This window comes from Hypanus sabinus, chromosome 1 (genome assembly GCF_030144855.1).
Source record: "Hypanus sabinus isolate sHypSab1 chromosome 1, sHypSab1.hap1, whole genome shotgun sequence".
Taxonomy (NCBI): Eukaryota; Metazoa; Chordata; class Chondrichthyes; order Myliobatiformes; family Dasyatidae; genus Hypanus; species Hypanus sabinus.
The window spans coordinates 18,645,329-18,789,507 of NC_082706.1; the positions used below are offsets into that span (position 1 = coordinate 18,645,329).

General features: G+C 42.8%; 1 protein-coding gene across 2 annotated transcripts; it reads left to right on the forward strand.

Annotated features, from left to right (window-relative positions):
• Positions 1-52,098: 52,098 nt before the first annotated feature.
• On the forward strand, positions 52,099-111,907 carry LOC132391674 (receptor expression-enhancing protein 1-like). Of its 2 annotated transcripts, XM_059965168.1 has the most exons (8): positions 52,099-52,925; positions 80,461-80,533; positions 88,107-88,183; positions 89,158-89,278; positions 93,583-93,696; positions 94,645-94,798; positions 102,389-102,564; positions 109,814-111,907. In XM_059965168.1, exons 1-8 carry the CDS (start codon positions 52,894-52,896, stop codon positions 109,880-109,882), a joined length of 816 nt encoding a protein of 271 aa, XP_059821151.1. In that variant the 5' UTR covers positions 52,099-52,893; the 3' UTR covers positions 109,883-111,907. The 2 variants fall into 2 exon arrangements, with proteins under 2 accessions (XP_059821151.1, XP_059821160.1); XM_059965177.1 differs by lacking the exon at positions 80,461-80,533 and having other exon boundaries at positions 52,101-52,925.
• The last annotated feature ends 32,272 nt before the right edge of the window (positions 111,908-144,179 follow it).

Here is a 144,179-nt window from a genome sequence, read left to right on the forward strand (position 1 = left end):
TTAATTATCGCTCTCAACCCCATTCTCCTGCCTTCTTCCCATGACCTTTGATGTCCTTATTAATCAAGAACCCATCAACCTTCACTTTAAGAATACCCAATGACTGAGCTTCCACAGCCATCTGTGACAATGAGTTCCAACAATTCACCACCCTCCACCTAAAGAAATTCCTCCTCATCTCAGCTCTAAAGGGATGCTTTTGTACTCTGAGGTTAGGATGGTGGAAGCAGCGGCTTTGAAAAATTTTAAGGCAGGGACTTTCAGGTTCTTGATAGGACAGTGGGTAGATGTTTACCAAAGAGGATTGCAGAGTGGGGTTACAGTCAGCTGCTGCGGGATCTTCAAGGGCCAAGTGGCTTACACCATCTCTTTTTTTTCACCTCTGCCTTTCTGCTTTCTTTCTCATTTTCTGTTTTGGGGTGCAGGAGATTTCTCTTTTGCTTTTTTCCATTTGTCGCTTGAGTGAGCCAAAGCATGTGATGGAGGTAGAAACCGGGAGCCAGAAGAACAGATGTGCACTTTCATGCCCAATCCTGCATCTCCTCCATTTCTACCTGACATCAGAGGTGATATTTTTCTGCATGGTGGCGAGATGACAGGGTATACAGGGATGATGAATGAAAGGCACTACATGCACTTTAAGCTTGGCTTCGCGTGATGATAGCAACCATTGGAGATATAATTCACTGTTGGATACGCAGAGTGATGTTTCAAGCGTAGTTCAGTATCTTGCAGTATGAATTTTGTAATTGATTGAGACAGGGAATTTTCTAATGGTCAGAGAGACAGCTGGATTGCCTTTCCTCTGTGGCAAGTTACCAGAGAGGCCCAATACATCGCTCTCTTCATTGTGGGACTAATTTTCATAGTAATAGGAAAGCCACAGTAACCTTGAAGGTTTTAATAGACCCATACAATATTGCCCTGTTTCACAAGAATGTGATCCTTGGTCTCAATATGAAATGCTCCCATCTTAAATAACTCATTCTTTCATTCTGTCTGTATCAGAACTGGTCATTTCTGTAAGTCAGCCATCTGTGATTCTGACTCAGTTTCTCTTTCTGTACTAGACTGATATGCTGGACAAGTCCCTTAGCTCTACTATTAACAACATAAAGCACACTTAAAAAAAAACATAATCTGCCTCTACTACAGATTTAATTGTGTGGTCTTGCCCTATCAGAGATAATCCCTTTCTATGTTGCAATGGCCTTGTTCTATGGCCTTCTCTATAAGTGAATCTCTCTCTCTCTCATTTTGCAGGTTCCAGATCTATAAAGCTTAAACCCTGATTGTCTTTCCGCAAATGCTACCTAAACTGTTGAGTGTTTCCAGCATCTCCTTGTTTTAGAGAATTTTTTAACCTTTGATGCACCATCAATAACTCACTCTGAGACGTAAAGGCGAGATATTGGCTTTTATTGACTGGAAGAAGGAACCAGCAGTGAGTGACCACCATACTACATCCTGGAGACTGAGAGGCCGGGCTCAGGCCTCAATCACTTTTATACAGGGGTCTGTGGGAGGGGCCACAGGAGCAGTCAGCAGGGGGCGTGTCCAGACAGGCACATGTAGTTCACCACAACCTTCCTAGGAAAGTCGATTCCTTTTTTCCTCCCATCCGAAAGGATTAGCTTCTTGATCTGACTTTTGTCCGTTTGCCATCGGTTACGTTCACACAGATTTCCTCGTTAAATTGCAGAGGTAGATGTGGAAGATCAGTCTTGGCTAGAGAGTTTGAAGAGTTGAGTAGGAGGGGTGGCCGTCGCTATGTACAACAAGAATGGCCACTTGGGCAAGGTACATGTAAAATTAAATTGCGTCAGTGCTCCAGAGAGCATGGCAGCAGATTGAGGGAAGCTGATGGCTTCATTTATCAGTGGGATATGTGAATGATGCTTGGGCTTTGAGGCTACATGCATCATTACAGAACCAATTTTTGAACGTCCCCATTCAGAGCCAAAAATCTCAGCTCATCTATCCTCCTTGGACAATGTTCTTCTGATTGTCTTGTGTCCCATTGGAGCTGGCCCAGTTTCAGTTCTGTGCAATTCCAGACTTCTTTATAAATGATTTGCAGTCACCAGCGCTTTGTACCTCATCATGCAATCCAATATTGCCGCAGAGCAAACCGCGTAGAGGTCCCAATGGAAAAGAAGTGATCAGAGCTGGCGTAAGCACTATTGGCGCCTGTGCTTCTCACAGCCCTGTTGCAATATGGTGGCTCCGTGAGCTCCCCACAGCCTCCTGGGGACAATGTGTGAAGATACCACAGTTCGTAAACCTGGAATGTTTAAAGTCAGGGGAGTGACTTACTTAGGTGGCCATTTTGGTCAGCATGGATGAGCTGGCCTGAAGAGCCTGTTTCCATGCTGTGTGGCTCTTTGACTTTATAAATCAACATTCTGTGATATAGTCTGTGAAGCTGCTTCAGTAATAGGGCTGGCCATTTGTATAAACTGGGGGGATGTTCTAAACACTGCTTCCATATTGAAGCTTAGACCAGATCCCTCCACCAGCAACCCCACATCTCCCCCAAACCACCACCCAATACAGCTCTCTGGTCCCTGCTTTGGTAATGAACCAATTTTACAATTAATTCCAAGTTCCTGTGTGGCCTTGGTCCCTGTAACCTCACCTGGGCCCCACCAATTCTGGCCTATTATCCTTCCCTGATTTTAAGCACTCCATTACTTGCAACCATAGCTTGTGCTGCTGAGAATCTATGGGTCTAGAATTCCCTCCCTAAGCCTCTCCACCTACCTCTTCATTAGACTACCCCACAAAGGCCTTTCCAGCCTTTGTGCTGACCTGGAGCCAGGGCTGGTCTGATGGCAGAGCGGACAAAAGAGAGAGAAAAGATCTGGAACACAAAACCAAACACTGTACGTAATCAGTACTTGTGGAGGCAAAATGGTTGAGCCAAAATTTCAGGTCAAATCCTTGGATCAAGACTGAAGATCTCAACTGAAACCATTGACTTGTATCTTTTGCCTCCGCAGATACTGACTGACAACGGACTGTTTTTTGACTGTTGATTGTTCATGCAACGGACTGTTTTTGATCTAATAACAGTTCTGTCAGCTCCCTAAACATATTTCACCAAAGGCACTTTAGAAATGTAACTTGCAGTACATCAGTAGAGAGGAATAAAAATTGTTTGTTGTTGCAAATCAGAGTAGCCATCTCCCACCAAAGCTCTATAACTTGGGTCCCAACCTTACCCCCAATACCTGGAGCCCATGAGTCCAGCAGGAGGGAGAAAAGAATGGCAAAATGTGACCATGTCTGTCTCCAGAGGCTCAGATCAGGATAAATGTCCTTTGATACTTCCAACAATCCTAACAATGCTGGGAAATATCCATTGCAGACAAAAGACATGAGAGAACCCTGGGCATTCTTTTAACACTTGCTTTGATTTATTTTCTCAGAGGTGTGGGGTTTGCATCAAAGAGGTAAAGTTATGGTGGGGAACTTTGGGAGGAGCCTAAAATGGATGATCTATTCTGGAAACCTTGCATGCTGTAGCCTTGTCCTCTGAGCTAGGATTCTACCATCACGAGATTTGTCCTGGAAACCCCTTTTTTCACTGTAGCTGTTTAATTGCCCACTACTGATCAGGACAATAGAGCCTAATTCTCCATTGGGTGTGGGAATACGTGGTTCTGTCCATTCCATGGGGCTTTCTACTGTTCAGCATGTGCTGTGTTTTCTAATCCTGCTTGTATAAGTCAAGCCTCATTATCAGGCTTCACTAATTTATCATCAGAATTATAGAATAATGCATCATGGGAGCAGTCCCTGTAAACCTATCTTATTCATGTATCTGTTCAACTATGCTAGAAATTTGCAGGATTCTTTGGTGGCATGCCAAATCTCCTCAAACTCCTAATGGAGTATAGCCTCTGATGTAAACACAATAGATTCTGCAGATGCTGGAAATCCAGAGGCCAACAGGAGGACTACAGTCTGTCCCACAGATGAGGCAGAAAGTGACTAGCTTAGCTGGTAAGCTATCCCTGAGGCAGTTCAACCTTCCTCAGAATCAGAACCAGGTTTCATGAGTTGAGTTGAGTTGAGGGCCTCTGTCGGTCAGAGTTGACTATGGACGTTGTGTTCTAGCTGTCCAGGTACACAAGCCTGGGCAGTACGATACGGAGAGCAAGCTGTCGCCCATGTAGCAAGATCCCCCTCTCCATGCATCTGATGAACCCAATGGAACGGCAGAGACCGATACAGTTTGGTACCAGCAGCATCCTCAGGAGTTGCCAGTCAATATTGAACACAGTGTAGAGCTCTTAGGGAGTCCAGCTCCAGGTTTTTTCCTCAGGGTTCACTCCCAAAACTTTCCTTATGAGTGGGTATAGCCCCAAGGCAGCGGAAGTTAGAGATCAGAGGTTTCTTTTCTTAGGTGAGCTGCCAACCACAATTTAATATCACTGACGTATATCGTGATATTTGTTGTTTTGCAGCAACAGTACAGGGCAACACACTAAACATTAAAATTATAATAAATATATAAAAATATTAAATTTATTGGGTAGTGCAAAGAAAGCAAAAATAGTGAGATAGAGTAATGTTCATGGGTTGTTTGATAGTCCACTCAGAAATCTGATGGGGGAAGAAGGTGCCCTAAAACATTAAGCATGTGCCTTCAGACTTCTGTGCCTCCTCTTTTACATTAGAATTAAGAGCATGTCCTGGGTATCAGGAGTCCTTAATGATAGATGCTATGTTTTTGAGCCATTGCCTTTTGAAGAGGTCCTCAATGCTGTGGAAGCTGGTGCCCATCATGGAGCAGGCTCAGCTTTTCCAATCCAGTGCAATGGCCCCTCCATACCAGATAGTGATCCAACCAGTTAGACTGCTCGCCACAGTACATCTATGGAAATTTGTTGGCGTCTTTGGCGTCTCCTCAAACTCTGAATGAAATATAGCTGGTGCCATGCTTTCTTCATAATTGCATCAATATGTTGTGTCCAGCATGCATCTTCAGAGTTGTTGGTATCTTGGGACTTGAAGCTGCTCAACTTTTCTGCTGCTAGCCATTCATAAGGACTGGTGTCTTCCTGAAGTCCTTAATTAACTCCTTGGTCTTATTGATGTTGAGTGCAAGGTTGTTGTGTCAACACTCAACCAGTTAATCTCCCTCAATCATGAGGAAAGTTCCTGTGGGAATGTAGATTTGGTGTGTGGTTTACACTGAATCAAAGTCAGGTTTCATTGTCACTGACATACTGTATGTAATGAAATTTGTTGCTTTTTGACAGCAGTACTGTGTAGTATATTAAAAAATACCATAGTGACATAGCGTTCATGGACTCTTAAGAGGTCTGATGGCGAAGGGGAAGAAGCTGTCCCTAAAATGTTGAATGTGTTTCTTTGGGCTCATGTACCTCCTTTCTGATGGTAGTAATGAGAAGAGGGTATGACCTGAATTGTGAGTGTCCTTAATAATGGAGTTTCCTTCTTGGGGTATTGTTTGGATGGTGTCCTCCAATGGGAAGGCTAGTGCTCACGATGAAGTTGCCTGAGATTGCAACACTCTACAGCTTTTTCCAGTCCTGTGCTTTGGCATCTCCATACCAGTCAGTGATGGAGCCAGTCAGAATGCTCTACGCAGTAGGGTCTTTTGTGACATACCAAATCTCCTCAGACTCCTGATGAAAAATAGCTAATGGCATGCCTTCTTCGTAATCGCATCAGTAAGTTGTGCCCAGGATAGACCCTCAGAGATGGTGATATCCAGGAACTTGAAGCTGCTTTGACTTCCCGCTGCTGACTCCTCAATAAGGGCTGTCATGTGTTCTCCTGACTTACCCCTCCTGAAGGTAACAATCAATTCCTTGGTCTTACTGACAATGAATGCAAGGTGATGTACCAAATCTCCCTAAACACCTAATGAGGTATAGCCGCAGGCATGCCTTCTTCATGACTGTGTCAATAAGTTGGGCCCAGGATAGATCTGAGATGTTGATATCCAAACACTTGAAGTTACTCACTGCTGTCCCCTCAGTGAGGACTGCTGTGTGTTTTCCCCACTTCCCCTTCTTGAAGTCCACAATTAATTCTTTGGTCTTGCCAACAGTGGTCTTATCATAACCAAATCAACTATTTCCTCTGCCGCATATGCACCACCGTTTCATGAAAGAGTTATTCATCAGGTAACAACATATTACACTGATTCAGTTATAATAACATCACTGTTGTTGGCAGAATCTCAGCTGGTGACAAGGAGGCATAAAGAGGTGATATAGGTTGGCTGATTGAGTCATGTTGATACAACAATATTGCCCTCAACATCAGCAAGAATGTATTGGTAACTGCTACCACCGGGCCATTTCAACTCATCCTATCACAAACGTTCCCTTGGTTCTACACATTCCCTTCTTCCCAGCCCTGCACACAACTCTTATTGCTCATTCTGATGAAGGACTGTAGATTCAATATGATTTTTGTCACTATTTTCACTGACCTGCTGAGGTTTTTATCAGTTTTTATTTCAGGTTTCCAACATCTGCTGGTTTTTATTCATTTACTTTGCATGTAGCTTCACTAGGTCAGAACGTCATTTTGAATAATGCTTGGTGCTGCTCCTGACATATGAATTTCTGAGACTCCTCACCCTTTACCCAAATTCATGTGTCTTTCTCAATCACATACAACTGCTGACACACTATTTAGTGCCGACTTGAGCAAAAGGTAATAAAAGCCAGAAATTAATTTACAAAACTTTGAAAGAGTATTTAAATATTAAAATGACTCCAGTGTTTCAATGTATTACTTTGTGTAAATCATCGCTGAGCTATCAAATATTTAAAAGCAAAGCATAAAATATTCTGCTTGTTATTATACTTAAAGGCAAACCAATTTCATGGATGTTTGTCAAGTCCTTTTCAATTCTGTCCAATTTTTTGAAGATGACATTGCAAAGCGTATGCTATGTTGGAATGTATCACCATTTCAAGCTGTTACAGCAAGTTGAAAAAAGATTTCCTGATTCTACATCAGATGCAGCTATGGAGAAGCTGGTGTTAAAGAGGCTTTTAGGCAGGCACATGAACGGAAGGATATGGATCATGTGGATGATGAGGAGATTTTGCCACAGTGCGCACTGGTAAAGATGGAGAACATTTGATGGCTCTGGGCCTGCATTCACTGGAACTCAGAAGAATAAGGGGTGACCTAATTAAAACCTAACGAATGGTGAAAGGCCTTGATAGAGTGGATGTGGACAGGATCTTTCCTATGGTGGGAGAGTCTAGGAGCAGAGGATACAGCCTCAGAATAGAGGGGCATCCTTTTAGAACAGAGATGAGGAGGAATTTCTTTAGCCAGAGAGTGATGAGCCTGTGGAATTCGGTGCCAAACTTTACATATATATATTTAAGGCAGGGGCTCATAGAGTCTTAATTGGTCATCGCATGAAGGAATATGGGGTGAAGGCAGGAGATTGGGGCTGAGAGATAAAATGGATCAACCATGATGGAATGACAGAGCAGAGTCGATGGGCCAAGTGGCCTAATTCTGCTCTCCTATCTTATGGTCTTATGGAACCCAAGAGTGGAGGAAGGACAGATTCCCATGTAGGGATGACAAACAGAGTCCACACTTAGGAATTCCAACAGAACGTTGGCAGCATGACAAGCGACACTGCAGGGTGAAACATTCTCAAAACTAGGACACTAAAATAATGCAGGTAACATGGTAACTTGGAGCCTATCGAAATAAACTTAACGAGGAAATATAAAAAAATGATTGTATCTCATTATACAACGAACAACCAGTTCAGGTACAGTACTCTAAAAACCTTGGAGCACAGTGCTTTCAGGCTCCCTGCACAAGCCAGAAGAGCTCATTACAGATTTAGCATCGTGTTCAGCACAGACATGATGTGATGAAGGGCCTGTTCTTGTGCTGTACTGTTCTATGTTTTATTTTCTATATTTTATGTTCAATAACCCATATCCTAAGTTAGGTTGTACTTCAGCTTGCTAAAACACAATTGACTTTAGCTTATCAGCCGTTTGGGGACGTCCACAAGAACAACTGCAAATTTGGCCAATATCCAGTTTGAAATGGCATTTAGCTGGTTTACACAGAGGTAAGACCTGCAAGATTTCAGAGGGGACCTCAACCAACTTTGCAGGTTCCTCAACACTTTGCGGCTCAGCAAATAGCAAAAGATTTCTGCCCTTATTAGCATTAATTGCGTGCCAACTGGAGAGCAGTGAGGGGAATGTGGCTGCCACAGAGGGTGCAGAAGAGAGGGAACTCGCTTGAGAGGTGCTAATCCTGGTTAATTGAGATACATACCAGTAGGAAGCAGCAGGGCATCTATCTCAAGCACCATTTGAAGAGTCTGGCAGGAGACAACTGTTACCTCCAGGTTACAGGTAATCTCAGCAAATGGAGTAACGCTGGAAGAGGTTTCATGTCCGACTAGCATGAGTCATCATGATCTGAACACTACAGATTACAGTTGCTGTGGGGAAGTCGTCTGAGGAAGTCATTCATGAAGAATTATACAGATGGTGTAACTAAGCCATTAAAATAGTGGAACCAGAGGTCCATTCATTCATTCATATTACATCTGGTGCAGGTAGGTGTTCACGGCACGAATGTGAGAGCTTTTATGTCAACTAACCTCTCCCAGCTGATTATTGGTGCTAACAACTATCGTGTGGAGGTCAACATGGAGGAATGCTATCTTTTTAAATCTCATCATGTGCTGTGTTCACAATGCCTGCCTCCTCCACTGGAACATGAGACTTTGGCTACTGACCCCTTCATCGGCAGTCCACGAACCCATGAGATCTTCACTTGCCTGTTACTTCGCTGGCACTCAGGGCAGCAATGAAGGTCCTCCATGTCTGGCAGTGCTCACGGCTTTTGTCATCATGTTAGTCATGCAATTCCCGGGTGGAGACTCAGGAATACTGTCATACACAGATGTAGAAGGATTCTTCATTGCTGTTTCCATAGCAATTTTGTTTTACTAGTCAGGGCTGTTTGAGCTGAAACCCAAACCTGGAGGACTATGGACCATTCTTAGTCTGACCTTCACCCTTTGACCTGTTTGGCGTGGGTGACCCCACCAAGAGCCAAGCATGAAGCCCTGACTCTAGCCAGCTTAGCTCTTCAGTTACTGAGGCACACAAGCCTCCAAAACCTACAACAAGGTTGTGGTCCTCTTAAAGGGAACACATGAACACTTCCTTATTATTTGCCTTTTACACGATTTGTTTCTGTTTTGCAACTTACATTTTTTTTATGTCTTGCACTGTTCTGCTGCACAAAACAATAGATTTCACAACACATGTCAAAGTCAAATTTATTATCAAAGTACATTTATGTTATCATATACAGTACCACCTTGAGATTTATTTTCTTGCAGGCATTTACAGGAAAATCAAGAAACACAATAGAATTTACAAAAATAAACTATACATAAAGTCTGACAAATGATGATTGTGCAAAAGAAGACAATTTAAAAACGTACTGAGAACATGAATAGTAAGCAGTTCTCAAAGATGAGTCTGTATGTTCTAGAAATAGTTCAGAGTGAAGTTATCCTTGCCAGTTCAGGAGCTTGTTGTTTGTAGGATAATAACTGTTCCTGATCCTGGCAGTGTGGGAGCTGAGGCGTCTATTCCTCCTTCTCGATGGTGGTAACAGTGCTAATAAATCTGATTCTGATCTCTGCCCCTCTTCCCGCTGTCACTCTCCACCCTCTGTTCCATGGCCCTCAGGCACAGGGTCTTTGTTCCTTTTCCTCTGGTACTAGCTGCCATTTTCACTTTGCAGAGCTATGCAGGTGATGATAGTCTCCATTGAGTCATAGGGGAACGCAGCTCGGAAACAGGCCTTTTGGCCCAACTTGTCCGTGCCAACCATCTTCGTCCCCATTTCATCCAAAGGCGAGAATGCCTGCCGATGGTGGAAATCCAAGCAACATGTGCAAAATGCAGGAGGAGCTCAGCGTACCAGCAGTTGTTTAGGGCCAAGGCCCTTCATCAGGACGGTTAACTCTTTTCCATGGATGCTGTCTGGCCTGCTGAGTTCCTCCAGCATTCCGTGTGTGTTGCTGCATTTGGTCCCTATCCCTCTAAGCTTTTCCTATCGATGAACTGGTCCAAATGTGCTTTCAATGTTATTATTGCACCTGCTGCAGCCACTTCCTCTGGCAGCTCGTTCCATTCCTGGGTTTCGTCTGGGCGCTATGATTTCCTCCCCCATTCTGAAGGTGTACGGGTTAGGGTTAGTAAGTTGCGGGCTTGCAATGTTGGCACCAAAAGCATGGCGTCACTCGCACAACCCTTGCTGATTTGATCTAACCCCAGCCATGTATTTCTCTGAATATTTGATGTACATGACAAATAAAGCTAGTCTTTATCTTTATTATTTCCTTTACTCTCACCCCCCCCCCCTCTGTGTGTGGAAGCTACCTCTCAATATCTTTTAAATCTTTCCTCTCTCACCTTAAACCTAAACTCTCTAGTTTTTAATGCCCTAGGAAAAGGAGTGTGTGCATTCACCCCTTTGATATCATACACCTCTCCAATGCTCCAAGGAATAAAGACCTAGCCCGGCACTTCTCTATAATTCAGTCCAGGTTGATACTCATAAATCTTTTTTGCACTCCTTCCAGCCTAATGGTGGCTTTCCTACAGTAAGATGACCAAAACTGTGCACAATATTTAAGGTCTCACCAACATCTTGTAAAGCTGAAAGATAACATCCCAACTCCCATACTTAGTACCCTAGCTGATGAAGGCCAGTGAGCCAAATGCCTTCTTTTCTGCTCGTCTACTTGTGACGCCATTTTCCCAAAACTTGGTGCTTGGACACCCAGGTCCCCAGGGAGTTTGAATTTCCTACCTTGCTTTGACTTCCAATCTCTGTCGTGTCTTTGATGTGTACAGCAGGTTAGACAAACAAATAAAAGCAATGAAGACAAAGACAAAATTCAAAGTTCAAAGTAAATTTATCATCAAAGTACATATGTGTCACCATATACAACTCTGAGATTAATTCTCTTGCAGGCATACTCAATAAATCCATAACAGAATTATAACCATAATGGAATCAATGAACTACCGCACCAACTTGCACATTCGACTAGTGAACAAATACAAAAAGAAAGAAATAATAATGGTAAATGAACAAGCAATAAATATCGAGAACATGAGATGAAGAGTCCTTGAAAGTGACTGCGTGGAGTGTGGAAATATTTCAGTGATGGGGCAAGTGAAGTTGAGTGAAGATACCTGCTTCGATTCAAGGGCCTGATGGCTGAGGAGTAATAACTGTTCCTGAACCTGGTGCTGGAGTCCTGAGGCTCCTGTACCTTCTTCCTGATGGCAGCTGCAAGAAGAGGGCATGGTTGGTGGTAGGTGTCCCTAATGATGATGAAGGCAATTACCACTGCAATTCTGATACTCAGCTGGATCTCCTGCAAATCCACTCAGCTGCTGTGGTTGGAGGATGAACAGATGAGAGCAGCCACACATCTTGAAGGTAAACCTCATATCCCATGATGCATCTTTCTGAGCAACAAGTGTCCAGCAGCATAAACTGAGCTCATCCAAATTATGAAATCAAGGAGTGAATTTCAGAGAACTGATTTACAGAATTAACATAGAAACATAGAAAATCTACAGCACAATACAAGCCCTTCAGTCCACAAAGTTGTGCTAAACACATCCTTACCTTAGAAATTACTAGGTTTACCTATAGCCCTCTATTTTACTAAGCTCCATTTACCTATCCAAAAGCCTCTTAAAAGACCCTATCGTATCTGCCTCCACCACCATTGCTGGCGCCCATTCCACACACACACACACCACTCTCTGAGTAAAAAACTTACCCCTGACATTTCCTCTGTACCTACTCCCCAGCACCTTAAACCTGTGTCCTCTTTTGGCAACCATTTCAGCCCTGGGAAAAAGCCTCTGACTATCCACATGATCAATGCCTCTCATCACCTTGTACACCTCTGTCAGGTCACCTCTCATCCTCTTTGGCTCCAAGGAGAAAAGGCTGAGTTCACTCAACCTATTCTCATAAGGCATGCTCCCCAATTCAGGCAACATAATTGTAAATCTCCTCTGCACCCTTTCTATGGCTTCCACATCCTTCCTGTAGTGAGGCAACCAGAACTGAGTGCAGTACTCCAAGTAGGGCCTGACCAGGGTCTTATATAGCTGCAACATTACCTCTTGGCTCCTAAATTCAATTCCACGGCTGATGAAGGCCAATACACCATACGCCTTCTTAACCACAGAGTCAGCCTGCGCAGCTGCTTTGAGCATCCTATGGACTCGGACCCCAAGATCCCTCTGATCTTCCACACTGCCAAGAGTCTTACCATTAATACTATACTCTGCCATCATATTTGACCTACCAAAATGAACCACTTCACACTTATTTCGGTTGAACTCCATCTTCCACTTCTCAACCCAGTTTTGCAACCCAGCTGTAACATCTGACAGCTCTCCGCACTATCCACAACACCCCCAACCTTTGTGTCATCAGCAAACTTACTAAACCATCCCTCCACTTCCTCATCCAGGTCATTTATAAAAATCACGAAGAGTAAGGGTCTTTTTTGAGTCATAGAAGAGCACTGCACAGAAACAGGCCTTTTGGCCCATCTAGTCCATACCAAACTGTTACTCTGACTAGACCCATCAACCGGCACCTGAATTATAGCCCTCCATACCCCTCCCATTCTTGTACCTATCCAAACCTGCACTTATGCTAGCAGCTCATTCCACTCTTGCTCCATCCTCCGAGTGAAGATGTTTCCCCTCGGGTTTCCCTTAAATATTTCACTTTTCACCCTTAATCTATGACCTCCAGTTCTAGTCTCAAATGGACCTCAATGGAAAAAAAAACATCCTGCTTGCATTTTACCTTATCTATGCCTCTCTAATTTTGTATTCTTCTATCAATCTGCCTTCATTGTCCTGCGCTCTGGGGAATAAAATCCTAGCCTAGGCAACCTTTCCCTGTTACTCAGGTCCTTGAGTCCCAGCAACACCTTGATAAATTTTCACTGTATTTTTTTTTCAATTTCTTGGTTTTAGAATGTAAAGAGCCACTACAACCCTTTTCTTCTCCACACTGTTACTGTAGCATCCTCAATCATCCCTGAGATGCTGGGAAAGAGAGATCAGAGTGTGACTATAAGCCACGGAGCTGAAAGCACACCCTCTCCCTGCTATATTTATATTTGCAGCCAGTTTGCCTCATTATGGGTGATCCATTAACCAACAGAGGCACTGGGAATGCCCTTCCGAGTGCTTTACAGAGAATTATGAAGATTTATTGCACTGCATTTGAAAGGCTATTAAGCTGAAACACATCTCATTGTGCTTCTCAGTGGAGTATTCATTTCAAGCAAATACTTATTGGATAGCATTGTGTTTAATATTTCAGTAATATTTGAGTAATATTGTAAATATATTGTTTAATTAAGCACTCTTTGTTTGTTTAAATTATTTATTACAGGTTATATGTCAAAGTACATGAATGGCATATTTCATTACACCACAACAACAAAAGGGTACACCTCGCTACAGTAAAAATGAAACTAAACATACACAAGTTATCTCACGGCTCCATGTTTTTCTTTCAATTAGTTTTATGTTTTGAAGTTATAAAACACACAGAGGTGATGAGGATGTTTTAAATGAACCCAAGACAATTACCTACTATACCTGTTGAACTGCAGTGAGAAATGGTTGAGTTAAAAAAACTCAGCGGGTGCTTCTTCAGGAAGGGAGAGAGAGAGCCAGTCAGCTTTAAAAAAAAAGGGCAAAAAATGAATGAACTTATAGGTTTATAAACAGTGAGTATCAGATGATAATAATTACATTTTTTTAAAGCAGAATTGGCTGGCTACATCAGAAAGATAGACATGTTCAATTTCACAAGAGATAACTGGATATTGTACATTGAGTGAATTGAATAGCATTTTGAAGCAAATGAAATAGCTAATGCAAAACAAGTGCTAGTGTTACTGAGTATAATAGGTGGGAAAGCATACAATTTCCTTAGAGGTTTGACTGTTGCAAGCAAAGCAGCCAAAATGAGCTTTGTTGATATTGTGAAACAAATGCAGGAACATTTACAACCAAAACCATTGTTGATTGCAGAATGCTTTAGGATTCACAAGCGGAAACAAAATGAAGGTGGGTCCATTTCAGCATATGTGGCTGAATAGAAGAGATTGTCTGAGCATTGGCAATTCACTGATAGGCTTAATGATGCAGAGAGATTGTTTAGTTTGTGGAATTTCACAAGGAAGTATTCAAAAATGGCTTCTAACTGAAGCATGTACACATTTAAAAGAACAGTTGAAATTGCTGTATCAATGGAAAGAGCAAGATTGTGGTAAGGACAATACAGATATAAAGGTGAAATTTGCAGAAAAAGCCACAAAGTAGGATGCATATGAAGAGCTTGCAAGGCCGACAAAAATAACTGGACTCACAGGGAAAAGTAGGAGATAAGAAGTCAAGCTGCAGTCTCAAAAACAGCACTAATTTACATGCTGTTGATGAAAAATATGATAATGTTGAGAATGAGACAGAACTGAGTAGCCTTGAGATTTAAAATGTGAACACTAATAATAGACGAGCAACATGGCTAACATTCAAAGTAAACAACAAATTAATTAAAATGGAATTGGACACTGGCTCAGCTGTTTCAGTCAACCCACAAAATGAGTTTGAATGGCATTTCAAAGATACTGAACTAAAACCTACAGATATGCAACTAAGAACTAATACTGGAGAAATATAACTCCTGTGGGAATAATATTTGTAACACAGAAATACAACACCAACAAGCCACATTGAGCTTATATGTGGTGAAAACAGGAGATCCAGCATTGTGGGGGTCATGATTGACTGAAACGACTACAACCTGACTGGAGGTCCATCTACCATCTGCATGCAACATCCCATGCAAAAGAGTCAACTGAAAGCAAATTAAGAAAGGTTCTGGATGATGCCCTAGCAGTGTTTAGGGATGGTTTTGGAAAACTCAAATATATCAGGAGTAAAGTAGTGTTAAATTAAAATGCCGCACCAAAGTTTTACAAAAGCAAACACAAGGAAACCTGCAGATGCTGGAAATTCAAGCAACACACACACAAAATGCTGGCCTGCTGTGTTCCACCAACATTTTGTGTAAGTTTTACAAAGCCCATTTGATTCCTTATACCATCCTTGATAAAGTAGCCACAGAACTAGATTGCATGGAGGCTGAAGGAATTATTTACAAGGTTTAATGGAGCGCATGGGCAATGTCACTGGTCCCAGTAGCCATGAAGAATGGGTCTGTCAGGATCGGTGGTGATTTTAAGGTCACCATTAACCCAGTACTGGAAGAAGATCAACGCTCTCTGCTGCCACCTTATGCATGCTGGGAGTGAACACCTTGCGGATTTTGCATCACCTTTCTTTAACGCTGCAAAGAAGAATTATGCACAGATTGACAAAGAGGCCTTGAGTCTAGTTTAGGGCATAAAATGGTTTACCCTGAACTTGTCTGGGAGAGAGTTGACCTTCATTACTGATCATCAATCGCTGGTGTCCATTTTCAATCCACAGAAAGGTGTTCCACTAACACCAACAGCACGAAGGAGAGAGGGGCTCTGTTTCTTGGAGGACTCAATTACAAGATTGAATTCAAGAGGACAATAATTATGGAAATACTGATGGATTGTCCTGTTTACCCTTGGAAAAGGAAATACCTGAAAAATTTACAAAAGAGGGCACTGTCTCAAGTTTACATGGGCACCCAAAATGGCTGGAAGGTACATCAGGAACTTTAGTTCCCCATTCTTACCAGCACCAGGATGAACTTGCCTTGATAGGGGTTGCCTTATGTGGGTATTGAGAGTTGTTGTACCATCCAAGCTGAGAGCTGAGCTTTTGGAGGAGGTATATGCTGGTTATCTGGACACGGTCAAAATTAAATTCTTGGCTCAAAGCTTTGTCTGGTGGCCTGGCATAGATCAGCAGATCAAACAGATTGCTGTGCACTGTTCCGGCTGCCAAGGTGTCCAGAAGAAAGGTATCCAGAGATGTCAGAACCACATCCTGCTAACCCACAGTCAACTCCTAGATCCACCATGGAGAAGGCCCCGAACCTGAGATTGTTTCACAACCACAATTTTCACCTGCCAGGCAGAGCGACTTCCCTTGTCAGAAGAGGCATTATCCCACATGAGTAAGAAACCCACCATAGTAATTAAAGCTTTAGGCCTGATTGGGACAATCAAAAGTTTAGTATGCTGTGGATGCCTGTAAGGTAGTTGTATTACATCGATATTTTATACGTTGTGTTGGAGTCTATAACTATTATTAACTATAACTAAATGTTATATATTTAACATTTTAGTAGTACTTGAGTTATAAATATATTGCATGATTAAGTATTTTGTTTGTTTAAATAATTCATTTCAGGTAATATGTAAAAGTGAATAGCATACGTCGTTAAGCCACCACATCATACTAAAATGTCTCACTAAAGCAAAAACCAAAAGTAAATGTTCACGAATTATCTCCTGGCTACATGTCTTTCTTTCAGTAAGTTTCATGTTTTGGAGTTTCAAAACATAACAGGTAGAAAAGAAATATAAATACTATGGTCGACTTGAGGTTCAGTGCTTAATGCGCCCACCCCTCCTGGCCTATTTATAAGTTGCTCTGGAGACTCTCCAGTTTGCAAAGATTATTATTACAGCACTCTACAGATCAGATACACTCCCTTTGAGAGTCAATGTTTGCCAAAAGCTAGCATCCAATTTCATCTGCAAATCTGCTGACTGTATTCTTGGTTGCACAGGGTCTTAATCACCTGTTACCTCGGTGCTAGCTGACCCACCCCGGCCCTTGGATAACTAACAAGACAATCTTAAAATAGGCTTCAAAGATACAATTTAATGTCAGAGAAATGTATACAATATACATCCTGAAACACTCACGTTTTTTAAAAAAAACCTCCAAACTCATTTCTAGTCACTACTGACCCTATAACCAGAGTCATCAGCACACTTCTTTACCATCTCTGAACGTAACTAACTGGCAGCTGCTACTTCGAAGCCTTCATTTCTGGAATTCCTTCCACAGCTTTCATGACTTTGCTCTGCTCCTTCAAGACACTCATAAGTTAAGATTAGCTTTATTTGTCCAATATACATCAAAAGATACAGTGAAATGTGTCGTTTGAGGATTGTGTTGGGTGGTCTGCAAGTGATGCCATGCCACTGGCACCAACGCAGCATGCCCACAACTCACTAACCCTGACCCTAATCATACATCTTTGGAATGTGGGAGGAAACTAGAGCACCCGGAGGAAAGCCACATAGACACAGGAAAAACATATAAATTCCTTAAAGGCAGTGATGGGACTTGAGTGAACCTCCTCTCCTATCGGATTCCTTCTTCTTCGGCCTTTTACACTTTCCACCTAGCATCTCCCAACTTCTCACTTTATCCCTGCCTTCCAGCTTGCACTCTTTCCCCTCCCTGACCGCCTTTATTTTAGCTTTTTCCAACTTCCTTTCCAGTCCTGATAAAGGGTCTCAGACTGAAACGTTAATTCTTTATTCCTTTCCGCAGATGCTTCCTGACCTGCCGAGTTCCTTCAGCATTTTGCATGTGTTACACTGCAATTTGCCCATAGGTGGAGTTCAATCTGTAGGGATGGGGAGGTTGGGTATTTGTAAGAGATGGAGTTGATGAGAACATTATTGGTGTGACTAGAAGCTTGAAGACTGAGAGATCACTGGACTGAAGGGCTTATTGTCATGCTCTAGGACAGCATAGTTGTATATTAGCTGCTATTTAATTACCGTTTACTGAGTGATAGAGTGTGGAAGAGGCCCTTCCGGCCCAGTGAGCTGCACCACCTAGTAAATCCATCAATTTAACCCTAGCCTATACACAGGATGATTTACAATGACCAATTAACGTACTAAATGGTAAGTTTCGCGATGTAAGAGGAACCTGGAGCAAGTGGAGGAAACCCGCATACTCACAGGAAAAATCTGCAAACTTTCTTATAGGGGATGCTGGAATTGAACCCCAAACTCCAACGCTCAGAAGGCAAGCACACAAAATGCCGGAGTAACTCAGCAGAACAGACTGCATCTATGGAAGTGAATATATAGTGAATAAACGTTTCAGGCGGAGACCCTTCTTCAGAACTGAAAAGGAAGGGGGGTAGATGTTCTGAGCTGTAACAGCATCGTGCTAACTGCTACACTTCCATGGCATCTACTGTTGCTGCCTGACAGCTCCAGTGACCTGGGTTCAGTCCTGATCCTTCGCACTCTCTTTGTGGAGTTTGCAAGTTCTCCCTATGGTTTGTCAAGTCCTCTAAGAATTATATACTTTAAAGAGGTTACCTTTTATTCTTCAGAATTTTAGAAAATACAGGCTTCAGTCTCCTTTTCTGCAATCCCAGAAATCAGTCTGTTGAATCTACACCGCACTCCCTCCCTGGATAAATATTCTTTTATAGGTAAAGAGAACAAAATTATGGCTAGTATTCCAGGAGCACTCTCATGGAGAACTTATATAATTGCCATCATTATAAAGTCTTTTTATGTTGATATACTGTATAATGAGTTCAGGCGTTCCAAACACACTACTGGAGCTAAAATATATATTGTGAAGTAATAAGAAAAAAGTACCTCTCCTTTTAATAATTCACTTGAACTACTTGCTCACTTTGTGTGCCTGTAAAATAATTTAATGCGGCTCGAGAAATTCTTATAGCTGGTGATAAGTAGAGAGGGGATGATGGTGTTGAATGCTCAGCTGTAATTAATAAACAGCGGCATGGTGTATGTATGGCTGTCATCTAGATGCTCCAAATCCAAGTGGAGAGCCAGTAAGATTGCAACCACTGTAGGTCTGCTGTGATGGTAGGCAAATTGCTATGGACCCAGGTACAGCAGGCGGAAAAAGGCAAATGGTATGTTGGCATTCATAGCAAGAGGATTCAAGTACAGGAGCAGGGAGGTTCTACTGTAGTTGTACAAGGCCTTGGTGAGACCTGGAGTATTGTGTGCAGTTTTGGTCCCCTAATCTGAGGAAAGACATAGAGGGAGTACAAAGAAGGTTCACCAGATTGATTCCTGGGATGGCAGGACTTTCATATGAAGAAAGACTGGATCGACTAGGCTTATACTCGCCGGAATTCAGAAGATTGAGGGGGGATCTTATTGAAATGTATAAAATTCTAAAGGGATTGGACAGGCTAGATGCAGGAAGGTTGTTTCCGATGTTGGGGAAGTCCAGAATGAGGGGGTCACATTTTAAGGATAAAGGGGAAGCCTTTTAGGACCGAGATGAGGTAAAACTTCTTCACACAGAGAGTGGTGAGTCTGTGGAATTCTCTGCCACAGGAAACAGTTGAGGCCAGTTCATTGGCTATATTTAAGAGGAAGTTAGATATGGCCCTTGTGGCTAAAGTGATCAGGGGGTATGGAGAGAAAGCAGGTACAGGGTTCTGAGTTGGACAATCAGCCATGACCATACTGAATGGCGGTGCAGGCTCGAAGGGACAAATGACCTACTCCTGCACCTATTTTCTATGCTTCTATGGTCCTTTCTCAGGCAGAAGTTAGTCCTAGCCGTGACCAATCTCTCGAAGCATTTCACCACGGTAGACGCGAGTGCTACCAGCTGATAGTAATTGAGACGGGCTCCCCCTGCTCTTCCTGAGCACTTGTACGATTGATGTCTACTTCAGGCAGATGGGGACCTAAGACAACAGCAGTGCAAGGTTGAAGATGTCCCTTGACAGTCCAGCTAGTTGGTCAGCAGAGGTTTTCAGCATCCTGCTGGGTCCTCCATTGGCTCCTGACGTCTTGCAAGGGTTCACCCTGTTGAAGGATGTTCTGATGTCAGCATCTGAGGCAGGATCACAGGATATATCAACATAGAGCAGTCATGAAAAAAAACTATAAGGAATCAGAGTGAAACTGCTTCATCGAGAGAGTGAGTAAAATTTAGAATTTACTATCTTTCGGACCAAGCAAGCCAACTTACATACACTTATTTGAGAGCAGTAGGGGAAGTACATCAGGGGGAAAAGATGAGGAGGATGTTCTGGTTCGGTTAGATGAGAAAGGGTGGAAGTTTCTGTCGAGCTTAAATCTCACCATGCCTCCATCAAGCCTAATGGCCATTTTCCATCATTATAAATCCGTAATGGTTTTCAAATTATAATACATCTCCACAGTACAATCCCCAGTCCTGACACTGGCCCCATATCATGTTGAGAAAATGAATCTACTTATCAAACCTGCCTTTGGGCCTCATTACAGGAGGTCCATGGGTCTTATTTCCAATAATGTGAGAGCTCCACAAGATGCTTTAAGCTCTTAAATGCCTTTAGATACTCCATGGCAGTGTTGTGGTTAGCGCGACACTATCACAGCTTGGGGTGTCGGAGTTTGGAGTTCAATCCTGGCATCCTCTGTAAGAAGTCTCTGTACTCTGTGTGTCCTCCCCGTGGAATGCATGGCCTTTCCACCAGTGCTCCGGTTTCCTCCCATGGTGCAAAGGCGTAGTGGGCATGTTCACTGGTCATTGTAAATTGTCCCGTGATTAGGTTAGGGTTAAATCGGAGTTGTCGGGGGTGGCTGAAGTGGCTTAGCTCGAAGGGCCAGAAGGGCCTATTCCACTTTGCATCTCTAAATAAAACTCGGTGGCAGCGAAAGAGACTCCAGGATGGCATGTTGCTCCCCGGTGCTAGGGTCCATGAGGTGTCGGAGTGGCTACTTTCAAAGGGGAGGGGTAGCAGCCAGAGGTCATGGTGCACATTGGCACCAATGACATGGGCAGAAAAGGGGAAGAGACCCTACGCAGTGTGTATATGGAGTTAGGGAAGAGGCTGAAGAGAAGGACCTCCAAGGTTGCAATCTCCTGATTACTCCCTGTGCCACAGGCTAGTTCCGAATGGGGTGATAGCACAGATGAACGACTCAGAGAGCCAATGGATGCCTGAGATGCACTGCCTGGTATGGTGCTGGAGGCAAATACATTGGAAGCTTTGAAGAAAAGTTTGGATAGGCACATGGACATAAGGAAGATGGAGGGATATGGACGTTGTTTAGGTAGCAGGGATTAGTGTTTGGGTGTTTTGGATTTGCTTTTTAGCTGGCTCAGCACAACATTGTGGGCTGAATGGCCTGTTCCTGTGCTGCACTGTTCTATGTTCTGAATAAATGTTCAGAGTGAGAGAAGTACTCAGTGAAGATGGATAGGTTTAAGCTCAGGCTTATCCCTAGCTTTAATTCTCTGCTGTCAACAAGCAACCTGCTGGAAGAACTCAGCGGGACAAGCAGCATCTGTGGAAGGGAAAGATGGATCAATGTTTCGGATTGAAATCCTGCATCAGGACATTGTGGCTTCCTTATAGCCGTGGTTGGTGGAGCCAACCTCACATCTCCTCTGTTTCCCATCCCTTCTCATTCCATAAAAAACAGGGTTTCAACCTGAAATGTCAGCAATGCCTACCCTCCCACAGGTACTGGACAACACACAGTCCCTCCAAGCAGATTGGTTGTTGCTCCAGATTCCAGTCTCTTAAGTCTCCTCTATTCTTGCCAGCCCTGTGCTTCAATTAAAGTGGAACCCAAACAGATTCAGATCTTCTGTGCTAACCAAATGGTTGGAGTGTTCAAGGACACCTTTGGCCTCTCATTGCTATGGTCTGAGATTCCCATCTGCTTCAAAGGGGCAGCGATCGTACTGGTGCCCAATAAGAGCAGTTGAACAAGGACAGCAGAACAGGCTTGAAGGGCCAAATGTCCTTTTCTACTTTTCTCTCTCCTATTTCCTCATCCCCTTATAACCAGTTTATAAGCTTCTGTTGAATCTTCCTGATGCTCTTTCTAGCTGGCCCACTTTTGTGCAAGTCCTTAACGTCCTTTTGAACAACTGGGCAAACACTGCTCTCTGTCATATTTGAAGTCAGGAAAATATGGAGAGAGGCAGAGAGAGAGAGAGAGTAAGAAAGAAATAAAGGATAGAGGACAGGGATGGGGCAAGAGAGAGAGGGGGGCAAGGGATAGAGACGGGGAGAGAGAAAGGGGCGAGAGAGAGAGGGAGGGGAGAGGGAGAGAGAGGAAGGTGAGAGAGGGATAGAAAGGGGGGCAAGAAAGGGGGTGAGAAAGGGGGGGCATGTGAGAGAGAGAGAGGGGCAAGAGAGGGGGCGAGAGAGAGGGGACAAGGGGGGAACGACAGATAGAGGGGGCGATAGGGAGGGGGCAGTGATAGAGAGAGAGGGAGAGAGAGATAGGGGAGGGAGAGAGAGAGGGGAGAAAGAGAGACAGAGGGAGAGCGAGAGAGAGAGAGAGGGGTGAGAGAAAGGAGAGAGAGAAAGAGAGGGGGTGTGAGAGAGAGGAGGGAGAGGGAGGGAGAGAAAGAGATAGAGAGAGAGAAAGAGAGAGAGAGGTGGGCAAGGGCAGGAGAGAGAGTGAGAGAAGATATGGAGCAAGGAAAGAGGGGGAGGGGGAAAGAGAGGGAAGGGGCGAGAGAGGGAGAGAGCAAGAGGGGGAGGGGGGAAGGGGAGGGGGAATCACATCTACTGAAAAATTATCAATCAGAGTTATCAGTTCTATTTCCCTGAGCAACCACAAACCTGCCTAGTGCTTCCAACATTTTCTGATTCCCAGTAGAACTAGAAGATTTGGAGAACAGATCTGCAGATGCCAAATCCCTAAACTTAGACACAGAATGCTAGGAAAAGAAAAACTGCAGCTCAGGAAGCATCTACGGAGAGAAAAACAGAATTAACAGCCTTTTGTCAGAACTGTTTTGATGAGCACAGTTGGTGCCTTCTCTCTGAGCTCTGATGGCGATTTTCTCCTGAGTTAGTGAAACATCTATCTGTGACCCACTGAAGAACTGTCTCCATTGCAGTGGCATAGCTTCAAGGCAGCCTCTGCTTCTTTCTTTGTCATTTGGTACAGAAAGAGTGAAGTCTATGCTGGAAGGAGTAACTAACACCCCATCTACGTTCTGTGGTTTCATCCCATACAATTACAAATTCCATGTGGATATCTGGTGGGCAAAACTGTTTGATAATGGGAGCATGTCAAATGTATTGCTTGCCCAGAACCTCATATTTAAAGTGTCAACATAACATCTATAAACGCATGTCTGCAATAAAGCATCTGGACTGTAACAATTAGAACGTACTATTTATTTATTTAATATATTTAATGATACTGTGTGGATTAGGCCCTTCCAGCCCTTCAAGGCATGCCTCCCCTGCCCAGCAAATCCTGATAACTCTGACTAACCCTAACCTAATCACAGGACAATTTACAATCACCAATTGACCCACCTGGTATGTCTTTGGACTGTGGGAGGAAATTGGAATACCCGGGTAAAATTCACGCATTCCACGGAGACTCCCTACAGAGGACGCCGGACCTGAACTCTGAACTCCAACGCCCCGAGATATAATAGCGCTGTGCTAACCACTACGTTACCCTGGTGCCCGACACTGGATCTTCATCAACTGGAATCCCGGTCTAGCTGGTGAGGCCAGCATCAGTGGCTTCTCATATCATTTCAAAAAGGGTTATGTGCCATCCACATCGATGAGTCTGGACTCTCATATAGGACCTGGTGGGTGAAGCACCTTCTTGAATCACATCAATGAAGCTCATGGGTTTTATAACAATTCCAATAGTCTATTGCAAATAACATACACTCAGTGGTCACTTTATTAGGTACCTCTCCTAAGAAAGTGCCCACTGACTGTATGATCATGGTCTTCTGCTGCTGTACCCCATCCCATTCAAGGTTCGATGTGCCGTGCATTCAGAGATCCTCTTCTGCACACTACTGTTGTAACGTGTGGTTGTTTGAGTTACTGTTGCCTTCTTGTCAGCTTGAACCAGTCTGGCCGTTCTCCTCCGAGATCTTTCATTAAACAAGAGGCCTTCGTCCACAGAACTGCCACTCACTGGAATGCTTTCAGCACCATTCTGTGTAATCTCTAGAGAATGCTGTGCATGAAAATCCCAGGCGATCAGCAGTTTCTGAGATACTCAAACCACCCTGTCTGGCACTGACAATCATTCCACAGTCAACGTCACTTAGATCACATTGGTTCCCCATTCTGATGTTTGGGCTGAACAACAACTGAACTTCTTGACAACGCCTGAATGCTTTTATGCTTTGAGTTACTGCCACATGATTGGCTGATTAGGTATTTCATTACTTCACCAGAATTGAGTCCTTCAGCCCACCATGTCTGTACCAAGCGTTATGTTAAATTAAACTAAATCCCTTCCGCTTGTACTTGTGTCTCTGGTTAATCCAATAATTTCACTTCTGTATATTTACTGCAACCAGTGGTACATACAGGTTGACCCTTGGAGTATAGGGCCTGGAGAAAGATGTCTGCACTGCCATCTTTCTGGAAATTAACATGAAATGTGATGGTTAGAGAGATACGTCTGGAGATTGTCTGGTGCTTGATGTTTGGAGAGTGGTGTCTGGAGATGTACATCTAGGAGGCTGACTTCTAGAGAGTAGACTGGAGACTGGACAGTATGTCTGGAGATTGACATTTGGAGATAGAAATCAGCAGAACAGAGATAGAGAATGACTTCTGGAGAGTGGATCTGGAGATGGACATCTGGAGATGGATGTCTGGAGATTGAAGTCTGGAGATGGATATCTGGAGATTGAAGTCTGGAGATGGACGTCTGGAGATTGAAGTCTGGAGATGGACGTCTGGAGATTGAAGTCTGGAGATGGACGTCTGGAGATTGAAGTCTGGAGATGGACATCTGGAGATTGAAGTCTGGAGGTGGACGTCTGGAGATTGAAGTCTGGAGATGGATGTCTGGAGATTGAAGTCTGGAGATTGAAGTCTGGAGATTGAAGTCTGGAGATGGACGTCTGGAGATTGAAGTCTGGAGATGGACATCTGGACAGTGGAGCCTGGAGAGTGATGTATGGACAACAGTGTCTGGATAATGGAATGGGAGAGTGGTTTCAGGAGACTGGTGTCTGGAAGTAATGTCTGGAGATGAACATCTGTCATTTGACCTCTGAGACATAAGGCCTGGACCTAGCAACTGGAGAATGGCAGGTGGAAGATGACGTCTGAAACTGATGCCGGCAACATAGATCTGGATCGTGAGATCTGGAGTGCATTGCCTAAAGTGTGACATTAAGTGTGATGGAAACATTAGCTGTAAGACATTTAAACAGATGGATGGATATATACTGTGCTGTCAATAGCTAAATAATGTGTGTCTCACAGAAGTGGTTCTGAAGCGACGAGTGTAATACTTAAAGAGCGACTATCTGAGTGTGAGGTAAACCAACCAAAACAACTTCCTTGTGATTTCCAGGCCAATTAAAAAAAATCATTCACAGTCTTTCTTGTTCTCTTTCAGCCAACAGTGAGGCGTCTCTACACTCCTTGTGTCCCTATCACTGACTCTTGGTAAAATTTCCTTACCCTGTTAAGTCAGAGACCACTCCTTTTAAGATATAAAAGTATGAATTATAAGATTATAAAAAGGGTAGATGGAAAATACCTCCCCCCCCCCCCCCACAGTGGAAACATCACATTTTAGAAGGCATAGCTTTGAGGTGAAAGGGGAAAGTTTAAAAGAGAAATGCGGGGCAATCTTTTTTTTTTTACGGAGAATGGTAGGCAACTGGGATAGGCCACCACAGTCAGAATCAGAATAAGGTTTAATATCACCAGAATATATTGTGAAACATGTTGATATGTGGCAGCAGTACAATGCAATACAAAATACTGTAATAAAAAAAGAATTACAATAAGTATATTATATATACATAAAAGTTAAATTAACTAAATAGTGCAAAAAGAGGGGGAAAGAAGCAGTGGGATACTGTTTATGAGTTCAATGTCCATTCAGAAATCTGAATGTGTGGAATGCAAACACTACAGCAAAGTTTAACAATTATTTAGACTGCCACATGAACAGATATAGACCAAATGAAGTCAGCAGAGAAGTTTAAATTGGTGTCATGGTCAGCACAGAGATGATGGGCTGAAGGGCCTGTTCCTATGCTGCATTATTTCATTTTATTTAGAGATACAGAACGGTTACAGGCCCTTCCAGCCCAAAGAGCCTACACAGTCCATTTACCCCATGAGACAAATTAACCTACTAATCTGTACATCTTTAAGCTGTGGGAGGAAACCGGAGTGCTCCGAGGAGTCCCATAGGGAGAGCATACGCACTCCTTACAGTCAAGACAGGAATTGAAGCCAGGTCGCTAGTAATGGACAGCATTAAGCAAACACTATGCTCATATTCTATGTAAGTGCTGAGGCTATCTGATGATTCTGGCTAGCAGCCTTTCCAAGGAGACAACTGAGTATTTTTGTTTATTTTTAACTTGCATTTTTAACTTTCTACCTAAATTACCTCAGTATTAAGAAAACCATTCAGAGTCCCCTATAGTTCGCAGTGCCCTTTCCTCAGATTCATGCACCCTGGACCGGACCGGCAAACACTGGTGCAGAGCAGAAGCACCTGCTTGGCAACGTCACTTGGTTCAGGGCTGTTGTCTGCAGTCAGGCCAGTGGAACATTCCTCGTGCTACCAGCAGGTGGGACTCGGAAAACACTGCAATATTCAATGAAACCTGTGTTTGGCTGCGAAACTGCAGCCGGGCGGATGCTTTGCACTGCAGCGCCATCTGCCGCTCGTGCACTGTGCTGCAGGTTTGGATGAGGAGTGAAGAAGGTATGCTTGAAACCAGGGGGCCCTGTGCGCTCACAGACTCAAAACTCCCACTGCAGTTCATTGTCCGGTTTACTGGACTGGATGACACACCAGCATGAATGCAGGCCAGTGGTTCTACTTCATTAGGAATCTGAGAAAAGTTGGAATATCTCCAAAGACTCTTGCAAACTTCTATAGATGTACAGTGTTTGTACATCTATTATACATTTGTACATCATACATTTTATTTGTATCACAGCCTAGTATGGAGTGCATAGGGTCACAAGAGGCTGTGGAGGGATGTAAAATCAGCCAGGAACAACCTTCTTCATCATCAAGAACATCTTCAAAAAGCAGTGTTCTCAAGAACATCCATTGTTAAAGACCTTCGCCATCCAGGAAATGCTCTTTTCTCATTATTTCTATCAGGGAGAAGGTAAAGGAGTTTGAAGACCCACACTTACCAAGAGAAGAAGGGCTTCTTCCCCTCTGTCATCGGATTTCTCAATTGTTCATGCACCAGTGAACACTACTTTGTAATTGTTTTCTGTTTTGCATTGTTTATTTTGTCATTTATAGTGCAGTTATTTATGCTTTTGCTCTGTCCTTTTGCTGAAGATTTGCACTTGTGCAAGAAATAAAATTACTATGTTGCAAAATTTAAATATATAGTGAAAGAGAGGAGGACTGGTGAATTCATGGGTTCACAGATCATTAAGGGATCTGCTGGTGGAGAGGAAGAAGCTGATTCGAAAACATTGAGCCATCTCTGCTCTTCAAGTCTGCTTTGAGCACACTGACTGGCACATGTTCAGGGAGGCTACAACCGATGGCGACTCTACCATATAACCATATAACAATTACAGCACGGAAACAGGCCATCTTGGCCCTTCTAGTCCATGCTGAACGCTTACTCTCACTTAGTCCCACTGGCCCGCACTCAGCCCATAACACTCCATTCCTTTCCTGTCCATATACCTATCCAATTTTACTTTAAATGACAATACCGAACCTGCCTCTACCACTTCTACTGGAAGCTCGTTCCACACAGCTAGCACTCTCTGAGGAAAGAAATTCCCCCTCGTGTTACCCTTAAACTTTTGCCCCCTAAGTTTCAAATCATGTCCTCTTGTTTGAATCTCCCCTACTCTCAATGGAAAAAGCCTATCCACATCAACTCTATCTATCCCCCTCATAATTTTAAATAACTCTATCAATTCCCCCCTCAACCTTCTATGCTCCAAGAATAAAGACCTAACTTGTTCAACCTTTCCTTGTAACTTAGGTGCTGAAACCCAGGTAACATTCTAGTAAATCTTCTCTGTACTCTCTCTAATTTGTTGATATCTTTCCTATAATTCAGTGACCAGAACTGTACACAATACTCCAAATACGACCTTACCAATGCTTTGTACAATTTTAACATTACATCCCAACTCCTATACTCAATGCTCTGATTTATAAAGGCCAGCATGCCAAAAGCTTTCTTCACCACCCTATCCACATGAGATTCCACCTTCAGGGAACTATGTACCATTATTATTACCAACTCAGAGGAGAGGAGTACACAGCATCAGTGACAAGCTACATCAGCAAGTGCATTGATGATGTTACTCTGTCCAAGACCATCACTATACGCGCTACCCAGAAGCCATGGATGATGGCGGAGGTGCGTGCGTTGCTGAGGTCCCATGACTCCACCTTCAGAGCAGGCGACAAGGCAGCCCTAACAACAGCGAGGGTCAAACTGTCCCGGGCCACCAGAAAGGCAAAGCGTGCACACGCCCAGCGAATCCACAGCCACTTCCAGGACAGCGGCGACACGCGACGCATGTGGAAGGGCATCCAGGACATCACCGATTACAGGACAACATCATCTGACTGTGCGGGTGATGCCTTCCTCCCAAATGCACTGAATAACTTCTACGCCCATTTTGAGGCAGAAAATGACGTGGCAGTGAGGAAGTCCACCCCTCCTACAAATGACCAGGTGCTGTGTCTCTCCATGGCCGAGGTGAGAAGAACCCTGTGCAGGGTCATCCAACTGAAGGCTGCTGGACCAGATAATATTCCTGGTAGAGTGCTCAGAGGATGTACAGACCAGCTAGCAGATGTTCTCACATCTTCAACATCCCCCTGAGCAGCGCCACCGTTCCAATGTGCTTCGAAGCCGCCACCATTGTCCCCGTGCTGAAGCAGTCTTCAGTGTCCTGCCTCAATGACTACCGTCTCGTTGCACTCACATCCATCATCATGAAGTGTTTCGAGATGCTCGTCATGAGGCATATCAAGACCCTGCTGCCCCCTCACTGAACCCCCTGTAGTTTACGTACTGTCCCAACCACTCAACAGATGACGCCATTGCCATCACCCTCCACCTGGCCCTAACTCACCTGGACAAAAAAGACTCGTATATTCGAATGCTGTTCATAGACTTCAGTTCAGCATTCAACACAATCATCCTTCAGAAACTGATTGGAAAGCTGAGCCTACTGGACCTGAACATCTCCCTCTGCAACTGAATCCTAGACTTCCTGACTGGGAGATCTCAGTCAGTCTGGGTCAGGAGCAGCATCTCCAACACCATCACACTGAGCACGGGGGCCCCCCCAGGGCTGTGTGCTCAGTCCACTGCTGTTCACTCTGCTGACACACGACTGTGCTGCAACACACAGCTCGAACCATATCATCAAGTTTGCCGATGACACAACCGTGGTGGGCCTCATCAGCAAGAACAACGAATCAGCTTACAGAGAGGAGATGCAGCGGCTAACGGACTGGTGAAGAGCCAACAACCTGTCTCTTAATGTGAACAAAATAAACGAGATGGTTGTTGACTTCAGGAGGGCACAGAGTGACCACTCTCTGCCGAACATCAACGGCTCCTCGGTAGAGATCGTAAACAGCACCAAATTTCTTGGTGTTCACCTGGCGGAGAATCTCACCTGGTCCCTCAACACCAGCTCCATAGCAAAGAAAGCCCAGCAGCGTCTCTACTTTCTGCGAAGGCTGAGGAAAGTCCATCTCCACCCCCCCCCCCCCCCCCCAATCCTCATCACATTCTACAGGGGTTGTATTGAGGGCATCCTGAGCAGCTGCATCACTGCCTGGTTCGGAAATTGTACCATCTCGGATCGCAAGACCCTGCGGCGGATAGTGAGGTCATCTTGGAAGATCATCGGGGTCTCTCTTCCCACCATTACAGACATTTACACTGCACGCTGCATCTGCAAAGAAAACAGCATTATGAAGGACCCCACACACCTCTCATACAATCTCTTCTCCCTTCTGCCATCTGGGAAAAGGCACTGAAGCACTCGGGCTCTCACAAACAGACTATGTAACAGTTTCTTCCCCCAAGCCATCAGACTCCTCAATCATGAGAAAATCTACAGATGCTGGAAATTCAAACAACACACACAAAATGCTGGTGGAACACAGCAGGCCAGGCAGCATCTATAGGGAGAAGCGCTATCGACGTTTCAGGCCGAGACCCTTTGTCAGGACTAACTGAAAGGAAAGATAGTAAAGAAAGGAAAGAAAGACTCCTCAATACCCAGAGCCTGGACTGACACCAACTTACTGCCCTCTACTGTGTTTATTTTCTTATTTATTATTTATTATAATGCCTGCACTGTTTTGTGCACTTTATGCAGTCCTGGTTAGGTCTGTAGTCTAGTGTAGATTTTTTTTTTCTGTGTTGGTTTTACATAGTTCAGTGTAGTTTTTGTATTTTTTCATGTAGCATCATGGTCCTGAAAAACGTTGTCTCGTTTTTACTGTGTACTGTACCAGCACCTATGGTCGAAATGACAATGAAAAGTGACTTGTCTTGACTTAAATAAGGAAACCAATACTGAATACAATATTCTGGATATGATCTCATCAATACCCTATATGAACTGAGGTGCTGGCGAACTTTCTTGGCTGTGAGATCAACATGATTGTTCATCTAGGAATGTGATGCTCTCAGCCCTCTCAAACTCAACACTGTTGATGTAAACAGGGTGATGTGTACTCTGCCCCCACCCTTCTGGCATCAAAGACCAGCTCCTTTGCCTTGTTGACATTTACAGAAGGGTGTTACCATGACACCATGTCACTAAACACCCTCTCTCCTTCCTGGACACCACCTCATGGTTGTATGAGATGCAGCCCACGATGGTGGTATCATCTGCAAATCTGTAGATGGATTAGATAGTATTTATAATATATAATTATTGTTACATATTAAGAAAGATGGAGACAGATCATTAAGCCTAACTAATTGACTGTGACATTTAAACTCCCCACAATTTCCTGCCTTTCACATCTAACCCACATCTTTCTTTCTCGCTGATGTACTTACATAGCCGCCCTGAAACAAATAGAGCATCACAGCACTTCCTTGTCACAAGTCCTAGTTATGTGACCACTGACGCCAGGCAAACAAACTCTGAAGAGATTTGACAATGGCTCAGGTCACCCATCTTGTAAAGACACTGCCCAGTAAAAGGCAACAGAAAACCACTTCTGCAGAAATATCTGCTAAGAACAATCACGGTCATGGAAAGATAAAGATCACCCTCGTCATACAACACAGCACGTAACGATCAAATGAACGCCACAGAAACAGGCCCATCTGCCCATCTAGTAATGTATGCACATTGGCTCATCTACAGCACTAGGTAATAAATTCCAAATTTTAATCCGTCTCTGAATGAAGTAGCATCACTCTAATTCAGTAATAGATTTTAGTGACGACTCTACATAGATTTCATATCTCATATGAATGGAGACACTGAAGACTCGGCACATGTGAAATCTGAAGCAACAAGCTATCTGAGGAGCCCCTCCCGATGCAGAGTTTCGATCTGAAGTGGTAACAGTTCCTTCCCCCGCCCACACAGATGCTGAGTACCTCCCACAAATTCTCTGTTGTCTCACTCGATTGGAAACGACTGCAATGAGACATCTTCTCATCTGCCCTGTCAAGTACTTCATAATACGATAGGCCTCTGCCTACCCGATCTTCCCTTTATTTTGCAAAATACTTTCCCACCCTTGTAACTACAACCTGCCACTCCAAGTATAAGCAATTCTTGAGTGGCATTGAATTATTTTACAGGCACACAGAGCCAGCAAAAGGCTCAAGGAAATTATTATAAGGAAAAACAATCTGGACAAAAATAAAAACCTTGAACATTCCTGGGCACTCTTCCAAGACAACAATCCACCCCAATCATGTGCAGACTCAATACCTCCCAAGAACATTCCTGATTCCTTTCCCAACATTGCAAAGCAGTCTCTTGACCACAGTACCACCCAGACACAAAAATATGATCCTTTCTCTGGTGGGTTGGAGAGCTCAGCAGCTGTAAAGGGAAAGACGTCAAGATGATCTGTGGAAAAATAAATTCTTGACGCATTTTTGATGTCGCACCCAGCCATCTGGAAGCTGACGGTGATCTCATCCGTTGGTGTGTAAATACCAGGTGGTGTAGAGGGAGTGTTACAGATGATATGCATTTACAACCTCTACATAAATCTCACAATTAACTTTATCTGCAATGGAGGCAGATACGATAGGGTCTTTTAAGAGGCTTTTGGATAGGTACATGGAGCTTAGTAAAATACAGGGCTATAGGTAAGCCTAGTAATTTCTGAGTTAGGGACATGTTCAGCCCAACTATGTGGGCCAAAGGGCCTGTATTGTGCTGTAGGTTTTCTATGTTTCTAATTTATTGGAAATAGAGGCAGGGGATCCTGGACTCCAATTTATATCCCTATAGTAATGATATTACACTAGCCAGCTGTTCTTTATTTTTTAATTATTTGTCCTTGGGAACCAAATGTTATTGGTGAAGCAATCCAAACCTAGTTGACCTGAGAGCAAACAGAATTAAAGCAATCATGTGGTGTTGGCAGATTCTCTAAGGTCTTTCAAAGAACCTTGGGATGTTTCCAAAGCTACACAAATGCAGGTTGTTGCCGTTAGCAAGTTGGCTGGGTCTTCATGCCATGTAGCAACACGCAAAGCTTAGTGGATCAGGAGGCACTTATGGAGTGATGTAGACAGTCAACGTTTTTGACCAAGACCTTTCATCTGGACTGACAGAAGGGAGATGGACAATACAAAGATGAGAGAAGGGTTGGAGCAAGATTCGGCAGGTGATAGATGGATCCAAGCAGGAAGGTGGTAGGCAGATGAGGGGCGGGTAGAGCTGGTATGGTATCAGAAGCCGGGAGGTGATAGGCAGAAGTAACAAAAGGCTGAAGATTATAGAATCTGACAGGAAAGAAAGGTGGAGAGATGTAGGTGGGGAGTGCAAAGGGGAGTAGCGGGCACTTGCATTTGGGAATCGGAGAGCAAGGGCAGACATCCAGTTGTCCATCTGCAACTGAAAGCCTCATTTTAAAGTTGCAGTGGGAGAATTAACAAGGTGACGAAAGAAAGATTACTTGTTCTGTGGGTGGCAGATTTGTGAAACTATATTCTGATAAGGTAGAAAGGACAGATTGAGACCAAGCAAAGTAGAGATTAAATGTGGAGTTCACATTTGGAGTTCACATATGGAGGGGCTTCACAGAGTAAAAACAAACATGGAGTAATTTGCCTTTGGTCATAAGCCCTGATACTGAAGTCAATAAAGCTGATTGTGCAAATATAGTGAGAGTTGGCAGCCAATACTTATGGATCTATTTAATACTAGAAGCAAGAGCTGAATTTTTTCCCCAATGGATGAAAAGCTAAAATTCTTCCCAAAGGATGAAAATAAATGGAAACCATCAATATAAAAATGTGAATGGAAATAAAACAGCTTCCAAAAAAAGAGGCACAGATACTGTTTCAGATTGATGACCGTGCCCCAAACTCAGAGTCTGTTTACTACACAGGAGGAGGTCTGGAGAGAGAACAGAAGACAGCTATTCAACCTCTGCCACTCATTAAGATCATGACCAATACAATTTTGGCCTCAGTGACACTTTCTTGCTCATTCCCTGCAATATTTTGGCTTAGTCCTGATACAAGGTTTTCATCCAAAACATCGACAATTCCTTTATCCCCTACAGATACTGCTCAACCCATTGACTTACTCCAGTAGATTGCTTGCTAATTCAGATTCCAGACCCTTGTGTCTGCATTTCTTAACTCTTGTAGCTTATATGTCTGTCAGTCTCAACCTTGAAGTTCATAATTTAAAGTAAATTTATTATCAAAGTACATATATGTCACCATATACATACAAGATCTGCTTTCTTGTGGGCATACTCAATAAATCCAATAACCATAACTACTGATGGCAGTAGTGAAACGAGAGCATGACCTGGGTGGTGGGGACCCTGAAGATGGATGCTGCTTTCCTGCAACAACGCTCTGTGTAGATGTGTTCAGTGGTGGAGAGGACTTTACCTGTGATGGACTGCACCATATATGCTACTTTTTGTAGGATTTTCCATTCAAAGGCATTGGTGTTTCCAAATCAGGCTGTGATGCAGCCGGTCAAAATACTCTCCACACACATCTATAGAAATTTGTCGATATTTTAGATGACATGCCAAGTCTTTGCAAACTTCTAAGAAAGCAGAGGCAGTACCGTGCTTTCTTCGTAATTGCACTTACGTATTGGGCTTAGGACAGGTCCTCTGAAATGATAACACTGAGGTATTTAGAGTTCCTGATCCTCTCTGCTTCTGACCTCTTAATGAGGGTTGACCTTTTTCATGGATTGTCACCTTGTCATGGTGGAGAAGCTTGTGTGGTCCTGAGATCCTGAGAGCGATGCCGTCTGGAGCTATGCTCCTGGTAGGGTCACCCATGGCGGTGAGGTCGAGGGTGAGGTCCCTGACAAAGAACAATCCAATCAAGACCTCAATGGTGGAACAGGCAGATGAAGTTACTTTGAACTCAATGGCTGTGAAGGCGGATGAAGGCTGCAACAAATTCATCAGCTCCCATCGTCATGGTTTCCATGCCATTGGAATCAGTTGGTTGATTTTTTGAAGTATCATGTGCTTCTTGGAGTGCAACATCAAGTACACGTTAAACAAATACATGCACGGGCATCTTCGCTCTGTGGGCCTTAAAATTGGACTCATAAGCCACTTGAGAACCCATAAGTAGATCAACGGAATGAAGACCATCAACCCGACCTCGAGGGATAGCCACGACGATAAGGATTGACTCATGGAACTCCGATGTCCTCCTCCTTAAGTCAATAATCAGCTCCATGGTCTTGCTGACATTGAGTGAGAGATTGTTGTGGCACCACTCAGCCAGATTTCCAATTTCCTTCCTATATACTGATTCATCACCACAATTGATTCAGCCTACGACAAAGGCGTTGTCAGGAAACTTACAGTAAGTATGGCATTAGAGTTATGCATAGCCACACAGTCATAAGTGTAAAGCAAGTAGAGCAGGGGACCAAGCGCACAGTCTTATAGTGCACCTCTGCTGATGGAGATTGTGGCGGAGATATTGCTGCCAGTCCAAACTGAGAGGAAGTGAGGATATTGAGGAACCAATTGCTCAAGGAGGTATTGAGGCCAAGGACTTGAAGTTTATTGGTTAGCTTTGAGGGGATTATATTTTTAAATGCCAAGCTGCCGTCAACAAAGAGCATCCTGACGCATGCACCTTTGCTGACCAGATGTTCCAGGGTTGAGTGAAAACCTAATGAAGACCTGTTGTGGATCAGGCAAACTGGAGTGGATCCAAGTTGCTTCCCAGGCAAGAGATGATATGTTTAATCACCAACCTCTCAGAATGGGTCATCACTGTGGATGTAAGTGCTACTGGACAACAGGCATTGAGGTTGGTTATGCATTCTTCTTGGACACCAGTATAGTTGAACCCTGCTTGAAGCAGGTGGTTACCTCAGACTGCCTAAACAAGAGGTTAAATATCTCAGTGAACACTCCAGCCAGTAGATCAGGTCTTTAATGCTCAGCTGGGTACACCATCTGGGCAGATGCTTTTTGTGGTTCACCTTCCTGAATGATGATCTGACGTCAGCCTCAGAAACTGAACTCACTGGATCATCGAGAACTGCAGGAGTTCCTCTATGGTTTCACGGTCAAATTGAGCATAGTAGGCATTGAGATTATCTGGAAGTGAAGCCCTGTTGTCACCCATGTCACTTGATTTCATTCTGTAAGAGGTGATAACATTCAAGCCCTGCCACAGCTATCAAGCACCCTCCATTGATTTAAGCTTAGTCCGGAACTGCCACTTTGCCCATGAGAATGCCTTCTAAAGATTGTATCTAGATTTCTTGAACTTTCTTGGTCACCAGACTTAAATGCTCTTTTTCTAACCCTCAACAGATTGCTAATGGTTCATCCAAAGCTTCTGGTTGGGGAAGATTGAATGATCTTCTGGGAACACACTTGACTATGGCACTTTTCATAAAGTCTGTGACAACTGTGATGTATTATTTGAAATCCACAGATGAATCCCTGAACATGGTCCAGTCCACCGACTCGAAGCAATCCTCTGCCTCCCATGTCCACTCTTCGTTGTCTTAATCTTTGGAGCCCTTCTCTTCAGCCTCTGCCTGTATGCAGTAGGAGAAGGACAGCCAAGTGATTAGATTTCCCAAATGCGTTCTAGGCATGGAACGGAAGGCATTCCTTAATTTACTATAACGGAGGTCTACTGTGTTGCAACTTCCAGTGTTACAGGTTTTATGCAATTGAGCAGGGATTTCTTCAAACAAGTCTGATGAGGTCCCTGACTATGATTTGAAATGAGTAAATTTGAAGAAATTTAATGACCACAGTGCTCTATGGTAGAGAATTCAAAAGAGTCATAGCCCTCTCAGAGAAGAAATTCCTCCTCATCCCCACCTGAATTGGCAGCCCTTATTTAAAAACTATGTACAATGTCCTGTGTATGTTACTCAAAATGGGTTTTTTGGTTTGTTAAGAGTAGGAATGCTTCTTTGATAAGTGTTTCTCTCGCAGTTGTTTTGCTTTATACTTGTTGATATGGTAATTGCATTCATTTGTTAACCAATGGGGAATGTTATTTTGTCTTGTGAGGCTGGGAACTTGGGAGAGCGGTTTTTCGTGGGCTTTTGTTAGAGAGAGCGGAAGGAAGACGTTGAGGAAGGTGGACGTGCGCTGGACCGCTTGGAAGACCCCCCGGGCGTGGTCCTAGGTGCGAAGACATGGAGGTCAGAGGCAAGCGACGAGGGGTCGAATGGTTCGATGTTTGAGCTCCAACGATGTGCACGAAACTGACTGAACTTTGATAAGTTGGCGCCTTTTTGTTTTTTTTCCCTTGTATATATATTGTATTGCCTAATACTCTTTTAATTTTAGTAAATACTTTAAAGTGTATTTCATAACGGTATTTGTTGTGGGGTTGATGCTGTGGGCGGGCGCGAGGCATAAACTCGATTCTCACAGCACCTGCGTGTATGGGAGGTGGGATTGGTGTGTGGCTGGATCTCCTTTCCCCCTAGACATATACCAGCCTGTTGGGTAAGTGTTACAACTAGGTACCCTAATTCTAGATATCCCTTACTGCTGGACATCTCCTTTCGGTATTAACCACATCATGTATCTTCAGAATCATATACTTTATGTTACAGTAAAGTCGCTCCATTCTTTGTAGTCCAGAGTACAGATACAGGGGGTGGCATGGTAGTGTAATACTATTACAGCGCCAGCTCTGAGATCATGGTTCAATTCCCACCGCTGTTTGTATGTTCACCCCATGATCTCCCGGTGCTCTGGTTTCCTCCCACATTCCAAAGATGTACGGGTAGGGCTAGTGAGTTGTTGGCTCGCTGTGTTAGCGTTGGAAACGTGGCAACACTTGCAGGTTTCCCAGCACATTCCTCGCTGTGTTTCAAAAGAGCTCATCTTTAAATCTTTATCTTCTTTCATCATCCTCTCTTCATGCATTAACCCTCCATCCCAGGAATCACTTTAGCGAACATGTTGTACACTACCTCCATGGCAAACACATCCTTCCTTAAACATAGAGGCCACCTGCAGCTATGTGTAAAGTTGCATAAAGATTTCCTCACTTACCTATTCTACACCTAATGTAATAAAGGCCAGCATTCCATTAACCAGTCCTGATGAAGGGTCTCAGCCCAAAACATCAACTGCCTGTTTTTCTTTAGAGATCAACACACACGAAGTGCTGGAGGAACTCAGTAGGTCATGCAGTCTCTATGGGGAGGAATAAACAGTTGACTTTTGAGCTGAAGCCCTTTGCAGGATTGGAAAGAAAGGCGGAAGAAGCCTGTATAATAAAGTTGAGGGAGAGGAAGGTGTACAAGCTGGCAGGTGATAGGTGAACAGAGTACAAGCTGGCTGCTGATAGGTGAAAGGAGTACAAACTGGCTGCTGATAGGTGAACAGAGTACAAGCTGGCTGCTGATAGGTGAAAGGAGTACAAGCTGGCTGCTGATAGGTGAAAGGAGTACAAGCTGGCTGCTGATAGGTGAAAGGAGTACAAGCTGGCTGCTGATAGGTGAAAGGAGTACAAGCTGGCTGGCAATAGGTGAAGGGTGTACAAGCTGGCAGGTGATGGGTGAAGGGTGTACAAGCTGGCAGGTGATGGGTGAAGGGTGTACAAGCTGGCAGGTAATGGGTGAATGGAGTGCAAAGTGCAGGTGATTGGTGAAGGGAGGACAAGCTGGCTGGTGATTATGCTTCTGAGTTCCTCCAGCATTTTGTGTGTGCTGCTCTGGATTTTCAGCATCTGCAGGATCTCTTGGCTTTACTCCATTAACCTCCACTTGATGTAATGGGGAGCTAACCTTTTGTGTTCCACACAGCAGGAGCCTGAGATCCCTTTGTGCTGCAACATTTTCCTGTCTATATTTAATTACTGAATTGCTTTTTCATTCTTCTTTCCTCAATAGGTAGCTTCCCACGTTATGAACCATCTGCTAATACCCTGCCCACTCACTTAGCTGTGTCCCTGGTGATTTGGATCCACGCTAACTCCTCGTGAAGCAACCCACTTTTCTTCTCCCACTCTTTTCCAAGAGCCCAGCAGGTTATTCCCCTCTGAAAGTTCTGGTTGACTACATTTCACCTCACACGTCGGCAGTGAATTACAGGTCATGATCACTTTCGACACGTACAAAGGTTTCTCCCACATATCGCCACTATGTCACCTCCCCATTACACAGAGCAGTACAGCAGGATAGGGCACTTTGGCCCACGATGATGTGCCAACGCTTTAACCTACATCAAGATCAATCTAACTCTTCCTCCCCACATAACCCTCCATGTACCTACCTAAGAGTCTCCTAAATGTTCCTAATGTACCTGCCTCTACCATTAACCCTGGCAGCACGCTCCATGTATGCACCACCTTCTGTGTTAAATAAAAACTCCTTCTGGATATCCCCCCTATACTTTCTTTCCAAAATCTTTATGGACATTTCCACTCTGGGAAAACGTCTTTGGCTGTCCTCTTATCATATTGTACACTTCTATCAAGTCATCTCTTATCCACCTTTATTCCAAAGAGAAAAGCCCTAGCTCTGTCAACCCTTCCCAATAAAACATGCTTTCTAATCCAGGCAACATCCTGGCAAATAACCTCTGCATGCGGTAAAGCTTCCACATCCTTCCTCTAATCAGGCGACCACAACTGAACACAATATTCCAAGAGTGGTCTAATCAGAGTTTTATAGAGTTGCAACATTATCTTAATGTTCTTGAACTCAATCCCCTAACAAATGAAGGCCAACATACCACACACCCTCTCAACGTGCGTTGCAACTTTGATCGATCTATGGACATGAACCTCAAGATTCCTTGGTTTTTCCATGCTGTTAAGAATCCTGCCATTAACTGAGTGTTCTGCCTTGCATTGAATCTTTTTATACTGCAAGTGTTCAGGAACTGGCGGTAGGGAGATTATGGGGCTAATGGTTGGAAATACAGCTGTTTTGATCTAAAGGTAAGTGTACAAGACCCTGAAAGAATTCTTTTTAAGTGCAGGACAATGAAGGGGCAATAAAACAGGACTTGCTATTTTTCTAAGAAAAAAGGAAACTTCTGTGGTAGGGTGAGACCAGATCAAATGGGTGAGGAGGTCGTTTTCTCATTTGAACAGGTATTATCCTATCATAGATAATCCCTTTGTTTTATCAATCCCTCCTGCCACCTTCTCTAACAATTTAAAATTACAATTTTTCATTCTCACTGCCTAAGCAAAGCAGCCAGCCACCCTGGACATTCACTCTTCTTCAATCAAGCAGAAGTTGCAAGAGCCTGCTAAAACCCATCACCCCAGGCTCAAGGACAGCTTCCATCCCACTACTATCGGACTCTTGATCAGACCTCTTGTACAATAAATTGGACTCTTGTCCTCACAATTTTCCTCGTTACGATCTTGCACCCTAATTGTTCACCTGCACTGCACTTTCTCTGTAGCTGCTTGAACATGAGATGCTGGAAATCCAAGGCAACACACACATAATACTGGAGGATCTCAGCAAGCCAAGCAGCATCTATGGAAATGAATAAACTGACGATGATTTGGGCTGAGACCTTTCATCAGAACCGGAAAAAAAGATGAGGGCAGCAGAGATCACAGAGGGGGAGCAGTGAGAGAGAGTTTCACTGAACCACTGCCAAAGAAAAGATTTAAACTTTTTCGGGTAGGCATCCCTTGAAGTGACTTTGCTGTGTAGTGCTAGAATCACAAACATGAGAAAATTTCTAGATGCTGAAAATCCAGACAACACACACAGAAACTGAAGGAACTCTACAGGTCAGGCAGCATCAATGGAAAGGTATAAACAGTTGATATTTTGGGCCAAGACCCTTCAGCAGGACTGGAAAAAAAGATGAGACATCATCTCTTTTTTTCCAGCCCTGATGAAGGGTCTCGGCCCGAGATATTGACTGTTTACTCTCTTCTATAGATGCTGCCTGACCTGCTGAGTATTTCCAACATTTTATTTTTATTTCACATTACCAGCAAACTTAAGCATTTTTAATATATAATCATTAGTTAGTATCTATAAAAAGTATTCACCTCCCCCGCCCCGGAAGTTTTCATGCTTTATTGTTTACAACATTGAATCATAATGGACTTAATTTGGCTTTTTTTTGACACTGATCAACAGAAAAACACTCCTTTCATGTCAAAGTAAAAACAAATTTCTGTGAATTGCTCTAAATTAATTACAATTATTAAACACAAAATAATAGATTGCATAATTACTCACCCTCCTTCAAGTCAGTATTTAGAGGATGCACCTCTTGCAGCAATTGCAGCCTTGAGTCTGTATGGAAAGATTTCTACCAGCTTACCACATCTGGACACTGCAATTTTTCCCCTTTCTTCTTTACAAAACTGCCAAGGTCTGTCAGATTGCATGAGTAAACAGCCCTCTTCAAGTCCAGGCACAAATTCTCAATTAGTCTGAGGTCTAGACTCTTAACATTAACTTTGTTGTTTTTAAACCATTCAAGTGTAGCTTTGGACTTATGCTTGGGGTCATTGTCTTGCTGGAAAACAAATCTTCTCCCAAGTCACAGTTTCTTGCAGACTGCATCAGGTTTTCTTCCAGGATTTCCCAGTATTTTCCTGCAATCATTTTACCCTCTACCTTCACAAGCCTAACAGGGCCTGCTGCAGTGAAGCATCCCCACAGCGTGATACAGTCACCACTATGCTTCACAGTAGGAATGGTGTGTTTTTGATAATGTGCAGTGTTTGGCTTATGCCAAACATAGCGTTTAGTCTGATGCCCAAAAAGCTCGATTTTGGTTTCATCAGACCATAGAACCTTCTTCCAACTGACTTCAGAGTCTCCCACATGCCTGTGGAATACGCTGAGATTTCATGTGAATTTTTTTTCAACAGTGGCTTTCTCTTTGCCACTCTCCCATAAAGCTGTGACTAGTGAAGCACCTGGTCAACAGTTGTTGCATGCACAGTCTCTCCCATCTCAGCCACTGAAGCTTGTAACACCTTCAGAGTTGTCATAGGTCTCTTGGTGGCCTCCCACCCTTCTCGGACGGTCAATCATTATTTGAGGACAGCCTGCTCTAGGCAGATTTACAGCTGTGCCATATTCTTTCCATTTCATGATGATTGGCTTAACTGTACTCCAAGGGATATTCAGTGTCTTAGAAATGTTCTTAGATCCATCTTCTGACTTGTGCTTTTCAAGAACCTTTTTGCAGAGTTGCTTGGAGCGTTCTTTTGTCTTTGTGGTATAGTTCTTGCCAGGATACTGACTCACCAGCAGCTGGGCCTTCCAGATACAGGTGTATTTTTACTACAAACAATTGAAACACCTTGACTGCCCAAGGTGATCGCTATTTACCTCATTATGTGACTTCAAAAACCAGCTGGCTACACCAGTGATTATTTGGTGTGTCGTATTAAAGGGGGCGATTACTTACAATCAATTATTTTGTGTTTTACATTTCAAATAATTTAGATAACTTCATAGAGATGTTTTCAGTTTGACATGAAAGAGCCTTTTTCTGTTGTTCAGTGTCAAAAAAGCCAAATTAAATCCAATGAAATTCAATGTTGTAAAAAAAACATGAAAACTTGAAACAAAACAATAAAACATGAATACTTTTTATAGACCACTGTATATTTTTCATGCAAAGGCACAGCATGGACAAAAGGCTTATTGGCCCACTTCCAAGCTGTACTTTTTCTGTGAGTTATGACTGTTGGCCTTGAACCACAAACTGATGGGGGGGACGTCGCTATTTATTCCAGCTAAAGCTGTATGATAACATACACTTCTATCTAATTTTCATGGGAGAAAGAAAGAGAAAAACAGGAATAAAAACAAAACGTTGGAAACATTCTCACAGGTGAGCCAGCACCTGTGGAAAAAGAAAGTTAGTATTTCAGGTTGACAAGCTATAAAATAGAGAGATTAAAAAAAAACAAGTTGCAAGGAATGTTGGGGAGAGGTGGATAGAACAAAGGGAATGCCTTTGCTAGGACGAGGTCAGGGTTGTTAGCTTTACAGAACCATCTGGTTAATACATTAACAAGAGCAGTTATGAAGAGAGAAAAACAGCTTGAAGGACAACTAAAGCTGCGATAGTCTGGCCCAACCAGTTGCTGAAACCAAAGCCAAAAAGAGACTGTTGTAAATATCTAACAATCAATTTCTTTGATATGAGGCAAACTCAGGTTTTTCTTTAACTAATAAATATTTTGCAGCCACAACTGGCTAGTTTCAGTACAAACAAGAAAACCCATTAAACTGAAGTGATTGAATCCTGTATGGAGTCCAGAAGGTTACCATATACTGAGTGACACGCACAAAATAAAACGGAGGAACTCAGCAGGTCAGGCAGCATTTTTGGAGAGGAATAGACTGTTGACATCAGGGTCTTGGCCTGAAATATCGGCTGTTTATTCCTCTCCATTGATACTGTCTGACCAGCTGAGCTCCTCCAGCATTTTCGTGTGCATTACTCTGGATTTCCAGCATCTCCTGAATCTCCTGTGGTTGCAATATGCTGAGACAGAGATTGAATGCTGTTCCTCAAATTTACATTGAACTTTGTTGGAACAGTGCAGAAGGCAACAGGTAGATAGGTCAGCATGAGTGTTAAGACAGAGAATTAAAGTGATGGCCGCTGGTATCTCATGGTCACCCTGAAGACTGAATAGAGTATAAGGACACATGAGACTCTGAAAATGCTGGAAATCTTGAGCAAAACACACAATATTGGAGAAGCGCAGCAGATCAGGAGGCAGCATCGACGGAAAGGAATAACCAGTCAGTGTTTTGTGCTAAGACCCTTCATCGGGACTGGAAAGGGAAGAGACAGAAGCCAGAGTAAGAAGGTGAAGTGACGGGTGGAGTACAAAATGACAGGTGATAGGTGAGACCAGCTGAGGTGGAAGATGGGTGGGTAGGGGAGAGGGTTAATCCTGTCTTTTAAAAAATTGAATTATTATAGATTTGTAGTGTCAGACAGCACAGAAGTAGGCACCTCAACCCAGCATGCCAATGCAGGCCCTCAAGACCTACTAACAGTGAACAAAGTGGGAGAGAAACTCAGCACATCAGGCAACATCTATGGAGGGCAATAGACCTCCATCTTTTCATCATAGCTCTCTTCCCTCTAACTTCCTGTCCAGTTGAAGGGCCTGTACCGTAAACATCGATAGAGGGAAATGGACCATTGACGTTTCATGCCAAAACCCTGCATCTGGGCAGAAAGCTAAAGGGAAGATAGCAGGCATAGGACAATGAAGGTCCACTTGCCTCCATAGATGCTGCCTGACCCACTGAGTTCCTCAAGCCATCTGGGCTTTGCTCCGCATTCCAACACCTGCAGTTTCTGCTAAGACCCATTCACATTGATTGACTCCAGTCCCACTTCCCTGGAATCAGCCTGTAGCCTTGCCGATTCAAGTGCTCATGCGGCTACTTAAGTACACTGTGCATCTCTGCGGGCAGTGCATTTTAGATTCCAACCATCCCCTGGGTGAAAACATTCTTCCTCAGAACCTCACGGAATCTTTGTTCTGGCTCTAGAGGCGTTGTTCATTTTGTACAAACACTACTTCCTGTATGTATGCTGTTTTTTTTTAAACCTCATTTCCTGCACGGATTAACTTGGATTTCAACTTGGAGCAAACATGGTAGAAAGACATCCATCTCTATCCACACTTGCATTAGCAATATCTTTGAGTCTTAAGTTTTCTTAAAATTGATAAACGTTTAGTATTTGTACTTTGAAGAAAGTATTATATTTATTATTTATCACTATTAAGCTATCGTCATGCCACAAGTTCACTCCTGTCCACATCAAAGCTATAGAATGTTGCATGGGTGGATTAATTTGTTTAACACTGATCGTGTTTAATTGTCATTCAACCAAGCATGAATACCCATGAATACAGACAAAAGAAACAGTGTTACTTCCAAATTCCTGCCCCTCATAATATTCAGGCATGTGACAATTCTGTATTGAATCTAATACATGTTTTATTTAACTTTCTGCAGTTTCACTAAGTTTTCTCATTAAACATCCTGAAGAAAGCTTCCGGGTCAGGTGATTTTTTTGAGAAAGTGTTTAACTCTCGGCCTAGCTTTGTACACAACACACTGTGAGGGCAGGAGAAATTCCTATTCCCTTCACTAAGCTTTTGCCCTTTTATTTTATTCTCATCTGCTACAGGGAAAAGTAGCTTACATTTCATGCCCTTTATAATTTCGAACACCTCAATCAGTCCCTTCTCAACCTCCTTCATTCCATGGAAAATAAACCTATCCTATGGAGTCTCTCCTCATAGCTAAACTGATTCCTGGCAGACAACGTCTTGGTAAACCTCCACCACATTCTCTCCAGTGCAAACATTGCCTTCCTATGGTGTGGCTGCCAGAACTTGTATACATTATCCCACTATGGCCCAGCCAATGTTTTACAACATCCTTGCTCTATGGCTCCAGCAAATGAAGACAAATATAATTCACTTACCAGTCCAAAAACTGCTCCTGCCACCTTCAAGATCCTTGGATCCAGGGGTGTTAGGGTAGTGGTTAACACAATTGCTTTACAGTGCCAGCAATCACCAATTGGGGTTCAATTCCCACCGCTGTCTGTAAGGAGTTTGTACATTCTCCCTGTGACCATGTGGGCTTCCTCTCACATTCCAAAATTGTACGGGTTAGATGTGGGCATGAAACATTGGCACAGAAGGGTGGCAACACTTGTGGACAGCCCCTGGCACAATCCTCGCTGCGTTGATTTGATGCAAGTGATGCATTTCACTGTATGTTTCGATGTACTTGTGACAAATAAAGCTGATCTTTACGTTGTACACCACGGTCTCCTGTTCCTTGATAATTTTTGGGTTCAACCATTCAAGGTGTATGTTTTAACATTACTAACCCTTCCAAAGTGCTTCCTCACAGTTTTCAGGATTATTTTCAATCTGCAATCACTCGATCATCGATGTCATCCTTTAGCCCAGGGGTTCCTAACCTATACGGGCGGCATGGTAGAGTAGTGGTTAGCTCAATGCTTTACAGTACCAGTGACCCAGGTTCAATTCCTGCCATTGACTGTAAAGATGTACATTCTCCACGAGACCGCCGGGTGCTCTGGTTTCCTCCCACAGTCCAAAGATGTATTGGTCAGGAGGTTAATTGGTCATCGTAAACTGACCTGTGATGAGGCTAGGATTAAATCAAGGAATTGCTGGCCAGCACTCCTCGAAGGGCCAGAAGAGCCTATTCCATGCCATATCCCAATAAATAAATAATACAGATTTACCAATCATACCCACTTTATTGAAAGTTTAAGGAGATACGGGCCAAACACAGGCAAATGGAACTAGCTTAAGCGGACTATTTGGTCGGCATGTTTGAGTCAGACTGAAGGGCCAGTTACTAGACTATATAACTCTATGACTGACTCTATTTAATCATAAGATCACGAGATATAGGAGCAGAATTAGGCCATTTGGCCCATTGAGTCTGCTCTACCATTTCATCATTGCTGATCCATTTTACCTCTCAGCCCCAATCTGCTGCCTTCTCCCCATATCCCTTCATGTCCTGACCAATCAAGAATCTATCAACCTCTATCTTAAATATATATAAAGACTTGGCCTCTACGGCTGCCTCTGGAGATTCACCACTCTCTGGCTAAAGAAATTCCTCCTCATCTCCATTCTAAATGGACACACCTCTATTCTGAGGCTGTGTCCTCTGATCTTAGACTCTCCCACCATAGGAAACGCCCTCTCCACATCCATTCTATCAAGGCCTTTCAATTTTCGATAGGTTTCAATCAGGCCATGCCTCATTCTTCTGAATTCCAGTGAATACAGGCCCAGAGCAATCAAGCACTCTTCATATGACAATCCTGGTATCATTTTCATGAACCTCCTTTGAACCTCTCCAGTGTCAGCACATCCTTTCGAAGATAAGGGACCAAAATTGCTAACAATACTCCAAGAGAGGTCTCATCCGTGATTTATAAAGCCTCAGTATTACGTCCTTCCTTTTATATTCTAGCCCTCTTGAAATGAAAGTTAACATCACATTTGCCTTCCTCACCACTGACTCAACCTGCAAATTAACTTTTAGGGAATCTTATAAGGGGTCCCAAGTCCCTTTTCACCTAATTTTTTTATTTTTTTCTCCATTTAGAAAATAGTCTACCCTTTTATTTCTTCTGCAAAAGTACCTGACCATACACTTCTTGACACTGTATTCCATCTGCCTCTTCTTTGCCCATTCACTTAATCTGTCTAAATTCTTATGTAGCCTCTCTACTTCCTTAAAATTACCCGCTCCTCAAAAAGCTACTAATTCTCTCAATGTGTTTAACAAAGAGCAGGAATGCGCCAATCCCAATTTGCCCTGAATACTATTTCCATAACGACCTTTAAAACGACAGTCAGAGTTACTGTCTCCAAGATGCCTACCTGCTGTACTCAGCTACTTGACCAGCCACATTCTATGTGTCCGCTTTCCCTACTACTACAAAGTGCTCACATTTGCTTTCTTTGGCGTAGCAGAGACCACATTGTGAGCACCAAATGATTTTTTTCTTCTTGAGATAGCAGTAAGAGATGAAAAGTTTTTTTTAAGAGATTGTGGAGGCATTAGTAATGATCTTTCAAGAATTGCTAGATTCTGGAATGTTTCCAGAAGACCGGAAACTTGCAAATGTCATTCCACTCTTCAAGAAGGGAGAGAGGCAGAAGAAAGGAAATTATAGACCAGTTAGTCTGCTCAGTGGCTGGGAAGATGTTGGAGTCAATTATTAAGGATGTGGTTTCGGGGTACTTGGAGGCACGTGATAAAATCAGCCGCAGTCAGCATGGTTTCCTCGAGGGAAAATCTTGCATGACAAATCTCTTGGAGTTCTTTGAAGAAATAACAAACAGGATAGACAAAGGAGAATCAGTGGGTATTGTGTACTTGGATTTTTAGAAGGCCTTTGACAAGGTGCCATACAGGAAGCTGCTTAACAAGGTAAGAGTCCATGGTATTATAAGAAAGATACATGGGTAAAACAGTGGCTGATGGGCAGGAGGTAAAGTGTGGGAATAAAGGGAGCCTCTTCTGGTTAGCTGTGGTGTTCCACAGGCGTCTGTGTTGGGAACCCTTCTTTTTACATTATGTGACAATGACTTGGGATGATGGAATTAATGGCTTTGTGACCAAGTTTGTGAATGATACAAAGATAGGTGGAGGAGCAGGTAGTTTCAAGGAAGTAGAGAGGTTATAGAAGGACTTAGACTAATTAGGAGAATGGGCAAAGAAGTGGCAGGTGAAACACAGTGTTTGGAAGTGTATGGTCATACACTTTGGTAGAAGAAATAAAAGGGTAGACTGTTTTCTAAATGGGGAGAAAATTCAAAAATCTGATGTACAAAGGGACTTGGGAGTCCTTGTGTAGGATTCCCTAAAGGTTAATTTGCAGGATGAGTCTGTGGAAATGCAATGTTATCATTCACTTCAAGAGGACTAGAATATAAAAGCAAGGGCATGATGTGAGGCTTTATAAAGCATTGGTGAGGCCTCACTTGGAGTATTATGTACAGTTCTGGACCCCTTATCTTCGAAAGGATGTGCTGCAATTGGAGAGGGGTCAAAGTAGGTTCACAAAAATGATTCTGGGATTGAAAGGCTTGTCATATGCAGAGTATTTGATGGCTCTGGGCCTGTACTCACCAGAATTCAGAAGAATGAGGGGTGACCTGATTGAAACCTATCCCCTGCTGTAAGACCTCGATACAATAATGATACAGTTGTCATGGGGGATTTCAACATGCAGGTAGACTGGGAGAATCAGAATGGTACTGGACCCCAAGAAAGGGAGTTTGTGGAGTGCTCCGAAATGGATTCTTAGAACAGCTTGTACTGGAGCCTACCTGGGAGAAGGCAATTCTAGATTTAGTGTTGTGCAATGAACTGGATTTGGTCAGGGACCTTGAGGTAAAGGAACCATTAGGAGGTAGTGACCATAATATGATATGTTTTAACCTACAATTTGAGAAGGAGAAGGGAAAACCGGATGTGTCAGTATTACAGTTGAACAAAGGGAACTATGAGGGAGGAGCTGACCAAAGTTCAATGGAACAATACCCTAGCTGGGAAGACAGTGGAACAAAAATGGCAGGTATTTCTGGGAATAATGCAGAAGGTGCAGGATCAGTTCGTTCCAAAGAGGAAGAAAGATCCTAAAGGGAGTAAATGGTGGCCGTGGCTGACGAGGGAAGTAAAGGGCAGTATAAAAATAAAAGAGAAGAAGTATAACATAGCAAAGATGAGCAGGAGACCGGAGAACTGGGAAGCTTTTAAAGAGCAACAGAAGATAACAAAAAAGGCAATACACCAAGAAAAAATGAGGTACGAAGGTAAACTAGCCAAGAATATAAAGGAGGATAGTAAAAGCTTCTTTAGGTATGTGAATAGCAAAAAAATAGTTAAGACCAAAATTGGGCCATTGAAGACAGAAACGGGTGAATTTATTATGGGGAACAAGGAAATTGCAGATGAGTTGAACAGGTACTTTGGATCTGTCTTCACTAGGGAAGACACAAACAATCTCCCAGATGTAATAGTGGCCAAAGGAACTAGGGTAAAGGATGAACTGAAGGAAATTTATATTAGGCAAGAAACGGTGTTGGATAGCCTGTTGAGTCTGAAGGCTTATAAGTCCCCTGGACCTGATGGTCTGCATCCCAGGGTACTTAAAGAGGTGGCTCTAGAAATCGTGCATGCATTGGTAATCATTTTCCAATGTCTATAGATTCAGGAACAGTTCCCGCTGATTGGAGGGTGTCTAATGTTGTCCCACTTTTCAAGAAAGGAGGGAGAGAGAAAACAGGGAACTATAGACCGGATAGCCTGACGTCAGTGGTGGGAAAGATGCTGGAGTCAATTATAAAAGAGGAAATTATGACACATTTGGATAGCAGTAGAAGGATCAGTCCAAGTCAGCATGGATTTATGAAGGGAAAATCATGCTTGACTAATCTTCTGGAGCTTTTTAAGGATCTAACTATGAAAATGGACAAGGGAGAGCCAGTAGATGTAGTGTACCTGGACTTCCAGAAAGCTTTTGATAAAGTCCCACATAGGAGATTAGTGGGCAAAATCAGGGCACATGGTATTGGGGGCAGAGTACTGACATGGATTGAAAATTAACTGGCTGACAGGAAACAAAGAGTAGTGATTAACAGGTCCCTTTTGGAATGGCAGGCTGTGACCAGTGGGGTACCACAAGGTTCAGTGCTGGGATCGCAGCTGTTTACATTAATGATTTAGATGAAGGGATTAAAAGTAGCACTAACAAATTTGCTGATGACACAAAGCTGGGTGGCAAGAGGATGTTATGAGAATGCAGGGTGACTTGGACAGGTTGGGCAGATGCAGTTTAATGTGGATAAATGTGAGGTTATCCACTTTGGTGGCAAGAACAGGAAGGCAGATTACTATCTAAATGGAGCCAAGTTAGGAAAAGGGGAAGTACAATGAGATCTAGGTGTTCTTGTACGTCAGTCAATGAAAGCAAGCATGCAGGTACAGCAGGCAGTGAAGAAAGCTAATGGCATGCTGGCTTTTATTACAAGAGAAATTGAGTATAGGAGTAAAGAGGTCCTTCTGCAGCTGTACAGGGCCCTGGTGAGACCCCACCTGGAGTATTGTGTGCAGTTTTGGTCTCCAAATTTGAGGAAAGACATTCTTGCTATTGAGGGAATGTAGCGTAGGTTCACAAGGTTAATTCCCGGAATGGCGGGACTGTCATATGTTGAAAGATTGGAGCGACTAGGCTTGTATACAATGGAATTTAGAAGGATGAGAGGGGATCTGATTGAAACATATAAGATTATTAAGGGATTGTACATGCTGGAGGCAGGAAGCATGTTCCCGCTGATGGCTGAGTCCAGAACTAGAGTTTAAGAATAAGGGGTAGGCCATTTAGAACAGAGATGCAGAAAAACTTTTTCACCCAGAGAGTGGTGGATATGTGGAATGCTCTGCCCCAGAAGGCAGTGGAGGCCAATTCTCTGGATGCATTCAAGAGAGAGTTAGATAGAGCTCTTATAGATAGCGGGGTCAAGGGATATGGGGAGAGGGCAGGAACAGGGTACTGATTGTGTATGATCAGCCATGATCACAGTGAATGGTGGTGCTGGCTAGAAGGGCCGAATGGCCTACTCCTGCACCTACTGTCTATTGTCTGTAACACAGCCTCAGAATAGAAAGGTGTCAATTTAGAAAGGAGATGAGAAGTAGTGAATCTGAGGAATTCGTTGCCACAGGTGGCTAGCCTCCAACCTGATCACATGAATATTGATTTCTCTTTCTGGTAACATATCCCGCCTCCCCCTCCCCCCTTTTCTATACCCCACTCTTGCCTATTACCTCTTCTTACTTTCCTCTCACCTCCCCCGGCGCCCTTCTCTTTCCCTTTCTCCTGTGGTCCACTCTTCTCTCCCATCAGATTCCTTCTTCTCCACCTTTCCCACCCACCTGGCTTCACCTATCTCCTTCCCCCCTCCCACCACCTTTTTTATTCTAGCATTTTCCCTCCTTCCTTCTCAGTCCTGAAGGAAAATCTCAGGCAGAAACCTTGACTATTTACTTTCATAGATGCTGCCTGACTTGCTGAGTTCCTCCAGTATTTTGTCCATGATTCTTAGGGAAAACACACCTCATCAGCAGAATTAACATAACATTGATGGAGGAACTGGGAGAAAAATGCAAATACAGAAAGCAGAGAGCAATGCCCTGCGGAGGACAATGGGCTTGTCATTAATATTAATTACTGGTATCCCCAGGGACGGGGACACAAAAGCCAGTAGAAGCTGGGATCTAGAACAACAATTTGCTGGAGGTCGAGGAGTATCTGCGGGAGGAAAAAGAATTATCAATGTTTCAGGTCGGAACTCTGCAGCAGGATTGGTGCAAAACCGGAACACCAGGAGTTCTTTACCCCTGCAGATGCTGATCGACTTGCTTAATTTCTCCAGCGGACTGTTTTTTTCTTGGGACTGAGAATAAAAAAAAAGCACAGAATCAAAAATGGAACTTGAGAGATTGACAGCAAAAGTTGCGTGAGCGTGCGTGCGCAAAATGCAGCACCCCAGTGAATCAGAAAAAAGTTTGAGGGCTGGAGTAATCAGAAAGTGTGACAGATAGGAGAAACAATCTAAAGATCCAAACCGAATATAAATCGGAACCAATAAGAGGTAACTTAAGAGACACCTCCAAGCTCCAATCATTTGGTCGTTGAAGATATTTTCCACTGGGGAAAAAACATACAAAAGTAAACTTTAACAACACGTCATCTTCACATGTCAGACTGAACAAACAAAGGCTCGGACTACGCATGCGCAAGCGGACCTGGGTGAAGCAGGTGCGGAGAAACAGAGGGCGTATTCCTTGAGCTCCACCCGGAGCGGACCGGCAGGAACGACTGGGAGGACTGCCGGTCCTCCAAGCTGATAGAGCGGTGCAAGTGAAATCCATTAAAGAGGGAAAGCAGGTGTTTTTAAACTGGTGGCTGATCGCCATACAACAAACAAGCGGAGGTAGAAGATTGTGTCTCTCTTCTTTTAAAAGAAAGAGAGCAACTAACGTGTGGAGGAGGCTCTTCTCAATTCGGACTGGGTAGAATCACCGGTGTAACCCGCAGAGAGCAAGAATCAGAAGCGGACCGGGTTGGAAAGCTGCTCCCGAGCCGGCAAGGCGGACCAAGTTAAGAGTTAAGCTTGTGGGGAGAAGGCGGGCCAGTTCGAGGCGGCAGTTCATTTCCCGAAACTGACTCCGAAGGGGAAACCAGTACCTCCTCCACACAAGACACACACTCCACGTGGTTCCTCAAGGGGCACAGTCGCCCCACGGATCCAGAAGTCGTCGTCCCTTCCTCCCTCACCGGGGGGGTTGGGGGGGAATCTTCCCGAGTCTTGGTGAAGGGAGTCGTTCTAGCACCAACTTGACTGACATCCGGCAAGCACTGTCAACGGAGTGAGATCGCCGAGTGTGGGAGGGGGAGAGCGAAAGCGGACCCAATAGAGGCGGCTCCCTCGGCCCCGCCCCGCCCCGCCCCTCCCACGACAAAAGCGGAGCGGACTGGAGTAACGAGGTTCCGCGCGCCGCCGGTTTGAATCCCAACGGTCGCCCGCAGCGATGGTGTCCTGGCTCCTCTCCAGGCTGGTGGTGTGAGTATGCAAGTCCTCCTCGCACAACCTTCCCTCGGTGCGAACTCTTCTCGCTCGATTCGCGGAGTTGGTTGTCCGGGTCGCCGACCTTCTTTAGGAAATGTTAAACCCGTGCGGAAAATTTGCCCTTGTGCGGTGTAAGCAGTTTGCAGCAGTCATCGGTGGTATAACAACGGAGGAGTGTACTCCGTTGGGTCAGAACAGTGTGGATGGGCTGAATGGCCGTTCGCGCTCTTTGAAAATGTGGGTACGAGCTTTGAAGTCATTAAGAACAATGGTGTGGATCGTGAAAGGGAAGAAACGTTTGAACAATCTGCTAAAAGTTATTATTCAGTGGGTTATTAACAAACTGGCTTAAGGGGAGCAAGTGAATATTGCTTATTTTGATTTTTAGTTGTATTGATAAGATCCCAGAGACTGTTGGTTAATGAGATTGGGGTACAGGAAACTGGAGTGATACACTGGCACTGGAGTTAGACACGAGAACTTAGAGCATCAAAATAGAAGAAATAAAAATCTGAACAAAATTATTTTTTAAATAAATCTCTATCTGTAGTGGGGAAGGAATTGATGTTTTGTACTGAGCCCTGCATCTGGGCTCAAATGGGTTGAGAGCTGTCTCACTGACAGCTTGAAGTCAGACTAGAAACAACTGCTGGAATAGCTCTGCAAGTCGGGCAGCATCCCTGGCGAAGGAAACTCTTTCCTGTTAATAATTAGAGTTCGAAAAGTGAGGAAGCAAGCACATTAAATGTTTCAGGGGTGGTAAGGATGCAAACATAGACTGAAACTGGCTCTTAATCATTTAGATTCTATTAGAGGCTAGCAAGAAAGAAAGTATAATTTGAAACTGAAAAATCCAGCAATATCTTTGGGGGTTGGTGTGGGAGTATTACTTGATGCTATAACTCCTTTAGATGCCATAATAAATCCTAACAGTCCTAATGTGTTCTGATCAAAGGCAAGTTGCTGTTTGTTTTGCTTGTGTAGGGCGGTTCAGAGCAAATGATGGAAATGAGAGTGGGGGTCAGATCAGTGAAGGGAGAACTACTGGAAGCTCTGGGTCATTCCTGGCAGACTGAACAGTGTACAGCAAAGCTGTCAGCATGTCTGGGTGGATAAAGCTTTGGAATTGTACCAGAGGCCTGTGAAGACTTGGTCCCAGTTTTCAGCAAACTAAATGGCTTAACAAGTTTTGAGGTACTAGCAGTACCGCAAAGTATGAAAATGGGAAATCAACCAGATCTTGTTGGAAGGTGGAGCTGGGGTAAGGGGCCCAATTTCTCATATTAATTTTGTTTGTTATTCACCCAGATGAATGCAAAAAGTTGAACCAAATTTGAACACTTTAAGCAAACACACTCAAAATGCTGGTGGAACACAGCAGGTCAGGCAGCATCTATAGGAAGAAGTACAGTCGACGTTTCGGGTCGAGACCCTTCGTCAAGACTGACGGAAAAAAGAGATAGTACAAGCGGGAGGGGGAGACCCAAAATGATGGTCGAAGACAGGAGGGGGAGGGATGAAGCTAAGAGCTGGGAAGTTGATTGGCAAAAGGGATGCAAGGCTGGAGAAGGCGGAGTATTGTAGGATGGAAAGCCTTGGAAGAAAGAAAGGGGGAGGGGAGAACAGGAAGACGGAGAACAAGCAAGAAGTTACTGTGAAAGGGAAAGAGAGGAAAAAATTAAAAATTAGGGATGGGTTAAGAAGAGGAGGAGAGGCATTAACGGAAGTTAGAGAAATCAATGTTCATGCCATCAGGTTGAAAATTTTATGAAGCTTCTGTTAACTCTGCATTTATGGGTTTCGTACCAGTTTGGTAACCAGTTGCAGAAGTTGCAGTGCTTCAGGAAAGTATTGCCTTAATGGCAATTGTGGATAGACAATTAACTGCTCGATCAGCCACATCACATGAACAAGTAATTAGAAGAGGGCATTAAAGAGCAACACGAGCCACAGAAAATAATTTTTAGTTTAGAGATCAAAGTTGCAGATGCTAACAGTCTGAAATAAAAACACTGCTGGGAACACTTCTGTGGGGAAAAGAAACAGGTGAAGATTCTTGGACCAGAGTTGTCAACAATTCTGTTTCTACATTTGCTGTCTGACCTGCCAAGTGTTTCCAGCAACTTCTGTTTTTAAAAACTTAAAGTTGGATTGTCACTGCAAAGGAATTCTGTTCAGGTTTAATTATTGTGTAATTGTCCTTTTTTTGCGTTCAGTATTCAGGATTTTCATCCACGTTATTTTGTCCTATAAATATATATGACATTTGTAAGCAGATTTTATTTTGTAATGGTGATCAACTTATTTTGCAGTCATTTTTTTGGTAGCATCAGAATTAAGCACTGGCAGTCAACCAGAGCTTAGTCATCTGCTGTATGAAGACAGGTAATTAAGGATGAGTTTGAAGAAGATGATTAGCCTTATTTAACACATGTACATCAGAACATCATAACTTAGTTTATGTCAAATCAAATTCTGAGGATTGTTCTGGACAGCCTATGAGTGTCCCACCCTTCTTGCGCCAACATAGCATGGCCACAACTTACCAACCACGACTGTACCTTCTTAGAATCTGGGAGGCACCTGCCGCAAACCTATGCAATCAGGGGAGATGTACAAACTTCTTATAGGCAACGGCAGGAGCTGAACCCTGATTAGTGATCCCTGGTGCTATAATGGCGTTATGCTAAGTTCATGGGTAATAGACTCCATTTGCCTTGATGTGCATCATTTAAAATGTTCTAAAAATGACTGCGCCAATACCAAATGATACATAGCTACAGTACATGACTTAAGTACTTTTAATAAAGTAAAAATTACAGAATGTGGATCTGAAAGCAAAGTGCTAGAAGATGAAAGCTGCAAAGGCTATCAATCTTAAATACCATTCTGCAGAGTACCAAAGTCATGCATGAGTGTATGTAAGGTTAATCCAGTAGAGTTTTGGACACTTAGAGAATCAAGGAGTGTATCAGTGTATAGAGAATCAAGAAGGTAGACGTGAGATTGATAATTGCCTGTACAAAAAGTGTGATGCAAGATCTGCCTGATCCACTGAGAAATTCTAGCAATTTGCTTTTATTCTACTTTTGACCTGCAAAAAAAAACCTGATTAACATTGCTTATCTTATATTTGGTACTTTTTTTAATAAAAAATATTTGACCGAGTACTTCCTTTGCAACAGATGGTAAGAAGCAAAACATTTAGTCCCTTGAATCAGTCAATGCTGGTCTGTGCCTCCACTTTTTCCTTCCTCTTCTGAACGTCTAGCCATGATCTACATGATCTGTCTGCTTTTTCTTAAATTAAATGCAACTTTTTTTCTCTGCAAACCTAATATCAGATCAACTTTGCTGCTGTTATTTGTGTTACGAAATGGGCCAGTTGATCTAGACAGCCAGCCAGACCTCTATTTAAAATAAGGGCAGTTAATCAGCTTCAAAGCTTTGTTTTTGTCCTGTTTGCATTTTCTTTGATTTTCTATACATTCAAAAATTTAGTGACCTACTCATGTATAAACTTCGTTGTGTCTGGCTCTGCAGAAGAAAAAGATTCAGTTCTAACCACAGGCAATGTCTTAGAGGACTGGCAAGTAGCTAATATTGCTTCATTATTGAAGAAGGGAAATAATCTTGTAAACAATAAACTGGTGGTTTTGTGCCAGTGGTAGATAAATTACTGGAGAGGATTCTTCAGGATAGGATTTATGAACAGTTGAAGCCTTGGCTTAATTAGAAAGAGTCAACATGGTTTTAATGGGGCAAATCATGACTTACTTGACTGACTTTATCAAGAAGGTGATGAAGGTGTTTGGAGGTGGAGCTGCGGATCTTCGTACGTTTGACAAGATTCTCATGAGACATGAACCAGGAATTAAGATTATGGGATCCATAATGAATTGACTGTCTTCAGAATGAAGACCATAAGACATGGGAGCAGAATTGGGCCATTCATAATGAGTCTGCTTCGCCATTCTATCATGGTTGGTTTATAATCCCTCTCAATCCCATTCTCCTGCCTTCTCCCAGAACCTTTGGTGCCCTGATTAATCAAGAAACTATCAACCTCCACCTTAAAGGCCTGTAGAGGCCATGAGCCATGCAGAGCCAACTGTGGCATTGAATTCCACAGATTCACCACCCTCTGTCTAAAGAAATGGATGTCTCCATTCTGGGGCTGTGCCCTCTTGTCATAGACACACCCATAATAGGAAACATCCTCTCCATATCCACTCTATCGAGACATTTCAGTACCTGATAGTTTTCAACGAGATGCCCCCACATTCTTCTAAACTCCAGCAAATACAGGACCACAGCCATCAAATGTTTCTTATGTTAAGCTTTTCATTCTTGGGATCATTCTCATGAACCTCCTCTTGAACCTCTGTAATGCCAGCACATTTTTTCTTAGATAAGGGGCCCCAAACATCACAATACTTCATGTTTGATCTGATCAAAGCCTCAGCATTACCTCCTTGCTTTGTTTTGTAGTCCTCTTGAAATTAATGCCAAAATTGCATTTGCCTTCCTTAATACTAACTCAGCCTACAAGTTAACCTTTAGAAAATTTTGCATGAGGATTCCCAAGTCCATTTGTGCCTCTGAATTTTTTGAATTTTCTTCTCATTTAGAAAATAGTCCATACCTTTATTCCGTCTATCAAAGTGCACGCCTACTCTATTTTCCATCTGTCACTTTTCAGTTCATTCTGCTAACCTAAGTCATTCTGTAGACAGCCATCAATTCCTTCATCCTGATAACTGGCATATGATGTGAAAAGAAGCAGTCCGAACACTGATCCCTGCAAAATAATTCTAGTCACTGGCAGCTAACCAGAAAAGGTCCCCTTTATTACGACTGTTTGCCTCTTGCCAGTCAGCCAGTGCTCTGTCCATGCTAGTGTATTTACTTTAATGCCAAGGGCTCTTGTCTTGCTTAGCAGCCTCATGTGTGGTACCTTATCAAAGGTCTTCTGAAAATCCAAGTAAACAACATCCACTGACTCCTTTGTCTATCTTGCCTGTTATTTCCTCAAAGAATTCCAACAGATTATTCGGACAAGATTCTGACAGTCTGAAGCCTCCATTGGTCAGAGTTGACCACGGATATTGCATCCTATCTGTCTAGATGTGCAAGCCTTGGCTGTACAATATGGAGAGCAAGCTGTTGCTCATGTAGCAAGCTCCCCCTCTCCACACATCTGATGACCCCAATGGCATGGCAGAGACCGATACAGTTTGGTACCAGCAGTATCGCAGGGGTTGCCAGTCAGTATTGAACTCGATGTAGAACTGCCTTAAGGATTCCAGCTCTGGGTTTACTCCCAATACCTTCCTCATGAGTGGATATAGCTGGAAGGCAACAGAAGCTTGAGATCAGAGTTTTCCTTCTCCTAGGTGAGCTGATAACGTTGGCTGATGAGCCCATCTGCCCAAATTGACTAGTTCATTACTAATGCATCCACAATTTCTTCAGGTATCTCTTAGAACTCTGGGGGTGTAGTCCATCTGGTCCAGGTGACTTATCTTCTTTCAGACTTTCCAGCTTCCCGATAGATATGGACAGTGAGGGGGCAAATGGAGTATAACCTGGCCAAATGTGAAGTGTTAACACATTGGGAGATCTAATGTAAACAGACAGTGCACAGTTAATGGCAGGACTGTCTTGAGGTACAAATTCATAATTGCCTGGAAGTAGCTAAATAAGTTGATAGGGTGGTAAAGAAAGTATTTGGCATGCTTGTTAATTGAGCAGCTGAGTTCAAGAGTCGGTAGATTATGTTGCATTTTTAAAACTGGTTGGTCTGTATTTGGAGTATTGCATTCAGATCTGGTTACACCAGGGTGTTGTCTTAGAACAGAGGTCGGCAACCTGCGGCTCCGGAGCCACATGCGGCTCTTTGATCTCTGTGATGCGGCTCCCCGTGGTTGGTTAGCTTTTGAAATGTAATTCGAAATTTGAAGATTATGGTGATCTTGTACAATCTGAAAACTTTGTGGAGACACCGTTTCCTGGCACATCCGAACCGGCTCACAATTAGCCACCGTTCCGGCTAAGGGAGATAGCCTACGGGGGTTTGTGAGTATGTGTCTTTTGGAGCATCCGCGCCCACGGGGACGGGTTGAGGGAGGCTTTAAAGCAAGGCTGTTTAGTTCGAATAAAGTTACCTTTGACTGCAGTCTTTATTTTAGCGCTGCGTGTAGCGCTACACCGCTACAACGTGTTTTTTTATCGCTATTAATATGCATCACAACTGCCAATGCCTGACACCCGCCAGTGCGCACATTCTTTTAATTCTTCGATCCAAGGTAGGCTAACTATGGAGTAACCTTCAACCCAATGTCTTTTTTTCGGAGTTCAAAATGTTTTTGTTGCATGCAGAAATGTAATTTCGTTTTCTCTGCAGGAGTTCATCAATTTCATAAATGCAACACATTATAGTTTGTTTATACATAGCATAAAGGCAAAAAAAACCCGTTGTATGCAGTGTTATTTCATTTTGTGGCTCCCAGTGTTTTCTTTTCTGTGGGAAATGGGTCCATATTGGCTCTTTCAGTGGTAAACGTTGCCGACCCCTGTCTTAGAAGAAGGTGCTGAAGAGGTTTACCAGGACATTGGCTGGATGAGAGAGCATGTGCTATAAGAAGAGATTAAACAAACTTGTCGTTGTTTTCTCTGGAGCAGTGCAGTCTGAGGAAATATCTGATAGAAGACTGAGAGGCATAGTTAGACAGCCAGTATCTTTTATTCCCAACGGTTGAAATGTCCAATACCAGAGAACATGCATTTGAGATCAGAGGGGAGAAGTTGGATTCATGGGAGATATCAGGGCAAGTCATTTTTTACAGTGGTAGGTGGCTGGAGTACACTGCCTGAGGTAAATACAAATGGGTTATTTAAGGGGCTCTTGGACAGATGAATGTACCTGGAATGGAAGGATATGGACATTGTGTTGGCAGAAGAGATTAGTTTATTTGACATTTGATATTTAGTTAGTTTGGCACAACACTGAGGGCTGAACGGCCTAGTCCAGGACTGTACTCTTCTATAGTCTTGCAGTGAAGAAATTTCTTTTCATTCTGAAATTGAGTGGCTGTCCTGTTCTAGACTGCAGTCAAGGGAACCAGTCTTTGGCCATTTTCAATATACTTTATACAATGCTGATCAAGCCTGGAGTTAGCAAGGCCTGACTTTTAAATCTTTGCACTAGAATTGATTTTAATTATTAACTTTTCCAATCTTTTATCAGCCAGTGTGAAATTTGAATAAATTAATTTAAAAACTAAAGTTTGTTAACAACAGTATATGCTGTTAGCCAACTAGATTTTGTCTCCAATTTGATTGTTAATTGTTCACAACTGACCTACTAATGCCTGACACGTCACTGTTGATTGGATTAAAATAAAGAGTTTACACTGCGTTCTGGGCCACTGCATTGTTTGGCCCTTTATTCACGATGACTGGTGACTTTTTTGTGTGTATTCTGATGTGTCTAGCACCAGGTGATCTCTAGCATTGTTGTACAATGCTTTGGTTTCTGTGACATCCTCTCATGTGTAAATGAATACTTACTCTTCTCCATAGCAAGCTGTGTATCCACAACCTTGATTCTGAACTATCCCACAGCAACACTTCTGGTGTTTGCACCTCCTTTTCAATGCTTGTTCATTTTGTGCCATGTCAGATGACGTAGGCAATCGTGCTCTTTCCATGACCGTGATTGTTGTTAAATTTTTCTACAGAAGTGGTTTGCCATTTGTTGCCTTCTGGGCAGTTGTTTTACAAGACAGATGAGCCAAGCCATTATCAGTACTGCTCAGAGATTGCCTGGCGTCAGTGGTCATATAACCAGGACTTGTGATATGCACCAGCTCACCAGTTGTTGGTATGACCATCCACCACCTGATTTGACCCTGATCGGGCGGGTTGGTGGGGGGGGGGGTGGTTTGTGGCTGTGCGGGTACTACATCTTGCCCAAAGGTTTGTGGAGAAGTGGAGAGAAGGAGTGCCTTACACCTCTTTTGGTAGAGACATATCTTCACCCCACTGCCCAACTATATCAATGACATGCCTTTAAAACCCTCACTGGGATATCTGGACTCTATTCTTTTATTATGTTTTTGCTGCTTCCCACTTTAAAAGTGTGAGCTTGTTCAAGAGTGTTTATGTACTGACTAGAACTAAATTGTGTCTTGCTGCTTGTGTTGATTGACCAAGTTTGCTCCTGGTCAAGCAAAGCTTTTAAAGATGATAACACAAAATGCTGGAGGTACTCAGCAGACCAGGCAGCATCTATGGAAAAGAGTAAAATTTTTAAATATACTTGGTTTTTAGTCTTCAAAAGTTATTTATCTCTCTGCCTTGTACAGTCCTCGGCAATCTTTGAATTTTTAAACTGCATGGTTGTTTATTTCTGTTTTCATCCTCACTAGTGGTTGTTTCACTTTCAGCTGACTAGTTAGTTCTCTAAGTTATGCAATTCCCTTTGACCTCTTCCCACTTCAACAACAAAATAAACTTATCTTCATTGTGAAGTTTTGTCAAGTTTTGATAACTCTACAAACTCCATAAATAGGTTGCACGTTTCTTTTCCCCTTCTTCTGATTTTGCATTATCCCAAAGCACTTGACAAATGACAAGCTTTGGAGATGTAGTCACTATTATAGGGAAATCCTTCCATTATACACTGGTGTATGTACTGGAAGAATAAAACTATTGTTTCAATATTGTTTTTTTTGAGGGCCAGTTATTGGCCAGGACTCCATTAGATCTGACGATAGTATTGTCCAGAAATTTTTCGAATGTCAGGAATGAGGCAAAAACCTTTTTGCTGCAGCCATTGCAGGATACTGATCAAATCAGACAGGGTGAGCCTGCATCAATGAGCAAGGAGGCAAAGATTAACAGTAGCAGAAGGAACCTGAGCACGCACTTTCCTTCCATACCACAAACTGGTCTGGGCTGTTTTAGGTAAGAAACCTGTTTCGCAGGTACTAACATAGAACACATAGAAACATAGAAAATAGGTGCAGGAGTAGGCCATTTGGCCCCTCGAGCCTGCACTGCCATTCAGTATGATCATGGCTGATCATCCTATTCAGAACCCTGTACCTGCTTTCTCTCCATACCCCCTGATCCCTTTAGCCACAAGGGCCATATCTAACTTCCTCTTAAATATAGCCAATGAACTGGCCTCAACCGTTTCCTGTGGCAGAGAATTCCACAGATTCAGTACTCTGTGTGAAGAAGTTTTTCCTCATCTCGGTCCTAAAAGGCATCCCCTTTATCCTTAAACTGTGACCCTTCGTTCTGTACTTTCCCAACATCAGAAACAATCTTCCTGCGTCTAGCCTGTCCAATCCCTTTAGAATTTTATAGGTTTCAGTAAGATCCCCCCTCAATCTTCTAAATTCCAGTGAGTATAAGCCTAGTCGATCCAGTCTTTCTTCATAAGAAAGTCCTGCCATCCCAGGAATCAATCTGGTGAACCTTCTCTGTACTCTCTCTATGGCAAGAATGTCTTTCCTCAGATTAGGAGAGCAAAACTGCACACAATATTCTGGGTGCGGTCTCACCAAGGCCTTGTACAACTGCAGTAGAACCTCCCTGCTCCTGTACTCAAATCCTTTTGCTATGAATGCCAACATATCATTTGCTTTTATCACCGCTTGCTGTACCTGCATGCCCACCTTCAATGACTGGTGTACAATGACACCCAGTTCTCATTGCATCTCCCCTTTTCCTAATCAGCCACCGTTCAGAAAATAATCTGCCATGAATTTGCCCACTCACCTAACCTATCCAAGTCACCCTGCATCCTCTTAGCATCCTCCTCACAGCTAACACCGCCGCCCAGCTTCATGTCATCCGCAAACTTGGCGATGCTGCATTTAATTCCCTCGTCTAAATTATTAATATATATTGTAAACAACTGGGGTCCCAGCACTGAGCCTTGTGGTACCCCCCGAGTCACTGCCTGCCATTCTGAAAAGGTCCTGTTTACTCCCACTCTTTGCTTCCTGTCTGCCAACCAATTCTCTATCCACAACAATACCATACCCCCAATACCGTGCGCTTTAAGTTTGCACACTAATCTCCTGTGTGGGATCTTGTCAAAAGCCTTTTGAAAATCTAAATATATCTCCTCCACTGGCACTCCCCTATCCACTCTACTAGTTACATCTTCAAAAAATTCTATAAGATTCGTCAGAAATGATTTTCCTTTCACAAGTCCATGCTGACTTTGTCTGATGATTTCATCTCTTTCCAAATGTGCTGTTATCACATCTTTGATAACCAACTCTAGCATTTTCCCCACCACCGATGTCAGACTAACCAGTCTATAATTCCCTGGTTTCTCTCACCCTCCTTTTTTAAAAAGTGGGGTTACACTAGCCACCCTCCATTCCTCAGGAACTAATCCAGAATCTAAGGAGTTTTGAAAAATTATCACTAATGCATCCACTATTTCTTGGGCTACTACCTTAAGCACTCTGGGATGCAGACCATCTGGCCCTGGGGATCTATCTGCCTTTAATCCCTTCAATTTACCTAACACCACTTCCCTACTAACATGTATTTCCCTCAGTTCCTCCATCTCACTAGACCCTCGGTCCCTTACTATTTCTGGAAGATTATTTATGTCCTCCTTGGTGAAGACAGAACCAAAGTAGCTATTCAATTGGTCTGCCATGTCTTTGTTCCCTTTGATCAATTCACCTGTTTCTGACTGTAAAGGACCGATATTTGTCTTGACCAATCTTTTTCTTTTCATGTATCTATAAAAGCTTTTACAGTCAGTTTTTATGTTCCCTGCCAGCTTTCTCTCATAATCTTTTTTCCCTTTCCTAATTAAGCCCTTTGTCCTCCTCTGCTGGTCTCTGAATTTCTCCCAGTCCTCGGGTGTGCCACTTTTTTTTGCTAATTTGTATGTTTCTTCTTTGGACTTGATACTATCCCTAATTTCCCTTGTCAGCCACGGGTGCACTACCTTCCCTGGTTTATTCTTTTGCCAAACTGGGATGCACAATTGTTGTAGTTCATCCATGCGATCTTTAAATGCTTGCCATTGTATATCCACCGTCAACCCTTTAAGTATCATTTGCCAGTCTATCTTAGCTAATTCGCGTCTCATACCTTCAAAGTTACCCTTCTTTAAGTCAGAACCTTTGTTTCTGAATTAACTATGTCACTCTCCATCTTAATGAAGAATTCCACCATATTATGGTCACTCTTACCCAAGGGGCTTCGCACGACAAGATTGCTAACTAACCCTTCCTCATTGCTCAATACCCAATCTAGAATGGCCTGCTCTCTGGTTGGTTCCTCGACATGTTGGTTCAGAAAACCATCCCGCATACATTCTAAGAAATCCTCTTCCTCAGCATCCTTACCAATTTGGTTCACCCAATCTATATGTAGATTGAAGTCACCCATTATAAGTACTGTTCCTTTATTGTACACATTTCTAATTTCCTGTTTAATGCCATCCCCAACCTCACTACTACTGTTAGGTGGCCTGTACACAACTGCCACCAGTGTTTTCTGCCCCTTAGTGTTATGCAGCTCTGCCCATATTGATTCCACATCCTCCAAGCTAATGTCCTTCCTTTCTATTGCATTAATCTCCTCTCTAACCAGCAATGCTACCCCACCAACTTTTCTTTCCTGTCTATCCCTCCTGAATATTGAATATCCCTGGATGTTGAGTTCCCATCCTTGGTCACCCTGGAGCCATGTCTCTGTGATCCCAACTATATCATATTCATTAATAACTATCTGCACATTCAATTCATCCACCTTGTTACGAATGCTCCTCGCATTGACACAAAGCCTTCAGACTTGTTTTTACAACACTCTTAGCCCTTATAAAAGTGGCTCTTTTTGCTTTTTGCCCTGGATTTGGCTGCCTGCCACTTTTACTTTTCACCTTACTACTTTTTGCTTCTACCCTCATTTTACACCTCTCTGTCTCTCTGCACTTGTTCCCGTCCCCCTGCCACATTAGTTTAAAGCCTCCTGAACAGCAGTAGCAAACGCTCCCCCTAGGACATTGGTTCCAGTCCAGCCCAGGTGCAGACCATCCTGTTTATACCAGTCCCACCTCCCCCAGAACTGGTTCCAATGCCCCAGAAATTTGAATCCCTCCCCCTTACACCATTTTTCAAGCCACGTATTCATCTGAAATATCCTCCTATTTCTACTCTGACTAGCACGTGGTACTGGTAGTAATCGAGAGATTATTACCTTTGTGGTCCTACTTTTTAGTTTATCTCCTAATTCCCTAAATTCACCTTGTATGACCTCATCCCGTTTTTTACCTATATCGTTGGTACCTATGTGCACCACGACCATTGGCTGTTCACCCTCCCATTCCAGAATGTCCTGCAGCTGCTCAGAGACATCCTTGACCCTTGCACCAGGGAGGAAACATAGAATCCTGGAGTCTCATTTGCGGCCGCAGAAACACCTATCTATTCCCCTTACAATCGAATCCTCTATCACTATAGCTCTCCCACTCCTTTTCCTTCCCTCCTTGTGATCCTAACAGAATCACAAGCTGACAAATAATCTAGAAGGATATAGCACCAAATGCACAGCAGGTTACTAGAAGATTGCAAGCAGGTAAGCAAATGTAAAGAAAGTCCAAGTTACAAACAAAATCAATGAAAACAATCTGGATTCTAATCCAACAACAACAAGGATAAACTCAAGTGTTTCTGCAGGTATTGGAAATTGAAATTAGCAAATACAAATGTTGAAGAAACTGAGCAAGTCGGGCATCATCTATGGAAAGGAATAAAGTGTCAACCTTCTGCACCCAGACCCTTCATTGGGATTGGAAAGGACAATAAAAGAAGCCAGAATAACAAAGTATGGGGCGGGGGGGGGGGGGGAGTACAAGCTATAAGGTGATGTATGAAGATTAATAGAATGGGGAATGAAAGAAGAGAGAATGGGAGGGGGAAATATTTTTGGAAGTTTGTTGTTCATGCCATCAGGTTGGAGACTGCGTATATGGAATATGAGGTCTTGTTCCTCCAACCCAAGAGTGGCCTCATCGTGGGAGTAAAGGAAGCCATGGACTAACTTGTCAGAATGGGAACTGGAATTAAAATGGATGGCCACTGGAAAATCCTGCCTGTTGGGGGCAGAGAATTTATTGAATGAGATACAGAGTACAATAGGCCCATCTTGCCGTTCGAGCTATGCTGTGCAGCAACCTCCAAATCAACCATAGCCTAACCATGGGACAATTTACAATGGCCAATAAACCTACTAATTGGTTTTTCTTTGGACTGTTGAGGTAAACCAGAACACCTGGAGAAAACATAGGGAAGATGTACAACCACTGACGTATAGATCACTTAAGAATTGAACTAACTCCGACAACTCTAGCTGTAATAGCATCGTGCTAACTGCTATGGTACCATGGCGTTCAAGATGGTGCTGGCATGAATATTGATTTCTTTCATTTCTGGTAATTTTCCCCTCCCCCTTCCCTCTTCTTCCATGCCCTACTCTGGCTCCTCTGCCTCTGTCTTCATCTGCCTATTGCCTCTGCCTGGTGCCCCTCTTCCTTCCTTTTCTCTCATGGTCCACTGCCCTCTCCTAGCAGATTCCTTCTCCTTCAACCCTTTACCTTTTCCACCTACCACCACCCAGCTTCTCGCTGCCTGACCTACTGAGTTCCTCCAGCATTTTGTATGTGTTAGTCTGTATTTCCAGCATATGCATTATCTCTTGTGTTTATAATGCAGCTGAATTTCTGATGTGGGAAATTAGAAATTTAAATGCTGGACCTTTACCAGAAGAGCTGCCTTTATCTGTGTAGCATTCTAGTTACTAGAACTGAGTCAGTGGGATATTGAGGACACCTCATTGAGGATGTGATGGGCATATTAAACTCATTCTGGTAATCCATTTCTTTAATTGGCCTCATTCTGAGCAAATCTTTGGTATTTCTCCATTTTAATTAAAGCCTCTAATTCTCACATTAGGTGGTAGCAATCAGCTCTGAAGTCCTGGATTGAAAATGTCTAGAATAACCCATAATTTCTTGTCTTACTGCAACCAACTAACTACAGACCTGTAACTTGCAGTTTATTAGGCCTTGATGAGACTTTGCTAGTAAAGCAAGCTAACTTCCCAATATATTGATTCGTTATGTACCACGTTGTATGATGTGGTGATCATGCTCTTTCTGTGAACTTGATTGTGTTTTGCATCCCAATATATTACTAATGTTAAATAAAGCTGGGTGAATGTTACTTCGAGGTGTTGTCACTTGAAGGACTGGTTCTGTCTTATAAATGTAATTATTTATTTATGACCAATGGCTTTTCAAAAAAATATCTGATTTGTAATCCTATGACAAATCACTTCTGGCAATTCACTGCTTTGATTAGTTGTTATTGATCTTTTTATTTTCTAAACATTCTTGAAGATCTTAACTCAGTGATTGGCACAGTAGAATTAAAAGCAAGGTATTAAAGTTTGTTATTATTGTTTGTATTTGAGTGGATGTAGGTGTTCATATACAGAAAACAAATTTGTCATATAACTAATGACTGCGTTCAGTCTTGGTGATTTTATGTAACAAAAATACACTTGAAGGCAGTGCAGTGCATTACTACATTCCTTCTACAGATGAACGGGCTGCCTTTTGAGGAAAAAATTGAGTTTGGAAGAAAAGGGGTGATATCATTGAAGCACTGTACTGAGGGAGGTTTGACAGGGTAGATGGGAGGCTGTTTCTCCTAATTGGGGAGCAGCTTAGAGCTAGGAAGAACACTTTAGAGTAAGATATTAACTTTAAGACTGAGGTAAAGTTATATTGTTTTATTTGCATAATGAAAATTAATTAAATTTGCATCTTGCATCATTATAAGTAACTGAAAATCTCTTTACGGTATTCAGTAAGGAAGCAAAGACCATGTGCCACGCTAAAATGTCTTAAACCCCTGCATAGACACAAGACTTCCTTGATCTTGTTCATTTCTCTTGCACTAAAGGCCCAAGTTTTGCACTGAACTCCAGTAGCTTGTTTCAGGGCTCTGTGTGTGTGTGCTGTGATTCTGCTGTTGGAGTTATTATTCCAGTTGTTTGTATGCAGATGGATTAAAAAGTGCAGCAGCTGCAAGTTAGCATTAATTTGCTATCTGGACAGTCTTTTTCCTTGAAGGGTAAGATAGGCACATTAAACTCATTCTGGTAGTCTTTAATTGGCCTCACCATTTTTATTAAGTTCAGTTTGTTGAAGGTTTTATTGGGGATGGGAATCAAAGTCTGTGTTGTCAACAATTAAGTCCTCTCAATAGTTGAAACTTGTGTGATTAAAGTTCTAGCTTCTACTTAATTCAGCATTCAGAACTCTGTATGATACTGGATAACAATCAACTCACTGTGGCTTTACGTAAATTAATTTAAAAACCAAGATCCAGAGTGACAAATGGTTTTGGATCTCAACCATTAACTCTGGGTCTCTTTCCACAAGTGCTTCCTGGCTTACTCAGTATCTCCAGCATTTTATGCATAGGAGCTGGAATAAGGATCTCAAATAATATTGTTTCAACACAATAAAATCTCACTCAATTTCTAGAAAACATCTTTTGAGCTGTGCCTGAGGTGTTGTAGCGGTGTGCTACACACAGCGCTAAAATTACGACACGGAGTCGGTAACTGCAGTCGAAGGAAAAAAACTTTATTCGAAATCTTCAGCCTCACTTTTAAGCCTCTGTCAACCTGCCCCCCATGGCGCAAAGGCTCCAAAGCTCTGTGCTCGCAAACCCCCGTAGGCTATCTAATTGTGAGTCGGTTCGGATGTGCCAGGAAAAGGGTCGCCACATAACCCCCCCCCAGAACCGGCGATACACCCCCCAATGTCCGCAGTCTGGGCCAGAACCTGCTTGGGAGGTCGGCCTCTCCGCCGAGGTGCCAGAAACTCGGCCGGTTGCGCCAGGTTCCACATGGGCCGGTTTGAGGCGGTCCACCGTGAAAACCTCCTCTTTCCCCCCAATGTCCAGCACGAACGTGGACCCATTGTTCCGGAGCACCATAAACGGCCCCTCGTATGGCCGCTGCAGCGGTGGCCGATGCCCGCCCCTTCGTACAAACACAAACTTACAGTTCTGTAGGTCTTTGGGTACGCAGGTCGGGTGCCACCCATGCTGTGAAGTGGGTATGGGGGCCAGGTTACCGAGCTTCTCGCGTAGTCTGCCCAGGACTGCTGCGGGTTCTTCCTCTTGCCCCCTTGGGGCTGGTAGGAACTCCCCGGGGACGACCAGGGGCGCGCCGTATACCAACTCGGCCGACGAGATGTGCAGGTCGTCCTTGGGCGCTGTGCGGATGCCGAGTAGGACCCAGGGAAGCTCGTCCACCCAGTTGGCTCCTCACAGGCGGGCCATGAGGGCCGACTTCAGGTGACGGTGGAAACGCTCCACTAGCCCGTTTGACTGTGGGTGGTAGGCAGTTGTGTGGTGCAGCTGAGTCCCCAAAAGGCTGGCCATAGCTGACCACAGGCTGGAGGTGAACTGGGCGCCTCTGTCGGAGGTAATGTGGGCTGGTACACCAAAGCGAGATATCCAGGTGGCGATCAGGGCTCGGGCGCAAGATTCGGAGGTGGTGTCGGTGAGCGGGACCGCCTCTGGCCATCTTGTGAACCGGTCCACGATAGTCAGGAGGTGCCGCGCTCTGCGCGACACTGGCAGGGGGCCCACGATATCCACATGAATGTGGTCGAAACGCCGGTGGGCGGGATGGAACTGCTGCGGTGGGGCTTTGGTGTGCCGCTGCACCTTGGCTGTCTGTTAGTGCATGCACGTTTTGGCCCATTCACTGACCTGTTTGCAGAGTCCGTGCCAAACGAACCTGCTGGAAACCATCTGGACAGTTGTCCGGATGGAGGGATGCGCCAAGTTATGAATGGAGTCGAAAATGCGTCGCCGCCAGGCTGTCGGGACGACTGGACGGGGCTGGCCGGTGGCGACGTCACAGAGTAGGGTCCTCTCACCCGGGCCCACGGGGAGGTCCTGGAGCTGCAAACCGGAGACTGCGGTTCTGTAACTCGGAATCTCCTCATCCGCCTGCTGCGCCTCTGCCAGTGCCTCAAAGTCTATCCCTTGGGAAAGGGCATGAACGGTAGGGCGAGAGAGCGCATCCCCCGCCATGACATTGTCCTTACCCGAGACGTGCCGGACATCTGTCGTGTATTCAGAGATGTAGGACAGGTGGCGTTGCTGGCGGGACGACCAGGGGTCGGATGCTTTCGTAAACGCAAAGGTAAGCGGTTTGTGGTCCGTGAACGCAGTGAAGGGCCGACCTTCTAGGAAGTACCTGAAATGCCGGGTTGCCAGGTAGAGCGCCAACAGTTCCCGGTCGAAAGCACTGTATTTGAGCTCGGGTGGTCGCAGGTGTTTGCTGAAAAACGCCAGGGGTTGCCAGCGACCTGCGATGAGTTGCTCCAGCACCCCACTGACTGCCGTGTTTGATGCGTCCACTGTGAGGGCAGTAGGGGCGTCCATTCTGGGATGTACTAGCATTGCGGCATCCGCCAAAGCTTCCTTCGTTTGAACGAAAGCGGCAGCGGACTCCTCGTCCCAGGTAATGTCCTTGCTCGGACCCGACATCAGGGCGAACAGGGGGCGCATGATCCGGGCAGCTGAAGGGAGGAAGCGGCGGTAGAAATTGACCATACCTACGAATTCCTGAAGGCCTTTGATCGTGGTGGGTCGGGGAAAGAGGCGGACCGCATCTACCTTAGCGGGCAGAGGGGTTGCCCCGTCTTTAGTAATCCTGTGGCCCAGGAAGTCAATGGTATCGAGTCCGAACTGGCATTTGGCGGGGTTGATTGTAAGACCGTACTCACTCAGTCGGGCGCAGAGTTGACGGAGGTGGGACAGATGCTCCTGACGTCTGCTGCTGGCTATGAGGATGTCATCCAAATAGATGAACGCGAAGTCCGGGTCCCGTCCCACCGCGTCCATTAACCGCTGGAACGTCTGTGCGGCATTCTTCAGGCCGAACGGCATGCGGAGGAACTCGAAAAGGCCAAACGAGGTGATGAGAACCGTTTTGGGGACGTCGTCAGGATGCATCGGGATTTGATGGTACCCTCGGACGAGGTCTACCTTGGAGAAGATCCGTGCGCCGTGCAGGTTTGCTGCAAAGTCCTGAATGTGCGGCACAGGGTAGCGGTCCGGTGTGGTAGCCTCGTTCAGCCTGCGGTAGTCACCGCACGGTCTCCAGCCCCCCGTCGCTTTGGGCACCATGTGCAGGGGGGAGGCCCATGGGCTGTCGGACCGCCGGATGATCCCCAATTCCTCCATCCTCTGGAACTCCTCCTTCGCCAGTGGGAGCTTGTCCGGGGGAAGCTGCCGAGCGCGGGCATGGAGGGGTGGTCCCTGGGTCAGGATGTGGTGCTGTACGCCGTGCCTGGGCATGGCCGCTGTGAACTGCGGTGCCAGAACCGATGGGAAATCCGCCAGGACCCTGGTGAAGTCGTTGCCGGACAGCGTGATGGAGCCGAGGTGAGGGGCTGGCAACTGGGCTGCACCCAGGGAGAACTTCTGAAAGGTCTCGGCGTGTACCAGTCTCTTCCTGGGCAGGTTGACCAGTAGGCTGTGAGCCCGCAAAAAATCCGCACCCAGAAGCGGTTGGGCTACGGCGGCCAGTGTGAAGTCCCACGTGAACTGGCTGGAGCCAAACTGTAGCTGCACCTGACGGGTGCCATAGGTCCTTACTGTGCTGCCATTCACGGCCCTCGGGGGGGACCCGGTGCCCTGCTGCGGGTGTCGTAACTCGTCGGAGGTAAAACGCTGATCTCAGCCCCAGTATCGACCAAAAACCGGCGTCCCGACCTTCTATCCCACACATACAGGAGGCTATCCCGATGGCCAGCCGCCGTAGCCATCAGCGGCGGCTGGCCCTGGCGTTTCCCAGGAACTGGCAGGGCGGGCGACAACAGCGGGCTTCTGTGCCCCACCGCTGGTGGTAGAAGCACCAGTGTTCATTGGGCCGGGGGTTGGCGGGCTCTGCGGCCGGGCCTGGACTGGTTTGCTGCCGGGAGCGTGGCTGGGAGATCTGTGCGATGGACGCCCCGCTCACCTTTTTGGCGTTCCACAGCAAGTCCGCCCGGGCTGCCACCTTCCGGGGGTCGCTGAAATCCGCGTCGGACAGCAGCAGTCGTATGTCCTCGGGCAGCTGCTCCAGGAATGCCTGCTCAAACATGAAGCAGGGTGTGTGTTCGTCGGCGAGAGACAACATCTCATTCATTAAAGCCGAAGGAGGTCTGTCGCCCAAGCCATCCAGGTGCAGTAAACGGGCAGCCCGCTCGCGCCGTGGGAGTCCGAAAGTCCTGAGGAGCAGGGCTTTGAATTCCGTGTACTTGCCGTCTGCCGGGGGCGACTGTATGAACTCCGCGACCTGGGCCGCTGTGTCCTGGTCGAGGGAGCTCACCACGTAGTAGTAGCGGGTGTCTTCTGAGGTGATCTGGCGAATGTGGAATTGGGCTTCGGCTTGCTGGAACCATAGGTCCGGGCGCTGTGTCCAGAAACCCGGCAGTTTCAACGAAACCGCATGAACAGAGGCGGCGTCGGTCATTTCTGGTCCAAAAATCGTTTGGACCGTCGGGGTCACCAATTGTAGCGGTGTGCTACACGCAGCGCTAAAATTATGACACGGAGTCGGTAACTGCAGTCGAAGGAAAAAACTTTATTCGAAATCTTCAGCCTCATTTTTAAGCCTCCCTCAACCTGCCCCCCATGGCGCAGAGGCTCCAAAGCTCTGTGCTCGCAAACCCCCGTAGGCTATCTAATTGTGAGTCGGTTCGGATGTGCCAGGAAAAGGGTCGCCACAATGTAGTAATTGCCTGTGCTGACTGAAACAGAGTGTTAGCACGCTGCAATAATTTGGTTTCTAATTTGAATATCCATTGAGAATGAAACCAAATTTGGCAGTGATGGCTTGTATGGTCAGGCATGCTGTACATGTTTCACTTGATTGAGATATTGGTGAACAGTTATAGTTCAATAGTTCAGTTTAATATAAGAATGTATACATGTGTTCAATCTGAAATTTTCACTCTTCGCAGATCACCACAAAGATGAGAAACCCAAAAAATGAATGACAGAGAAATGTTAGAACCCCCAAAGCACTCCTCCCCTTCCCACAAGCAAGCAGCAGCAGCAAAACATCAACGCTCTGCTCACCTCACTTATTTCAACAGCAAGTGTCAGCGCCCACCACCCACCCATGATTTGACGTCCAACAAAAGCTATTGTTCACCTAGCAAATTCGACAGGCCACTGACAAGGGTCAGAAAGGTGCCCCCTTTCATAGCAAGAGTGGAGACCAATAAAACAAACCAGTTCACTGATTACAAAGTTACAGTCTGCAGCATCGCTTTCATTCCCAGTTTCTCCATAGAAAGGGTGCAGAGGAGATCTACAAGGATGTTGCCTGGATTGGAAAGCATGCCTTATGAAAACAGGTTGAGTGAACTTGGCCTTTTCTCCTTGGAGCGACGGAGGATGAGAGATGACCTGATAGAAGTATACAAGATGATGAGAGGCATTGATTGTGTGGATAGTGTGTTGTGTGGAAAGGCTTTTTCCCAGGGCTGAAATGGTTGCCAAAAGAGGACACAGGGTTAAGGTGCTGGGAAGTAGGTGCAGAGGAGATGTCAGGGGTAAGTTTTTTACTCAGAGTGGTGAGCGCGTGGAATAGGCTGCTGGTAACGGCAGTGGATGCGGGTACGATAGGGTCTTTTAAGAGACTTTTGGATAGGTACTTGGAGCTTAGAAAAATAGGGGCCTATGGGTAATCTTAGTAATTTCTACGGTAGGGACATGTTCGACACATCATTGTGGGCCGAAGGGCCTGTATTGTGCTGTAGGTTTTCTGTTTCTATGTTTCTCCAACTCGAAAATCGGCAGCAAACTCATCCTCACCATTGAGAGTGAGAGAGTGATTACCTGAGTACAGAGGTCTCCAACAGCCTCATCCACTGTCGCAATGATGTTCCATTCTCCCACAAAGCTGCAGTTGGCAACAGCGGTATGGAATTGATGTGGTCACAGGGCCTCAGTCTGAAATATCGCGTCTTCCAGACCACATCCTAGAGATATCGAAAGCAGCTGGTTAACAAGCTCTGGAGCGGGAGCCATTGGTGTAAAGAACCACAGTTTGAGTGCAGCTGTAGGTCACAGACTCCAACAGAACCCCATCCAGCCAGAAAAGGAAGAAAAAGACATTAAAGAGGAGAAATTAAGCCGTTTCACTGATGAGCTCGAAGAAGCCGGTCTCTAACGACTTAACTCTGCTGTACCATAACTGAATTAGTTATGCAGCTATTTCTTAATTCTGAGCTCTTTCAGAAGAGAGAAATTGGATTACATCACACATTTTGTGATATTAGAGTGGGGAGAAATAATTGATACAATGTTATTTTCTCTTGTGCATTACTGCTGTGGTGTTCTTAAACATTTTCCTAGTTTATGCTAAGCTTATCGTACATTAAGTGTATCATAATCACTTACTGTTATATTGCTTAACAGACTAACTCAAGGCAGTTCCCTCTATATCAAAGTTGGTTTTTTTTGCTTCAAGCAAAAACTAAATGCATGACATAAGAATCCACTTCCAATATTCCATTACCAATTACAGTGATGGCTTTGATTATGTTGGCAAACAATATTCAAGTTATTTGTATGTTAAACAATTACCTGTTGTATATCTGCACAATCCCATTTCTGTGCCCACAGATAGCAATTTAAAAATCTTACTGCATGCAGAAAACCTTAATCTGTGGATAGCATTCAGTCTGTACCCTGATGTTTGTAGGCTGTGAGCTGTTTTGTGAGCAGGTCAGGTAGCATCCTGATTTTTTTTTTAATGGGTTTGCAATACTTTTGCAAATTACTACAAGCTTGAGTTTGATTGTTGAAGGAATAGTTTGTTAAGCTGCAATCTGTAATGCAATGATTAAAATTTGAGTGATATTTATCCTTTTACTGGGAAAAAGTATTGATGGTTATCTAGTCAACAAAAGTCATCCACATTTGCAGTAATCTTGGGCCTGAATACCGTAGATGTGTTCTTAAGTAAAAATCGAAAATGCTGGAACCGTCTCATGAAGGGTCATTGACATGTGACATTAACTCTTTCTCCTTTCACATATGGTGCTTGACCTGTTGAGTGTTTCAGCACTTTCTACTTTTTTTTCAGATTTGTAGTTTACACAGCTTTCTTGATTTTCATTGATCCTTGCAAATCCTCAGCATGAACAATGTACTAATTAGTCTACCTTGATGTAGAATTTCTTTGTGGAATTCATTCTTCTGAGAAAAGGGGTTTGAGGCCAAAGGGAGAGGAGACTAATTAAGGGATATTTTGGAACAGTGAGCTGATGAAAGTGGGTGTGTAGGCAAGTTATGTACTTATGTGGTTAATATGACAGAATCCAATGTGTGTATGGATCTGCGTGTGAATTTTTCTTTGGAGGCAGATTCACTTGTTTTGTGCATAGTTCCACTGGGTCAAGGCTGTACCCTATCAAAATGTATGGTAATTCATATGCAAAAGTACCCATTTTATTGGATATTTTTAATTGGAATAAGACCATAAAGACACAGGAACAGAATTAGTCCATTCAGCCATTTAGTCTGCTTCATCATGGCTGACCCATTTTTCATTCAACCCCCTTCTTGTCTTCTCCCCATAACCTTTCATGCCCTGACTAATCAAGAACCTATCAAACTTCCACCTTAAATGCACCCAGTGACCTGGCATCCACAGCCACCTGTGGCAACGAATTCCACAGGTTTGCCACCTTCTGGCTAAAGAAATTCCTCCAATCTCTTTTCTAAATGGATATCCCTCTGTTTGAGGTTGTGCACTCTGGTCCTAGACTCCCCTACTAAAGAGTGGATGTAGAGAGGATGTTTCTTATCTGTGCCTTTCAACATTCAATAGATTTCAATGAGATTTCCCCTCTCCACCACCATTCTTCTAAATTCCAGTGAGTACAGGCTTAAAACCTTTACTCACTGCTCATATGATAAGCTTTTCCTCCCAGAATCATTCTCATGAGCTTCCTCTGAACCCTCTCCAGTGTCAGCACATCTTTTCTTGAATAAGGGGCCCAAAACTTTTCACAATCCTCCAAGGTAGGCCTCAGCATTACATCCTTGCTTTTATCTTCTAATCCTCTTGAAATGAACGCTAGCATTGCATTTGTCTTTTTCATCACCAATTCCACCTGCAATTTGACCTTTAGGGGATCTTGCATGAGGACACCCAAATCTCTTTGCACCTCAGATTTTTGAATGAAGGGATGGTATTTTCTGTCATTGCCATTTTGGGCTGCCTCATTGTGTGCTATGGAAGCTGCAAGGCATCAGACCACAAGATCTTATACAAACCTGCCAAGAGGGTCACCAGGGTGTCCATCTGTTCTGTCACCTTCCCCACCCTCTGTAAGAGTTGTATGTGAAGGGTCCAAAGTATTGTTCAGGATGCCTATCACCTATCCCATGTTCTCTTTGACCACTTACCATCAAGAAGGGAGTAGAAAAGCTTCAGGTTCAGGACACCCAGACCATGTAACAACTTCTTCACTCAGCCTGTGAGTCCAATAAATACCCTGCCACCACTAAGGTCTTGTCATTAGGACGCCAGCTGTTTACACACTACATGCACTTTGCATTATATTTTAATTATTTACTCGTGGCAATATTTTTAATGTGCTGTGTGTAATGTATGTTTTGTGGGTGCATCATGTATGTTTTATTTGATTTGTATATATGTACAGTCAGATGACAATAAATTTGAGCATTAACTAGTCTTCACATTGTTGAAGTAAGCTGCTCTCAATTCTGAGTGATTAACCAGTGGCTGAGTATATCATTCCCATCCAATGTGGATAGCCTACCAAAGTGCAAATTAAAATACAAACAAAACTGAACTTTTATTCTATCACGATGGATAGCTTAAACTGAAGCAATCCTAACTGAAGTGTTCCAAACATGGAATTATGACAAAGCTAGGGTGCAACTATTCATTCATGAATTTGGAAAGAAGGAATGGGAGTGGGTCCCTGCAAAGCTGCAGGAATCGAGGGATTTTTATCTTGATTGGAAGAGTGGAGTGATAACTGATTGAAGAGGAAGGAACAACATCAGAAGACTAGATAACTTGCTAATAGTGCAAACAATTTGGTTTATATGGGATCAGGTTGAAGTCTAGGAAAGAGATCAACTGGACAAGCTAAATTACTAGAGCCTGTGGTGGTGGAGTTGTGTGGTATGGAGAAACCAGAGAAACAGACAGACATACTTTATAGATCCTGAGGGAAATTGGGTTTCATTACAGTCGCACCAACCAAGAATAGTGTAGAAATATAGTAATATAAAACCATATGCACATTTGAGTGTGAGGGAGATTTGTGAGCTAGTGGGCAGCACAGAAGTGACGGGGCTCTTGAATTTGTCATTGCATTCTACAAAGCAGATTGCTTTAAAATGATTTGTAATGTAAAACATATTTATCAGTTTATGGTTGTCTGCTTGTAGGCAGGTATCTGGGGTTGCTCATCATGGTGAGATTGAAACAGGGGCCCACAGAGACGGTGAGAGATCCACTTTTGCTCTCTTGTTGCCACATTCCTAGATTGGTTTTGATGGAAATAGTAAACAAAACCAAAAAAAAGTATAAACTGAATCTTGAGCTCTCCTATCAGTAGTTTAGTTGATCCGCAGTTAATTTTCCTGGTTTCCTTCAGGCGGCTGTCAAAGTGAAGTGGGCATGCCTATTTCAAGGCTTTGGCATATTTTGTTGGCTGTCCCATGCTTGTGGGTTTTACTACTTAAAGAAACCCAAAAGCTTCTGAGCATGAGGAATTGCAACTGTTGTTATTTTTAACAGTTGGAATTGAGCTGCGTAATGTTTGAGTTGGTATGAAGTGTTTTTTTTAAGGGGCAAGTTGGATCTAACAGGATTTTCCAGGCCTTAAAGTTTCTTGCACCGAGTTTTACGGGGGCGGGTGATATATAGCTGAGTGAAGAAATTATCGTCCCAAAATAGGGAACAGGAACTCTGACAGCAAACCACAAGAAAGCAAACTGGTTTACATAAGCCAAGCTAAGCAGTTGTTTGACTGAGTTTGTTTTCTTAATGCTGTCAGTTTTTGCATCCATGCAGCGCAGTGATGAACTACTTGTCACTGTGTTTGACATTTTGTTAGGAGTGCAGAATTCTGAGACTACAAATGTGCCCTTTAAATAAACATTTACTCAAACCTGTTTAATACCAGAAACTTTAAAGTACCTTACACCAGACTTGTTCTTCTACAACCACTTGTTGACAAAGAGCCTTTTGAGGAGTTGATTTTCCAATATAAAAAGTTGGTTAAGGGTTAATCTGATGATATACTTTAAAATGACAAGATTCAGGTGATCTTATTTTTTTTAAGTCCAGATTTACAATTGTATCTAATTACACATCTACCCCTTTTCTGTGGCAGAGCTCAATTTGTTTATATTTACTATATTCAAATAAGGGTGATGTGTTTCCATCTGATAATAGACGAGCAGTGTTTTAAGCATCTGGTAGGGACTATTCATTATGATGCTGTGTTCTTAATTTGAGGATCGGTGACTGTTTTGCTATTCATCAAAACCATGACTTTTTTTTTACTTCAGTGCCATTTCCAGTACTGTCACCATATTCATTGATTACCATTATTGCACAAAAATCTATTAACCTGTTTCAAATGAATACACACTTTTTTCACTGCAGTCTTGGATGGAAAAAAGTCCCAAAGATTCCTCTGTCTCTCTACATTAAATTCTCAAATTGTGCCCCATCTTGGAAAAATCCTGTCTGTCAACCCCCTGGGAATTTCAATATTGAAGACATCCCTTGACTCTTAAGAATGCAGGCCCCGTGTACTCTGCTTCTCATTTGGCAAACCTGCCATCTCTGAAATCAGCTTAGTGAATCTTCACAGCACTTGTATGGCAACTGAGTTTCTTTTATAAGCTAACTGAAATTCTGCTTTGAGTGATTTCACCAAGACCCCTGTAAATATAATGTTTCCTTCTGTAATCAGGTATGCTCCTAATAAACAATTCTCTATTATTTGCCCTACTAATCACTAGCTGTATCTGCAGGTTGACTTCCAGTGACTTATGTGTGAGTACATTTGTCTCTTGGAACTTATCCAATCTCTCACCATTTAACAAAAAATCTGCTTTCCTGTCATGTGAGGTCATTAATGCACATTTTTCCCTATTATTTTCCATTTATTATGTACTCGCCTTCTCAATCAACATGTCCATATTGAAGCCCACTTGTATCCGCAGGTGCCACGTGCGCCGATTCAACCAATCACAGATCAGAAAACCCGGAAATTCTCTCTCCAGCACTTATTTTTTGAGCATTGTTCGCCTCGCATCTTGTTTGGTTGCTACTTTGTTTCTGTGAAAAAATGGCTCCTAAAAAGCAATTAAGTGCTCAAAGCAATTCCTCAAAGGCTAAGAGCGAGTGTAAAGTGCTCTCTCTCGCCAAGGAAGTAGAAATCTTAGATCTTTTGAAAAGTGGCATGTCGCTGGCCTTCACAGATCCTGACTTTCGTATTATTGAGCCTCCTCCAAAGCATCCTTATTCCCTAACAACTATTTACATAGCATTTCCATTGTATTGGGTATTATAAGTACTGTAAACTAGAGATGATTAAAAGTATTACTCGTTGTTTGAGCATTGTTCACCTCGCATCTTGTTCGTTCGCTACTTGTGTTGTGAGCGAGAGGAAGGAATTTAAAGCTAGTAAGGGATGGCTGGCTAGCTATATAAAATGCTACAGCCTCAGAACTTAAAGATCACGGGAGAATCGGGATCGCAGCAGCGTCCCCAGAAGAGCTACAATGGTTGCGTTTGTGCTGAACATGTACAGACTTTTTTCTTGTCATTATTCCCTAAACAGTAGAGTATAACAACTATTTACATAGTATTTGCATTGTACTAGGTATTATAAGTAATCTAGAGATGGCTTAAAGTATACGGGAGGATGTGCATAGGTCATATGCAAATAAGGGTCTTGAGCATCTGCGTTTTTTGGTATCCGCGGGATTCCCAGAACCAATACCCTGCGGATAAGGAGGGCCGACTGTACTCATCTAATTTAATTTAGTTACCAAAGATCATGAATGACTGGTCACTGTGTGACCCACAAATCCATACCACCAAATTGAGTAGAGTCCATTCATTCCTCTTTTTGCAATACATGTGTCAATACATTCCCCCACTCCATGAGATCGCATTTACATTCACCAGTTCCACTTATCTACTAAACATGTTATATTCCTAGAGAACCCCAATTGGACATTAATTTCCCTTTGTAAATTCATATTGCTGTTTTAACATTAGATTCCAACCATTTAGTGTAAGAGGTTGATAATTTCCTACTTTGTTATATTGTTCCTTACTTCTCAAGTAGCACTACTTAAGTTTTACTTTTTTATATTGGAAGCAGGCTTGCGTTTGGTACTTTGTATCCTGCATACTCATCTTATAAAGCCGTCAAGACCAAAAATGTGAAGGAATATGTAAGTAAGCTCTACTTGTCATTGTTCTCTAACCTTGCTGCTTAAACCCCTTGTGGTTACAGATGGCCAGAAGTCAACCATAGAGACTTTGGTCCAGTCTGTCCTTCCCCAGTGAGCTAGTCCCATCTGCCAGCATTTGGCCCATTGCCCTCCAAACCTTTCCTATCATGTGCTTATTTAGACGGTAACATTGCAGATGTACACCAACTTTTATGTGAAGAAGCTGTCCCTGATGTTCCTTTTAAATCTCTCGCCCCTGGTCTTAAACCTATGCCATCTTGTTTTTAGCACCTCTTCCCTGGGAAGAAGACTGTACTCCAACCTATGATCCTTAAGATCGTGTATGCTTCTAACAGGTCAACCGTCAATCTTTTAAGTTCAGACAACAGCTTGGTAAATAGTTCAATAGTGTCACCTATGAAAAGTCACCTGACCATTTAAACTCCTGCTCAATGTTCCATAGTAAAATTCTGCAACACTCCTAGCTGAATTAACATGTTACTTGAAGGATTATAATGTCAATGGGTTGAATGTAACCAGATTCCATGTGGCTGTTCATATCCCATGGATCCCATGATAATGATTTAGCTTTTAATTCATTACAATTAGTTCTATAACAACTCGAGAATATGATGATGTTGTTACCAGTCTGGTTGAAATGTACTACTTAAAATGATTCAAAGTAACCATTTTAAGCCAAGGTATAGAATTACTGTTGGAGCATACTCTAAATTAATATGAGTTTAGTCTTGGATAGCCTTTTGGAAAATATGTAAAAGAGGCCTTATGTTTCAGCTTAATTCTATCAACTCCAGCCTGCCATTTTTAACCACAATTCCAAGTTCCTCAGTTCTTATTATTCTTATTCCATTTACATGCTAATCTTGACTGATGATCAACTGAAAGCTATTCCCCTTGGTAAAAATGCATCCCTTTCCTAAAAAACATCAAATGGCCTTATCCATTCCTTTCCCTTTCTCCTTCCTCTTCCCCTCCCCCACCTATTTACCTTAGCAAATCCAAAGTGAACCAATGTAACTCTTCAATCTTGTAACTTCATTTATGCCTAAAATAAATAAATGATTATTACCACTAAATTCACATGAAGAAACAAGTGAAAAAAATTTCTGGCATGATCAGTGCTTCCAGCATCTGCTCAAATTGCTGTCAAATTAATGGGCACTATTTATTTGTATTCAGAAGTTGTACCGTTGAAGACTGCTGCATGTGAAAGATCCATATCCGCAGGTTTGAGCACATAATTACCCCTGAGTTGAAACACAGTGGACACCAAAAGATGGTGAATTATAATTCAATTTAAAATGGGTATGTGTGCTGCAAATTTATTGCTGTCATCCAGGTTTGTTTTTTACTGTGTACTTCATCTAACATTTGGTGAAGTCACATTGTCTGCAGCAATAGTACAGTGAAGATAATAATTGCCAGTGATGTTCAGTGTGCAATAGTTTACAGTTCGGCTTACCATAAGGTGCAGAAGGAATCTTTTGCTCCACTGTCAATAACTGAGGAATCATCAGCTATTCTCTGAATCGTCAATCCCATTGTTAAAGCAGCTTGAAGGATATTTTGTTATCAATTACGGTCTGTGTCTTAATAACATACTAAAGTAGTTGCAGAAGTTATAAGATAAAATGAGTGGAGGTTGTGTACATTCAGCATCCCCTCTCAAGTGACTTGAAAAGAATTCAAATCCACAGGAAGTTCTGGTGATTTTTTTTGGCTGTTAGGAGTTTTGTTTACTCTGAGGTGATCCACCAGCATCTGAGCATGGGGAAACTGGTTAATTACTCAGCCAAACAAAGTAGTTTGAATAAAAGCATTGCCTATCCAGAAAATTCCAACTTCCAACATCATGCCTTATTTTAATTGCTGAATCCCTCCAAGGGTTACAACTATAGAAAATTCCTAATCTAAGCATTTTCTCCCCACCACAAGAAATAAGGTGAGTGAATAAGTTAAACACAAGCTATGTGCACTACTTCAAAGTTCAAAGTAAATTTATTATCAAAGTACATGCTGCCTATGTCACCGTATATTACGCTGAAATTCATTTCCTTGCAGTCATTCACAAAGAAATACAATAGAATAAAAGAAAACCAATGTACAAAGACTGACAAATAACCAATGTGTAAAAGCAGACAAACTATGCAGATACAAGTTAAAAGTAATAATAATAAATAATACTGGGGACATGAGTTGTAGGTTGTGGAATGAGCTCAGTGTTGAGGTGAGTGAAGTTATCTACACTAGTTCAGGAGCCAGTTGGGTGAAGAGCCTGGTGGTGTGGGACCTAAGGCTCCTGTACCTCCTTCCTGATGACAGAAGCAAGAAGTGAACATGCCCTGGGTGGTGGGGTCCTTGATGATGTTGTTGTGGCAGTGCGTTTTGTAGATGTGCTCAGTGGGGGGGGGGGGGGGGGTGGTTTTGTGTGACAGACTGGGCTGTATCCACTGCTTTTGTAAGTTTTGATTATTGTCTCATAGCAGTGAGGTCATCTGGCTTATTGCCAATGGCATTATCCAGTCATGCTCCCTTGTGGACTCTGTTCTCAGCCTTTTACATTTCTTCTACACCTCTTCCATCTTGAGTGCACCCTATAACCTTTTTTGTTGACACTTATCATAATGGAGATTTCATTAAGCCAGAAGTAGCTGTGGGGAACGTGACCTTGAACACACCCAAGTTAACTGAATTGGCTATGCAAGGGAAACACTGCATTGCTATTCTGTCTGGTTGGAAAACCTTATTAAATGCACAAAAACAAAAGGTTTGGAAAATATAATCAGGCTTGTTTTCCAGTTTGTAGGCTTAAGATTCCTTTGTGTCTTAGTCATCAATAAACTTTCACTACCAACTTTCATTTTTGGAGTCTGGATTTTAGTGGCTACAACATAGTGCAATTTAATTTGGATGATTAAGTTGCTTCCATTCATACCTTCCTGGCACCAAAAGTTGGAGTAGGTTTTTGGTGATTACAATTTTTGGCTTGCTGAACAGTTAAGGAGGTGTGACCAGCTCTATGCACAGGGTGAAAAAGCAACGTATCTTACCTTACCCAAAATATGGGTTGCTAACCTGTAGACACTCATGTGTTGCCTTTGGAACTTGTTACATTAACTGTATGAATAATGCTCAATAGGTTTAAGGAAAGTGCTTACCATGCACTTGGTGACACCCAACGCATACTGGGAGACCGTTTCACTGAACACCTATGCTCTGTCCACCAGAGAAAGCAGGATCTCCCAGTGGCCACACATTTTAATTCCAAGTCCCATTCCCATTCTGATATGTCTATCCATGACGGCCTCTACTGTCAAGATGAAGCCACACTCGGGTTGGAGAAACAACACCTTGTATACTGGCTGGGTAGCCTCCAACCTGATGGCATGAACACTGACTTCTCTAACTTCTGTTAATGCCCCTCCTCCCCTTCTTACCCCACCTCTGATGTATTTAGTTTTTTTCCTCCTCCTTTTTTTTCCTCTTTTTGCCCATCACTCTGCCTGTTCTCCATCAACCTCTGGTGCTCCCCTCCCCCTTTCTTTCTCCCTAGGCCTCCCGTCCCATGATCCTTTCCCTTCTCCAGCTCTGTATCCCTTTTGCCAATCACCTTTCCGGCTCTCAGCTTCACCCCAACCCCTCTGGTCTTCTATCATTTTGCATTTTCCCCTCCCCCTCCCACTTTCAAATCTCTTGCTATCTTTCCTTTCAGTTGGTCCTGACGAAGGGTCTTGGCCTGAAATGTCGACAGTGCTTCTCCCTATAGATGTTGCCTGGCCTGCTGTGTTCCACCAGCATTTTGTGTGTGATGTTTACCATGCTCCCTGATTACAGAGTTGGTGTCAGTGGCTTCATTCAAAGCCATCTCAGGAAAAAAAAGTCTGATGGTTAGAAGTTGCCCTGCAGTTGACACTGGATAGCTGTGTTATCCTTTTACAGCCACCTCTAACCAAATGTTTAAGATGTTTATTAAAGTTCTGAGTCTGACAGGCACTTCAACCCACTGTGTTCTTGCTTGCTGTCATGTACTTGTCAATATGATCACTTTTTCTAGCACATAACACTTTTATGCCTTAAGTATTCAAGTGCTTGTCTAGATATTTAAATGTGAGAATCTCAGCCCCCATCATGCCTTGGGCAGTTAGGCAGTGCACTGCAGATTCCAACCATCCTCATAGCAGGGATTTCCAACCTTTTTTATGCCAATGAACCTTATCAATATCTGAGGGGTCTATAGGAAAAATCTCCTACATTCTACTGATCTGTTTCTCTCTGTCTCATGAGGTTCTTCCCCTCCCCTTCATTGCTTCCTTTACTCCAAAGTAAACAAGCTCATTCTCACCTTATAACTGAAAGATACCATTGCAGACAACATCCTGGTAAACATCCTTTGCATCTGCTACATTGCAGTCATGTCCTTTGAAGTTTAATGAATAGAGCTATACATAGTATTCTACTTGTGGCCTGACCAGTGTTGCATAAAGTTATGGCATAACCTCGCTGCCCTTGTCTTCATTAGAATGCAGGTATATGGCTTCCTAACCAATTTATCCTGCTTTGCTGCTGCTTTTTTGGATATTTACTGTTCATCAAAGTTTCTCTTTTTCTTCATGCTCCCTGGGGCACTATTGTTCATTGCATTGTATCAAATGCATCACCTCTTTGGATCCTTTTAGAAATAGGAATTGGTCAGTTAAACATGGTGCTGGTGAATCATGATGATGTATTGCGGACTATTTACATAACTTCTAAATATCCTTCTGAATCACTCTCTCTGCACTCTTTCACCTGTAATTTCCCTTTAAACAAAGTACTACTGAACTTTCATAATGAACTAGCAATTTCACGATCTTCTGAAGGATTTGGTGGATTTGCTTCTCAAGTGCGCAGATACATCACCTTTAAGCGGATGATGGTACATCACCATGGCTGAAAAAGAGGGAGAGAGGCAGGACTCAAAGCCAGGTTGAAACTCTAATGATTGAATTTCCTCTACCCAGCATCTTGTTAGCAAATGTACACTGAAAAATGAGATTGAGGACCTAAAGGCAAGATTGCTTTATTGTTAGGAAATGAGGAATTGTTATGTTCTGTGTTTCACAGAAACATAGCTCACTCAGGATATGCCAGCTATGTGGGTAAGACTTGAAGGGTTGGAAACATAAAAAACCTACAAGACAATGCAGGCCCTTCGGCCCACAAAGTTGTGCCGAACATGTCCCAACCTTAGAAACTGCTAGGCTTACCCACAGGCCTCTATTTTTCTAAGCTCCATATACCAATCCAAAAGTTTCTTAAAAGACCCTATCGTATCCGCCTCCAACGCCGTTGCCAGCAGTCCATTCCACACACTCACCACTCTGAGTAAACAAAAACTTACCCCTGACATCTCCTCTGCACCTACTCCCCAGCACCTTAAACCTGTGTCATCTTGTGGCAGCCATTTCAGTCCTGCAAAAAAACCTCTAACTATCCATACGATCAATGGGTCTCATCATCTTGTACACCCCTATCAGGGCACCCCTCATCCTCTGTCGCTCCAAGGAGAAAAGGCCGAGTTCACTCAACCTGTTCTCATAAGGCATACTCCCCAATCCAGGGAACATCCTTGTAAATTTCCCCTGCACCCTTTCTATGGCTTCTGCATCCTTCCTGTAGTGAGGCAACCAGAACTGAGCACAGTACTCCCAAGTGGGGTCTGACCAGGGTCCTATATAGCTGCAACTGTGTTTCTCAGTACACAGGATAGACTGGACTGCTGATTTGGAGAAGGCAGAAGGTGCAGGTCTGTGTTTCATGATAAACTCTTTGTGGTACTGGAATTCAGCAGTCTTGTCACACTGTTGTTCCCTGACCTAGAACATCTGATGAATATTTGCAAATAAGTGACGACTATTCTACTTGCCAGGAGAGTTCTTCTCCCTGGTCTTGACCACAGCTTACGTACTGCTAAAAGCAGATGTTAAAGAAGCACTCAATGTTCAGAATGTCATGGTTAGCAAACATAAAACAGCCTACCTTGACACTTTTCAAATCATAGTTGGGGACTCCAGTCAAGCTTGCTTGAAGAAATCTCTGCCCAATTATAATCAACATATATCACCTGTCAGGGTAGACATCCCAACATACTTGACCACTATTATACTACAATTTAGAATGCCTACCATTCGGTGTCTCAACCACATTTCGAGAAATATCACTTTGTTGTCCTCCTCCTACCCAATACAAGCAGAGGCTAAAGAGCAGATTATTATATCAGACCAAGGAGCTGATTATTGGCTTCAGGAGGAGGAAACGGAAGATCCATAAACCAGTCCTCATTAGAAGATCAGAGGTGGAGAGGGTCAGCAATCTTAAAATTCCTCAGTGTTATCATTTCAGAGGATTTGTCCAGAGTCCAGCATGTAAGTGTCATTACAAAGAAAGCACGGTAGTGCCTCTACTTTCTTAGAAGTTTGCAAATATTTGGCGTGACATAAAAACTTGATGAACTTCTAAAGATGTGAGTTGAAGAGTATATTGAATAGTTGCATCATGTACTGATATGGAAACACCAGTGTCAATGGAGAATCCTGCCCAGGATTTATTGCTCAGTCCAACACTGGTAAAGCCCTCCTCACCATTGAGCACATCTAGTCAGAGTGCTGTTGCAGGAAAGCAGCACTAATCATCAAGGACTCCCACCCACCATTCAGTCCGTGTTCTCTTGTTGCTGCCATCAGAAAGAAGATATAGGAGCTTCAGGAACCACACCACCAGATTCAGGAACAGTTATCACCACTCAACCCATGATGCTCTTGAACCAGAGGAGATAACTTTACTCAACTTCACTTACCCCATCAGTGAACTGTTCCCACTAAACAGAGCTCACTTTCATGGTGTTTTCCTCATGTTATTGATATTTGTTGTTTATTTATTATTCTTTTGGTATTTGCACAGTGTTTTTATTTTGCACATTGGCTGCCTGACCTGTCGGTGTAGTCTTTCATTGATTCTATTGTGTTTCTTGTATTTATTGTGATTACCTGCAAGAAATTGTATCTCAGGGTTGTATGTGTTGACATATATGTATTTACTTTGAAGTTGCTTTCAAGTTTGGCACAAATCACTAAATTTCTGCTGTACCATAATATGTGCTGCTTGAAGCATACAAGAAAAGAAAACAAAATGATTGGGAACTTTTAAAGCTATCTCGTAAACTACTTCATCACCAATTCACCACTTACCAAAACCTGGAAGCACGATAGTTTGATGCTGTTTTAATAATTCCTCTGTAATATTTGGCCCAAATTTTACTTTCTAGTATTGGCTCTTGGAGAAATATTTCACCTGCGTTTAGGTTTGGTACAATTGACTTGCCCACAGCAAATTAGAATTTGTACTTCACCAGGAGTTGGCCTAATATTTCCCTTTCGTCCCCCTCCACCTCAGTTGTTGTTTTTTTTTTAATTTTCTTTTGCTTCAGCCTGTTTCCGTAAATTGGATACAGAATGTATGTTTTTCTCTCATTCTGAGTTTCTAATAAATCAATAACCATTTGATTTCTCTCTAGGTCCGATGGATGATGTACTGGATTGTGTTTGCAATCTTCACAACAGTAGAAACTTTCACAGACATATTTATTTCTTGGTAAGTTGTAAAACATCTCGAACATATTGAAGGAGGTGATTTAGAAGATGCGTGTATGTTTTGTATTGTGATTTTACTGAGGAATGAATGCTTGGAGATCACAGACAGTTATGTCTGGCAAGAAGATGACGGAGAACAGTGAGGGAAAGTAATTTGTTGTGATAGTAGAGAAACTGTCCAAACCCTGCAGTTTGGAGAGGGAAAAGAAGTCCCTCCATGTTTATACTATTTTGCACTTGAAAGCGATTAAACTTCTCGTACCTATGACAAGTCTAGGAGTTGCACTCATTCTTTACAGAGATTCAAATGAACAGGTAACATGCAAATTAACTTTGCTTCATGTGAGGTTGATTACTACCTTTTAGTGGTATGCTCTGTTGTTTCTAAAATTATCAGTGTCAGTTCTGAAGGATGCCTTGTGCATTTCTTTGATAAACTGACTTATGCAGACTTTCATATTTCTTCCCTTCTGATATCTTGGCATTTGCAAATGCTCAAAACCTGTTATAGTGAAATTCTTCTATTATCTGCACCCTCGAGCCTTTGGATTTCTTTCCAGACTGCTGGCGATAACTTCAGCAAACTTGAATTCACTGCTTTAAGATGGTGTGCTACACTAATAGTATAACTTTTCCAATGAACTAGTTGAGGGAATGTGGGAAAAGGATCTTTGCTATGTTTAAAGGAAGCATAGGAACAGGACCTCTGGGTTTAAAGGGAGCTTTGGAAAATGGATGAGGCAAGTCACAGCCCACTGATTTCCAAAAATCAGATAACAGATTAATGCAAGGCTGCTTTGCCGTGTGATTATCAGTAAATGGGATGAATTTTAGATTTAACATTGTATGTGTTAACCCAAAATTAGTTATTAGAACTTCTGGGTGAATCCTGATCAATCTTCCATTCATGCCTCTTGTGCGAAATATAATATGTACTCAGTTTTTTTTTGCTTACTAATTCCTTTCTGTCTGAAGGTTTCCATTCTACTATGAAATAAAAGTTGCATTTGTGGTCTGGCTTTTATCCCCATACACGAAGGGTGCCAGTATGATTTACAGGAAGTTTGTTCATCCTACCCTTTCTTCAAAAGAGACGGTAAAGAAACAGTTATTTCTTGATTTATACTTGGTGGAGGTATTTAATAAGCTGCAGTAATTCCTTAAACATTCTGAAAGCTCATAAGGTTTAGTTTGTGCAATTTATTTACTGCCTGTTACATTGCTGCCATTTAGGGTAGCAATCAAGGTTCTCCATCTCTGGCAGTGGTCAGGACTTCCTTCATGTCAGTAGCTTTCTCTTGGTTTTCACTATTGTCAGTCATGTAAGTCAGGGACACAGTGCAGTCAGATGTAGAAAGATTCTTCATTGTTGTTTCCATAAGTTTTGTTTTGCCAGTCCGGATTGTTGGCCTTAAGCTGAACCCTCAAACCTCAGTCTAGTGGACCACTGTTAGTCTGGCCTCTACCCTTTGACCTGTTTGCTATGGATGACCCTACCAAGAGCCAAAGCATAAGACCCTAACTCCAGCCAACATAGCTCTCTGGGTCACTGAGGCATGCAAGCCTCCAAACCGTGGCAAGGTTGTGGTCCTCTTGGAGCAGTTTATGCAACAATGTAGTTTAAATGCCTATGAGTTCAATTAAAACTGGACAAAACTATAAATGAGCTTTTTTCTTAAAGCTCTGTATATTTGTTTGACTCAAAGTAGGATATTTCCCTTGTGTTTTACCTGGAACTGCTTGAAATGCACTCTACCTTGCATGTTCTGTGGTTTCGTTCAACATAATATTTTTATTTGGCACAGCTGTAAAGTCAATTTGTGATTTCCATATTAGATTTCCTTTGACATCGGATGTCAAATACCACTATACTTACCCATTTTGCAGCTACCTAACTTTAAGTATTCTGATATTTTTGGTCCCTATTCACTTGCTATCTCTTTACCTGTCACCTGATTGCTCTCTACAGAACTGTATGCTGAACAATGACCATATGCTGGATACAATCATGACTCCTTTCTGCTCTAATAAAGGTAGAAAATACAGGAAACGCTCAGCTGGTCAGATAGCATCTCTAGAAGTGGGGGGTGGGGAGAATAACATTTGAGGTCAGAGACTCTTCATTAGAACTGAAATGTTAACTCTTTCAGCAGACTGATGCCTGACTGCTGAGTATTAGTAGCATTTTGTGTTTATTTCTGATTTCTATTTTTAATTTTCACTAATTTCTTGTCATTTTTCATTTAAATAATTTATTCATTAGATGCAATATTTGATTATTCTAAAGTTCATTCAACAAAAAATTTTTAAATGGTATACTTTTAGAATTGTGTGGAAAGCTTTTGCCTTTTAAAACAATCAGTGCCTCAACTCTAGATGTTTGAAACCTTATGGCAGTATTGCCCTTTTGTTTAGATGCTCAAAACTACAGCAATTTGATCAACACAATCATGTGGTTTTGATGCACAATAACCCTAAATAAATAAAACTCCCATTTTACTTTTTAATGCCATTGAATTTGAGGAAAAACTTAATGATTTTTTTAAAATATTGTGGTATATTTTGTGCTGAGCTTGTCTAGCTGTGAATCTATTCTTTGCCTTGTTAAGAAAGCCAGATTATGACCAGTTGAGTACTGATTTCTGTTTACTGTAAGTAAAATATTTAAAGCTACTTGTGTGACTTCTTCATGGGCCCCCAAAACAAGCTGGCCAATTTTGAGATTGGTCTGTTGCATTAGATGGAAACTATAACTAACAAGATGTACTGAAATACTTCCCTTTTTTTTAAAGAAAAAAAGTTTTTCCTCATCATGAAATCCAACTTATGATTAAAATGTTCAGCAGCACACAAAATGCTATAGGAACTCAGCAGGCCAGCCACCATCAATGGAGAAAAGTACAGTTGACATTTCAGGCAGAAACATCAACTGTACTTTATTCCATAGATGCTGTCTGGCCTGCTGAGTTCCTCCAGCATTTTGTGTATGTTGCTCGAATTTCCGGATTCTGCAGATTTTCTCATTTGTGATTAAAAATGTTCCATTTAGTTGGACATTAAGCTTGGACAGTTGTTCCCCTTCTTGGTTGGACTTCATATTCTTTGTTCCTTTGCTGGAATGTTTTTCTTCGTGCATCTGCTCCATTCAGTTACAATCCCATCAGGGTGTCCCAAGCTCTTCAACTGCAGGTTCTGCATCTAAGCACAATCCTGACCTTGCCTGCTGTTCATGCAATATGTTTACCAGCATGTGCTGAAGCACATCAACTCAGTATGATTAAAGAAAGATAGAGAGTGGAAATCAATAATACTATAATGTTCAAGCACAAATTTTGGTGTAGATGATTTCCCACTAAGCATCGTCCCTATAGATGATTCTGTGGTCTGACCTTTGTGCTTTCCATTTTCAAGGTTCAAAGTAAATGTATTAAAGCACACGTATGTCGCTATAGATCCCTTGAGATTCATTTTCTTGTAGGCATTCACAGTAAAGACAAGAAACATAATAAATTCAGTGAAAGACTGACAACAGGATGGACAAACAACCAATGTGCAAAAGGCAACTAATTGTGCAAATACACAAAAGAAAAAAGAAAAAAATAATGATTATAATAATAAGTAAGCAATAAGTATCGAACATGCGATGAAGAGTCCTTGAAAGTGAGTGCATTGGTTGCGAGAACAGTTCAGTAATGAGGCAAGGTAAGTTACCCCTCTGATTCAAAAGCCCAATGGATGAGGGGTAATAACTGTTCCTGAACCTGGTGGTGTCAGTTCTGAGGACGTACCCTATATCAGGGTGATAACTGCAATAAGAAGAGACCATGGCCCGAATCATGGGGTCATTGATGATGGATACTGCTTCCCTGCAACAATGCTCTGTAGGTATGCTCAATGGTGGGGAGTGCTTTACCCATGATGAACTGAGCTATATCCGCTACATTTTGTGGACTTTTCCATTCAAGGGCTTTGCTGTTTCCTTATCAGGCAATGCTGCAGCCAGTCAATATACTGTCCACCACCCATCTATAGAGGCTTGTCAAAGTTATTCAAATCTTTGCAAACTTCTAGGAAAGTAGAGCCTGTGTTGTGCTTTCTTTGCAATGGCTCTTGTGTGTTAGATACAAGACACATCCTCTGAAATGATAACAACGAGGAATATAAGGTTGCTGTCCCTCTCCACTTCTAATGCCCCAATGAGGATTGATTATGGACCTCTAGCTTCCTCTTCCTAAAGTCAATAATCATCTTGTTCTCCTGCAAATGTACATACGCCAACAAAAGGCAAAGTTGAGAAGTTTCATACTCCAGTGTTTTAGCCTGACTTGGAGTCCTCCCTCTCTTTCTGCAGTGGTGGTGTACTCTCATCTGTTTAAAAATGTCATGCCTGCATTCCTGAGAGTTAACTCTACCAAGTCATTCAGAAGATGGTGAAATCACTAGTTCATTAAAACAGTTCAAAAGTATGTTACTTAAAGGGAAATTACAGGCTGCAGATTACAGTGAGAGTAGTTCAGAATGACATGGAATAAAGTAATGGGCTGCACGAAATTTCAAGGCAGTAGTTGTTACATAGGCAACAAAGCAGCAAATTGCTGCGCAACAAATGCCACTATAGCAAATGAATGAACAATTTTGATACTTGGTAGGGGAAGAATAGGGTATCAGAAGTGCTGCTTATTCTTTGGATGGGTTTATGATACCTTGTGCTTACCTGAAAAAGATGGTGGGCTCTTTCACCAAAGCCTGGTTTGAAATGTTTCAGTTGCTTCTGCAGTCCTTCCAGAGTATCATCCTAGATTAGTGTTTCAAATCACTATAGGATCTTTAGTCCAATCATTTGATAGTGTTACACATCCTGAACTTGGAAATTGCTTTGTTGGACTGATCTGTTTGTACAGGGTAAGTGTCTGAGACAACTGGGAGAACATGCTTTTAAGGAAAGCAAGGTGGCCATTTGTCATTTGGAATGTTCATGGCATTTATAAGTTATTTGAAAACTATTTTTAAAGGGTGATGAAGCCAGTTCTTTTGTATTGCTGTTGTCTTTTCCAAAGCATCAGAGCAAGTGTCATTACCAATGGTGATTGGTGCCCTTTTTAACTTATCAACTCGAACAGTCATCTCCTATAACAATGAACAAATTAATTTATCATCCTTTTAAGTATTGACCTTCAGTTTTTCTGACACTGAGCAACTTAAATAGTTCCATTGCATGCAACCTTTCTAGACGTTGTGCAGGAAGAGTGTTTTATGTTAAGTGTTGTGCTGTAAATCCACAATGTTGAGATGCGCAATCTTTCTTTCTGCATGACAGCAGACCTATTATGTAGCTTTCAGTTGAAGGTGCATTCCCAAAACTACATCTGTTGCTTCTCACTTTAATTTCCCTCCCTTTAGGATATAGATTGCTACATCATGCAAGCCAAAGAGCGTAGCTATGAAACCATGGTAAATTTTGGAAGGAAAGGGCTGAATATGGCTGCAACTGCTGCTGTCAGTGCTGCTGCAAAGGTATGTATCAGAACAGTTCTTCTATTTTAAATTGTGCTTGGTTTGGTAGTTCATTTCAGGAAGACAGCAAGTCAAGTTTAGAAATGGTTCCCTTAAACCCATTTGCTTGACACCCTGCTCTTTTTAGTTAGATTCCTCACCTTACAACTTCCCTCAGTTATCTGTTGTGTTCACTATTGGATACCACCTTTATCATTCAAAGGTTCATTTATTATTAAAATACAGGTAGTCCCTGAGTTATGAACGTCCGACTTGCGGACAACTCGTACTTACGAATGGAGGGAGGAGAACGCCGTCTGCCATTTTAAGTCCTTGCCATTAACACTGTTTTGAGTGTATATTGCTTTAAACGGCAAACAATGGAAGCTTCAATTGGCAAAATGAAGTTGAATGTCGGTTCGCGCCCCCCCCCCCCCCACCCCACCAAACAGCCTTCTCCATAGGCTCTATATCCTATCATTGCTCTCTGAAGAATTTTCCCATGTGCTATCACCTGCTGTATTTTGCATTTGGATTTTAATTTACCAAGGAATGAACTTTTCCCATTTAATAGTATTTACATTTGAAAGCTAAACGACCTACAAAAACATATGCTAAAAATTTATCTGCTGCACTATAATTAGGTCCATGTGATGTTCTGACTTGTCAGCTTGCACGTTGCTTTATGCCCAAGTTTCAAACTGCATTGCTAAACAAGGTAAAGGGGAAAAGGATAAACAGGACCATACATGCATAACAAGCTGACAACACGTCACGCTGCTAATTTAGCATCTTACAATTTGCAGTTGCTGTTGAGTCACTTATAAAATGTTATGTGTTTTTGAAATGTTGCCCAAGTGTTCATTTTCATCAGCATCTGTTTTAATGTTTCTGTAATGTAAGATTCTCCATTCTGCCTATGTTACACTGTAGGTATAACGTGCCTTTCTTGCTTCCCCTGTATTTTAGAGTCAGGGAGCTCTTGCTGGACGACTAAGGAGTTTCAGTATGCAGGATTTAACAACCATCCCAGTCGATGAACCAACACATTACAGAGATCCTCTTTATTCTGAGGATGAGCGAATGGAAAGGGATCCCATCTTGGTATCAAGAGGAGAGTATTGTGAGTCATTTACTTTGTGGAATTATCATTGAGTAAATAAGCAATAGAGCAAGATTAGTTTGAAGACAAAGTTAGTTTTATTCCCAGTATAAAGGTTAAGCAGGAATTGAAGCTTGTGATGTAATATTCAAGGGACTTTATAAATGCAATGAGAGATTCTGCAGTTTGAAAAGCTGATTTTTATGTAAAATGAAGTGTGATTCTTGCATTCTGCATATAACATCTGGGCTACAAGGTAACCATATCAATGTCCTGAGCAACACACACAAACTGCTGAAGGAACTTAGCGGGTCAGCAGCATCTATGGAAGGGAATAAAGAGTCAATGTTTTAGGCTGAGATCCTTCATCAAGATGGGAATGAAAGAGGGAAGATGCCAGAGAAGAAGGTGGGGAGGGGAAGGAGAACAAGCTAGAAGGTAATAGTTGAAGCCAAGTGAGTAGGGGAAAGAGGGATGAAGTTCAAAGTAAAGTTATTGTTGAAGTACACGTATGTCACCATATACAACCCTGAGATTCGTTTTCTTGTGGACATAGTCAACAAATCTATAAAATAGTAACTATAACAGAATCAATGAAAGACCACCCGACGGGGGTGTTCAACCAGAGTGCAGAAGACAAAAAAAAACTGCAAATGCAAATATAAATAGCAATAAATACGAGAACGCGTGATGAAGAGTCCTTGAAAGTGAGTCCATTGGTTGTGGGAGCTCTCAAATGATGGAGCAAGTGATGTTGAGTGCATTTATCCCGTTTTGTTCAAGAGCTTGATGGTAGAGTGTAGTAACTGATCTTCAACATGGTGATGTGATCCTGAGGCTCTTGTACCTTCTACCTGATGGCAGCAGTGAGAAAAGAGCATGATCTGAGTGGTAGGGATCCCTGATGATGGATGCTGCCCCCCTAGGACAGTACTTCATGCAGAGTGGCTGGGAAGGCTTTACCCATGATGTACTGTACCGAATCCACTACTTTTCATAGGGTTTTCTGTTCAAGGATATTGGTGTTTCCATACCAGGCTGCAATGCAGCCAGTCAGTATACTCTCCACTACATAAATTTGTCAATTTTAGATGTCATCCCAAATCTCTGTAAACTGCTAAGGAAGAAGAGGCATTGCCATGCTTTCTTTACAATTGTACTTGTGTGCTGGGCCCAGGGCAGGTCCCCTGAAGTAGTAACACCAAGGAATTTGACATTGCTAACCCTTTCCACCTCTGATCCTCCAATGAGGACTGGCTCCAAGGACCTCTAGTTTCCTGCTCCTGAAGTCTATAATTAGTTCCTTGGTCTTGCTGAAGTTGAGTGAGAGGTTGTTGTTATGACACACTCAAGCAGATTTTCAATTTTCTTCCTACTGTACATGCTGCTTTGTCACCAGCTTTGATTTGGCCTATGACAGTGGTGTCATCAGCATACTTAATATGGCATTTGAGTTGTGCTTAGCCATAAAGTCATAAGCGTAAAGCAAGTAGAGCACGGGACTAAGCACAGAACCTGTGCTGATGGAAGTCATGAAGGAGATGTGGTTGCCAATCAAAACTGACTGGTGCCTATAAGTGAGGAAATCCAGGATCTAATTGCGCATGGAGGTACTGAGGCCAAGGTCTTGGAGCGTATTAATTAATTTTGAGAGGATGATGGTAATGAAAGCAAGAAGCTGGGAGGTGATGGCTGGAAAAGGTAAAGGGCTAAGAGGTAATTTAATAGGAGAGTGGACCATGGGAAGTAGGAGGGGAGGGGAAACAGGGGAGTTGATAGGCAGGTGAGGAGAGGGTGGCCAGAGTGGGGAGTTTCAATATGAGGGAAGGGGTAGTGGGGGGAAAAATACCAGAAGTTGGAGAAATCAATGTTCATGCCATCTGGTTGGAAGCTACCTGATAGAATACTAGGTGTTGTTCCTCCAACCTGAGAGCATCCTCATCATGGCAGGAGAGGGTGCCATGGACTGGCACATCAGAATGTGGATTGGAATAAAATGGTTTGCCACCGGGAAATCTTTTTGTGGATGGAGCGTAGGTGCTCAGAACCAATCCCCAATCTACGTTGGGTCTCACTGATGTAGAGCAGGCCATATAGTAGATGACCCCAACAGAATCGCAAGTGAGGATTTGCCTCAGCTGGAAGGACTGCTTGGGTCCTTGAACAGAGGTCAGGGAAGATGTGAATGGGCAGGAGTAGTACTTCACTTCTGCTAGCAGGGGTAAGTGCCAGGAGGGAGTTCAGTGTATAGGGGAAAACGGACAAGGAATCTCAATTCCTGTGGAAAGTGGGTGGGAGCTAAAGATGTGTTTGGTGGTAGGGTCCCATTGAAGGTGGTAGAGGTTGCAGAGGGTCTTGTGTTGGATGCGGAGACTCATGGGATGGTAGATGAGGATGAGAGGATCTCTATCCCTGTTAAAGTGGTGAGAAGATGTGGTGAGCACAGATGTCTTGTAAATGGAGGTGTAGGTGAAGGTAGCATCAATGGTAGAGGAAGGGCAACCCTCTTCTTTGAATGAAGGTGGATATCTCTGATGTCATGGAATGGAAAACCTCATCCTGGGAACAGATGTAGCAGTAACAATGGAACTGAGAAAAGGGAATGGCATTTTTACAGGAAACAGGGTGGGAAGAAGTATAGTCAAGATAGCCATAGGTTTATAAAAGATATCAGTGGACAGTTTGTCTGCAGAAATGGAGACAGAAAAATTGCGAAAAGGAAGACGGATGTAAGAAATGGACCAAGTTAATTTAAGGGCAGGGTGGACATTGGAAGCAAAGTAAATGAAATTGGCAAGCTCAGCATTGGTGCATGAAGTAGTACTAATGCAGTTGTCACTGTAGCACAGAAAGATTTGGGAAGCATTACCAGAAGAGGCTTGGACCATGACTTTCCAAATAGCCAACGAAAAGGCAGGCGTAGCTGGGTAATGCTCACTAAGTGCTGGAGGTACTCAGCAGGCCAGGTAACATCTATTGGAAAAGGTAAACAATTGACATTTCAGGCTGAGACGCTTCAATAGACAATAGACAATAGGTGCAGAAGTAGACCATTCAGCCCCTCGAGTCTGCACCGCCATTCTGAGATCATGGCTGATCATTCACTATTAATACCCAGTCCCTGCCTTGTCCCCATATCCCTTGATTCCCCTATCCATCAGATATCTATCTAGCTGGAAATAAAAGATGAGATGTCAAAGTAAGAAGGTCAGGAGAGGGGAGGAATAAGTACAGATAGTAGGTGTTAGGTAAATTGGGGGGGGGAAGGGGAGTGTAAAGTAAAGAGCTGGATGATCAATTGTTTAAAGAGATAAAGGGCTGGAGAAGAGGAAATATGATAGGAGGGACAGAAGGACGTGGAAGAAAGAGAAGAGGAAGGTGATGGGCAGGTAAGGAGATGAGGTGAGAGTGGGAAATGGGAATGGTGTGGGGGTGGGGGGAGAGCAGCACAGTACCAGAAATTTGTGCTACCAGGTTGCAAACTACCCAGATGGAATACAATGTGTTGTTCCTCCAAGCTGAGTGTGGCCTCATCACTGTAGTAGTGGAGACCATGTACTGGCATGTCAGAATGAAAATGAGAAGTGGAAACAAAATGGGTGGTCACTGGGAGATCCAGCTTTTTCTGATGGGCAGAGCATATAGGTCTCCCAATCTAAGTTGGGTCTCGCTGATATATCAGAGCACTGGATACCGTAGATGACCCCAACACACTCACAGGTGAAGTGTCACCTCACCTAGAAAGACTGCTCTGAATGGTAGTGAGGGATGTGGTGTAGACCCAGGTTGGCACTTTTCCACTTGTAAGGGTAAGTACCAGGAAGCAGATCAGTGGGGAGAGACGAATGGACAAGGGAGTCATATAGGGAGCAATCTCTGCAGAAAGTGGGGCAGAGGGATGGAGATGTGATTGGTGGTGGGATCCCATTGGAGATGGTGAAAGTTACAGAGAATTAAGCGCTGGATTAGGAAGATACTTGGGTGGTACATGAGGACAAGAGGTACCCTATCCCTAGTGAGGTAGCAAGTAGATGGGGTGAGAGCAAACGTGCGATATGACAGAAGTGGGGTAAGTAAGAGTAGCATTGATGGTGGAGGGAGGAAAGCACCTTTCTTTGAAGAAAGAAGACATCTCATTAGTTCTGGAATGAAGGGCCTCATCCTGAAAGCAGGTGCGGCAGAGATGGAGGAGTTGAGAGAAGGGGATGGTGTGGTTTTTACAAGTGACAGTGTGGGAAGAGGTATAGTCCAGTTAGCTGTGTGAATCAGTGGGTTTATAAAAAATGTCATTAGAGAAACAGGGAGATCGAGAAGAGGGAAATTTGAAGGCAGAGTGGAAGTTGGAGGCAAAGTTGACGAAGCTGACGAGCTCAGCCTGGGTGGAAGAAGCAGCACCAATGCAGTCATTAATGTAGTGTAGGAAAAGTTGGGGAGTGATACCACTGTAAGCTTGGAACATGGGCTGTTCCATGTAGTCAACAAAAGTCCAGCATAGCTGGAACCCATGTGAATGCCCATGGCTACACCTTTGGTTTGAAGGAAATGAGAAGAGCCAAAAGAGAAATTGAGAGTGAGAGCCAGTTCTGCCAGATGGAGGAGAGTGGTGGTAGAGGGGAACTGGTTGGGTCTGGTGTCTGGAAAGAAGCAGAGAGCTTAGGGGCCTTCCTGGGACCTAGCTGGGGCCCATGGCTACATCTTAAGTTTGGAGAAAGTGGGAAAAGCCAAAGAAGAAATTGTTGACGGTAAGGACCAATTCTGTCAGTAGGAGGAGGGTGGTGGTGGAAGGAATGTGGTTGTGTTTGTTATCAAGAAAGAAATGGAGAATTTAAGGCCTTTGAAGATTATAGCAGCAACCCCTTTGTATGCAGCTTTGATGGTGAAGTTGGGATTAGTGCACAGTGGAGGGCAGTGCAGAGGGGTTAAGGTTCAAAGTGGAGTGCTGAAGTTGAGTTGGTTGATGTTTCATTGGCAATTAGAGATGAAAAGATCCAGAGAAAAGGGTAAACCAGATTGGGGTGTCAAAGGAGATGAGGAGGGTTGGAGACAGGAAAAGGGTTACTGGTGTGGAATGGGCAATCCTTGCCAAATTTGTGGGCTTGAAGACAGAGGCAATAGAAGAAGAGTTCAGCATCATGGTAGGTGAGGAACTCGCTCAAGTACAGGCAAATGAGGGCAAAGGTAAGGCCCTTGTTGAGGACAGAATGTTTCACCTCAAGAGGGGAAGGTGTGAAGATACGACAGGGATTAGAGCTAGAATAAGGATGATCAAGGACACCTCAATGTCCTTGTGTATTCTATGTAGTCATGCTGCCTTCTGGGCAATAAAAGTAAGAAAGGCTGAATTTGTGACAGTAAAGACTATTTTGAGTCATGGTGATGATGAATGTACGGACTTCAACCATTTTTAGGTTTGATCTATCTCTGGATCCTTCCTCTGGCCGGGGCTGGTAGATCTTTGGGGTCTGTTGCCGTGGATGACTGTGGAATTCATTGGGTGTGTTTCGAGTAGAGTTTGATGAGTTCTTGATTGGTGGGGGCATCAAGGTTTGTGCAGAGGGAGGGTGGTTGGAGTGGTCATAGTTGCAGGTTTGATGGGCTGTGTGGCTTAGTGCTTCATCTGCGTCTTATGATCTTGTTTGGGGTTGGGGATAGGTTCGGAGAAGATGGGTCACCATGGGGGATCGTGGTTGCGGTGGACAGAGCAAAGTTTTCAACAAAGCGTTTTCCCCCAAAAGTGGAGGGAGATAGGATCTGCTGGTGATTACCCATTTCAGTTCAATTTTCCATTTCCATTCCGGTGTGTCTGTCCATGGCCTCTGCTGCCATGGTGGGGCCTGACTGTGGTTGGAGGAACGGCACCTCGTAGTCTATTTGGGTAACCTCCAGCCTGATGCCATGGGCATTGATTTCTACAATTTGTGGTAATATCTCAACTCTCCCTCTTGTTTTATGTTCCCCAGTCTAGTTGCCCTCTTGTCCCTTCTCTTCTCCTCACCTGGCAATCTTTGTTCCATGTCCTGCTGCCCTCTCCTACTGGGCACGTGTGTGGTGCTAGGGGAAACTTTATTTGGTCTGGTGGCATATGTGGAGGAAGGGAACAGCCTATATTTTGGGCAGGGGCACTTCATCAGGGCTGGAAGGAGGAGGCAGAAGACAATGCAATAAGGAGTACAGGTTGGTGGCTGGGACAAAGTGAGGTGTGAGTTGAGTGGGGGAGGGGCATGATATGGAAAGGTGGATGGCTGAGGAGGGGATCTTGTCCTCCCACCGCCATGACAGATTTCCCCTTTTTCTTTACCACTTCATGTGCCTCCATATCAGCACATCATTCTCTATAACTTCTGCCATATTCATTGGGCTCCTACCACTAGTCACATCCCCCCTGCCCTACACCAATTGTCTCACCAACTTTCAGGGTCATAGGCATCCATTCCAGGTGAGGCGACACTTCACCTATGAGTTTGTTGGGCTCATCGACTGTGTTTAGTACTCCTGGTGTAGACACTGTTGCATTGGTTGCATCTGATGTGGATCGGGGATCGCTTCGTCAAGTACCTTTCAACTGAATACTGAGACTTTAGACCTACTCCAGGAATTTGGATCTTAGGTCTCAGTTTGGTTCAGAATGCTGTTGATGCTCGCTTCTATTGTATATGACTTTGTGGGGTTTTTTTTCTCTCTGTAGAATTGGGGTCGGTCTTTTTTTTATATATTTGAGTTCTTTCAAGTTCCTTGCTTTGCGACTGCCTGTAAGTAAACAAATCTCAAGGTTGTATAACTTGTGCATTCTTTGATAGTAAATGCATTTTGAAACTTTGCTTTGTGTGTCACAGGGAGCCGCTCATTTCAATTCTATATCCCATTCCCATTCTAACATTTTCATAAGTGATGTCTGAAGAAGGTGGCATCCATCACTAAGGTCCCTCCCTACTCCAGGGCATGCCCTCTACTCAATATGTTAGGGAAATTTAGGCGACTCTTAGATAAGCACACGAATGAAAGAAAAATAAGAGGGCTCTGTGGGAGCGAAGGGATGCATTGATGATGGAGTAGGTTAAAAGGGTCAGCACAATATTGTGAGCCAAAGGGCCTGTACTGTTAATCTTATGTATTGATATTTATTATGGGTTGTTTTTATTATTATTGTTTTTATGCTGCATCAGATCTGAAGTAACAATTATTTTGTTCTCTTTACACCTATGTACATGAAATGACACTAAGCAATCTTGAATATTGAAAAATCTGCATTTTTATTGCAAAATTATGAAAGAGTTACACATGCTACACTATGTATTTGGAAAGTTTGATACAATCTTGTCAATTTGTTGAACAAGGCAACTGCAGTCTTAGACTTTAATATTATTAGTTAGCGGGGTAGATATGCCGAGTTGCATAAAGCTGATGTCTTGTACATTAGCTGCCACATGAAAGTTCATATTTGTATTGAGTAGCCTAGAAGTTTGCCAAGTTGCACCACTCCTCACAGAATGGCCAGTGAGATGCTGGAAAGCAGTCAGCTCATGTACCCCAGTAATGACTACTGGTACATGAGAGGACTAAAGGACTTCTGTCAGTGTTTAAATTTAAAATAATAATGCTTTTTCTCTGCAGCCAAAAGATCTCTAGACACTGCACTAAAACACCAATATGCAGAGAGTGACTCGCAAGATGACGACAAATCCGATGGAGAGGCAGAAAGCCAAAGGTGTTCAATACGCCGTCAACAGTTGAGTTCCAAATCAATAAGACGAGGGCAGGTGACGAGAAAGAAAGGACAAGGCAAAGTGGTAAGAGACTGAGCATAAGCGTTCAAGCAACAGGGCGTTTAAGAACTTAATTTTCTGAGCATTTGGATGGGTACATGGAGGGATGGGGCTTGATGGGTTTTGGAGTTATGGGCCAAAGAAGGAAATTAGAATTTTCATGGTGGCTACTTTGTAGAGATGGATTTCTTGGTCTGAAGGGCTCTATCCATGCTGTGTTGTTCTCTGACCACTTTCCTGCACTAATACCATATCCCTTATTCTTTTAATGTCTAAAAATCAATTGTCTTGCATTTATTCAGCAAATTAACACCGTGAGAACCCTTGGATAGGGTATTCTGAAGTTTTACTAGGTCCTAAGTGACAAAATTCCATGTCCGTCCTGACAGCTGGTCAGTCCTTCAGTTTGAATCTTTGATCCTAGGGTAACATCATAATGAATCTAAAGCCCTATAAGAATTTAGTATGTCGCAATGATATCACCTCACTTATTGATGGTACTTTTCTATTTAGAGATGGGCTCATTCTTTTAAGCTGTAGAGAACAAGGCAGCTACAGTCTTACATTTCATTAGTACTTTGTTAACAAGACAGGCAAAGATGCACAAATTTGAAGTCTGTCTACTTAATATTCTTTCCAGTAATCTGTCTGGTGAATCTCCCTTTAATGGAATTATAAGGAGAGTACAATCCTTGCATCATAAAACCAGACCAGTGATCACTGTTCCAGGAGCAATTTCATTGAGCCCCCATGACATTAAAAGTCCATAAGACATAGAAGCATTCAGCTCATCAATTTCTGCTCTGCCATTCCATAATGGCTGAAATGTTATCCCTCTCAACTCCTCTCTCCTGCCTTCTTTCCAAAACCTTTGATGCCCTTACTAATCAGACCCTATCGGCCTCCACTTTAAATTACCCAGTGATCTGTTGTAAATCTAGTCAAGAAGAAAAAAAGAGCTTACGAAAGTTTCAAAAAGCTAGGTAATGATAGAGAGCTAGAAGATTATAAGGCTAGCAGGAAGGAGCTTAAGAAAGAAATTAGGTGAGCCGGAAGGGACCATGAGAAGACCGTGGCAGACAGATTAAGGAAAACCCCAAAGCATTCTACAAGTAGGTTAAGAGCAAGAGAATAAGAGAGAATAGGACCAATCAAGTGTGACAGTGGGAAAAGTGCATATGGAACCAGAGGAGATACACTTGATGAGTACTTTGCTTCAGTATTCACTATGGAAAAGGATCTTGGCAATTGTAGGAATGACTTGTAGAGGACTGAAAAGCTTGAGCATGTAGATATTAAGAAAGAGGATCTACAGGAGCTTTTGGAAAGCATCAAGTTGGATAAGTCACCAGGACCGGATGAGATGTATCCCAGGATACTATGGGAGGCAAGGGAGGAGATTGCTGAGCCTCTGGCTATGACCCTTGCATCATCAATGAGCACGGGAGAGGTTCCGGAGGATTAGAGGGTTGCGGATGTTGTTCCCTTATTCAAGAAAGTGAGTAGTGATAGCCCAGGAAATTACAGGCCAGTGAGTCTTACTTCAGTGGTTGGTAAGTTGATGGAGAAGATCCTGAGAGGCAGGATTTATAAAAAGTTGGAGAGGCATAATATGATTTAGGAATTGTCAGCATGGCTTTGTCAAAGGCAGGTCGTGCCTTACAAGCCTGATTGAATGTTTTGAGGATGTGACTAAACACATTGATGATAGTAGAGCAGTAGATGTAGTGTATATAGATTTTGGCAAGGCATTTGACAAGGTACCCCATGCAAGACTAATTGAGAAAGTAAGGAGGCATGGGATCCAAGGCAAAATTGCTTTGTGGATCCAGAACTGGCTTGCCCACAGAAGGCAAAGAGTGGTTGTAGATGGATCATATTCTACATGGAAGTCGGTCACCAGTGGTGTGCCTCAGGGATCTGTTCTGGGACCCCTAGTCTTAGTGATTTTTATAAATGACCTGGATGAAGAAGTGGAGGGATGGGTTAGTAAATTGTGCTCAGTTCTGGTCTCTTTACTATAGGAAGGATGTGGAAACCATAGAAAGGGTGCAGAGGAGATTTACAAGGATGTTGCCTGGATTGGAGAGCATGCCTTATGAGAATAGGTTGAGGAAACTTGGCCTTTTTTCCTTGGAGTGACGGAGGATGAGAGGCGACCTAATAGAGGTGTATAAGATGATGAGAGGCATTGATCAAGTGGATAGTCAGAGGCTTTTTCCAAGGGCTGAAATGGCTAGCACGAGAGGGCACAGTTTTAAGGTGCTTGGAAGTAGGTACAGAGGAGATGTCAGGGGTAAGTTTTACGCAGAGTGGTGTGTGTGTGTGTGGGGAATGGGCTGCCAGCAATGGTGGTGGAGGCGGATGTGATAGGGTCTTTTAAGGGACTCTTGGACAGGTATATGAAGCTCAGAAAATTAGAGGGCTATGGGTAACCCTAGGTAATTTCTCAGGTAAGAACATGTTTGGCACAGCTTTGTGGGCGAAGGGCCTGTATTGTGCTGTATGTTTTTTATGTTTCTATGATTTGGCCTCCACAGTTGTCCATGACAATGAATTCCACAGATTCACCATTCTCTGGCTCAAAAAATTCCTCCTCATCTCTGTTCCAAAGAGATGTCCATGTCCTCTGATCTTAGACTGCCCCACTATAAGAAACGTCCTCTCTACATCCACTTTAGCCCTTTCAACATTTCCGCCCCTCCCCCTCCCGCACCATTCTTCTAAACTCCAGCGGGTCCAGACGCAGTCATCAAATGCTCCTCATGCATTAACTCTTTCATTTCTGGGATTATTCTTCTCTGGTGTCTTCACTATTTTAATCAGAACTACATGCAGTAAAAGACAAAATGGCATTTGTTTCTATACATGCACGTTTACTTTGAGTTATTCCTGTACAGGGGCACCTCGATTCCCAAGAACGTCAGCTATCACAATTGGAAGGGGTGAGGGAACTTGTCTAATTATTTTTTTACCAAAGTAGCTGACTGTATCTTTCCACATTCTATTCCTTTTGTAATATCCTCCTCAATTGGGCTATTATATACCTCATATTCCACAGTGTCACCTAGCTTCCTCTAGCTTTCCATCATCCGCAAACAAGGATATAATATACTTGGTGACCTTGTAAAAGTAGATTGTAAAGAGCGGGAGCATCAGCTCCTTATGACCACCTAGTCATCGCCTCCCAACCTAAAAACATGGAATTTTTCCTAACTTTACACATCTTCTCTTAACACATGTTGTTCTCAATGCCATCTGCTCCAATTTTGTTTACTAGCTTGTTATGTTGTTCTTTAATGAAGGCTTAATACAAATTCAAATACACCACTTCCACTGCATTCTCCCCCTTGTTACAAGGTCAAATTGAACTGATTTGATTTGCATAATTTCCTTTTGAGGAGTTGATATTTCTCTGCTCAGTCCCTTCATTATTTCCAAAATATACCAATTATCACTAGATTCCAGCATTTTTCCACCTCTGATGTTAGCCCTGTTTTGCTCCCCTTCCTTTAAATAGGAGGATGACATCAGCTACTTTATTATTCCCCATATGAATCACAGCTGGAGCTTTCCCCTCCAAGTTCTTATCCAGCCCAGAGGAGATGATTTGAAAGGCAGTCTTAGGGATACTTGTACTGCATCTGAGATGGCTTATATTGCCCTTGCTAGACAGTCCCTATTACTACATCACTTTGACTCTTCACAACTTGATTAGCCTATTGTATTGCAATGGTCTGGTCAGATTACACATCCTCACTGCTTTTCCTTCTCTTAAGTACACAGTTTGGACTATTTCTTACTTTACAGAATTTGAAATCTGTGAACTCCGTACTCGGTTGTCACTGTAGCCAAGCCTTTTATTACCAGGCATCACTAGTTCTGATTTAGTTATGTTCTCATCCAAAAACATTTATTTTTCCTTTAATAACCATATAACAATTACAGCACGGAAACAGGCTATCTCGGCCCTTCTAGTCCGTGCCGAACGCTTACTCTCACCTAGTCCCACCGACCTGCACTCAGCCCATAACCCTCCATTCCTTTCCTGTCCATATATCTATTCATTTTTCTTAAATGACAAAATCGAATCTGCCTCTACCACTTCTACTGGAAGCTCGTTTCACACAGCTGCCACTCTCTGAGTAAAGAAGTTCCCCCTGGTGTTACCCCTTAACTTTTGCCCCTTAACTGTCAACTCATGTCCTCTTGTTTGAATCTCCCCTACTCTCAACGGAAAAAGCCTATCCACGTCAACTCTATTTATCCCCCTCATAATTTTAAATACCTCTATCAAGTCCCCCTCAACCTTCTACGCTCCAAAGAATAAAGACCTAACTTATTCAACCTTTCTCTGTAACTTAGGTGCTGAAACCCAGGTAACATTTCAATAAATCTCCTCTGTACTCTCCCTATTTTGTTGACATTTTTCCTATAATTTGGTGACCAGAACTGTACACAATACTCCAAATTTGGCCTGACCAATGCCTTGTACAATTTTAACATTTCATCCCAACTCCTATACTCAATGCTCTGAGTTATAAAGGCCAGCATACCAAAAGCTTTCTTCACCACCCTATCCACATTAATAGCTTTCAAAAATCAAGCTGCTGTATCCTGCTGCTTAACTTCATTGAAGTGTTAGCTTCCAAACATCCAGAAAATTTAGACCAGGTGAAATTTCAATGCTGCAATTCCAGCAAGTTGCTTTATGATACTTTGAGGACCTCTAGTGGGTAAAAATGGGCCTACATGCTATTTTGATTTTTGAATTACAGTAAATCCCAATTAATTGGGACTAGTACATTTTGGCCTAATTAAGCAGATGCTCCAATTAGCTGAAGTTACATGGAAATAGTTAAAAGGTATATTTAAAAAAAAGACAAAGTACCATTTAACAGAGTATCAAATTATGTATTTAAATGTAATACAGGTCAAATTAGAATACTACCAATGCTAGTATAGTACTATAAAACTGTAGTAGTTCTTAATAGTTATCGGCAGAGGAATTCACCTGGTGTATGCTGCCACATATGGGGTTTCCAAGGAGAAGTAGTGCCACTAGTAAAGGAGCTTGTGTTCATTCTGGGACAGCTCACTCACCTTTTGGTCCTCACTGGACACAGTCCTCACCTATGGCTTCAAGTAGTTGTTTGCATGCCACAGCGAGCATACCCTAGTACACCGCTTCAACAGATGTGCTAAACCTGGTGAGGCTACTTGAGCAAAGGGCATGTTAAGAAAAAGTCACGGTTGCCTACTGCATCCAAGGAAAACCCCAGTTTGTGACGACTACTTGTACTGCTGGACCTGGATTTCCAAGGTTGAGGGTGGCTTTTTGCACACGTTTCTCTCTTACAATGTTTCACTGTCATTGTTGATACAATGGACAACCAAGAAGCTGCCATCTCTTTATCTGACTGTAAATGAACTGAATTAGTGCAGATAATGGACTGCTTTCATACAATTCTTTTGATTATTGCATCCTCCAAATCTTTTTCGTTGTAACATGTAAGATTGTTGATACCTTCAAATTCTTCAGAGTTTCTAACTTGAAGTGGTGAAATCATTTCATTTTCACTCTTTTGCATTTCTGGCATCTTGAAAACACAGTGAACATAAAAAATTCTAAATTGTCTTGCTGCTTATTTCTCGCCAACTATTAGTGGCAAAAATCACTGCTTTTTGAACACGCAAATGTTGCTATTTTAAAAACTGTTCACAGTAAGCACAGTGTAGTGGCTAACGTCTGCAAAGTTCCCTCAACTGATGTTAGTTAGAAACTGTTTGTCTCTGTTCCAATTAACTGGCACAGTGTCCAAATAAATGAAGTGAATCCGGGCTATTTTCTTGAATAGATTTTGTTCTTTAATAATTGTCCCAAATAAGTACCTGCCCTGACCTAATTGACTGGAATCCACCGTATTGTAAAAAGGATAGGATTACTGTGGGGGGGGGGGGGGTGAGGGCGAGGGCATAGATTGTGAGATTTTTGTGGCACAGTCTAGACCAAAATATACTATTTAAGAATAATAATATTCATCTTCTCAAGACATTCAAGATATTATTTCTAATGGTATATTGTAACTTTAACTCCAACAGATGCAAACCTAACCCCTGTCTCATTTTTCCTGCCCATTTCTGGTATTTGTCTAGTAAACCTCTCAACTGCTTCAATGCTTTCCTTACCCAAACTGACAATTTGTACTCTCCAGTTCTGCACACAGCAGTGCCCTATATAACTAAAGCATGTATTTCTGTATTCAGTCCTCCCTGTATTGCTAACATGGGTAACTTAATTACCTGCAGCACCTAAATGCTAACATTTTTTAATGTGTATTAGATGCCCAAACTCAATTCTTCTTAGTGCTGTATAATCTCACCATTTAGATGACACTCTTAATTTTTTTCCTTGCCAAAATAGATGATTTCATTTTTTTTCCACACATTATGCATAGGTTGCCAGCATTTTGTCCATTTGCCCAGTCTACATCCATTTGTATTTTCTCGTGCACTCTTCAGGTTTGGTTTCTTATCCATGTTTCATCAACAAGTATTACCCAATTATTTTGTGTAAATTAAATCCACTTTGTGAACTTGCACCTTACTGTCTATCTGCACTGTACTTTCCCTGTGCTGTAGCACTTAATTCTGCACTCTATTACCTTGTATTACCTCAGTGCACCTTTGTAATGAACTGGTCTGTATGTAACACAAGTATTTCATTGTTCTTTGGTATATTTAACAATAATAAAACAATTATTAAACATTATTTAAATTATAAAAGATTGAGATATTAATGCTGATCCCTGTAGCGCAGCACTCACTCCACCTTTACAGCCAGAGCACTCCATTTATGAGACTTCCTATTGGTCAGCCAATTTTATCCATATCAATGTGCTAATTTCCTGAGGAGAGCTCACATCTTTCACAGTAATCATTAGTATGGTATCATATCAAATACAAGTTTCCCTTTATCTACCAAACTGCATTTCTCTTTAACAAACTATGCTGACCTTGTGTGAATATCCAAAGACTTTCTAAGTTGCTCTACTACTTCTAACATTTTCCCTCTGACCAAAGTTAAGCCATCTAAGAACTTTATTCTGAATGCCTACCTGCTTGTTTAGATGTTTTCCTCAATGCACTGAGTAGGGAGGTTTCTGCTCTCAAGCTTCCTAATTCCCAGCAGCTCAAAGCAAGATGCTGGGATTGTTTTAGTATAGAATTCCACTTTTTGTAACATCTAAAATGTCAATTTCTCTTGTTTTAGGGTATGATAAAACAAGTAAAGTCGGGGTCAAAGAAGAAGATGGTGCAGTCTAATGTTGACTCTTTATAAATATCAGAAAAAGTAATGTGACATTCAGGACAAGCAGTAAACTGCACAAACCATGGGTAAAAGTCCCCACTGGTGTTTTTAAATTACTGGCAACTTTGAAATAGCCAGATCTTATTGTGTGATTTGTTTATTGTCAAAGTTAGCCCTTTCAAGGGTTAACTGCTTTAAAGACGGTGGCAAAGACTGGACCATAATTAAGGATGCAAAACTGTCATCAAACTGTGTGTTGGAGAACTAGTTTGTAACTAAATTGAAAGCAGTGAATAAATAGGCACTGTGTGTGTGTGTTTGTGAAAATTCCTGTATTTCCATCTTTTGGTGGATGAAACTTTTCTGGTGGATGTTACCTTCATGACATAAATCTACTATGTATGTGGCTTGTTCCTAGATTGGCAGGACAGCAAGTCACTAGAATGAGCATGTGTTGATTGCAATCCACAATGTTGAACACTGTATTTTACAGTACTCGCATTTTTAATTTAACTGCAGTTGAGAACACCTCAATTGGTGTTAACACAACCAACTGGTAAGTTTTCTCAGGTACAATCTTGATGGCTCTCAGTGCTTATGGGATAAACTCGCTACTTAAATTAAAACTTTTTTGGCACATAAGTATTGGAAATGTAAACACTGCAGAATCAAAATGAAAGGTCTGCTTTTCAGTTTCCATGTTTGTACAAGAGGATGTAATGCGTTGTTGAGTTCAGAAGTAATGATGTCAGCAGAGCGGAGTCTGGAGTGTGGTACTACAGAAAAACTAAAGTCTTAAGAAAATGAAAGGTGGGTGTTTATTACAGCAGTGATCTGTGAAAAGGGCTGAACATTGTGTCTTTTATGCAAGGAGGTCAGACAGTTCATCAGTGCCCTGAGACCTCTTTCTGGTTCAAACCCCCTGCCAAAGGAAATCCTTGTGACCCATTGCAGCTCATTTTCAGTAATTGTTGGTGTCTGTTTGAATACTTTGAGTCATTCAGTTTGTCAGCAACTTCCATTTGTACTCTTGCAATTTGTAATCAAAGAAGAACCCATGAAACAGGATAGAAATGCCACATCAGAAGCTTGAGCAGATAATCGGGCTCCAATCTAAATGCTGTTTAAAGTAGCATCTGTTTTTTTGTCAGATATTTGAATCTTTCCTCATAACTATTGATATTGTTAGGCACCTAGGATCAAATCTCAATAGAAATTCTTTAGATCCAATCGGTGACAAAACAGTAATCACAACCAGTAATTTTAAATTGTTTCCAAGCCAGGTAACTTGTATCTAAATAATTTTAAATGTCTATGCATATTTCTAAATGTCTATATATTAAAATGTATATTTTCTTTATTTTTCAACTGTTGTACTACTGAAAAATAAATATGACTACCCTAACCCCCTTTCCACTAAGTCTGATGTTATTGGTGCTACAATACAATACAATGTTTCCCTACATTGTCCTACATTGCAGTGTAGTTCGTATGATAACAAGTGTTAATGCTCAAGTGATGGATAAAAACCTCGTGATAAATCATTAAGTCCTTTTTGGATATTTGAGTAGGTAAGTAGTGCCGCTGAAGTACTGCCATGAAGACTGGGAATAACTCAGCAGGCTGCCTGTTTAATATCTCGTGCTTTTGTTACAAATTGGTGTGGTTCAATAATATATTAATGTACAGTACAGAAGAGGAGTAAAGCACAATGGATTTCCCAGCACAATGTCTGGAATGAAATGTGTTGGACAGTCATTTTTTTTGACACTCTCAATTGAGTTGAATTGCTATTGAAACTTTGAAGATTATGGAGAGAAGCAGGATTCATTTAAACTATACGTTTTTATGATAGCAAGTGTGAAGCTCCCCTTGATCAAATTGTGTACTTGACATCACAAGGGAGTAAGTGTGTCACTTAGAATCCTGCAATGTATTCATTCTTGATAATCCTGTCTCTTCTATTTTGTTATTATACGATACCCATTGTTTCTTAATCCTTTACTGAGTGGCCTTTTAAATCTTGTTTTCAGAATAAAAGTTGTTGGCTTTTTATTTTATGCCTTGCCTTTTTTTTAAAACTTGTCCTGCTGTTATGTAATTGTGTCCAGTCAAAGTTAAATTCGTTACGATGAAATAACCTTGAATTGGTATGTTTCCTGTGTGGTCACAATTTGATGATCTTCTCAGCTAGCTATGCTATTGTCTTTCTGGACCACCAGATGGTGCCACCATGGTTGAAAATTGAAGAAGGGACAGGAAGCAGTGTCATCTGGGGTGTTAATTATTTGTTTATTTGCCTAACAATTGAAATGTGCAAAACACTATTTGCAACAGTGCAATGTCTCTTCAATCTTTGAGATTTGTCATTGTTTCCAATGTTCAAACTAGAGAAGGAGTTTCCCATAGGCTTCATTTGAAAGAAAGTTTTGCAAATAAGGAATTGCATGTTTTGTTAAGTACAAGATCTAAAAATTACAAAGGAATCCTGTGGAAGGCAAAGTTCGACGGCTGCGGTCCTTCAAACATGTTTTTGCTATGAGTTTGCGTGCTGAGTTTTGTTTTCATCTGCAATGCAGCTAAGTACAAAGCAGCAACAATAAAGAGGTGATAAAGATTTGAATTACTAATCTCTTCCAGAATATTTGGACCTGGGAAGCCATATGAATATTCCCAGGAAGTGCCTAGAGTGAGCCATTGGAACAACCCAATGCTCTCCATCCAAGACATTCTTGAAAGCTAAAAGCAAATCTTAATAATTGTGGTAGCATTGTCATTCGGTACTGTATCTTGGAAATTACTTTTATGCAATAACCTTATACTTGAAGTTTGGCTTGTAACTTTAATTTCCTCCCTTAGGATAAGGGGATGCTTACCTTTTTGTTTGTTTTGTTCTGTGCCTTTGCAAACCTTGGCACACAACCGCAATAGAGCCTCTAGACTGGAGCCTGTCTCAGACATTTGCTCCTGATAGATATTTGGATTGGGAGAGGCTGCTAATGCTTGGTTTCTATAATGAGCAACTTCAGAATAAAAGCCAGACAGAGACAGCTAGAAGAAAACTAATTTTTTCTTGTAGTACAAGAAGAACTCAAGTTTTGGCAAGTTTGGAATTTCATTTGGGTGTTGAATGACAGTTGGCTTCTTCAGAGGAACCTTTAGCCATGTGCACCATATGAAAGTGGCTTTCATATTCAGTGACTTTGTCAATCCAGTTCTTTTGCTGTTGACCCATTCCATTCCATCATTTACCTTTCCTGAAAGGACTTGCTTTCAATTTGCTGGCATTGCAGCTGCCCTTGGGCATCGCATACAAGTTACCATTTTGCTTTGCTTGGGTGGCTAGGTACTCAAGGCCATCGGGCTATTTGACATGTCAGACATCACTTCAGGTTATTGCTTTGTTCACTCCCAACATTCTCAATGTAGATGTGTAGCTGGATATGATCAAGAGATGTCTTTATTCCTAGGTCCAGCTTGTTACTCATTCAATATCTAATAAATCAGCTTAAAGCTTTGACCAGCTTTTTCTACCTGACCAGTTGGTAGAACTATTAAACCTTTTCATCCTTTCCCATATTCATGTTTTATTTTATTTCTTGACATTGAACTTCAAAAATGCACTTGGTGTAGCTTAAAATTCTTGTATGTGAGAAAAGTGATACATTGAAGTCCCTGCTGGTATCTTGAATACACAAAAGATCACACAATGCTATTTTAGTAATGGAGAACCTTCCCCAATACCTCCTAAATATTTGCCACTGAATGTTGGCAAAAAATATTCAATTGATTATCAGATTGTTTTAAAACAAGTACAGGAGCAACATACCTAGGTGTATGGGTCACACATTACAGTTAAGGGACAGCTCAAGAAAGTATGAGTCTTAAAGTAATACAGCATAGAAACCAGACCTTTAGCCCTGATATCTGAGCCAACCATCATCTATACTAATTCCATTTACTCAGTTGCCAGCTCCTTGCCATCTGATCCAGAATGAATCCTTCCTTTGGATGAAAAACCTACTTCCTCAGTATTTCTCAACCTTGTACATCACTTATCTAAAATAATGTCTTGGAAAAACTTCCTAAACCCCTCTCTCAACAGCATCTGCTCAAGGGAAAGCAAGCCCATCTTTTCCAGTCTTGTTTCATAACCTGAAGCATTCCATCCTATGCAACAGCCTGATAAATGAACTCTTTGCACATTCTCCAGTACAATCATGCTCTTCTGACCAGAACTAGACACAACTGACCCAAACAAAATTAAATGAAGTTGTACCATAACATCAGTACTCTCATATTCCATGTTCCATATACACCAGCTCATGAAGGCAAGCATCAGTATGCTGTTTTTCTTCACACCCTAATTAAGAAAAAAAAAGAATTGGGAGTTGGAGGCACAGTTCAAAAGCAAGGGGGTTATGTCTATATCTACGCCAACCCTTTTCCTGTTATGGACTCAAGGTTGGGAACCCCTGTCCTAGAGATTGGAATATAGTATTTGCGATGAAACCGTCTAATTCTAGTTGCATTTTAGGGAAAATGCAAAGTCCTTGGGGACATTCTAGGAAAAATCCTACTAGCTAATCCTGAGAAAGAGATTTTAGTTAATGTTCATACACTGGATAAAGTGGAATTGTTCTCCTTAAGGCACAGAGGTTGATGAGTAGTCAATAGAAGGGGTTCCAAATAAGGGCTTTGATAAAGAAGCCAACACTTGACAACTGGGTTAAGATCTAGAAGATAATAAGTTTAGGGCAATTGGAGGAAAAATTATTTGAAATTGTGCAAGAAGAGCCATTTTCATTCTGAAGTAAATGTAGACAAAGAACAGTACAGCACAGGAGCAGGTCCTTCAGCCCACTAAGCTGAGTGACTGTTCTACTTATCAGGTGTTCTCCATGATCCTGACTGTATTTTACATACTGTCAAAAGCTGCTGTTCATCAGCCCCTTGTACTGAATGGTGCCATCTTCAAACAAGAAGCAGCCTACCTTGTTGACTTTCATATCATATTTAGGGACTTCAATCAGGCTTGTTCAAAGAAATCTCTTCCCAATTAACATCAATATATAATATGTACCACCAGGGGTCCCAACACAATTACCACTGCTATATCATGATTAGGAATGCCTATCTATCCATGTCTTACTGCATTTCAGGAAATCTCATCACTTGGCTGAACTTCTGCCTGTGTACAGGCAGAGGCTAAAGAACAAGGTTATGAGGTAGTCGCAGAAGGCAGAGGAGTGGCTATGAGATTGCGTCGAGTGTGACTGGGTTGTGTTCAAGGACTCTGGATAATCTGAATGAAAAACAGTCACAGACAGGTGTGTCCTCGCAAAATTATTGTCTTCCCAAAGAGACACCCTGGATGAACCATGAGATCAGCAATACACCAAGGATGAAATTAGTTGCATTCAAGTCTAATGACCACGCACAATACAAGAGATTCAGGTGTGGTCGCTGGAGAGCCATCTCACATGTGAAGTGGCAGTTCAGGACCAAAGTTGAATCACTGAAGGATGCTTGACAGCTGTGGCAGGACTACGGAGCCATGAGGGAAGAGCTGGCCAAAGTTAAATGGGTGGATGCCCTGGCAGGAAAGACAGTGGATCAGCAGTGGCAGATATTCTTGGGCATAATACAAAAGATGCAAAAGCAGTTCATTCCAATGAGAAGGAAGGATTCAAAGAGGGGGAAGGGGCCACAGTGGTTGACAAAGGAAGTCAGAGATTGTATAGCATTAAAGAAAAAGAAGTATGACAGGGCTAAGATGAGTGGGAATACAGATGATTGGGAAAGTTTTAAGGAACAGCAGATCTTAACTAAAAAAGCAATACGGAGAGAGAAAATCAGGTATGAGCTCAGTCTAGCCAGGAATATAAAAGGGGATAGCAAAAGCTTTTTTAGCTATGTGAAGAGAAAGAAGATAGTTAAGAACAATGTTGGCCCCTTGAAGAATGAATTGTGAGAAATTGTTATGGGAAACAGGGAAATGGCAACAGAATTTAATGCGTACTTTAGATCTGTCTTCACCAGGGAGGACACAAGCAATCTCCCAGATGTATGGATGGGCCAGGGTCATAAGATATCAGAGGAATTGAGACAGATTGACATTAGGAAAGGAACTGTGATGAGTAGGCTGGTAGGACTGAAGGCTAATAAATCCCCGGGTCCAGATGGTCTGCATCCAAGGGTTCTAAAAGAGGTGGCTCAGGAAATTGCGGATGCATTGGTAATCATTTTCCAATGTTCCTTAGATTCAGGATCAGTTCCTGAAGATTGGAGAGTGGCTAATGTTATCCCACTTTTCAAGAAGGGAGGGAAGGAGAAAACGGAGAACTATTGCCCTGTTAGCCTGACGTCAGTCATGGGGAAGATGCTTGAGTCCATTAATAGGGACGAAATAGTGGCACATCTAGATGGCAGAAATAGGATTAGGCCGAGCCAGCATGGATTTACCAAGGGCAAATCATGCTTGACTAATCTGTTGGAGTTTTTTGAGGGTGTAACAAAGATGTTAGACGAGGGTAAGCCAGTGGATGTTGTGTACCTAGATTTTCAGAAGGCATTCGATAAGGTGCCACATAGGAGATTGGTGAGTAAAATTAGAGCTCATGGCATTGGGGGCAGGGTTTCAACATGGATAGAAAACTGGTTGGCAGATAGAAAGCAAAGGGTAGCAGTGAATGGGTGTTTCTCGGACTGGCTGGAGGTGACTAGTGGGGTACCACAGGACTCTGTATTGGGACCACAGCTCTTTACGATTTATGTCAATAATTTAGATGAGGGCATTGAAAACTATATCAGCAAGTTTGCTGACGATACTAAACTGGGTGGCAGAGTGACATGCGAAGAGGACGTTAGGAGAATACAGGGAGACTTGGATAGGCTGGATGAGTGGGCAGATACTTGGCAGATGTCATTCAATGTGAATAAATGTGAAGTTATCCACTTTGGAAGCAGGAACAAGAGGGCAGAGTATTGTCTGAACGGTGTAGAGTTAGGTAAGGGAGAAATGCAAAGAGACCTAGGAGTCCTAGTTCATCAGTCAATGAAGGTGAATGAGCAAGTGCAACAGGCAGTGAAGAGGGCAAATGGAATGTTGGCCTTTGTTACAGAGGGAATTGAATACAAGAGCAAGGATGTCCTTTTGCATTTGTACAGGGCCCTGGTGAGACCACACCTGGAATATTGTGTACAGTTTTGGTCTCCAGGTTTAAGGAAGGACATTCTGGCAATTGAGGAAGTGCAGCGTAGATTCACTAGGTTGATTCCTGGGATGGCAGGGCTGACTTACGCAGAGAGATTGGAGAGATTGGGCTTGTACATGCTGGAATTAAGGAGATTGAGAGGGGATCTGATTGAAACGTTTAAGATAATTAAAGGATTTGATAGGATTGAGGCAGGAAATATGTTCCAGATGTTGGGAGAGTCCAGTACCAGAGGGCATGGATTGAGAATAAGAGGTCAGTTATTTATAACAGAGTTGAGGAAGAGCTTCTTCTCCCAGAGAGTTGTGGAGGTGTGGAATGCACTGCCTCGGAAGACGGTGGAGGCCAATTCTCTGGATGCTTTCAAGAAGGAGCTGGATAGATATCTGATGGATAGGGGAATCAAGGGATATGGGGACAAGGCAGGGACTGGGTATTGATAGTGAATGATCAGCCATGATCTCAGAATGGCGGTGCAGACTCGAGGGGCCGAATGGTCTACTTCTGCACCTATTGTCTATTGTCTTGAAAGCTATGACCTCCTACAAAGTAAAACCAAGCAACATAGATGACAACAAGCATTACTCCCAAATGATCTCAGTGCCTTTTCTGTTTGCTTTCACCATGAAAATATGGTGGAACCCTCACAAATTCTTACAGCCACAAAGACCTCAGAATCACAAGGTCAATGTGAGTGCATCCCTCAGGAGGGTGAACCCACAGAAAGCATCCAGCCCAGATGAGACACCTGGCCAAGTACTAAAGAGGTTCGCTGATCAACTGACTGGACTGTTCACCAATATCTTTAACCTCTTTCTTCAGCAGTCTGAGGTACCGTCCTTTTACAAGCAGGCTTCAATTATACCAGTGCCTAAGAAGAAGGTGGTAACCTACCTCAATGACTATCATCCAGTAGCATTTACAGCCACTGTGATGATTTGCTTTTTAGTGGTTGATGATGAAATATATCAAGTCCTGTCTGAGAGGCATCTTGGATCTATTCCAATATGCCTACCATCACAGCAGATCCACAGCGGATGCCATTTCATTGGCTCTTCACTCAATCCTGGAACATCTGAACAGTGAAGGTGCATACAACAGGATACCCTTTATCAACTGCAGTCCAAATTATCATCCCCTCAAAACTAATCAAAAGCCTTCAATACTTGGCCTTGATACCCCTTTAGAAACATAGAGAACCTATAGCACAATACAGGCCCTTTGAACCACAAAGCTTTGCCTTACCCTGGAGCTACCTAGACTTACCCATAGCCCTCTATTTTTCTAAGCTCCATGTACCTATCCAGGAGTCTCTTAAAAGTCCCTATCATTTCCGCCTCCACCACTGCCGCCAGCAGCCCATTCCACACGTTCACCACTCTCTGTGTCAAAAAAACTTACCCCTGACATCTCCTCTGTACCTACTTCCAAGCACCTTAAAACTATGCCCTCTCGTGCTAGCCATTTCAGCCCTGGGGAAAAGCCTCTGATTATCCACATGATCAATCCCTCTCATTATCTTGCACACCTCCATCAGATCACCTCTCATCCTCCGTCGCTCCAAGGAAAAAAGGCTGAGTTCACTCAACCTATTTTCATAAGGCATGTTCCCCAATCCAGGAGGCATCCTTGTAAATCTCCTCTGCCTCTTTTCTATGGTTTTCACATCCTTTCTGTAGTGAGGCAACCAGAATTAAGCACAGTACTCCAATTGGGTCTGATCAGGGTCCCATATAGCTGCAACGTTACCTCTCGGCTCTTAAACTCAATCCCACGGTTGATGAAGGCCAATGCACCATGTGCCTTCTTAACCACAGTCAACCTGCGCAGCAGCTTTGAGTGTCCTATGGACTCAGACCCCAAGATCCCTCTGATCCTCCATACTGCCAAGAGTCTTACCATTAATACTATATTCTGCCCTCATATTTGACCTACCAAAATGAACCACCTCACACTTATCTGGGTTGAACTCTATCTGCCACTTCTCAGCCCAGTTTTGCATCCTATCAATGTCCCGCTGTAACCTCTGACAACACCCCCAACCTTTGTGTCATCAGGAAATTGACTAACCCATCCCTCCACTTCCTCATCCATGCCATTTATATAAATCATGAAGAGTAAGGGTCTCAGAACAGATCCCTGAGGCACACCACTGGTGACCGACCTCCATGCAGAATATGACCCATCTACAACCATTCTTTGTCTTCTGTGGGCAAGCCAGTTCTTGATCCACAAAGCAATGTCCCCTTGGATCCCATGCTTCCTTACTTTCTCAATAAGCCTTGCATGGCATACTTTATCAAATGCCTTGCTGAAATCCATATACACTACACCTACAGCTCTTCCTTCATCAATGTGTTTAGTCACACCCTCAAAATATTCAATCAGGCTCGTAAGGCATAACCTGCCTTTGACAAAGCCATGCTGACTATTCCTCATCACATTACCACCTCTCCAAATGTTTATAAATACTGCCTCTCAGGATCTTCTCCATCAATTTCCCAACCACTGAAGTAAGACTCATTGGCCTATAATTTCCTGGGCTCTATCCCCTTTCTTGAATAAGGAAACAATATCCACAACCTTCCAATCCTCTGGAGCCTCTCCCATCCTCATTGATGATGCAAAGATCATCATCAGAGGCTCAGCAATCTCCTCCCTTGCTTCCCACAGTAGCCTGGGGTACATCCTGTCCAGTCCCAATGACTTACATTCAACTTCATGCTTTCCAAAAGCTCCAGAACATCCTCTTCCTTAATATGCTCAAGCTTTTCAGTCCTCTGAAAGTCATCCCTTTAATCGCCAAGATCCATTTCCGTAGTGAATACTGAAGCAAAGTATTCGTTAAGTACCTCTGTTATTTATTCTGTTTCCATACACGCTTTTCTACTGTCACGCTTGATTGGTCCTGTTGTCTTGCATCTTATCCTCTTGTTCTTCACATACTTGTAGAATGCCTTGGGGTTTTCCTTAATCCTGTCTGCCAAGGCCTTCTTATGGCCCCTTCTGGCTCTCCTAAATTCATTCTTAAACTCCTTCCTGCTAGCCTTATAATCTTCTAGATCTCTATTATTACCTAGTTTTTTTAACCTTCCTTTTGTAATTGGATCCCCAATTTCCTCACCTGCAGACACCAGTCAGCCTAGATTGACAAAACCATCTCCTCCACAATTTCCATCAGCAAAGGCACACCACAAGACTGTACTTAGCCCCCTGCTCTATTCATTTTATACTTATTACTGTGAGGATAAACACAACTCTGATCCTATACTTAAGTGTGTTGATGACACCAGTGTCATTGGCCAAATCAAAGTTGGTGACAAATCAGCATTTAGGAGGGAGATTGAAAGTCTGCCTGAGTGGTGCCACAACAGCAGCTTCTCATTCAATGTCTGCAAGACCAACAAGCTGATTAGTACCTTCAGGAGAGGAAACAGGAGATCTGTGAGTCCTCATTGGGGATCACAGATAGAGAGGATCAGCAACTTCCAATTCCTCAGTCTGATCATTTCCAGGGATCTGTCCTGGATCCAGCATGTAAGTGCCATTAAAAGGAAGTGTGGCAGTGGCTACACTTAGAGGTTTGCCAAGATTTGGCATGGCATCTTAAACTTTGAAAAACTTCTTAGATGTGTGGTGGGATGTACTTTGTATTTTGACTGGTTGCATCATGGCCTGATATATAAACACTAATGCCCTTGAACGGGAAATCCTACAAAAAGTAATGGATACAACTCAATTCATCAAAGGAAAGCCCTTCCCACCACTGAGCACATCTGCATAGAGTGTTCTCACTAGAAAGCCGTATCCATCACCAAGGACCCCACCATCAGGGCCGTGCTCTTTTCTCATGGCTGCCATCAAGAAGGTGTAAGCTTCGGGACCCCTGCCACAAAGTTCAGGCATGGTTATTACTCCTCAACCATCAAACTCTTCAACTGTACTTGTGGCAACATTTAAATGTTCCCACACCAATGGACTCACTTTCAAGGTTTCTCTGTCTCAAGTTCTTTATATTTATTGCTTATGTGTTTATTATTATTATTATTTTCTTTTGTATTTGTACAGCTTGTTGTGCATAGGTTATTTGTCCATCCTGTTGGGTGCGGTCGTTCCTTGATTCCGTTGTGTTTCTTGGACTTAATGTGTATGCCCACAAGAAATCAAATTTCAGGGTTTTTTATATATAAATACACACACACACACACTTTGAACTTTGGACTGAACAAATTAAATTAATAATCACATGTCCAACTAAGCTGATCCCTTCTGCCTACACAATGTCTATATGCTTCTATTTCCTTCTCATTCATGTGTATCTAAGAGCCTCTTAAATGCCTCAATTGTATTTATGTCTGCCATCATGCTTGGCAGTACATCCTAGGCTCCACTATACACAATATTTTTAAAATAAAAATCCTCTCTTCCAAGTCTCCTTTGAATTTAACTCCTCACCTTAAATGTGTACCCTCTGGTATTTGACCTTTGGGAAAAAGGTATTTGCTGCCTACATCTATGTCTCATAAAACCTCTGTCACATCTTCTAAGCCCCTTCTGCTCAGAAATAAGCAACCTCTCCTTATAGCTCATAGCAAACCTCTTCTGCACCTCTCCAAGGCCTTTACATCAGGGATTCTCAACCTTTTTAATGCCATGGACCAATGCCATTAATCAAGGGGTCCATGGACCCGAGGTTGGAAACCCCTTCTCTACATCCATTCGATAATGGGGTGAACAGAACTGAATACAATACCCCAGATGTAGCCTAGCTAGAATTTCTAAAGCTGCAACAAAACTTCCTTACTCTAGAACTCAATTCAACTAATAAAGTTGATAATAATGTCATATGCAACTCTACATCTAAATTCACTGCCTAAATGAGTGGTGGTAGCAATTTCATATACTTCCAAACAGGTGATTGGAGGGGGAAAAAGTTGCATGAATAAGTCAGTGGTGATTATAGAGATTATAGAGAGCCAGTACAAGCTTCTTGGAACCATTACATGATCCTTTCCTGTCCTGCGTGCACAATAAGGGTATCTGTCAAAACTGAAACCTTTGTTAACTGAGCTGCTCTAATTTTGAGTTATCTAGAAGGCAGACCCAACTTTCATCAGATTGCTGCTGAATATTTTTTTTGATAGCTGATAATATCAAGCAAAAACTAAAATGACAAAGGCACAGATCTGTTCGGATATTTATTTAAATGGTTGTACTTCGTATTATTTAAATATATTTGGCCAGGCGACTGAAAGTATTTATACAACAGCCTTTCCCAATGGCAGCATTCTTGCCTCTGTTTTGCATTCAAGTCACGCATCCAAGACATGAGCACAAATATCTGAGCTGGCACTCCAGCACAGCACTGAGGCAGTGCTGCAGTTTTGACAGTGCTGATGAGACTTTAAACCAATGCCCTGTCTGTTCTCAGGTGGTCATCAAAGATCCTATGCCACTCAGTCCGTAATGCCTTGACCTAGCTTCTGGATGTTGTTCACCATAATACATGTGACTTGGGTTTTATTTTTGGTTTAACCTTAACTATTACACATTGTAGCTGCCTCTTTGTTCTCAAATCATGATCATATTTGTTTAGGGTTTAAGTAGGAGTCCGAATCCAGTCTGAATATTATGCTTCTGAAGATGAAGTATTAGTCATTGGTGGGACTAGATAAGGGCATGGGTGACCAGTAAAGTATGAAACAGTAAGAAGTCTTCTGGTTCGACCTTGACTCGGGCGACTGAGGTACCTGCAGAAGTGAAAAACAGTCTGGGAGTTATTGGAAGTACTTACTTCAGGATCATTTTTATTTTGTAAAATATGGCAAAGGTATTACCGAAGTTGAAGTACTAGGCTTCCAATAAATGTCAAATTATCTGTTGATTTTATAAGCTTCTGAGGCCATCAACCATTTTTAAATTTGCACGCAGGAGTTTCAAACAATCCAAAACTTAGTTTGAGATGGAAAGCGCCCAGTGGTGGGTCTTTGAGAGGAATGTGAGGCAGCACTGTTAATGTGCCAGTTCAGGTTTCACAGACATCTGAGCCAGAAGGCGACTCCTGGCTGGTGATCCTGCCTCCTTGCATGTTGCAGTTTTTATTAAAAACCCTGAAAGTGCTTGATTTGGCATAAATGAAAGCATCTGGAATGTTTCAGTGGAACCTTGGTCAGCGTGATTCAGCCCAAGTACTGGCACAGGAAATTTGTTGCTTTTGCCTCTGCATGTCTGCCTGTGGCCTGATGCATCTTCAAGCATTTGCTATGGAAAACGCTCTTGTGTAACTTCTCATAGTTGGCTGGATGGCTGAAGGATTTTGATGGGCGGGCATTCTATGTGCTCCCTCTCCCTTGTTGGAGCTTAGGTGCAGGTGTGCCAGAGATGCAGCTTCAAAAGGGCATTAACAGCACTGGAGCAGGCCACTCAGCCCACAATGGCTGTGCTGACCATAATGCCAAAAGAAACCAACCGTTCCTGCTTGCACATGATCCATATTCATCCATTCCCTTTGTGCTCATGTGCTTGCCCAAGTACCTCTTAAACACCACTATCGTGACTACTTGCACCCTTGGCAGCTCATTCCAAACACCTACCACCCTGTGTACACAATATGTTGCCCCACAAAACATTTCTCCCCGCACCTTAAAGCTCTTTTCTCTAGTATTTGACATTGCCACCCTGCGGGATAAAAAACTGACAATCTACCTTATATGTGCCATGGATAATTTTATAAACTTTAATCAATTAAGCCTTTCAGTGTCTGCTCCAGAGAAAACAACCCAATTCTATCCATTCTTTCCTTGTAGCTAATATTCTCAGTAACTGTAAAATTAATCAGTTCCACCTTGGGCACTGGCCTCTTTAGTAGGACCTCTTCAAGGAGCGGTGCCTCAGAAAGGTGGTGTCCATTATTAAGGTCCCCCATCACCCAGGACATGCCTTCTCCTCATTGTAACTGTCAGGTAGGAGGTACAGAAACCTGAAGGCACACACTCAGTGGACAGCTGAGTCCATTTAGGAACACACATTCAGGAACAGCTTCTTCCCCTCTGCCATCCGATCCCTAAATGGACATTAGACCCACGAACACCACCTCACTTTTTTTTTATATTTCTTTCTGTTTTTGCATTATTTTTAATTTTTTTAATATACATGAATATATATACTTAATCTGTGTGTGTGTGTGTGTGTGTGTGTGTGTGTGTGTGTATGTATATATTTGTTATATTATCATGTATTGTATTGTTCTGCTGTCCTAAGTTTGCAAATTTCACAACATATGCCAGTGATAACCTGATTCTGATTCTCTCTAATCCAGGCAGCATCCTAGTGAACCTCCGGTGTTCCCTCTTTAAAGCCTTCACATCCTCCTTGGACAACATGCTTTGAAGAGGATAAAGTGTTCTATGTCATGAATTAGCCAGCACTAGTGATATTCTGCAGTTGTTAAAATGATTTTATTTTATTTGTAGGAGCTTGCTGTTTGCAAATTGCTTGCCACATCTGCATTGCTGTGGAGGCTGCTTCATTAACAGTTTCAAAATAAAACTTTTTGGGATGTAGTATCATCATGAATAACCAAAGGATTTCTAATGGTAATAGGTGTAGGGAGCACTAAATACTAATGTCATGACCTTATGCATCCCAAGCACCTACCATTCTGTATACACAAAAAGTTGTCTCTCACACACAGACACACTCACGCACTCTCCGCCTCTCCCACTCTTTCTCTCTCTTTCACACTCTCTCACTCTTTCACACATACTCTCTCTCACACTCTCCTCCCCCCTCATATATGTAAAGTATTTAAATAAGTAGTACAAAGGCATACTTAAGAAAAAGAGATAATGTTCATGGTTGCAATGTCCATTCAGAAATCGATGGCAGAGGGGAAATAAGTTGAGAGTGTGTCCTTCAGGTTTCTGTACCTGCTTCCTGATGGAAGGAATGAGGAGAGGGCATGTCCTGGATGGTGGGGGTCCTTAATGATGGACAATGCCTTTTTGATGTATCGCTCCCAGAAGATATCTTGGGTACTACAGAAGCTAGTCCCCATGGTGGAGCTGACTAGTTTTCCCACTCTCTGCAGCTTACTTTGATCCTGTGCAGTAGCCACCTGCTGCCCCCCTCCTCATACCAGAGGGTGATGCAGCCAGTCAGGTTGCTCTGCATGGTACATCCTGTAGAAGTTCTCGAGTGTTTTAGGTGATATTCTAAATTTCCTCAAACACCTAATGAAATATAGCCGCTGTCACCTTAAAGCTATTTTCTCTAGTATTTGACATTGCCAGCCTGAGGAAGAAAAAAATGACAATCTACCCAATCGATGCCCAGCGTAATTTTATTAACTTCCATCAAGTAAGCCTTTCAGCATCTGCTCCAGAGAAAACAATTCCGATTTTACCCAGCCTCTCCTTATAGCTATTAGCATAGTGCAATAATCATACCACATCTCTTTTCTGGCAAGCCGCAGGCTTCCCCTCACCAAGTGCCACAGTCAGATGATTAAAATCCTCTACGGACCGAGGGGGCAGTAAGCAGATGCAGGGCGTTGCAAGCCCACTCTCTGGAGGAGCTGTGGGCAGCTGAAAGGAGTCGAAGCACGTCCCAGGTGGTCTCATGGATTTGTGGCAGATTAAACGATACAATGCAATCACACATTATAAGTTCACAAACTAGATAACCTGAGCATGCTGCTGTTATTTTACTTTTTAAGGTGTTGATGCCTAACTGTCAATTCCATTCCCTTCTCTAGCCACGGTCTTGTCCCATTATATTTAGTGGAGGCCAGTGATGATGTCTGTCACCGTTCCTTCCCAGTCCATAGAATGCCACAATCCCAGTTTACCCCTTCTTGCCCTCGATCACTGTAGTCCCATACAACCTCCATTAACAGGTATTCATCTGAAAACCTGCTGTTTATGTCCTAATTTGACCAAGTCCTTTTCATCCCTAATTCCTGACTCCCTTACCACTCTGATTTTAATGTTTATTCTTATCTGAAGTTCCTTCATGATCTTATCTAGCTGCATTACCCTCTGGCCACATACATCCGCCACATTCTTTTGCCCCTTACATTGTCATCCATGTCTTCAGCCAGTAGCTCTAATTCGAAGGCAAGTAATCGCTCCAATTTTCAAAAACTTCTTTAAAACCTACCCCCTTAGCATCACTTATCGACTGCTAACTTACCCATGCACGTTGTCTGATTGTACTCTTGCCGCAAAGTGAATACACCAGTTAACCTCACCTCCGCATGCGTGCTTTTATTTAATTGATATGTAGTTATACAGGTACAACAAATTGGCGACGAGCATGAACCTGAATGTCAGCAAATATCACCAACTGTGCCTACAGTTACAAGGTGTCGGAATTTGGAGGAAGGGAGAGAGAGGCGAGAGGATCCTCTCAATGCGGAGAAGGTCGTCACAGACACTAACAATAGTGCATGGTACACAGTGAGAGATGCACAACGAGCAAAAATAACATGACAGAGGCCCTAAGAAAGTCAACAAATTTGATAGTGCTAATGAGGACTGGGAGTCATATATTGAGAGGGTTGAACTGTATTGTAATGTGAACGACATGGATGAGGGAAAGAAAGTCTCCAAGCTTCTTAGCTTAATAGATGCTAAAAAGGACAGGCTCTTACTCAACTTAGTAACTCCTGAAAAGCCAGCAAGGAAGATGTTCAATGAGGTTGCTGCAATTTTACAAAATCAGTTAAGCCCTAAACCACTAGAGATTTAGATTTCACAAAAAGAACTAGTCAAAGGATGAAAGCATTTCTGAATACATTGGAGAACTCTGCAAACTTCCCTAATACTGTGATTTTGGAGATGGACTTTTTGATGCATTAAGGAACAGGCTTGTATGTAAGTCCATAAGATACAGGAGCAGAATTAGGCTATTTGGCCCATCGAGTCTGCTCCACCATTTCATCATGGCTAATCTGTTTTTTCTCCCAGCTCCAATCTCCTGCCTTCTCCCCTTATCCCTCATGCCCTGTCCAATCAAGTGTCTATCAACCTCTGCCTTAAATATACAGCTGCCTGTGGCAACAAATTCCACAGATTCACCACTCTCTGGCGAAAGAAATTCCTCCTCATCTCTGTTCTAAAAAGGCACCCCTCTATTCTGAGGCTGTGTCCTCTGGTCCCAGACTCTCCCTCATAGGAAACATTCTCTCCATATCCACTCTCGCAAGGCCTTTCACCATTCGATAGGTTTCAATTTGGTCTCTCTTCATTCTTCTGAATTCTAATGAATACAGGGCCAGAGCCATCAAATGCTCTTCGGGAAGGGAAAGGGATAAATCAGACATGAAAACCTACCACTGAGCCTGGAAGATCCCAAAAAACACTGTTTTTTGCCAGCTACTATCGTTCAACGTGTAGATTGTCTGAATCTTGTTGAAGTGCAGTTGTTGCTTGGGGATTGAACATAGCAACCAGGCCTTCAGAAAGGTGGTCCACTTCTTCTGAAGCGTTCGAGCCCCTCCCAGGTCACCCTTACAGATGCAGGTGGCATGCATAGTCGAAGCACTCAAAAGAGACTACTATCAGAAAGAGACCTAACCTTATAACAGGCACTGACCATTGCAATGCCATTGGAGACAGCAGAAAAGATTGCGCCAGAACTACAGAAAAAGTTTAGCGGGTGAAATGCACAAAATGTCCCTGAATGGTGCAAAAGTCAAAAATGTTATCAATATGGCAAATCCTCCCATATGCAAATGCCTGTTGGTTGAAGAGAAAAGTTTGCAGAATGTGTCACAGACAGGTCACATAGAGTGTGCAGGCCAGACAAAAAACACAACCAAAGAGAAAAACCACACAGCGTGAAAGTTTCAAACACCAAACTGCACCGAGTGACTGAATGTGAAACCGAATCAGGCAGTACAAAGTCTAACAAAGGTGAGCTGTCAATGTCCAGAACTGCAGAGCATTGCTGAAGCAGATCACAAATGATATGGATCACAACCAACGTGTCTGACGTAAAACTGAAAATGGAGCTGGATACAGGCTCAGTTTTATCTATAATTTCCGAGGGGGTCTACAACAGACTTTTTTCTGAGCTACCATTATAAAAGACCTCAGTGATGCTGAAGTACCTACACAGGTGAAAAAGTGTCACCCAAAGGCGAACTGAAAGTAAATGTGATGTACAGAGGCAAAACAGCAATGCTCCAAGTGCTCCTAGATATCCCAGGAACACAATGTTACCTTGACGACATCATTGTGACTGGCAATAATGATTAAGAGCACCTCCAGAAGCTTGGCGCAAAGAGAGAGAAGTGTGAGTTTTAAATGAATGAAATCTCAGATTGTGGACATGTCCTTGACAAACAAGGCTTACATAGGTCACAAGAGACCTGAAGCAGTGATGCAGGCACCCAAACCAGAGAATGTATCACAACTCAGATCATACTTGGACCATGCAAACTACAACCACCGGTTTCTCCCAGATATTGCTTTAGTGCTGCACCCATTGAATGCACTGTTGCAGACAAGAGCAACGTGGGAATGCTCAGAAAGATGTGAAAAAGCAAGGAGACAAAGAGACTAATAATGTCCAATGAACTGCTCACCCATTGTGACCCATCTCTGCCCATCAGACTGGCATGTGATGCATCCCCTTGTGGCATCGGTACCGTTTTGTTACACATTATGAAAGATGGACTGGAACATCTAATTGTGCTTGTTTCAAGATCACCGATGAGCACAGAACGCAACTACGCACAGGTCGACCGAGAGGCTCTTAGTCTAGCGTGGGGAATAAAGAAGTCCTACCACCACTTCTACAGCTGAAGGTTTACTCTAGTGACAGACCAACAGCCCCTTGTATCCATTTTCAATCCCAGGAGGAGAATCCCAGTGATATCTGCTACCTGGCTGCAATGGTCAGGCACTTTTCCTAGGAGCCCACTCTTATGATATGGAATTCTAGGGTAGCAAACAATACAGCTTCGGGTAGATGGAGCTTGTCAGCCTAGGAAGGCAGTCCATCTAAGAGAGGGAAAATTCTGATTTCAAACCTCCACTGCCTTGTGGCCACACCCACTCATGGGAAAGGCTTCGGGAGTGAACCCTGAGGACAAATCCGGAGCTGGAGTCCTTAAGCAGTCCGACGTTGCCCTCAACCTCGTTCTGGCAACTCCTGTGGTGACACTGGTGCCAAGCTGTATCGATCCTTGCCCTCCCCTTGGACAACATCGGTGTCATGGAGAGGGGAGACTTGCTGCATGGGCAACTGCTGGTATTCCATACAACCTTGCCCAGGCCTACGTCCTGGAAACCATTCCTGGAGCAGATCCATGGTCTCGCGAGACTAACGGATGCCACCATCAAACAACGCAGCAATGCTGATGGCTTGTCACACCTTCCACTGTTGACAACCAAAGAAGAAAAACCTTCATTCTGTAACCCAACAGGGGTGTTCCACACAGCATTGGTGGACCATTGGCTGGTAACTAATTCTGAAATACAAAGAGAAACAAGGAATGACCCGACATTGTCAAATATCTATGACATCTCCATGCAAGGATGGCCAGCTCATGGTTGTTGTTCAGTATGGCGGGTGTTTCTCGCTTTACACTTCTAAATGTTTGTCAAACCAATCCTCCAGCTCATGGCCGCATCGACGGACCACGACAAAGCCATCTTGGATCTTGGTGAGAGGGCATGTCTGGATCAGGTGGAGGACGTCCCGGGTTGGGGCACCACAGGAGCAAGCGGGGGTTTGTCCAGGAGCCCCATTGATGTTGTGTTTGTGCTGTTTTGGCACGTCGACTTCTGAGTCTATTTGTGGCTGTCCAGTTTATTTTCTGATAGTTGCAGTAAAGCCCAGGAGGAGCAATGTGGGGTTCTTTATCAGAGCTCCACCAGGGTGTGTGTTGCTGTGCTGGTATTGGTACCATTCAGTGTGTTCATCATAGGAGTCAAGGTGTTTCAAGTTGTAGGAAATTTTCCGGATTTGAGTCGGGAACTTGAAGGAACATTTTGATGAGTTTACAAACTGGAATGTTGTTAGGCATATTTTGGATACGCTTGCAGAATTTTGCTGAAGCTGCTCTTCTACGGATCTCCAGAGGTGCTATTCTGCTCAATGGTGGAAGCCATTGGACGGGTGTTGATTTTAGGGCTCCTCAGATTGTTCTCACAGAAGTATGGAGCTGTATATTGATGATGTCTGTGTGAGCAATCTCTCCCAGGTGGGTTTGTAGTATTCGGCAACTGAGAAACATAGTGCTAGGCTGGATGTTCGTAGGACTGACTGGTTAGCACCCCTTTCAATTCCTGCTATCTTCCTGATCATGGCCATTCTGGATTTTAGTTTCTTTGTAACATTTTGATGTAACATTGGATCCTGTATGAGAGAGTTTGATCTAGAGTGACTCCTAAGTATTTTAGCTGTGGATCATTGGGTAGCTGTTTGTCATTTAGTTTGATACTAAGTTTAAGTATGGTTAGTCAGTTGTCCAGATGAAATATGGAAGTTATTATTTTGTTGAAATTCATATTTAGGGTATCACTTTGAGAAGTGATTGGATACGTAAGGTTCTTTTTCAATGGGTTTGACATCATTCCATTGGAAGGCTATGGCCCAGTCATCAGGGTATCCAAATTTAGCAGATCTGGTTTCAGGGAGGTCACTGAGGTACAGATTGAACATGGTAATCCTATGTTTCCAGAGTTCTCGGCGCAACAAGACACACAGTTGGGATGTCAAAGAACCCTGATGTCTGGGTCTCATGTTGTGATTCCTTCTAAACTGAGCATCAGAGTGTTGGAGAATCTGCATGAAGGACACCCGGGTACAAGAAGACGAAGATTCTCACCTGGAGCTGCATGCGATTGCTGGGAATAGATAGACAGATTGAAGACTTGACCAGAAGTTGTTTGGGATGCCACTAAGTTCAAAATGTACCCCCACAGGTACCATTACACCCATGGGAGCAGCCGTCTTCACCATGGCAGAGAGTGCATTTTGATTTTGTTGGGCCATTGATGGACTCCATGTTTCTGATTGCTGTGGATGCTCTTCGAAGTGACCTAAGGTCAAACTAATAAAGTCAACACGTCAGAAAAGACATTTTCTGCTCCGAGGAGTATCCTCTTCAGAAATGGCTTACCTGAACAAACTGAGAGTGGCAATGGACCGCAATACACACCAGAAGAATTCAGACTGTTCATGAAGAAAAATGGCATCAAACATTTCAAGCCAGCTCCTCACCACCCTGAAACAAATGGGTTAGCTGAAAGGTTTGTCCAAACCTTCAAGAAGTCCATTAAAGCGATGGACTAGGAGGACATTTCTCTCCAGCACAAGGTGGACAGCTTCCCTTTTGAGTATCGGAACTCTGTTGATGTGACGACAAATCAAACACCCGCTATGCTGTTCATGAGCAGGAATCTGAGATCACACGTAGACCAGATCTTGTTAAATGAAAATAGAAATACTGGGGGAAAAAACTCAGCAGGTCAGGCAGCATTTGTGGAGAGGAAGGTCAAGTTGCAAAAGAGGAGGGTTGGAGAGAACACAATGTTTTTGATAGGTTGGAAGCCAAGAGAGACTGAATGACACAAGTTGCTCCGGCACTGGTTGTAAGAGGGTGATGGAGGTGTGTTAAATCTGGCTGGAAGAGATGGTATGTCACCAAAAACTGTAGCAAATTTCTACAGATGTATTGTGAGGATTATCATGACTGATTGATTAACTGTCTGGTATGGAGACTCCAATGTACAGGATTGAAAGAGACTGCAGAGGTTGTAGTCATGGGTACAACCCTTTCCTCATCAAGGATATCTTCAAAAGGTGGTGCCTCAAGAAGATGGCATCAATCTCTAAGGAACCTCACCATCCAGGGCATACTCTCTTCTCATTACTACCATTGGGGAAGAGGTACAGGAACCTCAAGTCCCACGTTCAATGTTCTAGGAACATCTCCGTTTTGCTTGCCATTAAAATTCCGAACAGTCCATTATTTGTAGCTCATAGTACTCATGCCTTGCACTGTACTACTGAAAAAAAATAAACAAGATTAGTAACATGTCAGAGATAAACATTATTGTTTATAGTGGAATACAGTGTCCGGGAGTGTATGGTTATGCTCTTAAGTAGAAGAAATAAAAGAGTAGATTATTTTCTAAATAGAGAAAAAAAATCTGAGGTGCAAAGGGACTTGGGAGCCCCTGTGCAGGATTCCCTAAAGGTTAATTTGCAGGTTGAGTCGATAATGAGGAAGGCAATTGCAATGTGAGCATTCATTTAAAGAGGACCAAAATATAAAAGCAAAGATGTAATGTTGAGGCTTTATAAAGCACTGATGAAGCCTCACTTGGAGTATTGTGAGCAGTTTTGTGCCCCTTATCTGAGAAAGGATGTGGTGACATTGGAAAGGGTTCAGAGGAGGTTCATAAAAATGATTCCGGGTTTGAAAGGCTTGTCATACAAGGAGGGTTTGATGGCTTTGGGCCTGTACTCCCAGGAATTCAGGAAGAATGAAGGCTGAGTCATTGAAACCCATGGAATGGTGAAAGGCCTGAATAGAGTGGATGTGGAGAGGATGTTTCTTCTGGTGGGGGACCAGAGGACACAGCCTCAGAAAAGAGAGGCATCCTTTTAGAATGGAGATGAGGAGGAATTTCTGGAGATGCGGAGGAATTTCTTTATCCAGAGAGTGGTGAATCTATGGAATTTGTTGCAACACGCAGTTTTGGAGGCCAAATCATTGGGTATATTTAAGGCAGAAGTTAATAGATTCTTGATTAGTCTGGGCATGAAATGATATGGGAAGAAGGCAGGAGATTGGGGCTGAGAGGGAAAATAGATCAGGTATGATGAAATGGAGAGCAGACTCGATGGGCCAAATGGCCTAATTCTGCTCCTATATCTTATGGTCTTATGATTCTGATGTAAATGGAAGGCAACGGTTGAGGACATCACTAGAACTGTACGATGCTGAACATGGCACTAATCATGCCAGAAGTACCTAGCAGACTGAGGCATTTGTGCAGAGGAAAAAAGGAAAGATAATGTTGCAGCTTGATGCTTCTTCATCAGAAGATCGATTACCGAGAACCGTCCGCAACACAAAATGTATGTAACGCCAACTGTTCCTATGCTGGAAGGGAAGAATAAGAACCATTATGTGGGAGTGCATCGCAGAAACAGCTGTGACGGGATAGCGGGCAGGTGCGAAGAGACTGGCTGTCAGCCATTCTCACTGATTCAGCGAGAAAGTCTGCTCAGCTCTTCCAGATCAGCTTGACCCAGCTCTCCAGTCTTGTGACTCGATTGAGGGCGGGGGTGCAGGTGACACACCGGAATTCCCTGACCTCAACCGGGGAAGGCAATACCTGCAGGCCCTCTGCGGCCAGCAAATCTATTCTGCTGATCTCCAAATCACTTGTTCATAAGTCTGTGGCTAAGTAGGATGTTTATTATCCAGACAGGACCTGTACAGTGTAGAAAACTGACGATCTGTGGTAGAATTTAATGTGGACTTCTGACGGGTGCAACTTTCCTCGCCGACAGATGCTTAGTTTTGCTGAGAGTCAAGAGGCTAAAACTGAAAGATTCAGAGTGTAATAGAGTTAAAATGACAGACAGCTGGAACCCCCACGTCACACTTTTTATCGGTTTATTTATTTTCAGTCAATGCACTGTAGAAAGCATGCTGGCTGGATCATATTGACTCGGTATGGCAACTGATTAGCATGTGACCTCAAGAAATTGCAGAGGATTGTGGACACAGCACATCACATTCCCTGTATAGACTCTGTCTAAACTTCTCACTGTTTCAGTAAAGTAGCCAGAATAATTAATGACCCCATCCGCCCTGAACATTCTCTCTTTTTCCCTCTCCCATTGTGCAAAAGATTTAAAAGTCTGAAATTAATGTACCACCAGGCTCAAAGTCAGCTTTAATCCCACTGTTAACTGACTCCTGAATGGATTTCTTGTATGATAAGGTGGATTCTTGACATCACAATCTACCTCAGTACGGTTTTGCACTTCAAACACAAAATGCTGGTGGAACACAGCAGGCCAGGCAGCATCTATAGGGAGAAGCACTGTCGGCATTTCAGGCCAAGACCCTTCGTCAGGTTTTGCACTTTATTGTTTACCTACACTGCACTATTTTGGCAGCTTTTTCTCTTTATTCTGCATTGTTATTGCTTTCTGGCCCCATACACTGTGTAATGACTTGATCTGTATAAACTGTATGCAAGACAAGCTTTTCTCTGTATATTGGTATATCTGTCAAAAGTAAACCTGTACAGTACTCTACAACTTGGAGATCACACCTGAAGCATGAAATGTAGTATGCAGAACAGGAACAACTACAAGTGAATTGCTGTATATTTCTCCCTCCACAGATGCTGCCTGATTTGGTGGATCTTTCCCAAATTTTATTTGACATTTCTGACAACCACGATGTTTTACTTTCACCTGCTGGCCTTAAATAAAAATGCTTCCGTCAAAGTGTGATAACCCTGATGTACTTCCTCTTGTTTTTTACCCCTCTCTCAGATATTGCCTGACAAGTTGAGTGCTTCCACTGCCTCTTTGATACTTTGCAGTACCACAAATTATATTCTCAAATTATATTTTACCTGTTGACCTCCATTGGCAGTACTGAGGCTTGAGAGAAGCTTAATGGTTTTTTTTTTAAGATTGTTCAGCTCACTTTTGCTAGTTTATGCAAGCTCTGATATCTGGAGTGTTCGGTACTTACCCAATTTATGATGGGATTCTTATGGTGATTGTACATCAGATCTGATAATGACAGGAAACCTGTGTGGAGAGTTTTTAAAGAGGTAAAAAGGTTGCCTGTGGCAGTACCATTCTCTCAACCTCAGACAGCCAGGTCTGGTGGTACAAACAGGCGTCACAAACTGGGATCTTCCTTAGTTGCAGTGGAGCATGACGTGCCTTGTCATACTCTTTGTTCTCCAAGGAGATTTGCAGTACCCCCTTCCTAGCCATTGGATCTCACTGTAGATCTCATCTGCCCAGTCTACTGGAGCTGGCTTTGCTTGCTAAGACAGGCGTGTCCCTGTCTCATGAGGTTATTTCATAACCTCAGCCGGTTTAGCCCAGCTATCGAAGTGGTGTACTGGGGTGTGGCTACTGTTGCATGCAAACAGCCACAGGTGCGAGATGAGAATCTGGTGGGGACCAACGGTGAGTGAGCTGCCCCGGAATGGACGTGACCAACCCCTCCACCAGAGGGGATGTTTATTGATTTATTATTGTCATGTGCTGAGTTGGAATAAAAACTGCTTTGCTTGCCATCCATATGGGTCATTTCAAAATATAAGTGCTTCAGAATCAAAATCACTGACGTGTATGTTGTGAAATTTTTTGTTTTGTGGCAGAAATACAGTAGAGTATGTAAAAATTACTAATTTAAATAACAAATATATAAATAAATAAGGAGAGCAAAATAGTGAGGTAGTGCTCATGGATTGATCAGAAATCTTTATGGCAGTGGGGAAGAAACAGTTCCTAAAATGAGTGCATCCTCAGGCTCCTGTGTCGCCTCTCTAATGGTGATAATGAGAAGTCCTAGATGGTAAGGGTCCATCACAATGGATGCCGCCTATATGAGTTACTGCCTTTTGAAGATGTTCACGACGGTAGGGGAAGTTTGTGCCTGTTATGGACCTGGCTGAATCTACAATCACCTGTAGCTTTTTCCAGTCTTGCTCCTTGGAGTCTCCATACGAGGTGCTGATGCAACCAGTCAGAATGCTCTCTGAGGTACATCTGTGGAAGTTTACTAGAGTCTTTGGTAACATTTCAAATCTCAAACTTCTAATGAAGTGTAGCTGCTGGCATGCCTTCTTTGTGATTGCATCATATGCTAATGCATAGGAACTTGAAGCTGCTCACCATTTCCCCTGCTGACTCCTTGATATGGGCTGATGTGTATAATCCTGACTTCCCCTTGCCAAAATCAACAATCAACTCCCTGGTCTTACTAACATTGAGTGTAAGATTGTTGTTGAATCATCACTCAACTAGCTGATCTCATCCCTGTATGCCTCCTCATCACCTGAGATTCTGCTGGTAACAATTGTGTCATCAACAAATTTATAGATGGCATTTGAACTGTGCCTAGCCGCACAGTCATGAGGGCAGGCAGAGTCGAGCAGTGGGCTGAGTATGTATCCTTGAGGTGTGCTTGTATTCACTGTCAGCGAGGAGATTTTATTTCTGTTCCGTACTCTGCGGTCAGCTGACTGTGTACATTGAAAGTTCACTGAGGAAAGCAATGACCAAATGCAGAAGATACACACAGTGGCCACTTTATAAGGTACATTTTGTACCTAGCAAAGTTGTCGCTGAGTGAATGCTCTTGGTCTTCTACTGCTGTAGCCCATCCACTTCAAGATTCGACGTGTTGTCCATTCAGAGATGCTCTTTTGCACATCACTGTGGTAATGCATGGTTAAATGAGTTACTGTCACCTTCCTGTCAGCTTGAACCAGTTTAGCCATTCTCCGCTGACCTCTCTTTAACAAGGTGTTTTTTTTCCCACAGAACTACCACTCATTGGATTTTTCTTTGGCACCCTTCTCTGTAAACTAGAGACTATTATGCATGAAAATCCCAGGAGTTCATCGGTTTCTGAGGTACTCAAAACACCCAACTGGCACCAACAATTAATCTATGGTCAAAGTCACTTAGATCACATTGCTTCTGCACTCTAATGTTTGGTCTGACAATATCTGAACCTCTTGACCACGTCTGCATGCTTTTATGCATTGAGTTGCTGCCACATGATTGGCTGACTAGATATTAGATGGACAATAAAGTGCAAGAGCTATGACGAGGTAGATTATGAGGTCAAGAGTTCATCTTAAATGTTCAAGAGCCTTATGAAAGGATGGAAGCTGTCAAGCCTGGTGGTGGGAATTTCAAGCTTTTGTATCTTTTGTATCAAGGGGAAGAAGGCAGTATGTCCAGGATGGGAGGGTTTATTTGATTGTGTTGGCTACTTTCCCAAACTAGTGAGAAGTGTAGGTAGAGTCCATGGAGGAGAAGCTGGTTTTGGATTTTGTTTGTTCTGTGTTGGTATGCCTATGGGAACCACAAACTCTTCCACAAATGCGGCCACACAGTCATGAGGGTGGTTAACAGGTCAGATGGGTGTGTAGCTTGTGAGTACATGGCTATGCTTTTCTACCATTTAGGCATGCTTCAGTGTGCTCATAATACATGGCCCCATGATTCTCAACACTATCCTAAATGCTCCTTCACAGTCGTAAGCCAAAGGTTCCTAGGAATTGTGGTGATGTTGCACTTCAAGAAAACTTTTAGCACATTCTTTATTTTCCTCCATCTCCTCTCATGACAGATCTCAAAATAAAGTGATAGCATGCAGCAAGAAAATAATGAAACCCGTTTATCCACAAGCATCTATATTGCAAACAGTATTTTCTGCCCTATGAATAGCAACCTCACTGCTATCACAGGGATGCACATCTCATTAAAAGATTAATTTTTATGAAGAAACCATCGATTGAGAATTAAACTGGATGTTATCCGAGCATGCGCAGTCGTGCAATACATGATTTTTAAAATATAACTTCCACAAATAAAATTAGTCCTGAACTCATTGAGACAGATGTGTTGACTCCACAGTTTGACTCCATCTTGGGAGTGCACCAGGCAATAGGTACCGATTCCAGATGTGGGGAAACATCCTCCTCTAAAAAAAGTATTCTTATTGTCTATCACAGAGATATTTCTGAGAAGCAGCAGCTGAGTCTAAGAATAGATCATTGACTCTATCATCCCTCACTCACATGATCACTGCTGAGGTAATACACGAGGAGTTCACTCTGTTCCTGGTTGATGGTGTACTGTGCTTACTATACAGCCCAATAGCAATTTATACCTTTCATTTTACTCCGTCAGCATAACCACTCTCACTCCTTTGTGTTTAAGCAAGTGAGTGTTCAAGCAAACGTGGCTTGTAAGAGAATTCCTAGAAGCATGGTTTTCTGTGAATAATTCTCTAAACAAACATGTCAATCTCAATCCTATTTATGAGCCGATACGGGCAAAATTCCTGAGCACAGCTCACAAAGTTTGCCACACATTCAATCAGCAATGAGACCCAGGTTTTGGCAGATAGTGATTGGTATTGGTGAGATTGATGGCGTTGAACACCAAGCTGTTCTCAATAAACAGTAGCCTGACAGACTTTGCTGTTGTCCAGGTAGACAAAGGCCAAGTGAAGAGCCAATGAGATTGTGTCAACCATAAGCCTGTTATGGTGGTAGGCAAATGGAAGTGAGGCTAGGTCCTTGCTCAGGTAGGAATTAGTTCTAGCCACAGGCAACCTCTCAAAGGACTTCATCACATTAGATGTGAGTGCTTTTGGGCCACTCACCCTTGCTCTTCTTGGGCACCCTTATGACTGATGCCCTTTTGAAGCAGGCGGGACAGTCAGACTGCAGCAGTGAAAGATTGAAGCTGAATCCAAGACAGAAATGGGCAAAATGGAGATGGAAGCAAGAAAGCTTGATGGAGGCTTGTCCTGTGGCACTTGGTCTCCAGAATCTATGCAAGAGAAAGGGCTTGGTAGCCTCAAAAATGAGTTTGCAATAGGAGTAAAGGATAGTAATTTCAATACACTCAGTACATGTATGGAGGAACTGTAAATGGCTGCCTGATGGGGAGAAAGTACAACTAGAAGAGGATGTCATCAACACACACACAGTGCTGTGCTAACCATGATGCTACTGTGCTGTTGGGTGTGAATTCAGCAGTGGTGAATTTTTGCATGTTAATGTTATTTTCCATTTGGCCTCCTCTCCCCTTTGATTCCCACTTTCTTGTGCCGTTCTGAAGCTATCAAAAATGGTGTCATGTTAAATTTGCCGACTAGTAATCCCAATGCCTATGATAACAATCAAAAGACAAGTTCAAATCCCACTATGGTAGCTGTTAATAATTGAATTAAAATGAAGACTATTAAGTAGTAATAGGTTGTTATTAAAAATGAAACATCTGGTTCAATAATGTCCTATGGGGAGAAAATCTACTGTCTTTGTCTTATGTAGTCTGGCCTATATTTGATGTGGTTCTCTCCTGTGCTCTCTGAAATGTCCTGTCCACTCAAGGCCCTTTGGGATTGGACAATAAATGCTGGGCTTGAAAGTGACATCCAGATCTGGAAAAGTGAATTTAACCTATCTGCCAAAAGTGGAACTTTCCAGTGGCCAAACATTTCAATTTCATTTCCCATTCCTGTTCTGACATGTCGGTCTATGGCCTTCTCTTGTTCCAAGAGGAGTCCACACTCAGGGTGGAGGAGAAACACCTTGTATTCCATCTAGGTAGCCTCCGATCTGATGGCATGAATAATGACTCCTCCTTTTGGTATATAAAAAAAATTCCATCACCCTCCCCTCTTCTCTATTCTCACCAAAAACACTCAAGTTTCTACTGATGTGCCACGGAGAGCATTCTAACTGGCTTCATCACCGTCTGGTATGCGGGTGGGGGGGGGGGGGTGAGAGAGTGGGGCTACTGCACAGGATCAAAATAAACTGCAGAGAGTTGTAAAATGTGTCAGCTCCTCTGTAGTATCCAGGACATCCTCAAGGACTGATGATCCAAAAAGGCGGTGCCCATCATTAAGGACCCCCACCATCCAGGAGATGCCCCCTTCTCATTGCTACCATCAGGAAGCCTGAAGACACACAGTCAGCAATTCAGGAACTGCTTCTTCCTCTCTGCCATCTGATTTCTGAATGGAAATCTAAACTCATGAACACTACCTCACTACTTATTTATTTTTAATTTTGCACGACTTATTTAATTTATCTAATAGATATATATATATATATATATATATATATATATATATATATTATTGTAATTCACAGCTTTCTTTTTCTTTCTGTTATCGTGTATGGCATTGTACTGCTGCCGCAAGTTTAACCGATTTCACGACATGTGCCGGTGATATTAAACCTCATTCTAATTCTGAAATTAATTACAGTAAATCAAATGCTAATGGAATTAAAGTTTCTCCGTAAGAAAAGGCCATGCTTTATTACTTAAATAGTTTGGCTTGATACTACAGTAGGTGGTACCCTTTAAAATGTTATTGTAATAGAGAATGCAGAACTGGTTGTGGATGAGTCAGAGTAGCCCAGATGTTGGAATATGTCACGAAGGACGAGAAGTTGGTAGTTGGAATTTAGAAAGTGCTTAACCATAATAACTTAAAATAGAACTCCACCCAACATCGTAATAAATCTTAATTACCCTAAAGTATATTCATACCTTTAGATGTGTCACATAAAACTATCTCAAAATAAAGTAATGACCTCGTAAATCACATAATCTCACTTTACAATGATCTTGGTGATCACTGTTGGAGCTTTTCCTTAAATTATTGCTTAGAATCCTAAAAAGGAGTTTGATACTGTGTATACCAACAGATTAAGTGCTACACAACATAGACATTAAAAGCTTTGCTGAGCAGAATGCTATGTGGACCATCCTGTCTTAAATCTGGAGGTAACAACCTGAAATAATAAGTATTGGTAAATATGTCTGTAACTTTATAAAATCTTCCCCAAAATGTTTGCCACATGGTTGTATCTTTTACCTGTGTAACTGCTATTGGGATCCTGGAGAAAGCCCAGGTTTCACTGTACACAATGACATTTAATGTGAATCATCTGGGAGCAAAGATTAAGTAAATTAGATCATTTGTACTTTCAAAGCTGGTTGCCTTATTTTTGTTCTGGCTGGCTTTATCACCAAGATTCATGTAATCCATCTTGTTCAAAGCCTTTAGTATAGGCTAATGACAAAGCAGCAATGCAGACTGGAGAGTGCATTGTACCTTATGAGAGACAGGATATCTGAGAGGTTGATCCAAACACCACCCCTCCACAGCACCTCCATCACTGACCCAAAGTGTCTGAACAATGTGTAAATGCTCACAAAATGCTGGTGGAACACAGCAGGTCAGGCAGCATCTATAGGGAGAAGCACTGTCACATAGGGAGAAGATGCTGCCTGACCTGCTGCGTTCCACCGGCATTTTGTGTGTGCTGCTTGAATTTCCAGCATCTGCAGATTTCCCCCTGTAATGTGTAAATGCTGGTATTTTAACTAGCTCAGAAAACACATTTTGTTAACATGGAACTCAATCAATGTCTCAGCTGTCCATTGACTACTGTTGTGTCCATTTAGATCAGAGGCTCCCATTCCCAACTTTTTTTTATGCAGTGGACCAATATCATGAAGCAAGAGGTCTGTGGACCTCAGGTTGGGAACGCCGAAGTTAGATGATACTTTGCTTGGTTAACTAAACCAAAATGTGGAAACAGATGTTGCTCAATATTCCACTAGTGATCTTAATCACGTTGGTGATAATCACCATCTATGGCACCCTTGGGCTTGACGGTTAGTTTAATGGACACCAGGGTTGCATGAATCCTGATGTTCAACGGGCAATCTTAATAGAAGCATAAAATGCAGAAGCAAGAGTAGGCCATTCGACCACACGTGCCTGCTCCAACACTCAGTCAGGTCATGGCTGATTTTTTTTACCTGAGCACACTTTCCTGCTCTCACCTCACGCCATGATTCCCTTAACACAGGGTTTCCAACCTCTTTTATCCTCCAAGAGAACCACAACCTTGTCGTGGTTTGGAGGCTTGCGTACCTCGATGACCCAAAGAGCCATGTTGGGTAGAGTCAGGGCTTTATGCTTTCGCTCCTGGTAGGGTCACTAAGGCCAAACAGGTCAAAGGGTAGAGGCCAGGCTAAGAGAGGTCCACTAATCCTCCAGGTTCGGAGATTCAGCTCAGGATTAACAACCCAGGCTGTTAATACAAAATTTCTATGGAAACAGCAATGAAGAATCCTTCTACATCTGACTGCAGTGCATTCCTGAGTCTCCACCCAGGACTTGCATGACTGATAGTACTGAAAACCATGAGGAAGCTATTGTATTGATATGGTGAAGGAAGCCCTGAACACTACTAGAGATGGAGGACCTTCATTACTGCTCTAAGTGCCCCTGGCGTACTGGGCAGTAGATAAGGAACCTTTTTTTATGCCATAGACCAATACAATTAAGCAAGAGGTCCGTGGACCCCAGGTTGGGAATTCCTACCTTAATATCAAGTAATATCTAGGGATGGATGACTTGGATAAACTCTATCAACCTTTTTTGGCAGAAAGCTACAAAGGCTCACTACCTTCTGAATGGTAAAAGTTCTTCTCATCTCTGTTCTGAATGTCCGATCACTTATGTTGGAACTATAACTGCTGCTTCAAGATATCCTGGTTAGAGGAGACATGATTTCCATATCTGCTCTGTCACACCCTATTAGAATTTTCTGTTTCAACTAGATCTTCTCTCCTTTTCTCATTTGGGTGGCATGGTAGCAGAATGGTTAGCACGACAATTTACAGTACCAGTGACCAAGGTTCAATTCCCACCACTCTCTGTCAGGAGTTTGTATGTTCTCCCCATGGTCACATGGATTTCCTCTAGACGCTCTGGTTTCCTCGCATGGTCTGAAGATGTACCAGTAGGTTAATTGGCCATTGTAATTGTTCTATGCTTAGTTGTTGTTGTTCAGTTGTTAAGTCTTCATGACCTCGCGGACTCCTGCACACCAAGCCTTCCTGGTGGAAACTGCCTAAGATCTCCAAGGTCATACACATTGCGACTCAAAAGGCTGAAAAGGTCTGATCCACGGTGTATCTCAATAAGCAAAAAAGTAAATTTTCCTAAAGGAAAAAGTTGCCATCCTTGGAATCAATCTGGCTAACCTTGGCCCTCCCTTTCTTGCAAGTTTCTCCTATAGGCGGGAAAATTGAAAATGTACATAATATTCCAGATTTGATATCTCAAGCACCACATATTGTTGCAGTAATACTTCTTTACCTTTGCATACAACACATCAAACAGTAAATTCTAACTCCTTTTTTTACCTGGATGTTGCTATTCAATGATTTGTGCACAAGACAGCCTGGTCCCTCTGTGCACCAGCATCTTGAATTTCTTTCATTTTAAAAACGTCCAACCTGGAACTCTGTAGTTGGCTTCATATTTTCCAAGTTCAAGACCATCTGCTGTGCCCCTGCCCACTTGATCTCACTAAATGACCTTAAAGATCCTCTGCTTCCTCGGCCAGCTGTTACCCATCCTGGATCAGAGTCAGCATCCAGTTTATTATTGCTGACATATGTTGTGAAATTTGTTGTTTTGCAGCAGCTGTACGTTGTAAAATATATAAAAATATGACTATAAGTTACATAAAATATGAAAATAAATAACTAGTGCAAAAAGAGAGCAAAATAATGGGGTTATGTCCATGGGTTCATGGACCATTCAGAAATCTAGTGGCAGAGGAGAAGAAGCTGCTCTTAAAGTGTTGAGTGTGTGTCTTCGATCTCCTGTGCCTCCTCTCCGATGGTAATAACAAGAGGAGTCCACGTCATGGATGGTGGAGTCCTCAATGATGGATGCCACTATCCTAAGGCTTGCCTTTTGAAGATGTTCTCGATGGTGAAGAGGCTAGTGCCCATGATAGAGCTGGTTGAGTCTGCAACTCTCTACAGCTTTTACCAATCCTAAGTGTTGTTGCCCCCATACCAGATGGTGTTGTAACCAGTCAGATACTATAGAGATATTACGTGCTCTACAGGAACGTAGCAGTTAGCTTGATGCTATTATAGCTCGGAGAGTTGGAGTTCAGTCCCGGCATCCTCTGTAAGTGATCTCTGTACGTCCTCCCCGTGGAATGCGCGGGATTTTGTTTTCTCCCACAGCCCTAAGATATATCAGGCAAGTTAATAGGTCATTGTAAATTGTCATGTGATTAGGTTAGGGTTAAATCGGAGGCTTTTGAGGGTAGCTGGGCAGTGCAGTTTGAAGGGCCACAAGGGCCTATTCCGCTCTGTATCCCAAAATAAAATACAATAAAAAATTATGGAGTTGGTGCCGTCATCCAAACCAATCCCTGTGATGTCTCATTAAGCATTGTCTCTGAAATAGCTTATTCCTGCTCTCTTGTGGACTAACCGAACCAGAATATAACTCCCAGTGC

Excerpts from the sequence above, each read along its gene's own strand:
- LOC132391674 (XM_059965168.1), top strand. The coding sequence starts at position 52,894 with ATGGTGTCCTGGCTCCTCTCCAGGCTGGTGGT. Across the intron at positions 80,534-88,106 it reads CCAAAAATGTGAAGGAATAT|GTCCGATGGATGATGTACTG; the intron begins GTAAGTAAGCTC and ends ATTTCTCTCTAG. Across the intron at positions 88,184-89,157 it reads ACAGACATATTTATTTCTTG|GTTTCCATTCTACTATGAAA; the intron begins GTAAGTTGTAAA and ends TTCTGTCTGAAG.